The 134,092-nt window shown below is 48.7% G+C and overlaps 11 protein-coding genes and 1 pseudogene across 13 annotated transcripts; 8 read left to right on the top strand and 4 right to left on the bottom strand.

The window, feature by feature from the left end:
- Positions 1-19,116: 19,116 nt before the first annotated feature.
- Positions 19,117-21,522, top strand: Sephs2 (selenophosphate synthetase 2). The gene has a single exon (XM_048332103.1). It carries the CDS (start codon positions 19,311-19,313, stop codon positions 20,655-20,657), a length of 1,347 nt encoding a protein of 448 aa, XP_048188060.1. The 5' UTR covers positions 19,117-19,310; the 3' UTR covers positions 20,658-21,522.
- A 2,491-nt stretch (positions 21,523-24,013) lies between these two features.
- On the top strand, positions 24,014-27,295 carry Dctpp1 (dCTP pyrophosphatase 1). The gene is made up of 3 exons (XM_048332106.1): positions 24,014-24,165; positions 25,296-25,406; positions 26,850-27,295. Exons 1-3 carry the CDS (start codon positions 24,068-24,070, stop codon positions 27,124-27,126), a joined length of 486 nt encoding a protein of 161 aa, XP_048188063.1. The 5' UTR covers positions 24,014-24,067; the 3' UTR covers positions 27,127-27,295.
- A 430-nt stretch (positions 27,296-27,725) lies between these two features.
- Positions 27,726-41,432, bottom strand: Znf771 (zinc finger protein 771). The gene is made up of 3 exons (XM_048332105.1): positions 40,957-41,432; positions 40,441-40,590; positions 27,726-28,743 (listed from the first exon to the last, which is right to left on the bottom strand). Exons 1-3 carry the CDS (start codon positions 41,125-41,127, stop codon positions 27,931-27,933), a joined length of 1,134 nt encoding a protein of 377 aa, XP_048188062.1. The 5' UTR covers positions 41,128-41,432; the 3' UTR covers positions 27,726-27,930.
- Positions 41,433-50,463: 9,031 nt separating this feature from the next.
- Znf48 (zinc finger protein 48) lies at positions 50,464-54,817 on the bottom strand. Its single transcript, XM_048331678.1, has 2 exons — positions 54,665-54,817; positions 50,464-52,328 (listed from the first exon to the last, which is right to left on the bottom strand). The coding sequence occupies exons 1-2, from the start codon at positions 54,741-54,743 to the stop codon at positions 50,539-50,541; spliced, it is 1,869 nt and encodes a 622-aa protein (XP_048187635.1). The 5' UTR covers positions 54,744-54,817; the 3' UTR covers positions 50,464-50,538.
- A 7,173-nt stretch (positions 54,818-61,990) lies between these two features.
- Positions 61,991-65,819, top strand: Septin1 (septin 1). The gene is made up of 11 exons (XM_048331681.1): positions 61,991-62,050; positions 62,264-62,354; positions 62,453-62,539; positions 62,691-62,814; positions 63,115-63,249; positions 63,347-63,464; positions 64,454-64,555; positions 64,657-64,756; positions 64,992-65,157; positions 65,389-65,479; positions 65,584-65,819. The coding sequence occupies exons 1-11, from the start codon at positions 62,048-62,050 to the stop codon at positions 65,668-65,670; spliced, it is 1,104 nt and encodes a 367-aa protein (XP_048187638.1). The 5' UTR covers positions 61,991-62,047; the 3' UTR covers positions 65,671-65,819.
- A 348-nt stretch (positions 65,820-66,167) lies between these two features.
- Myl11 (myosin light chain 11) lies at positions 66,168-69,296 on the bottom strand. Its single transcript, XM_048331682.1, has 7 exons — positions 69,135-69,296; positions 68,228-68,320; positions 67,919-67,994; positions 67,207-67,311; positions 67,041-67,119; positions 66,461-66,509; positions 66,168-66,371 (listed from the first exon to the last, which is right to left on the bottom strand). The coding sequence occupies exons 1-7, from the start codon at positions 69,135-69,137 to the stop codon at positions 66,267-66,269; spliced, it is 510 nt and encodes a 169-aa protein (XP_048187639.1). The 5' UTR covers positions 69,138-69,296; the 3' UTR covers positions 66,168-66,266.
- A 3,554-nt stretch (positions 69,297-72,850) lies between these two features.
- On the top strand, positions 72,851-89,630 carry Tbc1d10b (TBC1 domain family member 10B). The gene is made up of 9 exons (XM_048331676.1): positions 72,851-73,961; positions 78,322-78,421; positions 78,706-78,813; positions 78,912-79,018; positions 86,233-86,347; positions 86,467-86,532; positions 86,726-86,915; positions 87,261-87,415; positions 88,080-89,630. The coding sequence occupies exons 1-9, from the start codon at positions 73,030-73,032 to the stop codon at positions 88,755-88,757; spliced, it is 2,451 nt and encodes an 816-aa protein (XP_048187633.1). The 5' UTR covers positions 72,851-73,029; the 3' UTR covers positions 88,758-89,630.
- LOC125340267 (sesquipedalian-1-like) lies at positions 89,613-91,003 on the bottom strand. 2 transcript variants are annotated; one of them, XM_048331680.1, is made up of 2 exons: positions 90,693-91,003; positions 89,613-90,437 (listed from the first exon to the last, which is right to left on the bottom strand). In XM_048331680.1, exon 2 carries the CDS (start codon positions 90,411-90,413, stop codon positions 89,778-89,780), a length of 636 nt encoding a protein of 211 aa, XP_048187637.1. In that variant the 5' UTR covers positions 90,414-90,437; positions 90,693-91,003; the 3' UTR covers positions 89,613-89,777. The 2 variants fall into 2 exon arrangements, with proteins under 2 accessions (XP_048187637.1, XP_048187636.1); XM_048331679.1 differs by having other exon boundaries at positions 89,614-90,437; positions 90,602-91,003.
- Positions 91,004-91,412: 409 nt separating this feature from the next.
- On the top strand, positions 91,413-96,444 carry Cd2bp2 (CD2 cytoplasmic tail binding protein 2). Of its 2 annotated transcripts, none has more exons than XM_048332650.1 (7): positions 91,413-91,562; positions 91,943-92,046; positions 92,265-92,400; positions 93,007-93,164; positions 93,746-94,181; positions 94,264-94,370; positions 94,450-96,444. In XM_048332650.1, the coding sequence occupies exons 2-7, from the start codon at positions 91,969-91,971 to the stop codon at positions 94,558-94,560; spliced, it is 1,026 nt and encodes a 341-aa protein (XP_048188607.1). In that variant the 5' UTR covers positions 91,413-91,562; positions 91,943-91,968; the 3' UTR covers positions 94,561-96,444. The 2 variants fall into 2 exon arrangements, with proteins under 2 accessions (XP_048188607.1, XP_048188608.1); XM_048332651.1 differs by having other exon boundaries at positions 91,414-91,562; positions 91,943-92,043.
- A 7,980-nt stretch (positions 96,445-104,424) lies between these two features.
- LOC125340537 lies at positions 104,425-105,409 on the top strand (annotated as a pseudogene).
- Positions 105,410-107,360: 1,951 nt separating this feature from the next.
- On the top strand, positions 107,361-109,906 carry Spn (sialophorin). Its single transcript, XM_048332221.1, has 2 exons — positions 107,361-107,814; positions 108,536-109,906. The coding sequence occupies exon 2, from the start codon at positions 108,570-108,572 to the stop codon at positions 109,851-109,853; it is 1,284 nt and encodes a 427-aa protein (XP_048188178.1). The 5' UTR covers positions 107,361-107,814; positions 108,536-108,569; the 3' UTR covers positions 109,854-109,906.
- A 9,772-nt stretch (positions 109,907-119,678) lies between these two features.
- Qprt (quinolinate phosphoribosyltransferase) lies at positions 119,679-130,761 on the top strand. The gene is made up of 4 exons (XM_048332961.1): positions 119,679-119,803; positions 128,680-129,215; positions 130,193-130,324; positions 130,400-130,761. The coding sequence occupies exons 1-4, from the start codon at positions 119,791-119,793 to the stop codon at positions 130,616-130,618; spliced, it is 900 nt and encodes a 299-aa protein (XP_048188918.1). The 5' UTR covers positions 119,679-119,790; the 3' UTR covers positions 130,619-130,761.
- Positions 130,762-134,092: the final 3,331 nt, after the last annotated feature.

The following is a 134,092-nucleotide window of genomic DNA, read 5'->3' as shown; positions in this document are numbered from 1 at the left end:
TCACAGCTCGGGGCTTCCTCCTAACCTCCGCTGTGTCGGTGGGTAGGACGAGGCCCGAGTTGGCAGCTCGTTAAATAAAGCCTTGCCTTGCTTTTGCATTTCGGAGTGTCTGAATCTCGGTGGTGTTCTTGGGGGTGGTCTTGCGACTTGGCACAACATTTGGGGTTTCGTCCGGGATAGCCCCAGAGACCCCGAGATCCCAGACTCCGAAGGTAAGAAAACAGCGCTGTTCATTTGTCTTGTCCTGTAATTTGTCTGTCTGTTTTGCTTTTGCTTGGGTCTACTCCTCCTGTACCCTGGCAGGAGGTTGTGGGCCAACTTGGGTCTACTCCTCCTGTACCCTGGCAGGAGGTTGTGGGCCAACTTGGGAGATCTCCAACTCGTAACTCGGGTCCACTCCTTCTGCACCCTTGCAGGAGGTTGTGGGCCAACTCGGGTCCACTCCTTCTTCCAGGAGGTTGTGGGCCAACTCGGGTCCATTCCTTCTGCACCCTTGTAGGAGGTTGTGGGCCAGCTTGGGAGATCTCCAACTCGTAGCTTTTCTTGTTCTCAGGCCTGTGTGTTTTCCTCCTTTTGTATTAATTGTTTTGTTTTTGTAGCCTTTTGGAAGAAATTTGGAAGTAAATTTGGAAGTAAAATTGTCCTAAATAATTATTGCAAAGTGAGAAAGGGAGAATTATGGCTACCAAAATGTTTAATTGCCATTCCAGCTTCTTTGTAGGTTTTTTGTAACAGTTTCCAGCAGGCCCACAGAAGCACAGGTGATTCCTACAAGTTTGTCAAGATCTAATACTGACCCTTAATAAGTTCCAGGTAAGAGAGCATGCTTAAAAACTACTTCTGTGTGGACCACCTTGTTGCTTATAATTGGAGTAAAGTGGCCCCTTATAAGAATCATTGATCTGAATCTGCGGTTCGAAGCCAGCCCGGACAAAGAAAGGTCCCTGTGAGAGACTTGTCTGTAATCAGCCAGCAGAGTGCTGGGAACGGAGTGGTGTGGAGCTCAAAAGTGGTACGGTGCTAGTCTTGAGCTGGAGAGCTGAGGGACAGCACTCAGGCCCTGAGTCCAAGTCAAAAGTCACTCCTCCTGGGACAAAAGTGATGGAGCATCCAGAGGCAGTAAGCCACTGCTTGGATGGCAGAGATGGTGTCAGATCCTAGAGTCACTACTGTTGGCCTTTCAAAAGTTAAAGCCGGGAAGTCCTAGAAGAATAGTTCATAAGCATGCCTTTCCAATGCCCATGTCTGTCTACTGGGCAGGAATTTGCCAGTCATATGTGATAGTGGTTGGTAAGGGTAAGTTTGTCAAATGAGAGGCTAGATTATAATCTCACCCCCCACATTTACTCAAAGCCCTGACTGGCAGTGAGAATTTTAAGCTCATACATCTGTTTAGTAAAGAAAGCTTGTAGACCTGAGATTGTGTCCTTATTGAGATCTGTTAAAGGCCTGCAAAGGTATATTGTTAAAAATTGCAAGATCTGTCAGCTTGCCAATGCCCCCAATCAACAGATTACTAAAGGAGCTCGCCTCTGTGGGAATAGGCCAGGCGTGTATTGGGAAGTAGATTTCACAGAAATTACAAATATTTGCTAGTTTTTGTAGACACCTTTTCAGGATGGGTTGAAGTCTATCCAACAAAGCATGAGACTGCGAATGTAGTGGCTAAGAAGATCCTGAAAGAAATCCTACCCAGGAGACTGAACTCCTTAGAACCACGGTGGAAGGGACCCTAGACAGCATCGCCACTTGGGTTCATTGCTTCCATGCCAGGCCAGCTGACCCCTTTGCCCTGGATGACAACTACCGTGATGGAACATGGGAGGTCTCCAAGCACCCAACTCAGCTGCTTTGCCTTCGCCTCAAGACTGAGACTAAGGTTATAGGTTCCTGGCTAGGTAAGGTCTACGCCCCTGAGTCAGCCTGAAGAAGTTACAGAAGATGGATGATCTTCGCCCATCAGCCCCCCTTTAAAATCAAGGGACCAGAGTTGTTTTTGGGAAGATGAGGCAGGATAAACTAGAGGCATGCAAAACAGAGGTACAGAGACTATTCTTTCAAGAAATGGTGACAGGCCCTTTGGTTACTACTGGCCCATGCCTTACCTCTATATCATCCCCTAGACATGCAAGCCATTGAAATGGACAGAATGGAGCCATGATTGGCTCCCAAGGTACCAAAAAGAAAAAGGGGGAAATGAGGTGCCAGACTTTGAAGTCAGGCCCCACCACGTGAACCCCATTTTAGAATCGAACCCTGAGCCAATCAGATTTGTACCTGTGTTCTAATCTTGCTTGCACAGCTGATTGTTGTAACCTTGTTCTTTGCCTTTATAAGCCCTGTGTAATCACAGCTCGGGGCTTCCTCCTAACCTCCGCTGTGTCGGTGGGTAGGACGAGGCCCGAGTTGGCAGCTCGTTAAATAAAGCCTTGCCTTGCTTTTGCATTTCGGAGTGTCTGAATCTCGGTGGTCTTCTTGGGGGTGGTCTTGCAACTTGGCACAACACTGGCAGCTCACACCTATAATCCTAGACATTCAGGAGGCTGAGATCTAAGGCTTGAGATTTGAAGCCAGCCTGGGCAGACAAATCCAAGAGACTCTTATATTCAGTTAACTACCAAAAAGCCAGAAGTGGAGGTGTGGCTCAAGTGGTAGAGTATCAGCCTTGAGCAGAAAAGGCTGGCTCAAGTTGTAGAATACCAGCCATGAGCAAGAAAGCTAAGTGAGATTGCAAGGCCCTCAGTTCAAACCTGTGTCCAGCGTATGCGTGCACACACACAGCCACAAATCTCTTCCTGACTCTGAACCTCAGTGACTTCCTCTATACACAACTGAATTAGAATCATATGAACTTTATACTTCCTTGTTATTATCACACTTTGTCAGCCTGCCAAGATAAGGTGTCCGGTTCTGAAACCTCTGAACTTTGAGCCAAAATAAATATTAACTCCTTTTTTTTTTAGTGCTGGGGATGGAAACTGGGGCCTCACACATTCTAGGAAAGTAATATATCACTAACACCCAGACCCCTCTTCTTTTTTAGTTGATTGCCTCGGGTATGTTGCTACAGTGACAAAAAGTTAAGCATTCCATAGCTTGGTCTAACCTCTCTCTGTAGCCTTCTATCCTCTTCTCCTCCCGCAGTGTCTCAAGTCAGCCTGTCCTGTTGGCCTGAAGTATACATTCTTCCATCACCAAAATATTCTCAAACTTCTAAGATATCTCATCTCAGCAAGTCCACTGTGCCATCTTTCTCTATACCTTTGCCTAATAACAGCATTTCAGAGTTGAAATACCTTCAAATAGCCAAAATTCTTTCCCCGCTAAGTCCCACATGGCCCTTCTATGTTCCTACTATGAGATCTGTTTTCTGGCCTCCTGAGACCAGAATTTCCAGCCAGAACCAAAACATCTCCTGCCTTTTTTAATTGGTCCTAAGCCTGGGGGTACTGTTCCTAAGCTCCTTTTGCTCAAGGCTAGCACTCTTAAGAGCTACAGCATTACCTCTGGCTTTTGCTGTGATTAATTGGCGATAAGAGTCTCTTGAGGAAATGGCACAGTGAGTCAAGTAGTAGAGTTCTAGCCTTGAGCTGAAGAGTTCAGAGATGGTGCCCAGGCCCAGAGTTCAAGCCCCATGACTGACCAAAAAAAGAGTCTCTTGGACTTTCCTGTTTGGGCTGGCTTCAAACTGAAGATCTCAGCCTAAGTAGCTAGGGTTTACAGGTCTGAGCCATTGGTTCCCAGCTTGAAAAACATTTTCTTGAGTCACAAACCAAGTAGACAGCTTCGGACTTCCTGGAGCTGATTCTGCTCTGCAGAATGTGGTGGACAACTCTGTTCCATTCCCACCCAAAAGCTCTTGGAGAAATTTGGACAAGCCTCATGTCACTTCTTAGTCTTTGCACCTCCAGGCTAAGCCCCCCTCAGTTAATCAACTGTTTACCATAAAACGAAGCCTCAAGTTCTCTAAAATTCCCTCCTAAGGTCTGCTCAAATGCAGCAGCAAGGGTCTTTTTTTTTTTTTTTTTTTTTTTTACCAGTCCTGGGCCTTGGACTCAGGGCTTGAGTCACAGCACCACTTCTTTTTTTTTTTTTTTTTTTTTGCCAGTCCTGGGCCTTGGACTCAGGGCCTGAGCACTGTCCCTGGCTTCTTCCCGCTCAAGGCTAGCACTCTGCCACTTGAGCCACAGCGCCGCTTCTGGCCGTTTTCTGTATATGTGGGTGCTGGGGAATCGAACCTAGGGCCTCGTGTATCCGAGGCAGGCACTCTTGCCGCTAGGCTATATCCCCAGCCCCACAGCACCACTTCTGTCTGGCCTTTTCTATATATGTGGTGCTAGGGAATTGAACCCCGCGCTTCATTTATATGAGGTGAGCATTTTTACCACTAGGCCATATTCCCAGCCCCGCAGCAAGGGTCTTCTAAGGGAAAAAAAAAAAATTGTATGTGTAATGGTCCTAGGGCTTCAACTCAGGACCTATGGACCGTCCCTTAGCTTTTTTGCTCAAGGCTGGTGGTGCTCTACCATCTGAGCCACAAATCCACTTCTAGATTTTTAATTAGAGATAAAAGATCAGAGTGTCATATGGACTTTACTGCCTGCCCTGGTTTTGAACTAGAATCCTCAAATCAAGCCTCCTGAGTAGCTAAGGTTACAGGCATCAACCATGAGTGTTAGGAAAATGGAGGAGAATGGAAAAGGAATAGGCAAGACTCGATTTTCAACAGGCGAAAACTGTTTATTGAGGAACAGGGAGGGGCACAGACCTTCCTGCCAGCTTGGAGGTTGTGCAGGGGGTGAATTTGGGACCAGGCTTATAAGAGGTCTGAGCCAGGAGGCAGAGGTTAGTGAAAGCACCACTAGGTCTAGCAAGTTTGGCCCACAAGGGGTTGTTTACAACTGGGCCTAGGTGAAATGTCCTTTCTTCATATCAAAGCAGGTTCCCTCCTTGAGGTTCAGCTGGGTCTGTATGGGCCTGAGGCAAGAGGGTGGAGGTCAATCCTTCCATGAGTACCCAGGCTTCCTGGGAATCTTTTTTTTTGTGTGTGCCTGTCCTGGAGCTTGAACTCAGGGCCTGGGCACTGTCCCTGAGCTTTTATGCTCAAAACTAGCTCTCAATTCTAGCCTCGAGCAAAAAGAAGCCAGGCACAGTGCTCAGGCCCTGAGTTCAAGTCCCAGGACTGGCTTGAAAAAAAAAACAACTAGCACTCTACCACTTGAGCCATAGCTCCACTTCTGGATGTTTGTAGTTAGAGATAAAGAGTCTGTCCCACTTTTATGATTACAGATGTGAGCCACCAGCACCTGGCCCAAGAAATCTTTTAATAAATTCTTAAAAACTAGGGCTGGGAATGTGGCTTAGTGGTAGAGTGCTTGCCTAGCATGCATGAAGCCCTGGGTTTGATTCCTCAATACCACATAAACAGAAAAGGCTAGAAATGGTGCTGTGGCTCAAGTGGTAGCATGCTAGCCTTGAACAAAAGAAGCTCAGGGACAGTGCCCAGGCCCTGAGTTCAAGCCCCAGGATGGGTAAAAAAAATTTTTTTAATTAAATAAAAGAAGATGGAAGATGGAGTACAGCTCAGTGGCAGAGTACTTGCCTAATATGTGCAATGCTCTGATTTCCATCCCCAGCACCACACAGTCATAGAAAAAAAAAATGTTGGTTAACCAGTTCATCCATTTAGTGAACATGGTAGCACATACCTGTAATCCTAGCACTTGGGAGGTAGAGGCAGGAGGATCTTACATTCCAGGCCATCCTAGTCTACATAGTGAGAACTGGTCTCAAAAAAAAAAAATTATACACACACAGTCTCTCTCTCTCTCTCTCTCTCTCTCTCTCTCTCTCTCACACACACACACACACACACACACACACACACACTGACTTCATAGAATACTGCTCAAACTTTAACAAAATATGATAGCCCTGCATGTACTAGCATAGGAAGATTATGATAATGATAATGAGAGTTGGAAAATCACAAGTTTCAAAATAGTGGGTGTAACATCTTATTTGTGTACAAGAAAGGAAGTCTGCCTCAGCTTCACTCCCACAGCTTTGCTGGGGTTTTTGTTTTGTTTTGTTATTTGGGTTTTAAAAAAAGTTGGGGGCCTTCTGCATGTTAGGCAAGCACTCCTTCCAGTCCTGTCTATGTCCTTGAGCCTAGTGCCTAGCATTCGGCCACATTGCCTGGCAGGGGGTTCTTGAATGGGGATTGTAGGGCTGGGCAGGTACACCAAGAATTTTTTTGCCAGTCCTGGGGCTTGAACTCAGGGCCTGGGCACTGTCCCTGGCTTCTTTTTTCTCAGGGCTAGCACTCTACCACTTGTGCCACAGATCTACTTGCAGCTTTTTCTGTTTATGTGGTGCTGAGGAATTGAAACCAGGGCTTCATGCATGCTAGGCAAGCGCTCTACCACTAAGCCACATTCCCAGCCCAAGCTTGTTTTTCAGATGAAGCTCAATCTTACTCCATGCTGTAGCTTGGATCATAAATGTCCCCCAAAAGCTCATATGCTAAAGGTTGGGTCCCTAGCCTGTGGTACTATGGGAGGTGATGGAACCTTTAGAAGGCAGGGCCTAGTAAAACAGTTGCGTCATTTAGAGTATGGGTTTGATGGAGATTTTGGGTCTCAGATTCTTTCCTGTCTCTGTTTGCTTCCTGGTGCCCAAAAGTGAATAGATCTCACTGGGTACTAGTGGATCACTCCTGTAAACCCAGTTACTCAGGAAGCTGAGATCTGAGAATCAAGATTTGAAACCAGACTGGGCAGAAAAGTCTGTGAGACCCTTATCTCCAACAAATCAGCAAAAAGCTTGAAGTGGGGCTATGGCTCAAGTGGTAGAGTGCTAGTCTTGAGCAAAACACCAAGTGATAGAGTACCAAGTTTTGTGTTCAGTAACAGCACAAAAAATAAAAACTCCATCATCTGACCTACTCATCTCCAGGGTCCTCATGCTTGGGCAAGCCACCATTGCCCCAGAGTTTCTCCAGGAGCTACCTTGCCTACCCTCACCTAGCAGCCAGGATGATCATGGCGCTTTCTCTAATGATTCCTCTCCTATTCAGTCAGAGTCAAAGACCAAGGCCTTCCCAGGGACCACAAGGCATTGCATAATCGAGTCCCTCATGGCTTGCCTCTGTTCTCCCTCATTCTTCCTTTGCCACCCACCCTGCCCTACTTGCTCTTTCACAAGTTGGGCGGGTTCCCCTGGAGCCTTGGCCATGGTCAGGGATCTGTCCTGAAGGCTCTGCCCCTAGATTATCGCATGATTCCATCCTCCACATCTTCAAAGCCATCCTGCCATCTCTGTGTAACTTCTTTTTTTTTTTTTTTTTTGGCCAGTCCTGGGCCTTGGACTCAGGGCCTGAGCACTGTCCCTGGCTTCTTCCCGCTCAAGGCTAGCACTCTGCCACTTGAGCCACAGCGCCGCTTCTGGCCGTTTTCTGTATATGTGGTGCTGGGGAATCGAACCTAGGGCCTCGTGTATCCAAGGCAGGCACTCTTGCCACTAGGCCATATCCCCAGCCCTCTGTGTAACTTCTACTTCCTGAGATCTATGCAATTTTTCTGAGGATCTCTCTCTCTCTCTCTCTCTCTCTCTCTCTCTCTCTCTCTCTCTCTCTCTCTCTCTCTCTCTCTCTCGTTGTCATGGCAAAAGATGACTCACAAGGGCTTCTCACTTTTGCCCCATATACCAAGCTGAAGCTTTCTGTCACCTGAGATGGTGGAAGGTAAGAGTTGTGGCTTGGAGTGTCTGCTCTCAGTCTCCAGGGTAGAACCTTTTCCAGGAAGGCCATGGGTGGTGTGGTTAGAAACTAAGGCTGTACTAGACCTCTAGTATAAAGCTGTAGAAACCAGGGGCTGGGAATATGGCCTAGTGGTAAAGTGCTCGCCTCATATACATGAAGCCCTCAGCACCACATATATAGAAAAAAGCCAGAAGTGGTACTGTGGCTCAAGAGGTAGAGTGCTAGCCTTGAGCAAAAGGAAGTGCTCAGGCCCTGAGTCCAACCCCAGGACTGGCAACAAAAACAAAACAAATAAAGCTTTAGAAACCAGAGTACAATGGTTCTAGGCACCTAATGGGAGGTTTTTTGCATTAATTGTTAGTGGCTCCAGCAACTGTCAGCTAGTATAATTCTCAGCTTCCAGCAGCAATGGGAGGCAGGAAGCAGCAGATGGTATCTTGTAGTTTTACCACATTTGTAAAAGCCTAGGGTAGAGGTACCTCAGCCTTAAAGCAACAAGGTTTACAACTCTCCTGCCTAGCATAAGTGGACTTAATCTAGGCCTAGAATTCACATTGTTCTGCTTTGACTGCCTTCTAGTTGCTACTGCTGTTTTTACGGTACCCATACTGTCATACAGACAGAAAGGGAATGTGGCAAGAGTACCTGATCTTCATGCAAACGAAGGACTAGTTGTATCTGTCTCTAATGCACATGAAAGACTGCACTTGGACCAAGTAAAGTAGCCCATCATGTGAATGAAGATCTGTGTTTGGGCCAATCATAGGCCTTTGATTGGGCCATCGGGGGAAGTGCTTTTCTAGCCTAGGTAGAAATGGCTACAGAATAATAAAGAGTTCATTGAATCTTCTGATGGAAAAGAAAACCTCTGGAAGAAGCCATTTGAAACAGCCGTGGCTGAACATTCCCTTCAGGAGCCAAAGATGGTCACAGCTGTGGTTGCTTTGTAGCTTCCTCAGGTGTCCATAGAGCAATACAGCTGACTGCTTGGCACCTGGCCCTTCCCTGGAAAAAACTGAGGCATCACAGAAGAGTCTAGCAGCTATCAATTAAGAAGTCAAATTGCTTGGGCACCCACTATCTTAGCTCACTAAAAAATTAAACCTTAGACGAGGTACTGGTGGCTCACCTTGTAATCCTAACTACTCAGGAGGCTGAGATCTGAGGATCGTGGTTCAGAGCCAGTAGGCAAGAAAGTTCGTGAAACTCTAACTCCAATAAACTACTCAGAAAATGACAGAAATGACAATGTGGTTCAAGTGATAGAGTGCTAGCCTCGAGCACAAAGAAGCTCAGAGACAGTGCTCAGTCCTTGAGTTCAAGCTGACAGAAAAACAAAAAAAGCTAAACCTTAGCCAGGAGCTAATGGGTCATGCCTGTAATTCTAGCTACTTAAGAGGCTGAGATCTGGAGGACTGAGGTTTGAGTCCTGCTTGGGTAAAGAAGTTTGCTAGACTCTATCTCTAAAATAACTAGCAAAACAGAACTGGAGGTGTTTTTCAAATGGTAGAACACCAGCCTAGCATGTGCATAGCCCTGAGTTCAAATCCCTGTATCAACAACAAAACAAAGTAGAGAAAAATATTTTTTTTAATTCTATCATTTTTTAAATTTATTTTTTATTTACTTTTTTGCCAGTCCTGGCCCTTGGACTCAGAGCCTGAGCACTGTTCCTGGCTTCTTCTTCTTCTTCTTTTTTTTTTTTTTGGCCAGTCCTGGGCCTTGGACTCAGGGCCTGAGCACTGTCCCTGGCTTCTTCCCGCTCAAGGCTAGCACTCTGCCACTTGAGCCACAGCGCCGCTTCTGGCCGTTTTCTGTATATGTGGTGCTGGGGAATCGAACCTAGGGCCTCGTGTATCCGAGGCAGGCACTCTTGCCACTAGGCTATATCCCCAGCCCCTTTTTTTTTTTTTGTTCAAGGCTAGCACTCTGCCACTTGAGCCACAGCGCCACTTCTGACTTTTTCTGTATATGTGGTGCTGAGGAATTGAACCCAGGGCTTTATGTATGTGAAGCAAGCACTCTACTGTTAGGCCATATTTCCAGCCCGCTATCTCATTATTTATATGCAGATGTTTGAAAATCTGAAAGACTTTTGGTCCCAAGCATTTTTTCGTTATTAGTTTTTTAAATTAATTTTAATTTTTAATAATTAGGTTTTTTAATTTTTACAAAAATTTTTGGTGCAGATCCTGAGGCTTGGACTCAGGGCCTGAGTGCCATCCCTGAACATGTTTGCTGAAAGCTAGTGCTTTACCACTTGAGCTACAGCTTCTTTTTCAGCTTTTAGTGGTTAACTGGAGCTAAGAGTCTCATAGACTTTTCTACCTGGACTAGATTTGAACTGTAATTCTCAGATTTCAGCTTCCTAAGAGCTTGGATTACACATATAAGCCCCACCAGTGCCTGGTTCATTATTAGTTTTTATCTTTAACAGATATACACACACACACACACACACACAGGCGTGCACACACACATGAAGTTGTATATTGGGCTTGGGAATGTGGCTTAGTGGTAGCCTAACATGCCTGAAGCCCCTGGGTTCAATTCCTTAGCACCACATAAACAGAAAAAGCCAGAAGTGGTGTGGCTCAAGTGGTAGAGTGCTAGCCTTGAACAAAATAAGCTCAGGGACAGTGCTCAGGCCCTAAGTTCAAGCCCCAGGATTGGCAAAAAAAAAAAAAGTATATTTTAGTGGAATTCCATTGTCCTAACACTTTTGAATAAAGGACATTCAACCTGTAGAAACAAATGAGATTGTGCTATCTTTGTTGCAGGAAGAAAAAAAAAAGTAAAATTGTGTATAGCCAGCATAAATGAGGCGAAAGGTATTAGGGTGCCCTCTAGTGTTCATTGAGAGGTAATAATGGCTGTCTACCTACAAGAAAGAAAAATACCTAAAATGACTACTTATTTAATATGTAATTGTACTTCTACTTCTCTCTGGGTGGTGAAATCTCGTTATTTTCCTCTTTTTTTAAACTAAGCTGTCTTTTGTTGTTTTTCTACCAGTATAACTGAAAGATTATAATAGAAAAATACTAAAAGCGAGAGTTCAAGCCTCAGTATTAGTGCGCGTGCACACACACACACACACACACACACACATCCTACTCTTGATTAGCTGCAAGAATGCACTTTGACATATGTTACAATAGAAACTTTCAAAGTAAGAATATGAGTTACTGGCCAATGATCAAACCATTGTAAATTTTCTAGAGTTTTATATGAATATGTTCATTTCTGACATTTAGATATACCAAAAGAATTAAAATCACTAAGAAAATTTTTAAAAGAGGCTACCAGTGATGTTCTTACTTGACCTCTTCATTTCTACCACATCCCAATAAAGCCATCAAATTATGAGTTCATCAAATTAATTCATTGATTAAGCTAGAGCCCTCATGACCAAATCACCTCCGTGTGTGTGTGTGTGTGTGTGTGTGTGTGTGTGTGTGTGTGTGTGTGTCTTGGTACTGGGCTTTAGCTCAGGGCCTTATACTCTGGAGTGCCATTTTTACTCAAAGCTGGCACTCAACCACTTGAGCCACACTTCCACTTCTACCTTTTAGCTGGTTAATTAGAGATTTTTCTGCTCAGGCTGGCTTTGAACCTTGATGCTCAGAGTTCATCCTCCTAAGTAGCTAGAATTACAAGCATGAACCACCAAGGCCTATCTAGTTCAATCACCTCTTCATCTACTAGCTAGGCACCAGAACTTCAACACAAGATGAGCCTTTTGTGTGTCTGGAGGGCATTTCATACTTAAACCCATGCTTAATTGACTCACATGCTTTAGTCCAAATGAGAAATAAAGCTCAATGCATCTCAATAAGAAACAAGATAAAGATTATACACATTCTTTCTAATACTCATGAGATGTCCTGTCACTAAGATTACTCCAGAGAGGCCCATATTATTTACCAGCCCAAAGGGACATGATCTTGCAATTCTGAGCCCCAGTGACAAATTCATAACTTCCTTTTTTTTTTTTGCCAGTCCTGGGCTTTGAACTCAGGGCCTGAGCGCTGTCACTGGCTTCTTTTTGCCACTTGAGCCACAGTGCCACTTCTGGCTGTTTTCTATATATGTGGTGCTGAGGAATTGAACCCAGGGCTTCATGTATGCGAGGCAAGCACTCTTGCCACTAGGCCATATTCCCAGCCCCAAATTCATAACTTTCTTTGCATTCATCAAGTGAACATTGTTCTCAAGTAGCACTGACCCATAAAGGAACTTGATGGATGAAACCTTCCTCTCAAAGAGCCATGGAAGGGTGAAGGCCATGATGTGAGGTGGTTAGCATTATTGGGAGGTCCCAGGAGGGAAGTAGAGCAGTCTTTAGGTCTAATAAAATTGAGTTTGCTTTCTCACTGTGATTCTAGTTGTTGGCCCCATCCCCCTCACCCAAACAAGACTTCTCACCTGTCACAGCCCCTACTTTTCTCTTCTGTAAAATGGAACTCCAGCTGCATATGGTGGTGCACACTTATAATTCCAAGTGGTACTGAAAAACTGCAACACTTGCATCCTTTGTCTCTGTGGTGTCAAAGAATGAATCCCCAGACCCAGAAGAAAAAGTAAAAGGGAAAAGATTTATGGAAGAAAAAGATTTTTTTTTAAATAGCTCCTGCTGGATAGGAGGGGTCTCAAGGGAGAACTCAGCCTGAGGTGCATTGTGCATGGGTAAGTAAGGTGTCTTTAGGAGAGAGCTAAGTGACTCTCCATCATTGGACAGCCTGTGGGCCATTCAGTCCCCAAACCCAATCAGAGACCCCATGCCACCTTTACAAGCTCTCCATGCCTCCTTCAGCCTCTCTGATTGGGTGCCCATTCCCAAACACACTTTGGGAATCCAATCAGCCTGTTGTTCATATGCAAGTGGAAAAATGGACCATGAAATCATGCCCAGGGGCCCCAATGTGTGACTTCTCAAAGTCATGGTGCTGTGATGTCTGGGACCTTGCATACAGGACTGCTCAAGACCATGGTGAGGGATGCAGAACCTCTGTTAGTGGGGAGCCTTTTCCCTCATTGCTTACCACAGGCCTTTTTTTGTGCTTTCACAAGTACTCAGGAGGCTGAGCCAGAGGAACTCACATTCAAGGTGAGCCTGAACTACATAGTGACATCATGTCAGGAAGGAAGGAAGGGAAGGAACAAAGGAACGAAGGGAGGGAAGGAAGTGTGACAATCTATCCAGGGGACTCTGAATGCCACTACTGCCTCACCCAGATCCAACCCATCTCTCCTGCCTCTCTCCATCACACCTGACTAACAAAGCTTGCTGATTTGGGATGGAAGACACAGCCACTTCGGATCTGTTGAAGCTGAGACTTTTACATTGTCCTGACCCTTTGCCCTCTTGCTTGTTATTCATTTGTGTTCTCTTCCACCTTCCAGTAAATGATGATTTGATTTGATGGCACATGGATCTCATTCAGTCTGCTGTTCTCTAAGTGTTACAGCAGAACTCTGGCAAGTATTTGTTGGACAATTCTCAACAAGTTATAGGTAATCTCTATTCCTATTGTTCTCCTGTTGCTTTAATTGGAAATAAAAAGGGCTTTTATATCTAAGACTCCTTGGATTACAGTTTGAAGCCAGCCTGGGCAGAAAAAAAAAATATATCCCTCTAAAACTCCATCTCCCAACTAACCAGCAAAGAGCCAGACTGGAAGCATGGCTCAAGAGAACCAGCCAAATGCTGAAAGGGACACTGTGGCTCAAGTGGTAGAGCACTAGCTCCGAGCAGAAGTGCTCAGGGACAGTGCCCACGCCTTGAGTTCAAACCCCGTGAATGCCAACTGGGACACACTATCAGAGCAATAAGCACCTAGACCTTCAGGATGAGGTCAAACCTGACAACAAGGAACTATGGAGCAGAGATCTGGACCCTAAAGACCCCAAGCCCAGGGACTCCTTGATGTGCCCAAGCTGCAGGAGGTAGCCAGAGGAGACCATGACACCCATTGGCCTTGATAACCATTCTCATGGAAATGATGAGGACTTTTACCAACCAAACTGGACGTTACCAGGCCAAATGACAAATCAGGGACCCCTGACTACTTCGCCCCTTTTCAGCAGGAAATAGCTCCAGAAGAGACAACCTCCGCCCATACTTCCGGCCTGGTACCCCTCCTCTGTTATTAATAAACAACAAATGGGGGAATGTTAGCATTTCCCTAGCCTCAGGTCCTCAGCTCCTCCCACTAGCCTCCAGATCCACCCATACCTAATGAGCCACTCCTACTCACTAGTAACTACTTCCCCTTTACCCCCGGAGAGAAGCTGCCACCTGGATAAGGTGCAGGCGCCATGTAGCTCCCTCTCCTATGGGAACTATGGTCCCACTAATAAACCTCCTTATGAACTTTCTTCTCCTGTCTGTGATTATCTCCGCATGGTCCTCTGGGATGGCCGATACCTATGCTTTCACTTTGAGAATTAAATGAGGCCATAAATAAATGCAAAATGCTCACCCTTAGCTCATCAGCTAGTAAACTGTATAAACTATATAAAAGGATGTATTCATTCAACAGCTGTTGAATGCAAAATGCCAGGACAACACAGAGCAGCCCTGCTTGGTGGAACTTGCAAACTAGTGAAGATTACATCAATTAATAATTACCAGTCAAAATCAAGAAGGAAAAGTCCAAAGAACCAGGAGCAAATAACCAACAACACCTGATTTAGTCACTTTTTAACTCAGGTACAGTGATTGCAGATTAAATTACTATCTTTCCCTTAGAGATATGAGGACCCTTCACATGCTTCATATACACAATTTTTACAATTTTTGGGGGGGCCTTTGAAGCCTTCTTACAGTCCTTACATGCCATGACCTCAGCAGACAGGAGGGCTTGCAGTTTATAGAAGTGGCAAGTTTAGCGCACTATAATTTCCTCAAGGACACAGATTGATTGCCTGGGTGGCAAGGCACAGCTCAAATCCCAAAGGTCGGATTGTGGAGGAGGGGAGGAAGGGATCAGTGGTAGAGGGTGTAAACATGTGTAAACATCTGGATTTGGCCCTAGAATGAAAATAATAATAAAAGGATCTTTTTGTCCCTATTTCTGTTATTTTATTGCTATGCTATTTTATTTTATAAGTTCTTTTCTTTTTGTGCCAATCCTAGGACTTGAATTCAGAGCCTGGACACTTCTCTTAGCTTTTTCTTTTTTTTTTTTTTTTTGGCCAGTCCTGGGCCTTGGACTCAGGGCCTGAGCACTGTCCCTGGCTTCCTTTTTTTTTTTTTTTTTTTTTTTGCCAGTCCTGGGGCTTGGACTCAGGGCCTGAGCACTGTCCCTGGCTTCTTCCTGCTCAAGGCTAGCACTCTGCCACTTGAGCCACAGCGCCACTTCTGGCCATTTTCTGTATATGTGGTGCTGGGGAATCGAACCCAGGGCCTATGTGTATACGAGGCAAGCACTCTTGCCACTAGGCCATATCCCCAGCCCCCTGGCTTCCTTTTGCTCAAGGCTAGCACTCTGCCACCTGAGCCACAGCGCCACTTCTGGCCGTTTTCTGTATATGTGGTGCTGGGGAATCGAACCCAGGGCCTCATGTATATGAGGCAAGCTCTCTCGCCACTAGGCCATATCCCCAGCCCTCTTAGCTTTTTCATTCAAGGCTGGCACTATACCACTTAAGACCAAGCTCTACTTCTGGCTTTTTAGCAGTCTCATTTTCTGCCCATGCTAGCTGTGAAAAATGATCCTCAGCTTTCAGCTTCCTGAACAGCTAGGATGATGGGCATAAGCCACCTGCACTTGGCTATTTTTATAATCCTGAAATATATATTACGTTGTTGTTGTTGTTAAGAAAAGCCAGGCATGGGGCTGGGAATATGGCCTAGTGGCAAGAGTGCTTGCCTCCTATACATGAAGCTCTCGGTTCAATTCCCCAGCACCACATATATGGAAAACGGCCAGAAGGGGCGCTGTGGCTCAGGTGGCAGAGTGCTAGCCTTGAGCGGGAAGAAGCCAGGGAAGGTGCTCAGGCCCTGAGTCCAAGGCCCAGGACTGGCCAAAAAAAAGAAAAAAAAAGAAAAGAAAAGAAAAGAAAAGCCAGGCACTGGTGGCTCAAACCTATAATCCTAGTTACTCAGAGGGCTAAGTCTGCGGATCACAGTTCAAAGCCAGCCAGAGCAGGAAGGTTTGTGAGGCTCTTATCTCCAATAAACTACTCAGAAAAAGCAGGAAATGACACAGTGGTTCAAGTGGTAGAGAGCTAGCCTTGAGCACAAAGAAGCTCAAGGACAACACCTCAGGCCTTGAGTTCAAGCCCTAAAACCCCGCTGGGGGGTTGGGGGTGGAAGTTGCTATTTAAAACTTAATTTCAGGGCTGGGAATATGGCCTAGTGGCAAGAGTGCTTGCCTCGTGTACATGAAGCCCTGGGTTCGATTCCCCAGCACCACATATATAGAAAATGGCCAGAGGTGGCGCTGTGGCTCAAGTGGTAGAGTGGCTACCCTTGAACAAAAAGAAGCCAGGGACAGTGCTCAGGCTCTGAGATCAATCCCCAGGACTGGCAAAAAAACAAGAATACTTCTTTACTCATCCAGTTATTTTTGTTTTGCTTTGTTTAATTTTTTAATTCAACAGATTAAGTTAGGAGTATCTTGATCATCTTAGCATCTTGATCAATATCACTCCTGTCATTGTTCTCCCCCATTTTTCCCTTCCCATCCCTACCCTCACATCATATAGTTGTTGTTGGGTTTTTTGTTGTTGTTGTTGTTGTTGTTTTTGTATCAGTCCTAGGACTTGAACTAGAGGCCTGTGTGCTGTCCCTGAGCTTTTGTGTCAAGATGAGCACTCTACCACTTGAGCCAAAGCTCTACTTCTGGCTTTTTTTCTTTTCCAGTCCTGGGCCTTGAACTAAGGGCCTTAACACTGTTCCTGAGTTTCTTTTTGCTCCAGGCTAGCACTCTACCTCTTCAGCCACAGCGCCACTTCCAGCTTTTTCTGTTTATGTGGTGCTGAGGAATCAAACCCAGGGCTTTATGCATGCTAGACAAGCACTCTACTGCTTAGCCATATTGCCAGCCCCTACTTCTGGCCTTTTGATGTTTAATTTGAGATAAGAGTCTCACAGACTTTCCTATCTGGGCTGGCTTAGAATTGGGATCCTCAGATCTCAGCCTCCTTTGTAGCTAGGATTACAACTACCTGGCCATAGTTCAGTTTTTACATAACATACATTGGCTATAATGACCGCATATTCCTTCATTCATGTGCCTCCCATTTGTCTGCCCTAAACATGTTTTCACTACCTGTATTCTTTTTGATAAACAGTACATTAATTTTTCAGAGGAGTTACACTTTTGATTCCTCCCCTAGTATGCCATCCTTAGGTCAGTTTGTGAATATATGCACAGAACCCTGTATATTTGTATTTTAGATGTAGCTTCCACATAAGAGAGAAAAATGCCATTTCTGAGCCTGACTTACATCATGTAAGATAATTTTTCCAGGTCCACCCATTTTTTCTGCAAATAATATTCTTGCTAATGATGCGTAAAATTCCATTGTATGTATGCATCACATTTTCTTTTTTTTTTTTTTTTGCCAGTCCTGGGCCTTGGACTCAGGGCCTGAGCACTGTCCCTGGCTTCTTTTTGCTCAAGGCTAGCACTCTGCCACTTGAGCCACAGTACCACTTCTGGCCATTTTCTATCTATGTGGTGCTGGGGAATCGAACCCAGGGCCTCATGCATATGAGGCAAGCACTCTTGCCACTAGGCCATATTCCCAGCCCGCATCACATTTTCTTGATCCACTCATCAACCTGTTAGTACAATGCCTCTTGATCACTGTCTCCCTTTCCATCTTTCTCTCCAGTGCTCAGATTTTTACCATTTTAAAGAGACATATCTCCTAACCTTATAATTTAACATTAACAAGGAGGTAAATATGATGGGAGTTGAGCTTATTTCCTTTTCTCAGCTCACTTTTGGCTTTCTCAGTCTGGACCTTTTGCTGTTTCTTGAAAATAATATAATTTCCCTGTCTCTTTATCTATCTATCCATCCTACCTCACTTAACCCAATCATTTACTTTCATCAAGATGGATAAGCACTTAACGTGTTACCAATAAATTGATAACTCAAACAATACAGCACTAAATAAAGTATGTCACGCTGATGCATAGATCTGTAGGACAAAATTCGAGAATTGGAATTGTTAAGTCAAATGTACTTTGTGCAGGGTTTGTTTTTGTCAGTGGTAGTTGTGGTGCTTGAACTCAGAGGGACTGGGTGCTGTGGCTGAGCTCTTTGGTTCAAAGCTAGCTTTCTACCACTTTTTACCATAGCTCCTCTTCAGGTTTTCTGGTGGTTAACTGGAGATGGTAGTCCCGTGGATTTTCCTGCCCAGGCTGGCTTTGAATGGGGAATCCTTAGATCTCAGCCTCCTGAGCAGCTACGATTACAGGTGTGGGCCACCAGCACCGGGCCCAGGTGTATTTTTTTTTTTTTTTTTTTTTTTTTTTTTTTTTTTGGCCAGTCCTGGGGCTTGGACTCAGGGCCTGAGCACTGTCCCTGGCTTCTTTTTTGCTCAAGGCTAGCACTCTGCCACTTGAGCCACAGCGCCGCTTCTGGCCGTTTTCTGTATATGTGGTGCTGGGGAATCGAACCTAGGGCCTCGTGTATCCGAGGCAGGCACTCTTGCCACTAGGCTATATCCCCAGCCCCCCCAGGTGTATTTTTAATGCACATTAGTAAAGTGCCTTCGTGGATATAGCTCAGACACTCACATATTATGCTAAACTTATTGTGTTATATATTAAACTTAGAGGCACACAGAAACCAGAATCAAGTACGCCTAGGCAGATGGGGTATTCCATGGTACGGATGAATGAATGGATGCTGGGGGAGGCAAAGTGACACAGTTTGGTAGCAGGACGCCATCAGCACCCATGTGGGTGTCTGTACTTTAAACCCTCCATTTCATCAAGTTGCACGCTGATTTTGTTACCTTGGTGTCGCAATCTGCTTACTCCACAGTAGTTACTTAATTTTTCAGCCCCTGGGGTTTTGTCCCCAAGGATATTTTTCCCACTGGTTGATTTTTGTGTGTTGTCACTCGACCTTGGCGGCGAGATTGCTGGGTCGTCCTAGCTTGCAGGAATTCCGGACTTCGGTCCCCGCCACCCGCAGGAGAAATCATTTGGATTTCCAGCCGAGCGAACCGGGACGCACGTGACGCCCCGCAACCCCGCCCGGATCTATTTTGCAACCCGGCAGTTGCCAGCACCTTCGCGAGTGAAAGAGCACGCCTCTCAGGGGCAGCAGGGTCGTCATTGGACGGCGCGTCTATCAATCACCCGGCCGCTATAAATATCGGAAGCCGGCGGCTCCCGGCTCCGGAAGGCACCGGTGTGGCGTGAGTCGCGTGTTGTGGTCGTGCCGCGCGGGTCGCGTGAGGGAGCCAGCTCTTCGGGTAATATCTGACTGTTACTTCACCTTACCCCGAGTAGGAAATTTTTGAAAAACCCTCTCTCCTTTTCTCCCCGCCTCCTGTCTCAGCCGAGGCTGGCGCGATGACTGAAGCGGCGGCGGGCGCCAGCGGAGAGGCGATGGCGGCGATGGTGGCGGCGGCGGAAGGCTCCTCGGGCCCGGCGATCTTGTCTCTGGGCCGGAGCTTCTCGAGCTACCGGCCCTTTGAGCCCCAAGCCTTGGGCCTCAGCCCTACCTGGCGGCTGACCGGCTTCTCCGGCATGAAGGGCTGAGGCTGCAAGGTCCCCCAGGAGACGCTGCTCAAGCTCCTGGAGGGACTGACGCAGCCGGCCCTGCGGCCCCCACTGGGCCCCGGCTTGGTGGGAAGCCTCGATGAAGTGGCCCAAGAAGCCGGCCTGCAAGCCGGCGCAGCCTTTCCCACCCTGAGCATTGGGATGGACTCGTGTGTCATCCCTCTGAGGCACGGGGGCCTGTCTCTGATACAGACCACTGACTTCTTTTACCCCTTAGTGGAAGATCCTTATATGATGGGGCGAATAGCTTGTGCCAATGTGCTGAGCGACCTCTACGCCATGGGCATTACAGAATGTGACAACATGCTAATGCTACTCAGTGTCAGCCAGAATATGAGTGAGGAAGAACGAGAAAAGGTGACACCGCTCATGGTCAAAGGCTTTCGGGATGCTGCTGAGGAGGGAGGAACCGCAGTGACGGGCGGACAGACAGTGGTCAACCCCTGGATCATCATCGGTGGAGTTGCTACTGTGGTATGTCAGCCCAATGAATTCATCATGCCTGACAGTGCTGTGGTAGGGGATGTGCTGGTGTTAACCAAACCCTTAGGCACCCAGGTTGCTGTCAATGCCCACCAATGGTTGGACAACCCGGATAGATGGAGCAAGATAAAGATGGTAGTCTCCAAAGAAGAAGTAGAGCTGGCCTATCAGGAAGCCATGTTCAATATGGCTACCCTGAACAGAACTGCAGCCGGGTTAATGCACACATTTAATGCCCATGCAGCCACCGATATCACAGGCTTTGGCATTTTAGGACACTCTCAGAATCTGGCGAAACAGCAAAGAAATGAGGTGTCTTTTGTCATTCATAACCTGCCAATCATTGCCAAGATGGCTGCCGTCAGCAAGGCCAGTGGGCGTTTTGGGCTCCTCCAAGGAACCTCATCTGAAACCTCTGGAGGATTGCTCATTTGTCTGCCAAGAGAACAGGCAGCCCGCTTTTGTTCTGAAATCAAATCTTCAAAATATGGAGAGGGTCACCAAGCATGGATTGTCGGCATCGTGGAAAAAGGGAACAGGACGGCTCGGATCATTGACAAGCCTCGAGTTATTGAGGTTCTCCCTCGTGGTGCCACTGCTGCTGCTGTTGCTGCTCCTGATAATTCCAATGCCTCCTCTGAGCCTAACTCGTGAGATGGAATAGCAGAAGTTGTTAGGAACTTCAAGCCTTTGTACACAATGATGGACAAGTCTCAAGAGTTGATTTTAAGAACTTTCCAAAGAAGACTGCCTGCATAGTGGTTCCAGCTGCCCTGTCTAGGTGATTCAAACCAGGTCACCAAAAGCTGCGTGTGTGTACATTCCAAGGCCAGAAGTAACATTTTGAACTTTGTGGGAGGGACATGTGTTCCTCTCTTGGGTAGGAGAGGAACAGAAAAAACAAAAAACAAAACAAAACAAAAAAAAACACCAAAAGTTGTTTCCTCATTTGAAAGCAAGATGAATATGAAGCTGTTCCAGTTTGGTGGATTTGTCTTTGCACTGCGTTGATTGATTTCTGCACAGGGGGTGAGATTATTAAAATTCCCTACACAAAAACTAAATTGCAACATGAAAATTAGAAGCCAATGAGTTTGAATCAATACTATTGATAAGTCTAAATTGTTAAGAGAAATCTTATGATGCAATGTCAAATTCTTTTATTAGATTTTTCTGAGAAACTGTCTCTTTTCCTTCTCCTGGACAAGAGTTGAGCAGCTTGTCCAATGACTGGGAAAGGAGGACCAGCAACCATCTGACTTGGTCTCTATTAATGATGTCTTTCCCTCTAAACCCCGGTAAGGACTGGGAGAGGCAGAGCAAGCCCTAGAGCCCAGGTCTTGGTGGTCATTAAGATGTTAAATATTGTGCTGAAAAATTCCTGGTGATTTAATTAATAATTTCTTTTGGCTTAATAAATAAAAGGGACTTTGTTGGAAAACTTTTCTGAGTAATGTTTGATTCTTGAGAATTCTCACGCTTTGGGCTTATAAAATAAACCTGATACCTTTAGAATCTGGCCAAGTGGAAAGAATATTTTCTCTCATCTTGGGCGGGGGTGGGGGGTGGGGGGGGAGTTGGGGGGAGGGGGGGAGGTTAACACCCAGATTTAGGTTTGTATCTTCTTGACATTGACAGAAATGGACTGAAAATGGATATACTTGAGGGATTAGAGGGCAGGAGGAAAAATAGCAAAGGAAAGATTTGGATGATGGAAGTGGGTAGGAGAGGGATAAGACTTAAAAACTGTCAGGGGAGACCAACCAGAAGTAAGCAGATAGGTTCCAGAGGTGCTTTAGAAAGGTGGAGGTGAGGGCTAAGGATGAAAACATTAATTGAAAGTTTATAAACAATGTAATCAGATCTTTATACTTCTCAAATGCCTCCTCCCATTTCACAGGTGACAAGGGGCAATCTGGAACACCAGGCACAGTAAAGGACAAAGCAAGAAAAATGAGATTGTCCCACCCCCTTCCTCAACTTAGCCACTAAATGGAGCAGGGTGGCTAAGTGCTTACCTAGGATGCACAAGGTCCTAGGTTCAATGTCCAACACAGAAAGAAGGAATAAAAATCCTGCTGAGAACTGATAGCTCATACATATAATCCTAGATACTGAGATATCAGGATTGAGGTTTGAAGCCAGCTTGTCAGAAAAGTCCATGAGGTTCCTTTTCTGTTGTGAGCATACACAGGGAATGGCAGGGAGGGGTTTCCTGGTGTTTGCACTTAGTGTCCCTGACCTTTCTTGCTTGAGCCCCAGCTCTACTTACCCTTTTTGCTGGTTAATTAAAAGTCTCACAGACTTCCCTGCCTAGGCTGGCTTCAAACCAAGATCCTCAGATCGCAGCCTTCTGAATAGCTGGGATTACAGGTGTGAGCTATAGCAACCAATTAACCAGAAAGCTGGAAGTGGACAAAACAGCTAAGGGAGACCACTTGAGCCCTGAGTTCAAGCCCCAGTACCAACACCAAAAAAATGACTCATACTATTTTATTTCAATATGCAGGGATAAAGAGACACTACCAAACAATAGCAAATGGTTCCACGGTGTGTGCTTTGGGCCAGGTGCTGAGTGCTTTAAATGTATTAACTCAAAATTCCAACAACCTCGTTTTGCAAGTGAGGAAGTTAAGGTGCTGGAAGATTAAGAAATGTGTCCAGAACAGAAAAATAATGTGTGCTAAGTCACACAGGAAGTGTTAACTCCAAAGTTCATTGCCCTGATGAAAAGGTTTATGCTTTAGTGTCTGACTTACCATGAGACTAGAAGCTAAAAGACAATGCTTTCACAATTCTAACAGTAAGTGACTTTCTTTTTTTTTTTTTTTGGCCAGTTCTGGGCCTTGGACTCAGGGCCTGAGCACTGTCCCTGGCTTCCTTTTGCTCAAGGCTAGCACTCTGCCACTTGAGCCACAGCGCCACTTCTGGCCGTTTTCTCTATATGTGGTGCTGGGGAATCGAAGCCAGGGCCTCATGTATACGAGGCAAGCTCTCTTGCCACTAGGCCATATCCCCAGCCCAAAGTTTTGGGTTTTTTTGTTTGGCCAGTCCTGGGCCTTGAACTCAGGGCCTGAGCACCATCCCTGGCTTCTTTTTGCTCAAGGCTAGCACTCTGCCACTTGAGCCACAGCACCACTACTGGCTGTTTTCTATATATGTGGTGCTGGGGAATTGAACCCAGGGCCTCATGTATAGGAGGCAAGCACTCTTGCCACTAGGCCATCTCCCCAGACTAAGTGACTTTATAATGTGAAATTCTATTTATTTTTCCAGACCTGGCACAAATACAACAATTCTGTAGAAGTTGTGGTGGTTGGGGTGGTGGGGGTATCTAAAACTTCATATTCCAGGTCCATAAAAGTAGCACCAGGATCCTGAAGTTTAAACCTGAATGCCACCTGAAGCATTTTGTTCTCTTTGCAGGAAGGAGGAAGGCTGAGTGATTCTTTTCCTTGGGACAAGGATGGGGAGGGGAGTGTAACTCTTTTGAACCACAAGACACAGCTGGGGTGGGAAGCTAAGGTGGTCTGGGTTCTAGTACAGCTGACCAGCTGTACTTTTTCCCTTCAATCTCATCCAAACAGAAGGCCAGCTAGACTTAGAAAGTTCTCATGTCCCAAGACACGAGAGACAGTATCTGGCGTAAGGTCCTTCATTTATAGGATTTTTCCATCCAACTCATCCTCTACCCGTCCCCAACCAACTTGCCCCTTCACTTCGGCTTTGACGCCTACCAGGCAAAGTAAAGCGCGGGAGCTCTCCGCGTTCAGCTCGGGTCTCTTTCCCCAGGTCAAATTGCTACCTCTCCTTTAAGAGGTGTGGCTTAGGCTGAAGAATTCCAGGGTTGGAGTTTAAAAGTGCAACCTTTGAAATTTCTTCTGATTGGTCCAGTATGGGTAAGAGGCGGGATGAACCAAAATCCACGTCGATGATTGGTGCTTTCCTCCTGTTCTGCCCTGTGGAGCAATAGAGAACGCCTGTGATTGGTCAGCAGCCCTGGAGGCGGGCTCCGAGCGTGGCGCGGGGTTTTGTGCAGTGGCGTCTGCCGCGGGCTGGGCGTTATGTCCCGCGCCGGGGACGATGCACGTGGGGAGGAGCAGGAGCAGGGCACTGCTGCCGGCGCGTTCAGCTTCAGCCCGGAGCCCACGCTCGAGGATATGTAAGCAGCCTGGGGTGGGGGGGTTGACCCCTTCCCTTAGTGGGGGGGCCCCTCGCCATCGCTCCACGTGGTCGGAAAGAGAGCTCTGTAGTGCTCGGGCCCCGCCTACTCCCCGTTGACCGCCCCCCCCCCCCCCCAAAGCTTTCGCCACCTTCTCGTGTGCAGCTAGGGCGCGGCAGTGCACAACTGGAGCCGGGGAGATAGGGTGATGCCCAGCCTGGGATGGATCACAGAATCTGATACTCTGCCCTTCAGGAAGGGGGCGGAGGGACTGGGACCATGGCCTAGTGGCAAGAGTGCTTGACTCGTATGTTTGAGGCTCTAGGTTCAATTCCCTAGCACCACATACATATAGAAAACGGCCAGAGGTGGCGCTGTGGCTCAAGTGGCAGAGTGCTAGCCTTGAGCAAAAAGAAGCCAGGGATAGTGCTCAGGCCCTGAGTTCAAACCCCATGACTGGCCAAAAAAAAAAAAAAAAAAAGAGTGGGGCGGAGGTAGGAGAGGGACAGATGGATAGATATGGACGACATTATTTCTTGCTGAAGGAAATCAAGGAGGGCTTCCTAGGGGAAGTGGCCATAGCAATGGCTAAAACAAACCAATATGCAGAGATAGGGATATTCTGGGTAGTGGAAACAACAGAATTAGCAGCAGGAGATGGCATAATAAACAGAATACTATTGTTAGGTTTGGCTTAGGATAAAATGCTGCAGTGAAAGAGACAGTGACTTGCTCAAGGCATCTAAGGAACTACATGAACAATCCCTAACCCCATGCCTTATTGCTTACTTGTTTATTGCTGGCACTTGGGCTTGAACTTAGGGCCTGGGTACTGTACATTATTGTTATTATTATTCATTACTATTTGATCAAAGCTGGTGCTCTACCACTTGAGCCACAGCTCCACTTCTGGCTTTTTGCTTGTTAGTTGGAGATATGAGTCTCACAGACTTTCTTGCCCCTGCTGGCTTTGAACCTTGATCCTCAGCGCTCACCTCCTGAGTAGTCAGGATCACAGGCATAAGCCACTGGCTTCCTGGCCCATGTCCCCTTTATATCACTTGAGTACCTGCAGCTCAATCCCATAATCCTGAACTTGGACTTCTGCCTGCCTATTTATTCTTTTCTAGCCGACGCTTACATGCAGAGTTTGCTGCTGAGAGAGACTGGAACCAGTTCCACCAACCCCGGAATCTCCTTCTGGCCCTGGTGGGAGAAGTGGGAGAGCTGGCAGAACTCTTGTGAGTAAATGCAGGCTTCTCAGAAGTGCTATGGTGGAGGGAATCTGCTCTGTAAGTGATGGTGCTGTGGGGCAGGGGTGGCAAAAGATAGACTAGCCAATCCTGGAGTTTGGACCACTATATCCGCAAGATGGATTGAATCACTACCCCTTCATGTTTTTGCTGAAGGCCACAACTCCGCTTATGACTTTGTGCGTGGTGTTTGTATATTAGTCCTTGGGCTTGAACACAAGGCCTGGGCACTGTCTCTGAGCTTTTTTGCTCAAAGCTAATGCTCTACCACTTGAGGCAGTTCCACTTGCAGCCTTTTTTTGAAAGTTCACTGGAGATAAGTCTCATGGACTTTCCTAGGCTAGCTTCAAACCTCAGTCCTCAGATCTCAGCCTCCTAAGTATCTAGGATTACAGATATGAGCCACTATGTTTGGTCTAGGCTATTCAGTCTTTACAGAACAGTTGGCATCAGCAGTGTGTGAATCTTCAAAACACTGTGACAGTTTTATGAAGAAAGTAACACAAGGGGCTGGGAATGTGGCTTAGCGGTAGAGTGCTTGCCTAACATGCATGAAGCCTTGGGTTCAATTCCTCAGCACCACATAAATAGAAAGGGCTGGAAATGGTGCTGTAACTCAAGCGTTAGAGTGCTAGCCTTGAGCAAAGGAAGCCAGGGACAGTGCTCAGGCCCTGAGAGCCAGCCCCAGGACTGGCCAAAAAACAAAACAAAAAAAAAAAAGAAAGTAACACAAGGACATGAGGAAGTAACAGAGGGAAGGCTTTCTGAGGAGGGGACATATGAACTGAGACCCAAATAAGGAGCCAGCCCAGGAAAAAATTTAGAGAAAGGAAATAAACATTCAGAGGGAGGGCTGGGAATATGGCCTAGTGGCAAGAGTGCTTGCTTCGTATACATGAAGCCCTGGGTTCGATTCCCCAGCACACATATATAGAACATGGCCAGAAGTTGCCCTGAGGCTCAAGTGGCAGAGTGCTAGCCTTGAGCAAAAAGAAGCCAGGAACAGTGCTCAGGCCCTGAGTCCAAGGCCCAGGACTGGCCTAAATATATATATATTTAAAAAAAAAAAAAAGAGTGAGTACTAAGTGCAAAGGCCTTGTGACAATTTTGCTTGTTTACAAGGCAGACAAGGTCATCAGTGACTTTTGGTGGGCAATGAGAAAGAGGAGTGGGTTAGGAAGGTAAATTAGGGGGCTTTTGTGGTGGCCCAGGTCTGAGGTTTGCTCTAAAGTGCCAGTGGCTAGGGCTAGAGAGTAGAAAGAGACCCCAAAGCTTTGTCTCAACAATTGCATTATTCTCTTGGCCACCTTTGGCTCACGTAGAAACACAGAGGTGTAGCTTTTATCTATGAGGATCTCCCACACACTAATGCACTACTAAGGGAGATGGCCTATTTAGTAGCTATCTGTAGCTGTCATGTTCTGTCTCCAGTCAGTGGAAGTCTGATGCAGAGCCTGGCCCCCACGCCTGGCCCCCGAAGGAACGAGCAGCACTTCAAGAAGAGCTTAGTGATGTCCTCATCTATCTGGTGGCATTAGCAGCCCGATGCCACGTTGATCTTCCCCAAGCAGTTCTCTCCAAAATGGAAACCAACCGGCGACGTTACCCAGTTCACTTGTCCCGTGGCTCTGCCTGCAAGTATACAGACTTGCCTCACGGAGCCAACTCTGAAGACCAGACCAGGCCTGCAGATGAGCCCTCAACCTAAAAACATGGGACTGGAACCTGCAGCTCAGCATGGCAGAGGGCAGTCCTGATCATGGAACAGTCTCCTTTCCTAACAGTGGGCCTGAGGGAACCATTTCCTGGTATCTGAGGCCCAGAATCCCTGCAGGTGCCTCCTGGTGTTGTCTCTCCCAATAAACGGTTTTGTGCAATTCCAGAATTCTTCCTGTATAGCCAAGGAGGCTCGCTCTCAGCAGGTGCTGCAGAGGCATACCTCTATACCCAGTTCCCATGTACCCTTGTACAAAATATACTCAGTACCCTCTTGTACCCTTGTGCACAAATCTCAGGCAAATCTCCCATTAGGTCTATAAAGGAGATCGGAGACTGGTACAATGTTGGTTACAAGTGATAGAATGCCAGCCTTGGGCGAAAAGGCTAAGGGATAGCATTCAAGCCCTGAGTTCAAGCACTAGTAAACACACACACACACACACACACACACACACACACACACACAGAGGATGGCCACACCCACAACTCAATTCCAGACTGTAAGGCTTAGCCCCGCCCGGCTCCATAATACCTAGGCCTGGAGAACATCCCGATCTTCTCTCCCACGCACCCCACTCACAGGCGCGGTGAGGACAGAATACTTTATTCACTAACACGGGCCAAGGGACTGTAGTGATGGGGGTGGGACACGGTTCCCAGGGACCCCGAGTTCTGGAGCAGCCAGCCCGGCGGGGCCCAGGTGCAGGGGCGCAGGAGGAGCCACCCGTCCGGGTCGGTGCAGCCCGGTCCCTCTGCGCCCCTCCCCGGGCCGAGGCACCAGGGCCGGGGCAGCTCAGCTGCCCTCGCACTCCGGGCAGCGCTCCGTGGCGGTGGCGGCCGTGGCGCCAACTGGAAGCTTAAAGTCCCGGCCACAACCAACGCAGATATAGAGGCGACGCCGCATGTGTGCGCGACGGTGGCGGATGAAGTGCGAGCTGAGGCGGAAGCGGCGGCCGCACTCCGCGCACGGGTAGGGCCGCTCGCCGGTGTGCGTGCGCGCGTGCTCCGCCAGATTAGAGCGGTGGCCGAAGCGCCGGCCGCACACGGCGCAGCGGTGCGGCTTCTCGCCCGTGTGAACGCGCCGGTGCTTGGCCAGCGCCGAGCTCTGCGCGAAGCGCGTGCCGCAGTCGGCGCATGCGTACGGCCGCTCGCCCGTGTGCGTGCGCCGGTGGCGCGCCAGGCAGGAACTTCCGCCGAAGGCTCGTCCGCAGTCCGGGCACGCGTACGGCTTCTCGCCCGTGTGCACGCGCAGGTGCTGCGCGTAGTTGGAGCTCTGCGCGAAGCGCCGGCCGCAGTCGGCGCATGCGTACGGCTTCTCGCCCGTGTGGCGCCGTCGGTGCTGCCGCAGGTTCGAGGCGGCCGAGAAGCGCTTGTCGCACTCCGGGCACTGGTAGGGCCGCTCGCCCGTGTGCGTGCGGCCGTGTTTGGTCAGCGCTGATTTCTGCGAGAAGCACCGGCCGCACTCGGTGCACGCGAACGGCCGCTCGCCCGTGTGCGTGCGCGCGTGCTTGGCCAGCGTGGAGCGGCGCGCGAAGGCGCGGCCGCAGTCCGGGCACGCGTGGGGGCGCGCGGGGTCGACGGACGGCGCTGGCATCTCGCCGGGGACCTGCGGGGAGAGGGGAGGACATGTCAGCCCTGACCCACAGGCCCCCGGAGCCGGAGCCCCGGGTCTCAGCCTCGGCTCCCCTTCTGCGGAACAGGACGGGGCGGTGCCTGCAGAGTCAAGGGGGCAGTGTGTCTCAAATCAGCTGCTTGTAAAACACATCACCAAGCCTGCCGGCGCTCCGGTTGTCCTTACTCAGTACATGGGTACTGGGCAGTTGAAAGGTCCTAGGATCTGTTCTAAGAGGCACTGAGGATTCAGCACTAAGTCAGAAGACAGCGTTTTAAAAATTCTCCCTTTCAGGAAGAAAGGACGGAGGCTGCTGGAGCATCAGGCAAGAGAAAGATGGAGTGATGGAGGAGGAAGAGGAGTTCTTAAGTTAGCCACAGTAATGACTGTTTCTACTATAAATTAGATGGGGAGCCAGGTGCCGGTGGCTCACACCTGTAACCCCAGCTACTCAGGAGGCTGAGATCTGAGGATCACAATTTACAGTTAGCTCAAGCAGAAAAGTCTGCAGAGACTTATCTCCAATTAACCAGCAAAAAGTCGGAAGTGGGGTTAAGTAGTAGCCCACCAGCCTTGAGAAAAAAACAAAACCTGAGCGCACCCTGACCCGGAGTTCAAGCCCATTATGGGAACAGTTAAAGGTGGGTATCCATTCGAAGGGATGTAGGGAGAGTTATGAACATGAAAGTGGCTAACGATCACCCCGAGATCAACAAGCTCCACAAGAAACCAATGGAGAGGAAAAGGCAAGGGACCCCATAAAGATGCTAGTATGTCGCCTGATAAAAGAAGACAGCTTAGATCCAAGAAACCAAAGTGGAAAGTGAAGCTAGTGAGTTTGGCTTGTGGATGTGTTTTGTGGTTTATGACGGAAGATTTAATAACGGATTAGAAATGGTATGTAAAGAGAGGAATGAAAATGACTAAGGTTTGTGGGGAGCGATGTGGAGCTGTCATTTATAGAGATGATGATGGGAAGGGCAAGTTGTGAAGTGAGATCTGTTTGGGGCTTTTTGGACAGTTAATTTTTGACACATCTAGAGCTCAGAACTGAGATGTTAACTGAGAAGCTGTCAACCTACAGGTGGTGTTTAAAGCCTTAAGACTAGGGAAGATCACCCAGAGAATGGGCACACAAAAAATCTGGGACAGCAAGATGAGCAAGCAGCAACCAAATCTGAGCAGAAGCAAGAAGAGTGACATCCCAGCAGCTAGGTCAGGGCATTTGACCGACTTTTAAGAGTAAGCCCCCCCCCCCCTTTTTTTTAAGCTATGAAGAAAAAGGCAATGGTAAAAAGCCAACTGGCATTCTGAGGACTAAAATGAAAATATTTTTTAAAAAGCCAGTTTCATGAAGTTAAGAGTTTCTAGAGATAAAACCAGAAAAAAAGATAGCTTTGTAGGAGGTGAATAAAAAGAAACACTTTGTATTAAGGAACACCTTGTAAAAAGAAATGCCGAGGGCATGCTTCCACAGAAAAGAGAATACTCAGCTGGGTACAGGCTCACATCTGTGATCCTAGCTACTCAGGAGGCTGAGATCTAAGGATTGAAGTTCAAAGCCAGCCTGGGCAGGAAAGTGCTCCAGACTCTTACCTCCAATTAACTAGCAAAAAGCCAGAAGTGGAGCTATGACTCACCCCCTTCCCCCCCAAAAAAAGGAGGAGGAGGGAGAGGAGAGAAGAGGGGGGTAGGAGAAGGGAGGGGAGAGGGAGTGAAGAGGGGGAGGAGGGGAAGGAGGAGGAAGAGGAGGAGGAAGAAGAATAAGAATGCTCAGGGGGGCTGGGGATATGGCCTAGTGGCAAGAGCGCTTGCCTCGTATACTTGAAGCCCTGGGTTCGATTCCCCAGCACCACATATACAGAAAATGGCCAGAAGTGGCGCTGTGGCTCAAGTGGCAGAGTGCTAGCCTTGAGCAAAAAGAAGCCAGGGACAGTGCTCAGGCCCTGAGTCCAAGGCCCAGGACTGGCAAAAAAAAAAAGAGTGCTCAGCCCTGGAAAACTAAGTATCTAGTGTGGGCCAAGCAGTTAAGAGCATTAATTCATAACTGAGGGAAATACCTGGCGCATACTAAGATCAAGTCTGTTAGCATCTCTCATATTCTTTTTATTTTGGTGCCTGTCCTAGGGCTTGAACTTGAAGCTTGGGCACTAGCCTTGAGCAAAAGAAGCTCAAGACTAGTGCTCTACCACTTGAGCAAAAGAAGCTCAAGGCTAGTGCTCTACCACTTGAGCAAAAGAAGCTCAAGGCTAGTGCTCTACCACTTGAGCCACAGCTCCACTTCCAGCCGTTCTGGGGTAGTTTATTGAAATTAAGTGTCTCATCAACTTTCTTGCCCAGGGAGGAACCATAATCCATAATCCTGAACCATAATCCTCAGATCTGTCACCTGGACAGCTAGGATTATAGGCAAGAGCCACCAGTGCCTGACATTCATTCTATTATCCTCAGTTTAAATATGATGAAACAGGGCTGGGGATATGGCCTAGTGGCAAGAGTGCCTGCCTCATATACATGAGGCCCTGGGTTCAATTCCCCAGCACCACATATACAGAAAATGGCCAGAAGTGGCACTGTGGCTCATGTGGCAGAGTGCTAGCCTTGAGCAAAAGGAAGCCAGGGACAGTGCTCAGGCCCTGAGTTCAAGGCCCAGGACTGGCCAAAAAAAAAAAATATATATATATGATGAAACAGAGTAAAAAAGGATAATTAACTGTCTTTCTGAAGCTACAGAAGGACAACTCAAGATCAGAGAATAGGCTCTGGCTTAGTGATAGAGTGCTCACCTAGCACGCATGAAGCCCTGAGTTGGATTCTTCAGTATCACATAAACAGAAAAAAGCCGGAAGTGGTTTCATGGCTCTAGTGGTAGAGCCACTAGCCTTGAGCATAGAGGCTCAGGGACAGAGCCCAAGCCCCAGGACTGTAATATATACACAAATAAAAGAGAATTAGCGGGTACCTCTGGCCCATATTATTGAGAAAGCTGAAATCTGAGGACCTTGGTTTAAAGCTAGCCTAGGCAGAAAAGTCTATGAGACCACCAAAAACCAGAAGTAGAGATGTGGTTCAAGTGGTAATGCCATCCTTGAGCAAAAAATCCAAGTGAGAGTTTGAGGCCCTGAGTTCAAGCCCGTGTTGGCACAAAATTTTTTTGGAAAAAAAAAAAAACAAATTTTGAATTCAAACTGGGAAAGAGAATAAATTGAGAAGTTAGGAACCAGTGAATAGAATTCTGGTATCATCATCATCATCATCATCGTAATAATAATAATTCACTAATCCCCCTCATCCATGGTTTGACTTTCCTGTTTCAGTGCTGTCAGCCATGATCAGAAAATATCAAGTAGAAATTCCAGGAAAAAAAAAAATCAATCCGTAAGTTTCAAGTAACTTTTATTACAGCATACTGTTATAATTGTTCTGTTTTATTACTAGTGGTTGTTAATCTCTTTAATTTAGAAATTGAACTTTGGAAGTGGAGGTGTGGCTTAAATTTACAGTACCAGTCCTTTCTGTTCTTTGTGGGTCATGGGGCTTGAACTCTAGGCCTGGGTGCTGTCCCTGCACTCTTTTGCTCAAGGCTAGCACCCTACCACTTTCAATGACATAGTGCCACTTTCAGTTTTCTGGTGGTTAATTGGAGATAAGAGTCTCACAGACTTTCCTGCCTGGGCTGGCTATGAACCTCGATCCTCACATCTCAGCCTCCTGAGTAGCTAGGATGACAAGCATGAGCCACCAGTGCCCAGCTACAGTGCCAGTTTTGAATACATAAGCCAAATGAGAGAGCAAGTCCAAGATCAAGCCCCAGTTTTGGCACATAAAAATAATAATAAACTTTATTATAGATATGTAATTAGGAAAAAAGCAAAGTATTTGGGAGGTTTCAGAGATTCACTAGGAGGTGTCTTGGAATGTCTCTATAAGGGGCAGACTGTCCTTAACGTCGCAGTGTTAAGTTTTGACATCGCTGCTCTGTGTGCATTATTGCACTCACCGCTTAGTCAGGTGCTACCTCTTTTTTAGTAGAGAGGCCTGAGACTGAAGGAAGCAAGTTTCATAATCTAGTGGCAATCAGGAGACAGTGCTTCCCCGAATTGACACCACCAAGCTGGGATAGGCTGGACTCCAAGTTCCTGACTTTCTCCAAGAGAGATTCAAGGTTAAAATAAAACTTGATACTTTAAATCAAGAAACTCCCCACAGCAGGTCTGGCACAGTCTGAATGCAAGGTCACAATTTCCAGTCTTGGCCTGATTTTGACATTTATTTCAACACTTCAGCCATTGTGATGAGAACTTTTCTCATTACATTGATATTTTTCTGGCCCTTTTTTTTTTCTTGGCAACCTCCTTTAAGGTGACTTTGGTGGGCCCTGGGGACTTCTTTTTTTTTTTGGCCAGTCCTGGGCCTTGGACTCAGGGCCTGAGCACTGTCCCTGGCTTCTTCCCGCTCAAGGCTAGCACTCTGCCACTTGAGCCACAGCGCCGCTTCTGGCCGTTTTCTGTATATGTGGTGCTGGGGAATCGAACCTAGGGCCTCGTGTATCCGAGGCAGGCACTCTTGCCACTAGGCTATATCCCCAGCCCCACCCCCCCCCCCGGGGACTTCTTATTGACTTCACTGACTTAGGGAAGACAAATTCTTCATGCAAGCATGAAGATCAAGACACATTGTACTTATTAACCCATTTGTTAAATAGCAACCCCTTTGTACAATTACTTAAATATCATACAAATTTTAATTTATTTTGATTTTATTATGTTTTGTCGGCTTGAACTCAGGGACTGGGAGCTGTCCCTGAGTTTCTTTGTGCTCAAGGATAGCACTCTACCACTTGAGCGATAGCACCACTTCTAGTTTCTGAGTGGTTAATTGAAGATAAGAGTTGTATGGAGGGCTGGGAATATGGCCTAGTGGTAAAGTGCTTGCCTCGTATACATGAAACCCTGAGTTCAATTCCTCAGTACCACATAAACAGAAAAAGCTGGAAAAAAAAAAAAAAAGAGTTGTATGGAGACTGTTCTGCCTGAGCTAGCTTCAAACCGAGATTCCTCAGCTCTCAACCTCTTGACTAGCTAGGATTACAGTTGTGAGCCACTGGTGCCCAGCTTAATTTTTTTTTAAAAGGAGAATCTTCTTGATTTTTGGTGCTTGAAGAAGAATCTTGGTAAGAGGCTGATTCTAACTTCCTAAGACTCTAGGCTAGTCATTTGTTTTTCCTGTTTCAAGGTTTTGAGGATATAAGTTCAAAGTTTCAAGCACTCTTGCCACTAGGCCATATTCCCAGCCCAATACAGGCTATCTTTAAAGGCACTTGGATGTCTTATATTCTACAAATAGTAGACTAAAAAAAATTATACTAACTAATATCTGCACTGCACTAGAAGGGCACTATAGACGGACAATGAATACAATAATAATCCAGGCAAAGGAAATGAACAACTTTTGTCCTCTTGTTTAACTATGTTTCATCCTTAGTCATTACTTTTTTTTTTTTTTTTGCCAGTCCTGGGGCTTGGACTCAAGGCACTGACCCTGGCTTCTTTTTGCTCAAGGCTAGCACTCTACCATTTGAGCCACAGCGCCACTTCCGGCTTTTTTGTTTATGTGGTGCTGAGGAATCGAATCTGGGGCTTCATGCATGCTAGGCAAGCACTCTACCACTAAGCTACCTTCCCAGCCCCTGTCATTACTTTTCGTGTGTGTGTGCGTGCTAGTACTGGACTGAGAATTTTTTTTGTTCAAGAATGGCACTTCACCACTTGAGCCACAGCTCCATTTCTAGCTTTTTTGGTTAATTAGTGACAAAGTCTCATAGACTTTCCTGCCTAGGATGCCTTCAAACTATCATCCTCAGACCTCAGTCTCCTGAGGACTATAGGCATGAGCTACCAGTGCCCAGTTTACTTTTCTTCTCTCTCTCTCTCTCTTTTTGCCAGTGTTGAAGTTTGAACTCAGGGCCTGGGCACTGTCCCTGCTTCTTCTTGCTCAAGGCTAGCATTTGACCACTTGAGCCACAGCGCCACTTCTGGCTTTTTCTGTTTATATGGTACTAAGGAATTGAATCCTGGGCTTTATGCATGCTGGGCAAACACTCTACCACTAAGCCACATTCCCAGCCCCCCAGCTTACTTTTCTAATTGTTTCCATTTTTTGAGTACTATGTTCCAGGAACTGTGCTAATACCTGTATATTCCTTTGTTTAGAAGCATACCTTTTTCTGGTGGCCCTTTTGAAGATAAAATCTAGGGCATTGTTCATAGTACATAAGCACTCCACCATTGAGCTACATCCATATTCCACAACAATGGTCTCATTTAAAACTCATTCAAAATTTCCACAAGTGCCAGGCACAGTGTTACACACCAGTAACCCCAGCACTTAGGAGTTTAAAGCCAGCCTGAACTACATAGTGAGAAACTGTCTTAGCTGTAATGCATGTAATCCTAGCTACTCAGGAGGCTGAGATCTGAGGACCAAGGTTCACAGCCAGCCCGGACAAGAAAGCCCATGAGACTCTTATCTGCAATTAACCACCCAGAAGCCAGAAGTAGAGCTATGGCTCTAGTGGTAGAGTGCTATCCTTGAGTACAAAATTTCAAGGATAGTGACCAGGCCCTGAGATCAAGCCCCAGAACTGGCAAGTGCACATGTACACACACACAATCACAATACTTTGTGTTAGCTATCCTGTCCCTGTTTTATAAATGAGGAAATAGAGATAGAAAGGTAAAAGTTACCTGGCTACCCCAGGCTTTAGAGCTACTAAATGGCAAAACCAAGGTCTGAACTGAAGTTCTATCATTGTCCAGAACACTTATTCTCTTAATGCACAAAATAATCCCAATCTCCCTGACTGAAGTTTGAGGGCCACCTACCTAGCTTGTCTTCTCCTCTGGATCCTTCAAGGAGTCAAAATCTTCCTTCTTTTTGGTACCAAGTATAAAACCTGTCCGGGTACAGTTATCCACACATGTAATCCCAGCTACTCAGAAAACAGATATATAGAAGATTATGGGTTGCAGGCCAGCTAAGGCAAAGGCATGATGCCCTCTCTGAAAAAATAACCTAAAGGTAAAAAGGGCTGACTGCCTAGTTCAAATGGTGAAGCAGGGAAAACTCTGTGTTTAGATCCAGAGTTCAAACATCAGTATTGTCAAAATTTTTTTAAACATAGCTAGGTGATGGCGGCTCATGCCTGTAATCCTAGCTATTCAGGAGGCTGAGATCTGAGGATCACTGTTCAAAGCTATCCCAGGCAGGAAAGTCTATAAGACTCTTACCTCCAATTAACTACTAAAAAAACAAAAATGGTGCTATGGCTCAAAGTTTTAGAGCACTACTCTTAAGCACAAAAGCTCAGGGACAGCACCCAGGCCCTAAGTTCAAGCCCCCAGAACTGTCACACACAAAAAGAATCAATCAATCAATAAAATTGAAACAAACAAAAATCCACACACACCCCTATAATCCCAATTTCTCAGAGACTGAGATCTAAGGATCATGGTTTGAGACCAATTCACACAAATACAAATGACTCGTTTCCAGTTAACTAGTAAAAAGCTGAATTCCAGCCCCAGCACTGCACACGCATGCACGCACACACGCACGCACACACACACACACACACACACAGAAAGAAATACTAAATCTCAAGCCCTGCCTCAGATTTACTGACAGAATTTCCATTTTCAGCTAAAGGTATGTAATTCCGTAGTAGAGCACTTACCTAGCGTGTGCAAGGTCTTAGGTTTGTTCCCCCACATCACAAAAACCAACAAGCACAATCTTCATTTTAACAAGATCCTCAGGTGGTTTGAATGCACATGTTAAAAATTAAGCAACCTGTTAGTTATGGTGGCTAATATCTTTAATCGAAGCTATTGGGAGGCTGAGACCAGAAGATCATAAGTTCAAGGCCAGACTAGGCAACAGAGTGAGAGCCCCCCTCCCCCAATCTCAAAAAAGAAAAAAAGTTAATCTAAAAGAGGAGTGGCTCTTGTGGAAAGCAGGTGGAAAAGTTGAAGAGGGTTTTACAGGCCAGGGCCACATGGACCTCAGAGATGAGAAAAAGATGTGTTTAAAGGTGGGCATAGGATAGGTGTAGGAGTTAGGGATGAAGCTAGAATGATGACGTCCAATGGTGAAGAGCTTAAGAGCTGAGAATTCATCATAAGGAAATAAAAACACTCCAGAATTCAAGCCAAGAAGAGAGGTATGGATGTGCATACATTTTCCCTTCTAGAAAATCTTTTCTAAGCTGGGCACCAGTCACTCATGCCTGTAATCCTACCTAGTCAGGAGGCTGAAATCAAAGGATCATGGTTCAAAGCCAGCCCAGGAAGAAAAATCTGCATGAGACTCTTATCTCCAATTAGTCTCTCCAAAACCAGAAGTGAAGCTGTAGCTCCAAGTGGTAGAACACTAGCCTTGAGTAAAAGCTCACGGACAGCACCCAGGCTCTGAGTTCAAGCACCACAACTAATAAAAACAAAAACAAAAGCACTTTTCAACTCCTTAAAGATAGACTGGAGTTTGATACACAGAGAATACTCTAGCCCCTGCATGCAGTGTAATTAAAGTTTGGCTAACAATCACAGAATGTCAGCACTGGAAGGCATATTTTGTTTGTTCCTTGATAGGATCTCACTATGTAGCCTAGCCTGGTGTGAAACTCCTAGACTTCCAGCCTCCCAAGTGCTGAGATTACACTTCCCTGCCTGAAAGGTGTAATCTCAAATGTTGAAATTACAGGCATGTTTGAGATCACTTTTTTTTCTTTTGGTGCCAGTCCTGTGGCTTGAATTTAGGGCCTGGGTGCTGTTCCTGATCTTCTTTTGCTGAAGGCTAGCACTCTACCATTTGAACCACTATGCCATTTCCAGCTTTTTGCTGGTTAATTGGAGATAGGAGTCTTATGGACTTTCCTGCTTTGGGTAGCTTTGAACTGTGAGCCTCAGATTTCAGCCTGCTGAATAGTTAGGATTACAGGCATGAGCCACTAGCACCATGGGAACCAAACAGCAAATTATGGAGCCATCTTGTGTGCAGAGTGCTAAATGCTCATAGGATATTTGCAATCCTCCATTCTACCCTTCTCTTCTTTCTCCTAATCCTCTTCCGTAGATGTCATTTCTTAGGCTGGCACTTAATAATCTAATACCATTATCTCATTTTACAGATGAGGAAACTGAGGCAAAGCTGGTAATTGGTAGAGGTAGGATTTGATGGCTTCATGATACATGATAAAGTCTGGCCAGACATATTTTCTTAGCTTTTATACAAAACTCTCATCCCTCCTCAGTGTCAGCCTGTCTGGTTGGGGTTCCCAAATATCCCCTTCTCTCCTTCACTTCAGCTTTTGAGCAGGCCACTGGCCTTGCATTGATATCCCCATAGCAATCAGTGATTCTTCTCAACAGAAATTCCAGCCATGTCCCTCCCCTGAGTAAGACTTCCCACAGAGACAGAGAGACAGTAGAGACCAAGTCTGTGAATACTGTATATGTTCTTGACACATTGTATATTGTATATATGTCTACCTGACCTAGAGAAGGGATAGAAAAACAGGACGTAAGATATCACAAGAAATGTACACACTGCCCTACTATGTAACTGTACCCTTTTTGTACAACACCTTGTAAAAAATTTTGTGTTCGTGGGCTAGGGATATGGCCTAGTGGCAAGAGTGCTTGCCTTGTATACATGAGGCCCTGGGTTCAATTCCCCAGCACCACATATACAGAAAATGGCCAGAAGTGGCGCTGTAGCTCAAGTGGCAGAGTGCTAGCCTTGAGCAAAAAGAAGCCAGGGACAGTGCTCAGGCCCTGAGTTCAAGCCCAGGACTGGCAAAAAAAAAAAAATTGTGTTGAATTAATAAACAAATTTTTAAAAATTAAAAAAAAGACTTCCCACAGGACCACAAGCCCTAACACAGTCTGTCCTTCTTGCTACCCTGGCTAACTTCAAGGCCTTTTGTGCTCTGGTCCCAAGATGAGTCCTTTCTAGTCCAACCTGCTCCAGACCTTTACTATTAGAGAATCCTCCTCCTGGAATGCCCTCCCTCTTCTCCTCCCTCCCCATCATCTATCAGCCCTCCTAAGCCTGTTTTGGGCTTATGTCAGCACAGTATTGCTTCCCCACTGACTGGGGTGGCTTGCTCTTAGTATAGGCATCCAAGTAGGCTTCTTTGTTCATCTCCAGACCTCAGGGTTCAGCCTCTAATAAACATGGGTTTTGCCAGGCCCAGTGTCTCACACCTGTAATCCTAGCTACTCAAGGAGGCTGAGATCTGAGGATCTCATTTCAAAGCCAGTCAAAGCAGGAAAGTCCATGAGACTCTTATCTCCAACTAACCAGCAAAAAGCCAGGTGGAATTGTGACTCAGTAGCAGAGGGCTAGACTTTAGGGAAAAAGCTAACAGATAGTCCAAAGGTCCTGAGCTCAAGTTACAGTACCATCAGGAGGAAAAAAAAAAAAGAGAGAGAGAGAGGGTGGTGGAAAAATCTCTAGAAAGATGGCAGCCCAAGGCACTTAAGTTTAGAAATAAGATTAATTAATAATAATGACTATATAATGCTTCTGTGCCAGACACAGTTCTAACTTTTTTTTCTGTCAGTCATGGGGCTTGATTGAACTCAGGGCGTGGGCGCTGCCCCTGAGCTCTGAGATGGAGCTGATAGTTCACCCTGAGCTCCAGAGCCTGCAAACTTAGACGATCTGTATAGGCCAAAGGAGATCAGGAGGTACACTGGGGCAGAAGAGGCAGTCTGGGTGAGACTGATGAGCCAAGGAGGGGAAGAAGGGGAGATGAGAACAGAACTACATAGCTATTTAGACTGAAGGCCTAAGCAGCCAGCCCTCTTCCCTTAGGACTCATCATGGCCACTAGGGGGCAGCAAAAGTTTTTTTCCTTGGGAACTGGGCCTTGAAACCTCTAGACCAAGAGCCCCTTCCAGCAGATTAAGAGCTACTTAGACACAGCTCTGGGAAGTAAGAGACATACCTGCTGGCAATTAAGATCATAAATGGGGAACTCCAACTCATTATGAAATCCTGAAAACCTTCAGCTGCCCGCAGGACAGAATCCAGATTCCGCCAACCAACCCTTACCATTCAATGGCATGAGATAGCCACTTGCCCTTCCAATTCTACCAGGTCCTCTGCCTGGAGCTGGTCTCACTTCTTCCCTCAGATTCCTAATGACCTCTGATACAAATTTTGAGGCCCTGGGTCAGTGACCAAATTGTCCTGGGCCTCAGTTTCCTCACTTGTAAAATGGAATGAATACTACCTACATCATAGAATGGAGGGTTTAGAATTGTCTGGCACACAGGAAACTATGCAAGAGTTACCTACTGTTACCGTTGCCTAGCCTGACCTCCCCCACTCCAGAGCCTGAACTCCCATGTTCCTGCACCCATCACACAGGCCTGTGATTGTCTGCTTGACACCCAGCTCTATGGAGGGCAAATCCGAAGTCCTTTCTCCCCAGCACCTAGCACAGAGCCTGGCACACAGTAAGCCAGACATTCGTATGATGGGAGCTGGAATGGAGGGCAGGATGTGTAAACCTTTAGATTAGATTTGACGAAGGCCGGATCCCAGGCTTCCATCTGAGGGGGGCTGAGCTCGGACCTCAGGTTTGCAGGTGGTGGGCCCCCAGGGTGTTTATGTGATGCTTACCTCCTTGTTGTCCACAGGGATCTTGAGTTTCACCACCTCATACTTCTCCTCACCTTCCTCCTCCTCACCCTTCACCAGCAGCACCATCTCCTCCTGCATCTCTTCCTCCTCCTCCTCCTCTGCCTGCTGTTCGCCAGGCATCTTGGTGATCTGAGGCATGGAGCTGGATCAGAAGCTCAGGACCCGCCCCCTCCCCCTGCCCCTTCCCCTGGCCCTGACCCAGCCTAGGCGGTGCAGCGGTGGCTTCTCTCGCCCTGCCCTGGCCTCCGAGTGTGGCCCTCTCTCATCCACCCAAGCCCCATGCTCCGGCACAGCCCAGGGACCAGCCTAGGAGATAGCCATTCACCCCCACTCATCCCGGCATTCAAGGCCCTGAACAGTTCGAATCTCCAGCCCCCGGTAGTCACCCTCCCCGCGCTGAGTCACTCCTCGGAGCCTGGGTCAGCGACCTGGAGCAACAAGGGATGGGCTGGAGGCAGGATGGGGCGGCGACCCAAGGGAGGACGGCGCACTCACCAGCCCAAGGTTCGGCGCTCGCGCTGCCCCAGGCCTGGGCGCGGGGCGGTTCGCTACTCTGTGAGGCCGTGGCTCCGGGGACGGGGCGGGGGCGGGGCCGCGGCGGCGGCCGCTCATTGGACCCATTTCCTGGCCACGCCCCTGGGGGAGGAGCCCAGATGACCCAGACATTAGGCCCTATCCGCCTGGGGAGGCCCGGAGCCCAGTGTCTTCGCTTACCGAGAGACCCCTTCTCCCCGACTCCTGGAGACGGGAAAGCTCCCCCTGCCCGGCGTTGGAGGCGCTCGCAGCCGCGTTCGACTCTGCTGCGAGCTCTACTCCGCGGCCCAGAGCCTCGGCTCCGCCCGAAATAGGCCACGTGCGCTCCCGCCCCGGCTAGGGCCTCTCGCTGGCGCCCCGCCTGGAGGGCGGACCCTGTTGCCTCCTCACCTCTTACTTCGTCCTTACCTGTTTTTCCTCCTCTTTCTTGCCTCCTCTCATCCTGTACCCGATCTTCTGGCCTTTGGGGTGTCTTCTTGCTCCTTTGAATTTATACCGCCCCAATCGACAGAAGCCCAAGCTCTTGCTGTTGTTTATTGTGTGGTGTACCCACTCTGTGCTGGTTAGGCTAAGCATTTACACCCTTGGTCTCATCTGAGCTAAATGAAGTTGAGGGAAGTAAACCCATTTATATAAGTTGTACAGTAAGACTTGTACCCTAGCTGGAAAATTAGCCCAAACCCAAACCACCAAAGTTTATTTGGCTCTCAGAATAAGTGTGTGTGTGTGTGTGTGTGTGTGTGTGTGTGTGTGTGTGTGTGTACTGGAGCTACTCTAGAGGCTGAGATTCAAAGCCATCTTAGGCCTGGGAACATCCTAGGCCTGGAAATCTGATACTTTTATCTCCAATTAACCACCATTTTTGGTGGTGGAAGTGGAGCCATAGCACAAGTAGCTCAGTCTTGAGTGAAAAAGTTAAGAGACAGTATCCAGGCTCTGAGACGCAGTCCCAGTACAAAACAGTGAGAAAAAATATTTTTTTTTTTGTCCTGGGGCTTGAACTCAGGGCCTGAGCACTGTCTCATTGTCCCTGGCTTTCCTCCCCCTCCCCCAAGGCTAGCACTCTACCACTTGAGCTACAGTGCCACTTCCAGCTTTTTCTATATGTATGATGATAAGGAATTAAAGCTTAGTGCATGATAGACAAGCACTCTACCACTAGGTCACACTCCCAGCCCCTGAAGAAGTCTTTTAAAACACACACATAGTTTCAAAACAATGGAGAAATCTCTTAAGAACTGTAACATTTAGAAATTGGAGTATGGGGGGGCTGGGAATATGGCCTAGTGGCAAGAGTGCTTGCCTCCTACACATGAAGCTCTCGGTTTGGTTCCCCAGCACCACATATATGGAAAATGGCCAGAAGGGGCACTGTGGCTCAGGAGGCAGAGTGCTAGCCTTGAGCGGGAAGAAGCCAGGGATGGTGGTCAGGCACTGAGTCCAAGGCCCAGGACTGGCAAAAAAAAAAAAAGAAAAAAGAAAAGAAATTGGAGTATGGAGCTGGGTGCTGGCAGCTCACCCTGTCATCCTAGCTACTCAGGAGTCTGAGATTTGAGGATCCTAGTTCAAAGCCAGCGTAGGCAGGAAAGTGTGAGACCTTTATCTTCAGCTAACCTCCAAAAAGTGGGAAGTGGCGCTGTGACTTAGGTGGTAGAACACTAGCCTTGAGCAAAAAAAAAAAAAAAAAACTGGGACAGTGCCCAGGCCCTGAAGTCAAGCCCCAGGACTGAAAAGAAAAAGTAATTGAAATATGGAGCTATGGATATAATATACTCAATGGTAGAATACTTGCTTATCCATTTGATGGGGAAAGGGGAAGAGAAAAGAGAAAAAAATGGATTATTACATATAGAAATCTGTTCTCAATTCTCTTGAACAAGCTGATGCTTAATTTCCCCATTTTATGAATGGAGCAAGTAAGATATTGAGAAAGAACCAAAAAAAATGAGGGGAGGGGAAGCCTGCATTGTTTACAATCTGTATATTGTCTCTTTACAATAGCCCTGTGGGGATCAATATCTCCATTTGACAAATGAGAACATTCAACCTTGGAGACATAATTTGCTCAAAGTCTCACAGCTGGTAAGAGGCAGAGTCTGAGCTCTCTTGGGAACAAAGTTACACAGGAAACTGGTGACAGAGCCAGGACTCAAATCTGAGTCTCTGTTTGCAGAATCCAAGGCACAATTTGTTTGTTTAGATGACATCTACTTAAAGTTTAGCACCTGCTCAGCATTGAGAAAAAGGGCAAATGACTGGACATTCACACACAAGATCCCAAAATATTTTTGATTGTGTTTCTTTAATCCCACTATGTGCCAGAAACCAGTCTAGGCAATGGGGGTGTCATAGTGAACAATAACAACAAGAAAATCTTGGCACCTGTGATACTTTTTTTTTTTTTTTTTGCCAGTCTTGGGTTTGAACTCAGGGCCTGGGCACTGTCCCTTAGCTTCTTTTTCTCAAAGCTAGCACTGTACCATTTGAGCCACAGCACCACTTTTGGCTTTTTCTGTTTATGTGCTACTGATGAATTGAATCCAGGGCTTCATGCATGCGAGGCAAGCACTCCACCACTAAGCCACATTCCCAGACCATATGACATTTCTAAGAGTAGGAAAAATGTAAATAAGTATCTGGGGTATAGCTAGTATGATAAGGCCCTAGTATGTGTTCCATCCCCAGCACTGAAAAGAAAAAGTAAGCAAATAAACACAATAAGTTAAAAAGGCAACCAGAAGCTAGTAGCTCACACCTGTAATGCTAGCTACTCAAAAGGCAGAGATCTAAAAATTGAGGTTCAAAGCCAACCATGGGCAGTAAAGTCTGTAAGACTGATCCCCACTAAACTACAAAAAAAAAAAAAAAGCTGGAGCAGCCTTGAGCCAAAAAAGCTCAATGCCAGCACCCAGGCCTGAATTCAAGCCCCAGGACTGGCATACATCAACACAAAAAATTAATATACTGACCTAGGAGTTTCACACAGTAGTAGAATATGTGCTTAACATAAGCAAGAACCTGGCTTTTATCCTTAGCATCACAAAAGTTTTTTGGTTTTTTTTTTTTTTTTTTTTTGGCCTGTCCTGGGGCTTGGACTCAGGGCCTGAGCACTGTCCCTGGCTTCTTTTTGCTCAAGGTTAGCACTCTACATCTTGAGCCACAGTGCCACTTCTAGCTTTTTCTATATATGTGGTGCTGAGGAATCGAACCCAGGGCTTCATGAGTGGTAGCCAAGCACTCTACCACTACGCCACATTCCCAGCCCCCACCACAAAAATTGTTTTTAAAAGCACTATGAATCACTTATATACATACAAAAAGGACACTCGGCATTCTTGCAGGAGAACATGAAGCCAATGAACAACTCTTTGAAAGGAGCAAGCACTGGGGCAGACCTCCCTATACAAGTGGACCTTGGAAAGCAAGCAAGAGGGCGTTTGTCAGATTGATAAGGAAACTATGGGATTGTAAACATTTGTAAGAAACAGCATGTTTCAAGGACATGCTTCATTAAAGCTTTTCGTGAGGCTTCTGCATGCCAGGCAGAAAGAACTTTTAAGGCCAGACTATAATAATAATAACCATTATAATAATTATTGTCATTCTGCCCTTCACTTTTGTTGTTGTTATGGGGCTTGAACTCAGGGCCTGGGCACTGTCTCTGAGCTTCTTTTGCAAAAGGCTAGCACTCTACCACTTAAGCCACAACGCCACTTCAGTTTCCTTGGTGGTTAATTGGAAATAGTTGAAAGGTGCAGAAATCAGAGAAGCATATTTTGAGAGGTCGAATCTTGGGGTCTTTATTTTTTATTTATTTTATTTTATTTTTTTGGCCAGTCCTGGGCCTTGGACTCAGGGCCTGAGCACTGTCCCTGGCTTCTTCCCGCTCAAGGCTAGCACTCCGCCACTTGAGCCACAGCGCCGCTTCTGGCCGTTTTTCTGTATATGTGGTGCTGGGGAATCGAACCTAGGGCCTCGTGTATCCGAGGCAGGCACTCTTGCCACTAGGCTATCTCCCCAGCCCTCTTGGGGGTCTTTATTAAAGGGCTATCCATCTGTAGACAGCCAATTGTTACCAAGGCCTGCAGCCAGCAGATATGCTTAACACACAGGCCAGAGGGGAAAGAAAGAACAAAAACAATACCAACAAACCAATTCAGCTCCAATGGAGAGCTGAAGTGGAACGTCATGATGACCAGAGAACAGCCAGGGGACAGGACAAGAACATGGAGACCTGTGGCTTGGCATACTAGCCCTGAGCTGGTCCAAGCCTAAATAGGGGCAGGCACTTGGCTGATAGGTTCCTAAATCTGTCAGTCCAGTGCCTGACCCTGTCTCTAGGGCTTCAGGTATGCCTATGACCAGGGGTGGGAGGGGAGTGGCGGGGTCTTTACCTTTCCCCACCATGAAAACAAGGTGCCAGACCTTAAATGGACATACTTGGGTACCAGCAAAACTTTTCCACCTAGGGAAGATAGGTTTCAACCTTCCATTTAGGGTATACTTAAAGGTTCCTCAGAAGCCTGTGATTCAAACCATTTAGGGAGTTAAGGCAGAATCAGAGCATTCTCTACATGCAAAGCTTTCCTAAGGCTATGACATGTGCATTTCTCTGCAGCAGAGTGCTCCAAGCTCACCTTGAGCTAGACATTTGTATTCAATGAACGGCCTCTCTCACATCTAGGCTTTTCAAGGCTGGATGGAGAATTCCCTCTGTCCATGGAGAGGCACCAAGATGGCTGCAAGAAGTTACTTACTTAGATTTAGCTTCCTCACTTCAATCTCAAGGACTTTCCTGCCTGGGCTGGCTTTAAACTGTGATCCTCAGATCTCAACCTCCTGAGTAGCTAGGATGACAGATGTGAGCCACCGGCTCCCGGCTGTGGCTGTGTTGGCTGTTTTCAAGAGTCTTGCTCTATGCCTGAACAATCTGGACCATGATCCTCTTGCTTGTGCGTCTCTGTGTCACTGGCACAGGCCACTCATTGGTTAAAATGGAGATCACAAACTTATCCTGTTGATCTCGGGCTAGTGCATACTTTCTCTTTTTGGCTTGTCATGGGCTTCAACTCAGGGCCTGAGTGCTGTACCTGAGCTTTTGCTCAGCACCATTTCTGGTATTCTGGTGGTTCATTGGAGATAGTTCTGACTTTCCTGCCAGTGCTGGCTGTGAACCACGATCCTCAGATCTCAGCCTCCTGAGTAGCCAGGATTACAGGTGTGAGCCACCTGCACCTGGCTTGCTGCATACTTTTAGTTCTACCTAAAACACTGTATCCCGGTTTGTTTTTTTGTTTTTTGCCAGTCTTGGGGCTTGGACTCAGGATCTGGGCATTGTCTCTGGCTTTTTTATGTTCAAGGCTAATACCCTACCACGTGAGCCACAGTGCCACTTCCAGCTTTTTCTGTTTATGTGGTGCTGAGGAATTGAACCTGGGGCTTCATGCATGCTAGGCAAGCACTCTACTGTTAAGCCACATTCCCAGCCCTGTCTCCCATCTTTTAGCTACTTTTTTTTTGTGTGTGTGTGCACACATTGAGGCTTGAACCCGTAGCCCTGGTTTTCTCACTGAGTTTGTTTGGTCATTGTTGGCACTCTACCACTTAAGCTATGCTTCCAATCTGGCATTGTATTGGTTAAGAGTTTTGTCGACTTTTTTTTTTCCTGCCACGGCTGGCTTCAAAGCAATAGGAGGTCTTGCCTCCTGAGTAGCTTGAATTACAAAGAGTACTGGAAATTCTATTTTTGAGGGGTCAGGAGGGTTGGATTGCTCTCTTGTGTAAGATAGCCTCAAATTCCTGTGTTCAAGGGACCTTACTACCTCAAGCCTCCCAAGGAGCTGGGACTATAGGTATATACCACTAGCCCAACTTCTTGGAAACTACCTCAGAACCTGTGTATCAAGCCCATTGTACATGTTGAGTTCAAGATGGGCCTGAATGTCATAGCCAGACCCTGTCTCAGGAAAATAAAAACAGGCCTGGAGGCATGGCTGAATAGAGGGCCTGTCTAGCAATCCTGAAGTCCTGAGTTCAAACCCTACTATGTCAAAAGAAAGAGAGAAAGAAGGGAAGGAAGGCAGGCACATAGCTAAAATGATACAAGTGGTAAGCCTTGAATTCCAGCTAAGGAGTTAGCCTTTTCAGCAAGGGAGTAGGGAGAGAGAGATAAAAGTAAGAGTTTATATGCCTAAGCAATATTGCCATATATAATTTTACAAAGTTCACCGAGGTCAGTTTGGAAGGAAGCAAGACAGAGGAAAAACAGCCAGAACCATCTTCTTAAAGCCCTCTAAGGGCCCCATTCAGACCAACCTCTGCCTGTGCAGTAACAGGCAAAAAAGCTCAAGACCACCAGTCTTGAGCACAAAGTTCTAGTCTCCAGGGGATACACAACTTGGCAGGGGTGGGAAGCTGGGGAGGAAAGGCACTGTAGCAAGATTGGATTTGTTTCTAGGGAAGCCAGTGGGAGGCTAAGATCTCTGGGGAAATTCTATTCAGGACTACTCCCCCAGGACCATTAGCCTGGGACAAGCAAAACTGCAAGCAATCAAGTACTTCAGCTTTGCTTCAGCTGGCCAGATGTGGCCTGGTGTTTTTGTTCCTGGCCTCTGAGGTCAATTATTCTTGCCCTTCCCCTCCTCCCCCTCCTGAGGGCCCTGGCACAGGGAACTGTGGTTACTTTCTGCAGGGGATAGCAACATCCTTTCTGCCTCCCTTTGGGCTGTGCAATCTGTTTTCTAGTACAGAAGAAAAAGGCCTAAGGGAGGTGTGTTTCTCAGGGTCCTTTTCTTGAGTGCCGGGACCTGGAGGATTGGTAACATTCCAGCCAGCTACGGCAAGTTTCCCTTCCCTTTGCTGAGACACACAATTATCTTTTTTGGCCAGTTGTGGAGCTTGAACTCAAGGCCTGAGCACTGTCCCTGGCTTCTTTTTGCTCAAGGCTAGCACCCTACCACTTGAGCCACAGCGCCACTTGTGGCCTTTTCCACATATGTTGTGCTGAGGAATCAAACCCAGGGCTTCATATATATGAGGCAAGCACTCTACCACTAGGCCATATTCCCAGCCCCACAATTATCCTTTTTAAAGTGGTGCTTGCTACAGGCTGTGGTTTTGGTGACCTTTGGTAGCCACGCCTTAATCTGGGTCATCAGTTAGTAGACTTGGTGACCTGTATTTGTGTGTCAGTATTGGGGCTTGAACTCAGGGCCTGGGCACTAGCCCTTAACTTTTTCATTCAAGGCTGGCACTCTACCACTTGAGCCACAACTTTACTTCTAGCTTTTTGCAAGTTAACTGGAGATAAAAAGCCTCACAAACTTTTTGCCGGAGCTGGCTTCTAAACAAACCTCCAAAGTCAGGGACTGGGGCTCACATCTCTAATCCTAGCTACTCAGGAGGCTGAGATCTGAGGATCTTGTCCTCGGCAGAAAAGCCCCTGTGAGACTCTTATCTCCAGTTAACCACTCAAAAACTGGAAGTGGCGCTGTGGCTCAAATGGTAGAGCCCTAGCCTTGAGTACAAAGAGGCTCAGGGACAGTGGCCAGGCCCTGAGTTCAAGCCCCACAACTGAAGAAAAAAAGAAAACAAACCCATCCTCAGATCAGCCTCCTGAGTAGCTGGGTCTTTGGTGGCCTTTTCAGACCAGATATTGGCATTCTAAAGTGGCTGACTAGGGGCTGGGAATATGGCCTAATGCAAGCGTGCTTGCCTCGTATACATGAAGTCCTGGGTTTGATTCCTCAGCACCACATATATAGAAAAAGACCAGAAGTGGTGCTGTGGCTCAAGTGGCAGAGTGCTAGCCATGAGCAAAAAGACAGGGACAGTGCTCAGGCCCTAAGTCCAAGCCCCAGGACTGGCAAAAAAAAAAAAAAAAAATAAATAAATAAATAAAATAAAGTGGCTGACTGTGTCAAGATAACCTCTAAAAGACTTAGAGAGCAAGAGGCTTCCCCAATGGTGGTTCATCTATACCTTTTCAATCCTTACAGGACATGTTAAGTACACATACACACATCACACATACCTACAACAGAGTCCAGAGCCTCAGGCAAGGAAATTTATTAGGAGACACATGGAAATGTAGCTGTCTGGCCTTGGAGCTTCTCTGGCATTTCCCGACTCCAGTCCCTGTAAAGTCCCCAGCCCAGCAGGCTGATCTCTGGGCATGGCATGGCACCTAAACTGGATGCTCCTAGTGGCCTAGCTGTCTGTCTATTCCTCCAGTGTCCAGGTGTCATGGTGGTCTAGGCCTCAGGGGCACAAAGATCTGAGCTGCATCCAAATCTGCCCCTTTCTGGCTAAGATTGTGTTTGGTAGCCCCAATCAGAAGTGAGGACCACGTATCACACAGTTAACTTTCCCCATGAAGGTGTTCCAAATATTCCACCTCATTCTTTTGTTGTTGTTGTTGTTTTTGGCCTGTCCTGGGGCTTGAACTCAGGGCCTGAGCACTGTCCCTGAGCTTCTTTGGCTCAAGGTTAGCACTCTACCACTTGAGCCACAGACCGCTTCCAGCTTTTTCTGTTTATGAGGAATGGAACCTAGGGCTTCATGCATCCAGGCAAGCACTCTACAGCTAAGCCACATTCCCAGCCCTGGGCGCTATTTTTAAACTTTTTTTTTTTGTTTTGTTTTGCTCAAGGGCTAGTGCTCTACTAAAGACACAACTTCACTTCTGGCTTTTGGTGAATCAGAGGTAAAAGTCTCATAGACTTTCCTTCCTTGGCTGGCTTTGAACCTTGATCTGAGGATCAAGTTTTAAGTCTCCTGAGTAGCTAGGATTACAGGTATAGATGTGAGCCTCTGGTCCCTGGCTTCCACCTCATTCTTAATTCCCAGCCTTCATTCCCAGAAGTCTCATTGCTATACCTCAGAAGGCCCAGGGTAAGATTGGGAAGGGTCCCTTCTGAACAGACAAGAGGCAGCCAAAATTTAGGATTCCTTTTTTTTTCCTTTTTGGAGGTACTAGGGTATAAAAATCAGAACTTCCTGTTCACCAGGCAGGATCACAATGCTTGAACCATATTGCAGCCCTTTGTACTCTGGTCATCTTTGAGATAAGATTTCTCATTTTTCCCCTGGAGTTGACCTGGACCTTCATCTTCCTATTTATGCTGTGATGACAAGCACCTACCATCATACCCTGCTACAGGTTGAGATGGACTCTCCAGAACTTTTTGCCCAGGCTGCCCTTGATCCTTCTGATTCTGCTCCCTCTAGCTGCAATTACTAGTACCTTGCAAATTTAGGGTTAAGAGTCCATTTCTAAATTTCACAAGTATTTAATGAGTGCCTGTGTGCTAGGCAAGATTCTAGAAGCTGGGAATACAGGCCATACTGGCAAAGTCCTAACACCTAGCCAAGACAGTTTCCTGAGTATCAAAATTATGGTCTCCAGTCTCTAGTTCTACTTCTCCTTTCTCCCACTTCTCCCTCCATCTCCCTCCCACCACCTCCCACGCCCTTTTCTTCTCTGCTTCAGCAGCAAATTCCCCTCCCTTTGGTTTCCTGGCTCTCCTCCCTCTCTGGAGCCCATCATTCCAGTCCTGCTGGTGATTCTTCCTTGAGAGGCCTCGCTTGAACATCCACTATGCCAAAGGGTCTCAAGGCCAGGTGCCCCCTCTGGTGCTTGATCCGAGCCGAGCTGTCACCAAAACCCTTGCCACACTCCGCACACTTGTATGGCTTCTCTCCAGTGTGGGTGCGCCTGTGTTTGACCAGATCTGAGCTTCGGGGGAATTCTTTTCCACAGAAGCCACACACATGGGGCTGGCTGGGTCCAGAAGGTTGAGCCCGAACTCGGGGTCGTGCAGTCGTGGGTGCTGGGCGAGGCGGGTTATGGGGCCGAAGGAGAGTAGATGGTGGTGGTGGTGGTGGTCGAGCACGTTCACCACGATGGGTGCGGAGGTGCTTAACTCGGGCCGAGCTATCTGCAAAACCTTTGCCACATTCAGGACAGAGGTAAGGTTTTTCTCCTGTGTGCACACGATGGTGTTTCACCAGGTCAGAGCTTCGGCGGAAGCCCTTGCCACACTCAGGACATTTGTGGGGCTTGTCACCTGCCAGGGGTGGGGGTGGCTCCCCAGCCTGTGGGCCTCCGGGCTCTGGCTCCAACCCAGGCAAGCCAAAAGGCCCATCACCCGAGTGTGAGGGGCTTCTGGGAGTCAGGGAGGAGCTGGTGCCCAGAGGTGGTGGAGGTGGGCTGGGGATCAATGGGGCTACAGGGTAGCCTGGGAAGCCGAAGTCTTGGGGTTCCATGTGAGTCAGACGATGGCGAAGAAGGGTAGAGCTGAGGCTGAAGGTTCGGTCACATTCAGGGCAGGCGTGGGGTCTCTCACCACTATGGGTGCGGAGATGCTTAACCCGGGCTGAACTGTCAGCAAAGCCCTTGCCACACTCAGGGCACAGGTAAGGCTTCTCACCTGTGTGCACCCGCAAGTGCTTTACTAGGTCAGAGCCCCGGGCAAATTCCTTCCCACACACATCACAGCCAAAGGGCTTGGGCCCCAGGTGACTGCGCTGGTGGCTCAGGAGGCTGCAGCTGAGGATAAACCTCTTGCCACAATCAGTGCAGGTATAAGGCTTGTCCTGCGCCTTGGGTCCCTGTGCAGCAGCGGGAGTGGCCCGGGATGGCTGTTGTCGAGGTACCACTGGCCTGGGAGGCTGTTCCCCCCGGTGTGTCCGCTGGTGCTTTATGCGGGCTGAACTATCACCGAAGCCCTTCCCACAGATGCCACACTTGTAAGGCTTCTCCCCCGTGTGTGTCCGCTGGTGTTTCACCAGGTCAGAACTCTGCCGGAAGCTCTTGCCACATTCGCCACAAATAGTGGGGCGCTCACCAGCAGGGATCCGGGCTCGAGGGATCTTCGGGGGACCCTGGGTCTGTGGCCGAGCCCTGTAGGGCTTCTCACCGCTGTGAGTTCGCTGGTGTTTGATGCGAGCTGAGCTATCACCAAAGCCCTTGCCACAGACCCCACATTTGTAGGGCTTCTCCCCAGTGTGAGTCCGCTGGTGTTTCACCAGGTCTGACATCTGCCGAAAGCTCTTGCCACATTCGCCACACACTGCTGTCCGATCACTACTCCCCTGGCCCCAGCGTGGTTCTCCCAAGACCCGGGGGGCTCTGTCCCGAGGCTGAGGCTTCCCTAACCCCTCTTTGTGGACCCATAAGTCATCCCAGTTCTGGATACCTTCAGGTTTTAGAGACACGGTTCCAACTTCATGAGCTGGAGCCAAATCTTCCTCTTCTTTAAATCCCAGATCATCTTCTTCCTGTAGTTCAAACTCACCAGGCTGAGAAACCTCCACATTCTCACTCCCTAGACCTGGGAAAGAAACAAGTTGTACACCTTAGCACTGGATCATTGAGCTATACTCCCAGCCTACCTTATTCTTGATAATAACCTCCATAAAAAGACGTGTGTGTGTGTGTGTGTGTGTGTGTGTGTGTGTGTATTCTGGTTCTGGGGCTTGAACTCAGGGTACTGTCCCTAAGCTTTTGTGCTCAAGGCTAACATTCTACCACCGGAGCCACAGCTCCACCTTTGGCTCTTTTGGTGTTTAAATGGACATAAGAGTCTCATGGTCTTTCTTGCCTGGGCTGGCTTTGAACCTTGGTCTTCAGGTCCCAGCCTCTGGAGTAGCTAGGATTACAAGTGCAAGCCAGTGGTGCCTGACTGTAAGACTTCTCTTGACAATAGCTAGTCTCGAGGATCTCACCTCTAAACTTCTTAGCCCTTCTAAGCACTTATTGCCTATGCATTTCAGTAATAATAATGATACCTATTTATCATATCCTTAATATATGCCCATCTCACAAATGGGCTAGGATGTGGCTCAAGTGGTAGAGCACCTGTTAACCACCTCTTTTTCTTTTTTCTTTCTTTTGCTGGGACTGAAACTCAAGGCCTGGGTGCTGTTTTTGAGCTTTTTCACTCAAGGCTGCTGTTCTGCCTTTGAGCCACCTCTACTTCCTGCTTTTTTTTTTTTTTTGGCCAGTCCTGGGCCTTGGACTCAGGGTCTGAGCACTGTCCCTGGCTTCTTCCAGCTCAAGGCTAGCACTCTGCCACTTGAGCCACAGCGCCCCTTCTGGCCGTTTTCCATATATGTGGTGCTGGGGAATCGAACCGAGAGCTTCATGTGTAGGAGGCAAGCACTCTTGCCGCTTGGCCATATTCCCAGCCCCTACTTCCTGCTTTTTGGTGGTTAATTAGATATGAGTTCAATGGACTTCTCTGTCCCAGCTAGCTTCTCGATCTTCAGATCTCAGCCTACTGAGTAGCTAGGATTACAGGTGTGAGCCACCAGCACCTGGCCTGTCTGTCAATCTTAAGGCCCTGAGTTCAAACTCCAAAAACAAATATGTATCAATCACTAAGTGAAATGGAACCTCAAAAATCCTAGGAGAGGGGCTGGGAATATGGTCTAGTGGCAAGAGTGCTTGCTTTGTATACATGAAGCCCTGGGTTCTATTCCCCACATATACAGAAAATGGCCAAAAGTGGCGCTATGGCTCAAATGGTAGAGTGCTAGCCTTGAGCAAAAAGAAGCCAGGGACAGTGCTCAGGCCCTAAGTTCAAGGCCCAGGACTGGCAAAAAAAAAAAAAAAAAAAAACATAGGAGATATCATTCTATTGTAATTACTATTATAATCATAGAGATTCTGAGAATTAAGGGCTTGGGTAATTTTTTTCTTTATGTTTGTATTTTGTGCTGGTCCTGGAACTTAAACTTAAGTCCTTGAGCTTTTTTGCTCAAGCATTCTACCACTTGAGCCACAGTTCCACATCTGGCTTTTTGGTGGTAAACTAGGAGAAGAGTCTCATGGATTTTACTGCCCTGGATGGCTTCAAACCTCAATCCTCAGATCTCAGCCTCCTGAGTAGCTAGGATTACATGCTTGAGCCACGAGTGTCCCACTCAAAGCCAGGTTTTTAATTTAAGTCTGTCTGACACCCAAGCCTGTGTTACCTCTTACGCTATGTCTCTATTTTGAAATCTGGTATGTGTTCTTTCTATTTGTATCTTGACATATTACCCTGTTTTGCAATTTATTTCTTCACTCATCCTATGTATGACTGTGTGTACCCACAACCATCCTTCAAGATGCTTAGGAGTGGTAGGAGAGGCAAGATAAAGTACCGATAGTTATAACTCCATTCAGAGAGAGGAGAAAGGAGATAGGGACGGACATTTGCGTTGGTACAGAGAAGATCATGGAGAAGTAGGGAAGATTAAAAACTAGAGATGGATGTCAGGACTAGTCTGAGCATGCAAGATTTGAACTAAACATAAGCTAAGAAAGGCTTTTAATTAGTGGAGGAGAGCTAAGGAAAGCTTCTTGAAAAAGAAGAGGCCGGGTTAGATCTGGGCTGTCGATCTGTCTGGCTGCAGGAATGCATCCGTGGAGAGAAAAGGTCGAGGGAGAAGGCTTACAGCAATTGCTGGGCTGAGACAGAACGAGACCTGAAGTAGGGCAGAGACCGAGAGCGTGGTGGAGGCTGGGGGAGGGGTGCGATCCGGGAGCCGAGGCCCCCTGGGGCCCGGCACACAGTAGGTGCTCGGAACCGCCCGCGCCCGCCCTCGGGGTCCGCTCCCCTCCCCCTCCTTCCGGGACTGGAGCCCCCACCCCGGCCCGGCCCTGCCCGTGGGGGCTCCTCACCTGCACCGGCGCCTCCCGGCAGCTCGCTCTCCTCCGGGCCCCGCAGGCTCGGACCCCAGGGCTCCGCGGCGCGCTCCATCCCGGGCGCGCCGCCCCGGGCACAGGGACCGACACCGGCCCCCGCGGTCACGCAGCCATGTGCGGCCCGCGGCGCCCTGCCGCCGCCCTCTGCCGGCCGCGGCGGGCACCGGGCGGCGTCGGGGTCCCGGCGCGGGGCGCGGCTCGCGGGGACCCCGCCGGGCCCCCCTGCACCTGCTGCTCCCCGCCGCACACGCTCGGTCACCCCGTCCTAGCCTCCCGGCGAGAGGCGGGTACCGGGTCTCCCCGGCGCTCCGCGGCGCGGGCTCCGCGCCCAGGCCGGCGGGGGCTCGGCCCCCAGGCGTCCCGGGGCGGCCGCGGGCAGCGGAAGCCAGCGCGGGGCGCGCCGCGCCGCTCTAGGACCCGGGAGGAGCCGCGCGCCCGCGGGCGCCGCCCGGCCGGCGGGGCTCGGCGGCTGGCGGGCGGCTCCGCGCCGGGGACGGCGGCCCGAACTCGGTGGTGTTAACCGTGTGCTTCCTGGGCTGCCGCGGGGCGCTGAGGGCCGAGGCTTCCTCCCGATCGTCCGCGGGACCCCGGCCACCCGCGCCCACCTCCGGGGCGGGCGGGCGACGCCACCAGCCACGCTGGCCCGGGAGAGACAAAGAGGGATCCGGAGCCGGACCCGGGGAAAGGGGTGGGGGAGAGACCGAGGCAGACAAAGGGCGGCGGGGACCCCAGACGGGGCGGGGCGGGGCGCCGAGACTCGGGAAACAAAGCCCGGCTGGCCCGGAGGCCGGCGGCCCGGCCGTGGTGGGGGCTGGGCTGGGGAGGGGGAACCGGACCGAGAGGGGCTGGGGGGGGACCCGAGTAAATGCTGGGGGGGGGGGGTAAGGCGGGACGATGGAATAGGGGGAGAGGCAGAGAGAGAGAGAGAGAGAGAGAGAGAGGCCCCTTCCTCCTTCTGAAGACCCCGGAAAACCCAGCCAGCAACGCCCCTGACGGCCCAGGAGCAGACCCGTGCCCCGGGACGCCCGTCCCTCCCCTGGGGTGAGGGGACAGGGCCCCAACCAGGTGCCAAAACAGCTGAGACTTGCCCAAAAGGATTTAAAGGGAGACCCCCAAGAGTTTTAGACAGGGTTACAGATTTCCAGACTTCCTCCACATTCTCTAGCTGGGAGAAGTCAGTTTCCTCCCCCTCCTGCCCTTCCTCCCCCTCCCCCCTCCCGCCCCCCCAGCAGGTGGACAGGAGTCCTAGATGGGGTTTGTACCACATGCTATTAGGGTAAAGGCTTTTCCTGAACTCCCCTGGCACTTTACTCTGACTGATGAATAAACTTTGCCTCTTCTCTCACCTTTCCTGCCTCATCATTTTTTATTTGTTGGAGAAAGAGAGAAAATAAAATAAAAAAAGGACCCAAGACCCACATACGGTATCAGAATCACATTTGTAGCCTCAACTGATATCCTGAAGCCGAGATTTAACACAAGTAAGAGGCCTGGATTAGAGAGGAGGCAATGCTCAGGCAGAGACAGTGCACAAAGGTGGACAGTGGAGGGGAAATGGCCTCTGGAGACAGAGATGGACAGGCAGATAAAAGAGAGAAAGTTATTGAAGCAGTGTCCAAGGAGAAAGGGAAGAGAGAGAGAGAGAGAGAGAGAGAGAGCGCCTGGAGAGAGACCAGCTAGATGCAGGGGAACAAAATGACAACATTGAGTTAAACAGGCAGAGACAAAGAGACAGAGACACAAAGAAGCTGCCAGATAGGGACAGGTGGACATCTCTACAAATTCCAAGCCCAGGGAGAGGCGTTTCCATCCTGTTGGAGCCTTGGCTGGGCTGCTGGTCTGTGTTTCCCAGGAAGCATGATTCCAGGGTCTTGTACGCCAGGAGGCAGGCTTACCTTCCTTCCTTCCTTCCTTCCTTCCTTCCTTCCTTCCTTCCTTCCTTCCTTCCTTCCTTCCTTCCTTCCTTCCTTCCTTCCTTCTTTCCTTCCTTCCTCCCTCCCTCCCTCCCTTCCTTCCTTCCTTTCTTTTCTTTCTTTCTTCCTCCTCCTCCTCCTTTTTTTTTTGGGGGGGGGGGACAGTCCTGGGCCTTGAACTCAAAGCCTGGGCACTGTCCCTGAGCTTCTTTTTGCTCAAGGCTAACAGTCTACCACTAGAGCCACAGCACCGCTTCTGGCTTTGTCTGTGTATATAGTACTGAGGAATCGAGCCCAGAGCTTCATGCATGCTAGACAAGCATGCACTAAGCCACATTCTCAGCCCTGCAGGCTTACTTTTGAGGACAGGAACACCCAGAGGGGTCTTCAGCCCCTCTTCCAAAGAAAGGAAAGGGGAGCCAGCTGAGAACTAGTAGTTCACACTGTTATCCTAGCTACTCAGGAGGCCAAGATCTGAGGATCAAGGTTCGAAGCCAGCCTGAACAGGAAAGACTCTCTTCTCTAATTACCAAAAAGCTGTAAGTGGAGATGTGACTCAAGTGGTAGAGAGCTAGCATTGAGCAAATAATGCTCAACGACAGTTCAAGCCCCAATACTGGGACAAACAAAACCAAATAAAAATATTTTGAACTTTTCCTTTCCTCACCCTCCACAAGATAACCAACTGGTGTTCAAGTCTAGCCCATCCATCAGAAAAATGAATCCCCTTTTCTCCACCTTCTGCACTGTATTGTCCTGCCTTATTTTTACCTCTAGTCAGCTCATTCTTCTTAATTCAATAACCTTCAAGAAGGTAATATATGCATTCTTTTATTAATTATATCACAACACATGCTGTCATTGAAAAATTAGAGAATGAAAATACATTAGAGGTCTGGGGATGTAGCTTAGTGGTAGAGTTTGCTTAGAATGCATGAAGCCCTGGGTTTGATTGCTCAGTATCACATAAACAGAAAAAGCAGGAAATGGTGCTGTGGCTCAAGAAGTAGAGCGCTAGCCTTGAGCACAGAGAGGCTCAGGGACAGAGCCCAGGCCCTGAGTTCAATCTCCAGGACCTGTAAAAAGAGAAAAAAAAAATAGAAATTTTTTTTTCATTAATTTGGTGGTTTGTTTGGTTTTTGTTTGTTGCCGGTCCTGGGGCTTGGACTCAGGGCCTGAGCACTGTCCCTGGCTTCTTTTTGCTCAAGGCTAGCACTCTGTCACTTGAGCCACAGAGCCACTTCCATTTTCTTTTCTATATATGTGGTGCTGAGGAATTGAACGCAGGGCTTCATGTATACAAGATGAGCACTTTACCACTAGGCCATAGTCCCAGCCCAAATTTGGTGGTTTGAGACAAGGTCTTGCCCTGTAGCCCAGGCTGATGACATACTTACCATCCTCTTAGCCTTCTAAATGTTGTGATTATAGGTGTACACATCATAACCAGCAGGAAAATTTAAATGTAATATTGCTACACTGATGTAATCTCGCTTTAGTATTTAGTTCTTCCAGGTTTGCTCCTGTGCCTATGCATATGTTATACATAAGTATGCATATACAGTCACAGTCGGGTGCCAGTGGCTTACGCTTGTAATCTTAGTTACTCAGGAGGCTGAGATCTAAGAATCTCAGTTCAAAGTTTGGGCAGAAATATCCATGAGGCTCTTATCTCCAGTTAAACACACACACACACACACACACACACAAAAAAAAAAAAAAAAAAAAAAAAGCTGAGCCCTGGCACTGGTGGCTCATGCCTATAATCCTAGCTACCCAGGAGGTTGAGATCTGAAGACTGTAGTTAGAATCCAGCCCAGGCAGGAAAGTCCAAGAGACTCTTATCTCTAATTAATCACCTAAAAATGGGAAGTGGATTTGTGGCTCAAAGAATCTAAGGATTGGGGTGTAGTCAAGTAGCAGAGAGTTTGTCTAGTGAGTTCAAGGCCCAGAATTCCAATCCCTTGTACCATCACAACACAAAACTAATACTAATACTAATACTACAAATATTATTCAAGGGTGGCACTTTACCACTTGAGCTACAGCTCCATTTCTGGATTTTCTGATTAATTGGAGATAAGTCTCAAGGAATTTCATGCCAGGGCTGTTTTCAATCTGTGATCCTCAGATCTCAGCCTTCTGAGAAGCTAGGATTATAGGTGCACACCCAGTTATTATTTTTTTCTTTCTTTCCTTCCTGCTTTCTCTTTTGTGGTGTTGGGGGAGAGCCCATTGCCTCATGAATACTAAGCAAGTGATTACCCCCCCCCCCCGCCCCCGCAGTGTCTTAACTAGGATCATAGGGCTGCTCAGCCTGATGAAAAATTTGAGAGGAAGGGCTGTGGTGGAATAGGAAAGGCTGTAATTATCCTTCCCTTTGCTTCTATTGCTTCTGTTTAAGCATTACTGTCACCCTGCCCCCTCCCCCACCGCAAAGTTAACATGAATGCTGTGAGGCATACTTACTTGTGGCTACCTCTCTGGGCTGACTTCATTCACAGTCTGAAAGCTTCAGCAACTGATCCATAAGAGCAGTGACTGGATTTGAACTGTCAACCCCACCGTACTACTCAGCTCAAGCAGTAACTAGCGTTTACCCTGAGTGAGCTCATCTCATATACAAAGCCCTGTTCTAAAGCTTTCTGTGATATAGCCCATGTGTTATCTTCTTTATCAGGTCCTGTGTGTGTGTGTGTGTGTGTGTGTGTGTGTGTGTGTGAAGGTGTGTGTTGTGTGTATGCGCCTGGTACTGGGGCTTGAACTCAGGGCCTTACACTTTTGCATGGCTCTTGTGCTCAAGGCTGATATTCTACCACTTGAATCGCAGCTTTATTTCTGGCTTTTTGCTGATTAATTGGAGATAAGAATCTCATGGGAGCTGGGCACCAATGGCTGTAATCCTAGCTGTTCAGGAGGCTGAGATCCTAGGATGGGCAGTTTGAAGCCAGCCCAGGCAAGAAAGTCCATGAGACTCTTACCTCCAATTAACCACCAAAAAGCAAAGTGGAACTATGGCTCAAGTAGTAGAGTGCTAGTCTTGAGCAAAAAGAAGCTCAGAGACAGTGCCCAGTCCCAGGACTGGAAGGAGGAGGAGGAGGAGGAAGAGGTACATGTATGGGTCAGACATGGATGGTTCACACCTATAATCCTAACTACTCAAGAGGCTAAGATCTGAGGATCATGTTTCAAAGCCAACTTGGCAGACAAATCTGTGAGACTCTTTTTGTTTTTGTTGTTGGTTGTGGTGGTAGAGCACGAACTCAGGGCCTGGGCACTGTCCCTGAGCTCTTCAGCTCAAGTCTAGTGCTCTAGCACTTTTTTTTTTTTTTTTTTTTTTGCCAGTCCTGGGGCTTGGACTCAGGGCCTGAGCACTGTCTGAGCACTGTCCCTGGCTTTTTTTTTGCTCAAGGCTAGCACTCTGCCACTTGAGTCACAGCGCCACTTCTGGCCGTTTTCTGTATATGTGGTGCTGGGTAATTGAACCCAGGGCTTCAAGTATACGAGGCAAGCGCTCTTGCCACTAGGCCATCTCCCCAGCCCCCTGCTGCTCTAGCACTTTGAGCTATAGCTCCACTTCCAGTTTTCTGGTGGTTAATTGGAGATGTGAATTTCACAGACTTTCCTGCCAGGGATGGCTTTGAACCATGATTCTCAGATCTCAGTTTCCTGAGTAGCTAGGGTTACAGGCATGAGCTATTAGTGCCCGGTCTTGTGAGACTGTTATTTCCAGTTAACTAGTAAAAAGCCAGAAGTAGAAGTGTGACTCCAGTGGTAGAGCACTCGTCTTGAGCAGAAAAGCTAAGAGACAGTGCCCAAGCCCTAAGCTCAAGCTGCAGGACCAGCACAATAATAAATAGATTAAAAAAAACCAGGGCTGGGGATATGGCCTAGTGGCTAGAGTGCTTGCCTTGTATACATGAGGCCCTAGGTTCGATTCCCTAGCACCACATATACAGAAAATGGCCAGAAGTGGCGCTGTGGCTCAAGTGGCAGAGTGCTAGCCTTGAGCAAGAAGCCAGGGACAGTGCTCAGGCCCTGAGTCCAAGCCCCAGGACTGGCCCAAAAAAAAAAAAAAAAAAAAACAAAGATACATATATGGCATGCATAAAGCCTCTAGAATTTTACACACATACACATACCTTTGTATATAAATATACAAAGGTGCTTCTTTGACAAAGGTCAAAGGTGCTTCTATGTATTATATAGTTTTCAAAATGCACAGAAAACAAAAAAGTCCACATTAAGCACAGCAGCATAATTGCCTTAGAGTGGACAGGGAGAGGCATGATTTTAGAGCTATGTTGGTCTGCTGGGGTCCACCTAACAGAGCATCTCAGACTGGGTAGCTAAAACAACAGACATTTATTTTCTCACAGTTTTGAAGACTGGAAATCTGAGATCAAGGTGCCAGTGTGGTTATTGTCTGGAGGCCTCTCTTCTTGGCTTGCAGATGGCTGTCTTTTGGCTGTATCCTCACTTGGCCTTTTCCCTATGTGAATACACACACACACACACACACACACACACACACACACACACACACCAGACAGAGATTGTGTTTCTTCCTCTTATTGGATTTCTTCCTCCTATTGGATTAGGGCCCCACACTGTGTGTGTGTGTGTGTGTGTGTGTGTGTGTGTGTGTGTGTGTGTGTGTGTACTGGCCACTGGGTCTTGAATTCAGGCCCTGGGCACTTGAGCCACAGCTTTTTATTTTTCTGGCTTTTTGTTGGCTAATTGGAGATAAGAGTCTCTCAAACTTTTTTGCCGGAGCGTGCTTTGAACCTCAGTCCTCAGATCTCAGCCTCCAGAGTAGCTGGGATAACAAGCATGAACCACTTACACCAGGCTCCAAGCTTGTTTAAGTTTAATTATCTCCTTTAATCCTGCCTGTACATAGATTTACACTGGGGGCTAAGACTTGAACATGTGAATTTAGTGATGGAAGGGCATGATACAATTCAGTCATTACAGAGGCTAAAAGGAAAATAATAAAACCAAAAGGAAGGGGAAAAGAACATGGAGTGTTAGAGGTGGGTGGGATCCAGATGGAGCAGGGCCTTGTAGAGACTTAGATTTAAGACTCAGAGAAGATAATTGGTTTTCTTTTGCAGTATTGGGGTTTAACTCAGTCTTGCACTTTCAACCCAGGTGCTCTGCACTGAGCCACACCTCCAATGTTTGTGTGTGTGTGTGTGTGTGTATGTGTGTGTTTGCATGCATGTGTTTGTATATATGCTAGTACTGAGTGTTGGGCAAAGAGATACAGGATGTAGGATTCTCAAGTATTCTCAGTTTTGTCTTTCCCCATCTCTCTGGCCTGGGCCAATTGAAGCATCTCCACTTCCTATGCTGCCCGCCCCCTTTCTTTGCAGCATTCAACTTCCTGCCCCGCCAGAGGAAGTGGGGAGAGATACCAGGTGCAGCAACAGCTAGTGGAGCCATGGTGAGTCCTTATGCCCAGGATCCCAGGTTTTGTGGCCCTACCCCACTCCCTCCAGAGGGCCCCCCGCTGCCCCCCCCCCCCCGCCCCCGCTTCCAAGCCTTAGTTGACCTCCCAGTAGGCTTTTTCCTAGCTTTTGGGTTCAGGTGATATGGGGGCCTTGCATGTTACACTGCACAGGGCCTCATATGGGGTCCCCTTCACCCCTCCCAACAGGACAAGGAGTATGTGGGTTTTGCAGCCCTCCCCAACCAGCTGCACCGCAAGTCTGTCAAGAAGGGATTTGACTTCACACTCATGGTGGCAGGTCTGGGGGTTCTGGAAAAGGGCTTTGGGGCATGGGGAGTGTCCTCAGGAAACCCTGGCTGTCCCTGCCATTAACTGATTGGCTTGGTCTGTCCACAGGGGAATCAGGCCTGGGGAAATCCACCCTCATCAACAGCCTGTTCCTTACCAACCTTTATGAGGATCGCCAAGTGCCAGATGCCAACGGTGAGACCCTTGTGCCCTCTCCTTTGGCTGTGTCCCTAGACTCTTTTTCTGTTCTGAGGACTTGGTAGCCACTGCTTCTCCCCTGAAGACCAGTCGCAGCAGCTGTGTTACGGGGAAAGGAAATCATCCCGACTTCTCCCCATCCCCACAGCTCGGCTGACACAAACGCTGACCATTGAGCGCAGGGGTGTGGAGATTGAGGAGGGAGGTATCAAGGTGAAACTGACTTTGGTGGATACACCTGGCTTTGGGGACTCTGTGGACTGCTCAGACTGGTGAGGAAAAGGGCAGGGGACGGGGCATGAGCTTCTCAAAACAGCTATTTGGAGGCTCAGGGGTCAATCACAGGGTTAAGTCTACCCTGGCTCCTCCCTGACCAAAAGGAAGTTGTTTCTGAAAGCCATCTGGGCTTGGTGACAGCTCGCCTATGTCCCCACCGGTTGCCTTTGATGCCTTTGGTTGGCAGCAAAGGAACTATTCCTCGTTCCCATAGCCCTGGCTAACCTTGTCCCCTTCCCTTCCCTGCCTTCTAGCCTCTGACCTCTGACCCCCCACATCCTCTTCCCACATCCCAGCTGGCTGCCTGTGGTTCGCTTCATTGAGGAACAATTTGAACAGTATCTCCGAGATGAGAGTGGGCTGAACAGGAAGAACATCCAGGATTCCCGGGTCCATTGCTGCCTCTACTTCATCTCACCCTTCGGCCGGGGGTCTGGAGGACAACCCAAGGCTTGGGTGAAACCCGGGGTGGGAGTGTTAGGGGAGTCTGCATATTAGAGCTTAGTCCTGACTAATTTCTGGATATAGGCTCCGACCCCTAGATGTGGCCTTCCTCCGGGCTGTGCACGAGAAAGTCAACATCATTCCAGTCATCGGCAAAGCAGATGCCCTGATGCCTAAGGAAACCCAGGCCCTCAAGCAAAAGGTGTGGGCATTGGCCTTAAAGCAAAAAGTCAGGACCAAATCCCATCTTCTTTAAATGGAGGTGGGGTGGGAGAGGTTGGCCTTCTTGGAATACTGTCATGCTAAATGTAAGAGAAAGTTTCTGAAGAAGTGGGAAGGAGGTTGCCATACCTGCAAGGCTCAGAACAGGTTGAATGTTCAGCACAGGCCTGCTTGAGGTGAGGAGGGCATGGCCAAGATGACCCCTGACATCATTCTAGCCCCTACTCATGTGTTCAGAACCTTTGCCTGCTGTTCTATTTGTCTCTCCGGATCTCCAGATATCTGTATCACCTTCCTCAGTTTCTAGCCAACTATGCTTCTGAAATTTTTGTTGTTGGTGGTGGTGGTGATGGGGCTTGAACTCAGTGTGGGTGATGTCCCTGAGTTCTTTGAGCAAGGCTATGGCTCAGCCACTTTGAGCCATAGCATCACTTCCACTTTTCTGGTGGTTAATTGGATATAAGTCTCGTGGACTTGCCTGCCTGGGCTGGCTTTGAACTGAGATCCTCAGATCTCAGCCTCCTGAGTATACAGTATACTAATATAGTATACAGTAGTATACTAATACTACTGTCATAGATAGTATTATAGGCCTGAGCCACCAGTGCCCGGTGAGATTTTATTTTTGGTTAGCTCACATGTGTATTCCTCACCATCCCAGTCTTTCACATCTTTGTTTTGTTTTTGCTAGTCCTGGGGCTTGAACTCAGGGCCTGAGCCCTGGCCCTGGCTTCTTTTTGCTCAAGGCCAGCACTCTACCACTTGAGCCACAGCATCACTTCCGGCTTTTTCTATATATGTGGTGCTTTGGAATTGAACCCAGGGCTTCATGTATACCAGGCGAGCACTTTACCACTAGGCCACATTCCCAGCCCCTTTCACATCTTCTTTTGTCTCTGACCGGACACTGTCTCTGGCCATGCCAATATCCAAGCCTCTGTTTCTCACTCTGTATCTGTCTCCTTTGAGATCCGGGACCAGTTAAAGGAAGAGGAAATCAATATTTACCAGTTCCCGGAATGTGATTCTGATGAAGATGAAGATTTCAAGAGGCAGAATGAGGAGATGAAGGTGGGAGCGGCACCCAGGAAGGGGCAGGCAGATGTGGAGGTGGGAGTCAATCATTTTCTGCCCACTAGGGGCGGACATGACCGCTGATCTCTGTCCTCTAGGAAAGCCTTCCTTTTGCCGTCGTTGGTTCCTGCGAGGTGGTGAAGGATGGTGGGACCCGACCCGTGAGGGGACGCCGCTATTCCTGGGGTACTGTGGAGGGTAAGGCGGAGACACGTTCTGAGGCCACCTGGGGGCCCAGAGTCTGCACCTCATATGTGAAATTGGAGTGGGCACTGGTGCGGGGAGTTCCTGGGAATCCAACTAGGGATGCTGGGGTTGCAAAGTGTGGGTCTCTGCGAAACACAACAGCAGGACTCCCAGTGCACCCAACCTTGACCCTGGGGTTGGACCTGAAGCTCCCGGCCGAGCTCTCTCTGGTTCCCTCCACCCCCAGTGGAGAACCCACATCATTGCGACTTCCTGAATCTGAGACGGATGTTGGTGCAGACACACTTGCACGACTTGAAAGAGGTGACCCACGATCTGCTCTATGAAGGCTACCGGGCTCGCTGCCTACAGAGCCTGGCCCGGCCCGGGGTTCGAGATCGAGCCAGTCGCAGGTGAGAGCCGGGGCCAACTTACGTTAGTGCTTTTATTTTATTGCCCGACCCTTATTGCCTTTCAGATAGGCCCCGCCCCAAGCCCTGCCTCCAACCAGACCTTTCTTTCTCTCCTCCATTTTCCGCGGGCCCTAACCCAGTGTGGGGCCCCACCTCCCGGACCCAGATTCTCCCCCAGCCTCGACCCCGCCCCTGACTCGGGTCCCTCTACTCTTCCTCCCCGACCCCCAGTAAGCTATCTCGCCAGAGTGCTACAGAGATCCCCCTGCCCATGCTGCCTCTGGCCGAGACGGAGAAGTTGATCCGTGAGAAGGACGAGGAGGTGAGCAAACACCTGGCTGCCCATCCAGCTAACGCCCTGGGTCCTTTCCATGGTGCCCCTCGGGTTTTGCCCGGTCCCACCGCCTGCAATCTCGCCCCGCACAGCTACGCCGCATGCAGGAGATGCTGGAGAAGATGCAGGCCCAGATGCAGCAGAGCCAGGCTCAGGGAGAGCAGTCGGACTGTCTCTGAGATCCCCGCCGCCGCCCCTCCTTCCCTCGGCTCCGCCTGGAGTCCAACCCCGGGGCCCTGGACTGCCCAGCCGGAGCCCAGCCACTAGGTCGGCCCTAGCACGCGCTTTGCAAAGGAGCTCTTTCTTGATAAATGGTTCACCCCAGGAGTACCGCGCCTGAATGCGTAGCCCCTCCCTGGCCACGCCCCCATAGACCACGCCCCCCAGCTCACGCCCCATCCAAGCCCCCGCCCCTCCCACTCTCCACCTGATCCTCAAATCCTCCAGCCAGCCCTAGTCCGCCCCTCTCCACTTTGGGGTGACCCCCTTCTTTATTCAATAAAATCAGCTTCTCGAATCCACTCCAGTGTTCTCGCTCTCCCCTCCCCTCCCCCGCCCGCTGGCCTCCAGGCCACCTACTCGTCCATTTGTTCGGACCCTTCACTGTTTGCGCTGTATCTTAGCCCAGCTTGGAGCTTGAGCCCCCCTCACTCACATAAACACACCGAAGGCGCCGTCAATAAGAAAGAGAGACCAGCTGGATTTTATTGGGAGTTTGGGTGAGGAGCGGGCTGGCTGGAAGTATTGGCCACCAGGGGCCCGAAGAGGGTCCTCTCTACTCCTGGTCCTTAGCATCACCATGCGTGATGACATAGCAGATGTTCTTGTAGTCTACGTTGCCGCCCACATCCGGGGGGAAGGCAGCCCACATATTCTTGATCTGGGGGAAGATGCACCCACATCCCAGCATCAGTTCCCTGCCCTTTTCCCTCCCAGGCCCTTCCTCCTTCCCAGTCCCTGCCCACTCACCTCCTCCTGGGAGAAGCGGTCGCACTGCGTGGTGAGCAGCTCCTCCAGGCTGGAGAGGTGACATTCAGGGAATTGAGATTGGGTTCATGAGTCCTGTCCACTTCCATCCCTACTCTTCTCTGGAGCCTACTCTTAGATCTCTCACTGGTTTTCCAAACACTCTGGCCTCCCTCTTAATTTTGAACCCTATGTGCTGCAAAAATGTAATCCTACCAACAAGCTTTTATATCTTTCTTCTTTTTAGTCAGCTGTGGATCTTGAACTCAGGGCCTGGGTGCTGATCCAGAGCTTTTTCCGCTCAAGGTTAGCATTCTACCTCTTTGAGCCATAGCACCACTTCTGGTTTTCTGGTGGTTAATTGGAGATAAGAGTCTCAAGGACTTTCCAGCCCAGTCTGGCTGGGATCCTCAGATCTCAGCCTCCTGAGTAGCTCAGATTACAGGTGTGAGTCACCAGTTTTCTTTCCCTCTTACTTGTATGTAGCCCAGTCTGGCCTGGACTGGACTGGACTGGACTGTATAGCCCAGGCTGGTAAGAATTTAAGGAGGCTTTTAAGAGAATTTAAGGGAGGGGCACTTACAACTGCTTCTTGATGGTGCCCTTCCCCTCTGGGTCCAGGACCTTGAAGGCACCTGTGATCACATCCTCGGGGTCAGCACCTGAGGGATCAGAGGGCATTGAGAGTCAGAAGAGCACCTGACAGTCTGGGAAGAGGCAACCGGAAGCTTAAACGCAGGGCACTTAACCTTTGAGCTTCTCTCCAAACATGGTCAGGAAGACAGTGAAGTTGATGGGGCCACTGGCTTCCTTCATCATGGCATCTAGCTCCTCATTCTTCACATTGAGGCGGCCTGGGAGGGTAGTGGGGAAGCAGGGGCTGGGACTGAGTCCCCCAAACTTAGATTACCTCATTTTTGTTTGTTTGTTTTTGTTTTTGCCAGTCCTGGGGCTTGGACTTAGGACCTGAGCACTGTCCCTGGCTTCCTTTTGCTCAAGGCTAGCACTCTACCACTTGAGCCACAGCGCCACCTCTGGCTGTTTTCTATATATGTGGTACTGAGGAATCCAACCTAGGGCTTCATGTATACGAGGCAAGCACTTTGCCACTAGGCCATATTCCCAGGCAGATTACCTCATTTTATTTTATTTATTTATTTTTTTGGCGAGTCCTGGGGCTTGGACTCAGGGCCTGAGCACTGTCCCTGGCTTCTTTTTGCTCAAGGCTAGCACTCTGCCACTTGAGTCACAGTGCCACTTCTGGCCATTTTCTATATATGTGGTGCTGGGGAATTGAACCCAGGGCCTCATGTATACGGGGTAAGCACTCTTGCCACTAGGCCATATCCCCAGCCCAGATTACCTCACATTTTTAAAGCTGGATAAATGGAGACCTAGAACAATTCCCCTGGACTCTGCAGTTTTTCATCAACAATTAATGGGTGGGAGTGTGAGGCTCACCCATGGCTGCAAAGGTGTCCCGAAGGTCCTCCTTGTCAATAATGCCATCACGGTTCTGATCAATTACAGTGAAGGCCTGTGGAGGGAAGGGGTGAGAAGGAAGAAGGTCCCACATAGTCTGGCTCCAGTACCCGCACTCCAGGCAGATCAGATTCTGGCCCCCAGCCAGCTGTCCCCTTCCACCCTGGGCAAGGGGAAGGGAGGAAGGAATTCTAAACCCTCCTCCTCCCCCCAACAGGTGCACATTCCAGGAGGGGAGTGGCAGTGTGCCTTTGGTCAGCTTTTAGTCTCCCATCTCCCCTCACTCACCTCTTTGAACTCCTGGATCTGAGTCTGGTCAAACATGGAGAAGACATTGGAGCTCCCTTCTGCTCCTGCCCTTCTCTTGGCTTTCTTGGGTGCCTAGGGAGTGAGGATTGGGCAGAGGGGTTCATGGGCCACTCCTTAGACCTCTATGTGAGCAATGGTTAGATTCAAGTTTCTTGTCTTCTTTCTTTCTCTCTTCCTCTTTCTTTCTTTCTTTCTTTCTTTCTTTCTTTCTTCTTTCTTTCTTCTCCCTATGTCATCCAGGCTGGCCTTGAACTCAAGTAATCCTCTGCTTCAGTCAGTCTCCCAAGTCTCCTCCCTCCCTGTCTTTTTTTCTTGGTGGTACTGAGATTTGAACTCAGGGCCTTGTGATTGCTAGGCAGGCATTGTATCACTTGATCCAGACCTCCAACCCTTGAATCCCTTTTTGTAACTTTTCCCCTCCTTGGGATTGCTTTGCTAAGGGGGCTTAGCCCAAACATTGCAACCCCCAAATCTCACCTTTTGTTCTGGGATTCTATTCCTCCCATCCTACCCAATAGGTGGAAGCTTCTTTCCCTTCTCAGTACTCTCTGTTTGCCTCTTTAGAACCCCAGTCAAATTGTGTGGCCCTAATCCACTCATTTACTCTGTTTGAACCTCATTTCTGAAAAGGAAGTGGGAATCAGCATGTCCCAGAAGACTTTAGGAAGATGGAATGTGAGAAGGGATAGAACAGGCTTTGAGGGGGACTGGACCCCTGTGAATGGAGGAAGATTATCTTGACTGAATTCTCTGGGCCCTCATTATGCCTGTTTCCTATTAGTAGTGCTAAGAAAGGGAAGCATAATTTCTTAAAAATATCTTTTTAAAGGGTGAGGCTACTCTGAGTATAAGGGATCTGTTAGGGGCTGGGGATTCTCTCACTTACCATGTCTTAGGTCTTCTGGGGATGAGTCAGTAGCTCCAGCTGGAACAAAGCAGAGAGTCAGCATGGGGCAGTCCCTGTGGAGTTATATAGTCCTGTCCTGGGGAGGGGAGCCCTTAGCATACCAGGGTAACCTTAGCCCTGTTGGTGCCCACCCCAGATACCAAAATAGCCCGGCTCAGGGCCTCTCCTTTCTTGGAGGGCCTGAAGCAGCTGGAGCCTAGGGAGGGAGGAGGGAGTGGGTCTTGGGATGAATGTCTCATTAGGCAGGAAGAGATTTTTTTTTCTTTTTTTCTCCCAAAAGGGGGCTAGAATAGGGCAGTGTTTAGAGGGAGGTGGTACAAGTAAGCCACAGTAACCATTGATTGAGCACCTACAGTGTGCCCAGGTAGTATGCTGGGCTTTGTGAGTACATGTTGGTAAACACAATCCCTGTACCCCCGTATCCTAGGATTCATAGTCAAGTGTGTATCAGTGTACAGGTAATGGCAGAGGTTAACAATGGAAGAGAAATATCTGTGGAGTCTAGATGCTCAGGAAGATTTGCTATCTCCCCTTCAAGGAAAAGGGAGATTTTGTAAGGAATGATATTTTGTAGTGGGGGCTGGGAATATGGCCTAGTGGCAAGAGTGCTTGCCTGGCATACATGGAGCCCTGGGTTCAATTCCTCAGCACCACATATATAGAAAAAAGCAAGAAGTGGCACTGTAGCTCAAGTGGCAGAGTGCTAGCCTTGAGCAAAAAGAAGCCAGGGACAGTGCTCAGGCCCTGAGTTCAAGCACAGGACTGGCAAAAAAAAAAAAAAAAAAGATTCTCTGGGGTTTTAGGCTTTTACCTTTAAACCCCTGGGCCTAGGTTTTCTCTCTATAAAATGGAAACATAGTTCTCATTCCACAGAATTTTGTATTCTAATCAACAATTAAGCTCTGTCCTGGTGGAATTCAACAGTTTAGCCATAGAAGACAGGAACATATGCTAAGAGTGATATATCTGCTGGTCAGGAGTCTAAAAGTAGATAGCACCATAATTTTGTCTGGGAATATAGGAATGGCTTCGCAAAGGTCCCTAAAGGGAAGAAAGAACAGATAAAGGTAGAGGGGTAGACGCTGTAAGCAGAGTGCCCAGTGAAAGATCAGGTGTTAGAGTTATCACAATCATAGGCTTAGAGGATGCAAAACATTAGTGACTAGACATTCAGGCCCTTCAGTGATGTGATGAGGGCAGAGACTGTGGTAAGCGCGGAAAAGATTGAAGCAGGAAAAGAACATGGACTAATCTGAAACTAGATCATTGCTCTAGGTTCTGGTGTGGAAGCTGGGCCTCAGAAGAAGGGAGGTAAAGACACTGACGGGGCTGGGATGTGGCTTAGTGGTAGTGTGCTTGCCTAACATGCATGAAGCCCTGGGTTCCATTCCGGAATACCACATAAACAGAAAAAGCTGGAAGTGACACTGTGGCTCAAGTGGTAGACATTAGCTTTGAGCACAGAGAGGCTGAGGGACAGTGCCCAGGCCCTGAGTTCAAGCCCTAGAACTGGATTAAAAAAAAGTCACCAAGAGGGAAGCTGACTTCTACCTTATCCTAGGTGGTTGGGATGGTTCATGGCTTCTCTTTTTACTATAGGTAAGAGAGCTTGGCTACTATGTGACTTTGATGTATCCTCTCCTAACTCTGTGGGCCTCCATGGAGTGAAGTCTGGGGAAATGGTAAAGGAAGACCCAGTTTGGAAAGGATACCCACCTCCTACAGCTCCCTCTAGGACCTAATGTCCCGAGGAAGATATCTCCTCTCCTCCCCTCCTCCAACCCCATGCCAATGCCTCTAAGACATTTTCTTTTCTGGGCACTGGGGCCCAGCCACCTGTTGTCTCTAAGAAGAGAGAAGGAGCCACCCTAAACTTAGCAGCTGCCCTTGGCCTCCTGCGCCAGCCCCTCCTGACCTCAGATGGCAGCTGCTTGGCCTTATATGGTTACCATGGGGGGTCTATGCCAGGGAGGAGCCCACTTCATTAGTCCTTTCTGGGAGAGGAGGAAGCCTCCAAAAAGGGCAATGGGGGAAGTACTCAGTAAACCCCAGTCAAATGAAAGGTAGGGATGCTGAGGAGGCCAGATACTGAATAGGCAGGAGATTCAAGTATCTGGGTTCAAGTGGGAAGACTCTGAGCAACCTCTGAGAACTCAGAAACCAAAGAACTGGGAAGTTCCTTGAGATCTAGATCTGTCTGGAATTTCAGGGCGATGGAGTACTATATGATTATTGTGGCCTTCTATTTTCCCAGTGTTTAGAAGTTGGAAGGTTGGACCTCATAAAGATTGGTCTTTATGGCCTAAACGCAACCCGGTGTGGGGAGAGGGCTCCTGATATTGGTGTGTAGGTTCTAGGAATAAAATAAAAAGCACAGAGAGATGAGGCAATGAGTGGAGAGGGGCTGACTGATACACCCGCGTTCTTGGATCCTCCCAGGAACAGTAACACATATATGGGAAGTTCATGGTATCAAAGACTCATAGATTTGGCTCCTGTGAGTCCTCATTAGAATGGGGAGAGATGATGCCTGAGGAACTGGAGCTTGAATCTGGGGGGAGAGCTAGGATAGATGGAAACTTGGGGGAGGGAATTGGGCTTGGAATATCTGCCAGAAATAGAATCTAGAGAGATAAGTTCCTTAAAGGATTTTTTTTTGGGGGGGGGGCTCTGACATTAGAGTCAGGCAGATCGAGTACTGGGTCAGAGAACTGGATCTGTAAGGGACACAGCAGCTGAATGGAAAATGGGGGCTCAGAAAACTCAGGAAGGGCAGCAGCAGGCTAGTCATTGGTTAAGCGCTGCGCTAATGTTCCTGGCTCCTCCGCGCTGTCCCCAACTGTCACCCCCTTTTCGCGCCTGTCTCCGGTTGTCACCGGCTATCCCCAAGCTGGCATTCAGCCTGCCAGCAGCATCCTTGCCTCCTCGGTGGTATCATTGGCTGTCGCTGTAAGCTATCTTCCTATGTTGCTAAAGTGGAGAGAGGCAATCATTGGGTGGAGAGGCAAATGAATCACAGTTGTAACCCGCCTCTCCCCAGCTGTCATTCCATTTTGACCATCTTGGGAGAATTCCTCCACTCTTCCTATTGACTCAGGACGCTGTCACTGTTCTAATAGACAACACGGTCTTGTCATTTTGACCGCCTACCCCCCTTTTCATTGGCTCTCGCTTTACGTTTCTATCGTTTCTATTGGTTAGAATGCTACCAAGCCCCGCCTCTTGCTGCACAGCACCGGCCCCATTCCCTGTTCTTCCGTAATCATTTACTCTCTCGCTGTGTTCATTGGCCAGAAGGTTCAGATTCCTGCTTTTCTAGTGGTTGCTTCCTTCGCTCCGCCTCCCTCCGTGGCTCACCCTCTGATTGGTCCCCCCGTCCTTCACCTCCTCCGTTTCCTCTTTCTAGATTACCCACCCACTTCCCGCCTCCAACACCACCCACCCTTCCATCGATTGGCAGGAAACCAGTTTCCTCTCTCCTATTATTCGTCCAAGTGCTCTGACAGAGGCGGGAGAAAAAAGGGGCGCGATGGGCTTGCTGGCGCGCAGGCGTGGAACGCGGAGACGGAGGCTGCTCCGCCGCGTGTGCGCAGGCGCATCGTCGGCCACTCGCCCCAAGCGGGAGGGAGGGGCGGCGAGAGCGCTCTGTGGGGGGGGGTGAGAGGGCGCGAGCGAGACCCCGGCGCGAGGCGCCCCGCGACCCCTGCCCCGCCCCCGCGCGCCCCGCGGCCGCCGCGCGCCGCCCCGCCCCTGGCGCGCGCCGGGCCGCGCCCTTCGCCCTCTCCCCTTCCCTGACGGGAGGCTCCGGGCGGCCTGAGGGGCGGCGCCTTCTGCGGCCTCCCCGGCCGGGGGATGTGAGGGGCAGCCCGCGGCTATGGAGACGGGCCCCGCGCCCCTGGTGGCCCCGCCGCGCCGCCATGGCGCCCCTGCGGCCCCCTCGCCGCCGCCCCGGGGTTCCCGGGCCGGGCCCATGTTGGTGGTGGCCCAGGGACCGCCTGTGACTACGGCCACTTCGGCCCCCGTCACCCTGGTGGCCCCCGGGGAGGCGCGGCCCGCCTGGGTCCAGGGGCCGGCCCCGACGTCGGCCTCGACGGTCCCGGCTAGCACGGTGGTGGTGCTGACTCTGGAGGCTTCGTCCGAAGCCCCAGACATGCAGGTTCCCCCCGGCCCGGAGCCCGCGGTGCCCGCGGCAGTGGCCGGAGCCCAAGCGTCAGCGCCCCCGGCGTCCAGGGTGGACTCTCCGAAGATGGAAGAGATTCGAACCTCACCTGTTCCAGGACCAGGCACTCCCACCGGGACCCCAACCAGGACGCCTTCCAGAACGGCTCCTGGGGCTCTGGCCGGCAAACCTCCGCTTGCCCCCAAGCCGGGAACCCCAGTGGCCTCAGGAGCGACTGCACGGGGTGCAGCAGGACAGGTGACAAGTGGACCTGGACATGGGGCTGCAACAGCAACACCAGCATCAGCACCAGCAGGACAGGCCCCAGCGGACGCCGCGGGCCCTGGCGCCTCAGGGACAAGTGAGGCTCCGGTAGCTGTCGTGACCGTGACCCCAGCTCCAGAGCCGGTTGAAAACTCTCAAGACCTGGGCTCCACATCCAGCTTGGGACCTGGCATCTCGGGGCCTCGGGGGCAGGCCCCGGACACCCTGAGCTACTTGGATTCCGTAAGCCTCATGTCCGGGACCTTGGAGTCCTTGGCGGATGATATGAGCTCCATGGGCTCAGATTCGGAGGCAAACGGGCTGGCCCTGCGCAAGACGGACAAGTATGGCTTCCTAGGGGGTAGCCAGTACTCGGGCAGCTTGTAAGTAGCCGGTACCTGGGGGACTGAGGCCGGGGCCGGGGGCGGGGGGGGGGGTTGAGACCGTCCCGGACAGTGGAGGCCCTGGTGGAAGAGGGGTAGTGAAATGACACACCTTGGCCAACGTCTAGCTGCCCAGCCTCCTCTGAGGATGGAGGAGGAGTTGATGTGGGGTCCAGAGCAACACCTTGATGAATTCATGGCATTGGCTTGTTAGGGATCAAGGATCAGCACATCTGGTCGAAGCCTGGACCTTGCCTTTGGAGGGCTGTGTGCCCTTGAGCTAGTGGCATCCCTATTTCTGAGCCTCAGTGCCCGCCTCTATGAAGGGTTGAATGAAGTGATAACTTAAGGTCACCTCAGCTCTTTGGCAGGTAGTTCCAGCAATAGACCTGATGATCTGGAAGGTTGGTTGAGTAGTGGGAGATTGTGGTAGAGACCTTTGGTCTCTTTAGGACAATCTGGCAGGGATGCAGGCATCTTCCTTCACAGCTGGAGTGATGATGTTGGGAAGTCTGGTTGATGGAGAGAAGACCCTGAAAACAGGGCTCCTCAATGAAACAGAGGTCAGTTTTATGTCTTCACTGAAGGAAAGGGGGTGGGGGAGGCCTCTTCCCCATTTCCTCATCTCCCCAGCTGGGCTTACTCTTTCCTAGTTCCTTCCATGGGCCTGAGTCACTCCTGAGGTGGGGGTGTTATTACTTCTGATTTCTTCCTTCCCTCAGTCTGGATCCTTCTCATTGTTCTGTGCCCCCTTAACCTGCTGGCCAACTCAGCTTGCAGCATCTGCTGAACTGTTGGTGCCAGGTCTTATGCTGCAATTCACCATAAAGTAATTCTTTCCTCCGGATGAGCTCATCTGGAGGTTGTGACTAGTACTTGAACAGCTGGTTTCAATATAGTATGTCAGGTGTAGCCTAAGAGGGTTTTGTGAACACCTGGAGAAGGGATCTTTGCTCCAGTGTGGAAATTCAACTGAAATTGGTCTGAATCATGAAGAATAAGTGCAGTTAAGTCATGATGGTATGTTAACGTGGGGTAGGGTAAAGGATTGCATATGGAGAATAAAAAGGGTTTATAAACTAGTGAAAATCAGAAACATTTTGATTGAGCAACAACATGTGCTGTAGAGAAGGTAACTGAAGTTTGACCCTGGTGCTTTCCCATGGCCCAGGAAGAGTTGTGCTCAGTTTATAGATGGATTAGAATTAGAGCAGTTGAATGAATTGCATGACCAATGCCTCTTTCTTCAATACTAGACTATCTGAAGGAATTTGGGTTAAATTCAAGTTCAGAGAGTCCCTGTTGCATGCTAGGCACTGTGCTTGGGTAATGTTTCTTTACTTTCTAAGTTAAGTTTGTGTCTCTAAAATGTGTGTTCTGTTGTTTCCTCAGAGGTAGGGCTGACTGTGGCACTAGTTACCTTGAAAGCTTTTTTGTCTACAGGGTAAAGTCCAAGCTCTTTAGCTCGAACACAAGCTCCTTATTCTGGTCACACCACCCTTGGTCTGATTTCCACCACTCACTTCCAGGCACTCTGCTGTGGTTCTGCTGAACTTACTGTAATTTCTCTCTATGTATATTTAGGACTGTCCCATCATTTAAAAATGTTCCTCTTTTCCTTTTTTGTCTGGTAATTTCTTTTGAATTCAGGGCCTGGGTGCTACCACTGAGCTTTTTTGCTTAAGGCTAGAACTCATCACTTAAGCCACAGCTCCACTTCTGTTTTGTTTTATGGTATATGCCATACCATACTAGAGCCTCTTAGACTGTGATGATTTTATGTGTAGGAAAGGTATCTAATCCTCCTACCTCTTAGCTTCATTTCCAGCTTTTTGGAGATAAGAGTCTCTCAGACATTTCCTGTCTGGGCTGGCTTTGAACCTCAATCCTCAGATATCAGCCTCCTGAATAGTTTACCATAGATTACAAGAGTGAACCACTGGTTGTATAGCTATGAATTCATTTTGTTTTTGGTGCTGTTGGGGTTTGAACTCAGGGCCTCATGCTTTCTAGGCCTGAGTCACACCTCCAGACCTCTATGAGCCTTTTTTTTTTTTTTTTTGCCAGTCCTGGGCCTTGGACTCAGGACCTGAGCGGTGTCCGTAGCTCCTTTTAGCTCAAGACTAGCACTCTGCCACTTGAGCCACAGTGCCACTTCTGGCTTTTTCTGTATATATGGTGCTGAGGAATTGAACCCAGGGCTTCATGCATGCTAGGCAAGCACTCTACCACTAAACCATATTCCCAGCCCTCTTTGAGACTCTCCTCTACTAAACTGCCAAAAAAGCCAGAAGTAGAGCTGTGGCTCAAGTGGTAGAGTGCTTGCCTTGAGCAAAAAGAGCGCCAGGGACAGAATCTAGCCCCTGGGTTCAAGCTTGATGACTGGGACACACGCACGCACACACACACACACACACACAAAATATCCCAAAACCCATAAAACAAAAAACCTAGGTGCCAGTGGCTCATGCCTGTAATCTTAGCTGCTCAGGAGTTGAGATCTAAGGGTCATGGTACAAAGCCACCCTAGGCAGGAAAGTTAATAAGAATTTCAACTCCAATAAATTACTAAAAAACTAAAAGTGAAGCTGTGGCTCCATTGGTAGAGCATTATTAGCCTTGAGCAAAAGAAGCTCAGGAACAGTAACCAGACCCTGAGTTCAAGCCCAGTACTAGCACATACATGAAAATGATGTCTTTGTTAAGAAGCATAGAATCTATGCTGTGGTCCTAAAACTTCTGTTTAACAGTCCTTTATATAGATGTGTTTTTTTTTTCTTTTTCTCATAGTACTTCTAATTTTGTAGGTTATGGAATCCCTTTTTATAGCCAAAGAAGAGTCTCGGGTTATATTTCCCAAGACTCCCTTACATACCAGCTTTATAAGGGACAAAACTGGGATTTGAGCTTAGGTCTGGTTCTTTCTTTTCTTTTTTTTTTCTTTTTGCTGGTCCTGGGGCTTGAAGTCAGGGCCTGGGCTCTGTCCCTAAGCCTCTCAATGTTCAAGACTAGCACTCTATCATTTGAGCCACAGTGCCACTTCCAGCTTTTTCTGAGTAGTTTATTGGAGATTAGAGTCTCATGGATTTTCCTGCCTGGGCTGGCTCTGAACCATGATCCTCAGATCTCAGCCTCCTGAGTAGCTAGGATTACAAGCATGAACCACCAGTGCCTGGCAGATCTGCTTCTTTCTTTTTCCTAGTCCTGGGGCTTGAACTCAAGACCTAGGCACTGTCCCTGAGCCTCTTTTGCCCAAGGCTAGCATACTCTACCACTTGAGCCACAGCGCCACTTCTGGCTTTTTCTGTGTGTGCGGTGCTGAGGAATGGAACCCATGGCTTCATGCATGCTAGGCAAGCACTCTACCACTAAGCCACATTCCCAGTCCCGGATTTGCTTATTTCTAAAGCCCAAACTTACTTTCATTTCTGTCTTCTGGTATTGGCTCCTACAATAACTTTCAAGTCAGAAGGGGTATATAAGTGTGAAGCTCTGACAGAACAGTGAAACAAGGCAAGAAGAACTTCTTTTGCCTAGAAATCAAGGAAATTTCAGGGAGGAGGAGGTAGACATATCTCAAATGGTAGCAGGGATTTTTTTTTGGAGGGGGTGGTGGCTGTGGGCTTGAACTCAGGGCTTAGGTGTTGTCCCTGAGCTCGTTTGCTCAAGGCTAGTGCTCTACCACTTTGAACCATAGCTCCATTTCCAGTTTTCTGGTGGTTAATTAGAGATAAGAGTCTCATGGGGACTTTTCTGCCTTAGCTGGCCTCAAACCTCCATCCTCAGATCTCAGCCTCCTGAGTAGTTAGGGTTACAAGTGTGAGCCACCTGTGTTTATTTCATATAGCCTCAACAGTTCCCCTTGGTGGATGTTGTTATTTTTCTTTACCTTATGAAAAGGAAATTGAGGCCTAGAAAAAGTAAATGACTGGCCTAAGGTCACAAAATGGTACAGCTAGGCTTTGGATCCAAGTCTAATACAAAAGATGCCTTTTATTTAGTTACTGTTATTTTTGTGGCACTGGGAGTTGAAGCAGGACCTTATGTGTGATAGACAAGGGCTCTACCACTGAGCTACATCCCTAGCCAAAATGTGACTTTTATATATCTTCTGTATCATTCTTCAAATTTGTATGTGTTGAAAGTGTGATCTCTATATAGAGATCCAACAGGGAAGGAAACTCTTAGTGTAGCAAATAGGGCTGTGAATGTCCATCTGGCTAGACGTTGTAATGCTTGGTAGTTCACAGACTGCTCAGTTTCTCATTGGAGTCTGGCAAGGTACTTGGCACTATTTTCTCAGCAACACAGGTTTTATACTGTGGCTACTTAACCACTTCCCTCCTCCTCCATCCTACAGAGAGAGCTCCATTCCTGTGGATGTGGCTCGTCAGCGGGAGCTCAAGTGGCTGGAGATGTTCAACAACTGGGATAAGTGGCTGTCACGGCGTTTCCAGAAGGTTTGAGAGGGTTGTATGATGGGTTGGGCAATGCACCAGGGTGGGGGAGGGACATTGCTCTAGGGAAGCCCAGGAAACTTGACCATATCTGCCTTTAGGACCACAATGGGTGTAGGTGGTACTTGGTCCCTGAGAGGAGGAGGAGCTTTAAATAGAAGGCCAGGCCAGGTCCTGTGGAGTCAAGGCTGGGATATAGGAGGCATGTGAAGCCTGAGGTCCGCTGAGAAGGCTTGGAAACCCCGTCAGATCTTGAAACTGTCCCCTTGGCTGCCACTCTGCCTTAGGTGAAGCTACGCTGCCGGAAGGGGATCCCCTCCTCCCTAAGAGCCAAGGCCTGGCAGTACCTGTCTAATAGCAAGGAACTTCTGGATCAAAACCCTGGCAAGTTTGAGGTGCGTGTAGCTCCAGGGAATGGGGACATGGCCTTATCTGTGCAAAGAAGATGTCAGCTTCCTCAGATCCTGAAATAACCCCTTCTGTCCCACTGCAGGAGTTGGAACGGGCCCCTGGGGACCCCAAGTGGCTGGATGTGATTGAGAAGGACCTACACCGCCAGTTCCCTTTCCACGAGATGTTTGCTGCTCGAGGGGGGCATGGGTAAGGTGGACTGACTGTGACAGTCAGCAATGATTTGTTGAGGATTCTTAGGTGATAAAAAATGGGGCTAAAAAATAGTTCTTGCAAGCTGGGTGCTGGTGGTTCATGCCTGTAATCCTAGCTATTCAGAAGGCTGAGATCTGAGAATCACTCTTCATATCCAGCTGGGACAGGAATGTTGATGAGCCGCTCATCTCCAACTAAACATCAAAAAGCCAGAAGTAGAGCTGTGGTTCAAATGGTAGAGCATTAGAGCACAAAAGTTCAGAGACAGTGCCTAAGTACTGACTTCAAGTCCCAGCACTGGCACAAAAACAAAAGCAAACAAAAATAGTTCTTGCCCCGCACGACTTTAAAAGTGGTCCTTAGTGGACATAATATCAACTGGTGTTAAAGCAGGTATCTCGGGTATCAGTAAACTGGGGTTCTATGTGTGTCTGTGTCTGCGAGATTTCATTGAAGAGGTTTCACTTGCATGGGATGTGGGGTGAGGTACAGTTTTTCTGCCTGGGGAGTTTTGTAAGCATTGTTTAGGTAGCAAGTCTTGGTAGAGCTGAGGCTAAAAAGTTTGGGGCCAGATCACCAATAGGAGAGCCCTTAAAAACTATGCCAAGGCACTTGAGTTTTTGTTGTATAGGCTGTTTCCTAAAGTTGTGATGATAGATGTGTATATCATCCCTTTAAAGTATGCAAGATGGTATCAGATAGTTAGATGCTTTTTTTTTTTTCGCTGTTTAAGGAATTTTACTAAAGCAAGAATTTTATAATCTAAATTACGTTTCCTCGCACAGTTATCAATTCTGTTACTTAGAACTGACATCCTGAGCTATTCCACAGTAAAGAATTACAAAATTAAAGAAAGGAATGCTTTAAATTTTTGTACTTTGCTGAAAATTCTTTTTCCCAGGGTCTGTAAAACATTAATTTGTTTTTATATTTTACTATTTTTTTGTAGGTTTTTTTTTTTTGTTTTTAAATCAAGTAATCTAGGACTAGCACTGTTTGCTAGACCTGGATTTGCTCGGTACATAAGGTTGAAAGTTTCCTTTCCTTTTTTTAATTTATTTTATATTTTGCAATGTTTTTTTCATAATATTTAAGTTTTTCGATGTTTAGATATTTTTCTTCGGTGAAGTACGAGTTTCTTTTCATGGTCCCTGATCAATTTTTTTTTTTTTTTTTTTTTTTTGGCCAGTCCTGGGCCTTGGACTCAGGGCCTGAGCACTGTCCCTGGCTTCTTCCCGCTCAAGGCTAGCACTCTGCCACTTGAGCCACAGCGCCGCTTCTGGCCATTTTCTGTATATGTGGTGCTGGGGAATCAAACCTAGGGCCTCGTGTATCCGAGGCAGGCACTCTTGCCGCTAGGCTATATCCCCAGCCCCCTGATCAATTTTTTAAACAGTTGGAACACCAGTGGCACTGTTGACTGCTTTCTGGGCAGCCTCTTTAGCTTGGTGGGCTTGTAGTACAGCTACAGCTTCATCAACCTTAGAACGCAGAGACTCTGGAGAATCAAGCATATGAAGTAATTCTGAATTATCTATCTCCAACAACATGCCAGTGATTTTACCAGCAAAAGTAGGGTGCATGGCTTGGATAAGAGGAAACAGCCTTTCACCCAACATTTGCTTTTGCTCTTGAGGGGGGGGCAGATGCCAACATGGAAGCAGTCAAAGGTTCCTGACCTTGTACATGAACAGCAGGCTGTTGCATGGTAACTTGTGGCTGTGCATTAAGATGTTGCTGAGGATTGCGGACTCCTGCAGCATATTTATACTGGGGAACGGTGCGGACAGCTGGAGTGGCTGCTGCAGCAGCAGCTGCAGGACGTGGACCCATTGTTTGTGTTGATGTGTTAGCAACACGCTGTGTGGACATGACTCGTGGAACCTGTGAAGAAGCTGGTCTCATAGTACTAAATGGTGGTCTAGGAGCGGCTGGGCGGATAGCACCAGGCATATTTTGGAATGGATGAGGTCTGGAACCCTGAGCAGTCCAGCGAGGACTTGGTCTTAGTTGAGCAATTTGGCTAGGAGGATAGTATGCAAGATGCTTTTTTTTTTTTTGTGGCACTGGAGATCAAACTTAGCTTTGCACATGCTAAGCAAGTACTCTTTATCAATGAGTTATATCTCCAGCTCTGCATGGACTGTTGTTTTTTTTTTAATCAATGAGTTCATCTTTTAACCAATACTTATTGAGTACTTGTTTTCTGTCAGGTACTGTTTTAGTTATATATGAAAGCAGTGAACCAAAAAACAAAACCTCCTGTCCTTTTAAGGTCTGTTGTTTTTGTGGAAATAAGCAATATATCAGATAAATAAAGTATGTTTGAGAAATGATAGTTTATAGAGAGTTGAAAGCAAGAAAGGAGATTAGAGTCAGATGCCAGAGGCTCATGCCTGCAATCCTTGCTACTCAGGATGCTGAGATCTCAGGATAGCTGTTCAAAGCCAGCCTGGTAAGAAAAGTCTGTGAGACTCTTTTGTAGGTTTTTGTTGTGTTTTTCCCTAGACTAGCATTCTATCACTTAAGACACAGCTCCGCTTCCAGTTTTTTAGGTGATTAATTGGAGATAAGTCTCACAGACTTTCCTGCCGGGGCTGTCTTTGAATCAGGATCCTCATATCTCAGCGTCCTGAGTAGTTAGGATTACAGGCATGAGCTGAGCCATGGGCTCCTTTGTCTGTGAGATCCATCTCCAGTTAATCAGTAAAATGCTGGAAAGTAGAGGTGTGGTTCAAGTGATAGAGTACCAGCCTTGGGCAGAAAAAGCTAAGGAACAGTGTCTAGGCCTTGAGTTCAAGCCCAGTACCACCACCACAAAAAAAAGGGCTAGAAAAGTGGCTTAGCAGTAGAATGCTTGCCTAGCATGCCTAAAGCCCTAGGCTTGATTCCTCTGCACCACATAAACAGAAAAGGCTGGAAGTGCCGCTTGTAGCTCAAGTGGTAGAGTGCTAGCCTTGAGCAAAAGGGGCTCAGGGACAGTGCTCAGGCCCTGAGTCCAAGCCTCAGGACTGGCAAAAAAAAAAAAGAAAGAAAGAAAGAAAAAGGAGAGTAGAGATTGAATGGGGATGGTATTACAAAATGACTAGAAATGACTAGATCTGGTTTATCTCTAAAGAGAATGGGTATGGTACCTGGAGAACAGACTATAGGGAAACAAGGGTGCACTGGGCCAGTTAGGAGACTATTTCTGTAATCCAGGAGACATGATGACAGATACATAGGAAAGGAGCTGTGGAAGAATGAGGAAATATAGCTGAGTTCTGGATCTATTTTAAAGGTAGTATAAGAAAGATTGTTAAGAGATTATATGTAAAGTATGTGAGCAAGAAAGAGAAAAAGATGTTGAGATGACTCATAAGGTTTTTGGTTTCAGAAACTAGAAGAAAGGAGCTATTATTTACTGGTATGGATAAGGAAAACTGAGGAGAAGGTAGGCTTTGGGGCCATATCATTAGCTCACTTTTGGAATGTTAAGTTTAAAATTATGGATATGCCAGGTGCCAGTGGCTCATGCCTGTAAACTACTCAGGAGGCTGAGATCTGAGGATTGTGGTTGAAAACCAGTCCATTAGGAAAGTCCAGAAGACTCTTGTCTCCAATTAACTACCAGAAAAAGGGAAGTGGAGCTGTGGCTCAAAGTGGTAGAGTGCTAGCCTTGACCAGAAAAGTGCAAGGACAGTTCCCAGGTCCTGAGTCCAAACCCCACGACTGACTGACTGAATAAATAAATAACAGATGTGCTTATTGGATATCTAATTGAAGATGTCAGTAAGCTGAAGGTATGATATGTTCAAATCTGGATTTTAGGGGAAAATTTTAAACTAAAGGTAAATTGGAATTGAATTGTGGCAACTTAGGGAGGGACTAACTCATTCACAGGACTGGATGAGGTTCTTAAGGTACCAAGTGTAGATACCAAAGGAAGATGTCAGCTGGGTACCAGTGGCTTACACCTGTAATTCTAGCTGCTCAGGAGGCTGAGGTCTGAGGAGCAAGGTTTGAAGCCAGCCTGAGCAGGCAGATCCCCAAGGCTTTTATTTCCAATTAACCAGCAAAAAGCCAGAAGTAGAGGTATGGCTCAAATGATAAGGGACATCAGCCTTGAGCAAAAGGTAAGGGGGAATAGGAGGTACTGAGTCCAGTACCAGGATTGAAAAAACAAAACACGTAGTTTTTTTGTTGGTGTTGGCATTTTTATTTTTTGGTGTTTGTTGTTATTGTTGTTGTCTCTTTCGTGGGGGCAAAAGTGAGGCATAAGAATGGTTGAGGAGGGGCTGGGGATATAGCCTAGTGGCAAGAGTGCCTGCCTCGGATACACGAGGCCCTAGGTTCGATTCCCCAGCACCACATATATAGAAAACGGCCAGAAGCGGCGCTGTGGCTCAAGTGGCAGAGTGCTAGCCTTGAGCGGGAAGAAGCCAGGGACAGTGCTCAGGCCCTGAGTCCAAAGCCCAGGACTGGCCCCCCCCCCCCCCAAAAAAAAAAGAATGGTTGAGGAAGGATGAACAAATGAAGTAAACTATATTCAACATACGGGACTGGGAATATGGCCTAGTGGCAAGAGTGCTTGCCTTGTAAACATGAAGCCCTGGGTTCGATTCCCCAGCACCACATATATAGAAAATGGCCAGAAGTGGTGCTGTGGCTCAAGTGGCAGAGTGCTAGCCTTGAGCAAAAAGAAGCCAGGGACAGTGCTCAGGCCCTGAGTCCAAGGCCCAGGACTGGCAAAAATAAATAAATAAATAAATATATTCAACATACACTATGCATAAAATGAGCTATGCAGCTTACAGGCAGGCATAGGAGGATGAAAATTGGAAAAAGTGGTGATATTGTTCAAGAAGCATTGTACTGACTTAATGGAAGCACTACCTGACTTAATGGATTTGCAACCATTTTGTACAACTCCTTAATAATATATTTTTTTTGTTTATTTTGTTTTTTGGCCAGTCCTGGGCTTGAACTCAGGGCCTGAGCACTGTCCCTGGCTTCTTTTTGCTCAAGGCTAGCACTCTGCCACTTGAGCCACAGCGCCACTTCTGGCCATTTTCTGTATATGTGGTGCTGGGGAATCGAACCCAGGGCCTCATGTATATGAGGCAGGCACTCTTGCCACTAGGCCATATCCCCAGCCCCCCTTTGTTTTGTTTTGTTTTGTTTTTTGCCAGTCCTGGGCCTTGGACTCAGGGCCTGAGCACTGTCCCTGGCTTCTTTTTGCTCAAGGCTAGCACTCTGCCACTTGAGTCACAGCGCCACTTCTGGCCATTTTCTGTATATGTGGTGCTGGGGAATCGAACCCAGGGCTTCAAGTATACGAGGCAAGCGCTCTTGCCACGAGGCCATATCCCCAGCCCCCCCAGACCCCCTTAATAATATTTTTAATTAACTTTAAAACCAAAACAAGCAAAAATAAAAACAAAGGGAAAATGTCCAAGGATTGACTCTTGAAATTCAAATAATTTGGGAAGAAGGAAATAACCAATGGAGAATGGACTGAGAAATTAGTGATCTTGGAAGGAAACCAGGAGAGTAGTATCTGAAAGCAAAGTGAAGGCTTCAAGGATCAGCTGTGAGAAAAGTTGCTGAGAGGGTAAGTCAATCAAGCCTCGATACTGCCTACTGGATTTAACACTGTGGAGGTGTTGTGTGGCTTCTGTAGAGAATTTGTGGGGAAGGACATTAAAGAGCAAGTCTGTATTGTGAAAGAGTTTTGCTGACTAGGTAAGGAAAGAATTGCTCTTTAGAGGGGAGAGGAGGACCACAGGAATTCTGTTTTGTTTTAATACTGGAGCTTGAACTCTTGAGCTCTGGACTGTGGTTAGCTTCTTTGTTCATGACAGGTGCTTGGCTACTTGAGCCATACCACCTTTAAAATTTTTTTTTGCTGGCTAATTGGAGACAAGATTCTTTCAGATGTTTCTGCCTGGATTTGCTTTAGGCCAGGATCCTTCAAATCTCAGCCTTCTGAACAGCTAGGATTATAGGTGAGCCACTGGTGCCTGGCTTAGGGAACATTTTTTAGACAAGAAGGAATTATAGCATTGGTATGACAATAGGGATGATCCAGTCAAAAGAGACAAATTGGCTATGTAGGAGAGATGGCAGTTGCTGGTTTGTCTGTGTGGGTGAGTGGAGATGGGACCCAGAACTGGAAAGGCTGTGCTTGGCAAGGATCACAGACAGTTCACCCATAGCAACAGGGGGAAGGCAGGGACACAGATGAAGGCAGTGGGCGGAAGTAGTGTGGGAGCTTATGGAAGTTACGTATTTAATATGTATTAGGTAAAATAACCAGTATATCAAACCTGTCATTTCATGGGTAATTTGCAAAGTGGAGAGAAAATATTAAGTAAATAATAGTGGGTTGGTATGCAGATAAGACATAAATGATCACACTTGAATGACAGGATTTTGGGCAAAGCTATTATAAGCAGTGTTAACAGTATGTGTGAGACTAGTCGGGCAGAGGATCAGGGCAGTCGTTACCTTTCTTTGGGCAAGAGATAGAGGGCTGAACTGGAAATGACTGGAGGAAAAGAAAGGACAGACATGAACAGAGTTCAAGATGTAGCATTGCTTGGACATGCTGATTAACCAAGGGGAATGAGGAAGGCTCATTTTTCTGATGCAGAGCTGAGGAGATCTAAGTCTCAGGTATGGTGGACACCAGCAGGGGAGAGGAGCAGTCGTAGATCAGACTTGATTCTTTCCCATGCAGAGACAAGACACAGTCTGAGGCATTGCTGGCTATTAAGCCTTCACCAAGAGCCAGGACCCCACTGAACATGCTGAGAGAGCTGATGAAATCCAGTGAGATAGATAAAGCAGCCCTTGCCTGGAAAGCTCCTGCTCTGGAGTGATAAAAACATCCAGACAGGGCTAGAGGTGGGCTAACACTCTGGATAGTGCAAATGACCTTGGGCATTTATGGGATGGTGGCAGAAGGCTGGAGAGAGTGCAAGCCATGCTGAGTGATGAGTAGGAAGGATGTGAAGTGTATGGCCAAGGGTGGAAGGCTGGGGCTTGGTTGCTTTGATTGTGGGCTGAGCCTCTAGTGAGCATGGCTAGGAAGGTGAATGGAGGAGTGTGGTGGGAAGGCCAATCTATCATCAACTGGATACAGGAGAGGTCTGGGCTGAGGTTGGTTTGGTTGGGGACAGAGAGCTCCCAATTCCTGTGACTGCCATGTTCTGCAATCCCCAAAGGCAACAAGACCTGTACCGAATCCTCAAGGCCTACACCATCTACAGACCTGACGAGGGCTACTGCCAAGCCCAAGCCCCAGTGGCTGCGGTCCTGCTCATGCACATGCCAGCCGAGGTCAGCATCCGTGGCCCTGGCTTGGGCGGGGGTTGGTTCTTGGCCTATATCTGGTGATGGGGGAGCTTCCTACCCCTGCTTCTCAGGCTCCATTCCTCCCTTCTCATTGTTATCCTTAGCAAGCCTTTTGGTGCCTGGTACAGATCTGCGACAAGTACCTCCCAGGTTACTACAGTGCAGGGCTGGTGAGTGTTTGGGCACATGGGGCTGTGATTTCTTAAGGCTTCAGGGGAGGTTCTTTCCCTGCCCATCTGGCCTTTCTGTCCCTGTGTCCTCTGGGCCTCTCTCCACTGAGGTGAGGATCGCCTATCAAGGCTGATTCTATCCTGAGGGCCACAGCAGGCCAGGCCCTCTTTTCATGGCTCTTTCCACCTCCAGGAGGCTATTCAGCTGGATGGAGAAATCTTCTTTGCACTCCTGCGCCGGGCCTCCCCACTAGCACATCGGCACCTGCGGCGGCAGCGCATTGACCCTGTGCTGTACATGACAGAATGGTTCATGTGCATCTTTGCCCGCACCCTGCCCTGGGCTTCAGTGCTGCGTGTGTGGGACATGTTTTTCTGTGAAGGTATTTAAGAGGCCATATAGATGGAAGGGGCTGGGTTTTCTGTGGCAGCTGTTAAGAGAGTTCTGCTGTACTTCTGGTGGCCCATGGACAAAAGGTATTTGTTGGGCCAAGGCTTCACTGTAAGGAGTCTATGGAGTAGAGAAACAGGCCTGGTCTTGTTTCAGCCACCAACCTCCTCCTAGGAATCTGAACCCTGTAGCGATACAATCCCTTCTTGGGATTTCCTCATCTGTAAAATTGGTAGTAGACAGGGATAGGAACTATGAGCCCTCTTAATAATTTAAGAGCCTAATGGCTGAGATCCTGGGCTTGATCCACCTTAGTTTCTCTTCTTCCACCCTATAGGAGTTAAGATCATCTTTCGAGTGGCCCTAGTTTTGCTTCGACATACGCTGGGGTCAGTGGAGAAGCTGCGTTCCTGCCAAGGCATGTATGAAACCATGGAGCAACTGCGCAACCTGCCTCAACAGTGCATGCAAGAGGACTTCCTGGTACATGAGGTAGGCCCTCCACTGCTTTAGCCCATTCCTAGCTCTTCATTCTGATTTTTTTTTTTTTTGGCCAGTCCTGGGCCTTGGACTCAGGGCCTGAGCACTGTCCCTGGCTTCTTCCCGCTCAAGGCTAGCACTCTGCCTCTTGAGCCACAGCGCCGCTTCTGGCCGTTTTCTGTATATGTGGTGCTGGGGAATCGAACCTAGGGCCTCGTGTATCCGAGGCAGGCACTCTTGCCACTAGGCTATATCCCCAGCCCCTCATTCTGATTTTTTGAACCAGGGGAAAAATGGGCACTGGTGGCACATGCCTATAATCCTAGCTACTCAAGAGGCTGTGATTTGAGGATTGAGGTTCAAAGCCAGCCCCAGCAGAAAAATCCATGAGACTCTTATCTCCAATTAACCACCTAAAACCCAGAAATGGAACTGTGGCTCAAAATGGTAGAGCACTAAATGGTAGAGCACTTGAGCAAGAAAGCTTAGTGCCCAGGCCCTGAATAAAGCCCCACAACCAATAACAAAAACGAAATAAAAGTGTTTTTTTTTTCCCTTGGGGTTGGTGGAGGTAGGGGATTGAACTCAGCGCCTTGCACTTGTTAGACAGGTGCTTTAACACTTGAGCTATACCTCCAGCCTCATCTTCCTTCTGGTGCCTGTTTCCTATATCTAGGTTACAAACCTCCCAGTGACAGAAGCACTGATAGAGCGAGAGAATACAACTCAGCTGAAGAAGTGGCGGGAAACCCGGGGAGAGTTGCAGTATCGGCCCTCACGGCGACTCCATGGCTCCCGGGCCATCCACGAGGAGCGCAGGCGTCAACAGCCACCCCTGGGTCCCTCTTCCAGCCTCCTCAGCCTCCCTGGCCTCAAGAGCAGAGGCTCTCGGGCAGCTGGAGGAGCCCCCTCCCCGCCCCCTCTCACCCGTAGAGCCAGTGCTGGGCCTGTCCCCGGGCCTGTGGTGACTGCAGAGGGACTGCACCCTTCCCTTCCCTCGCCTACTGGCAACAGCACACCCCTGGGTCCCAGCAAGGAGACACGGCGGCAAGAGAAGGAGCGTCAGAAACAGGAGAAGGAGCGGGAGAAGCAAGAGAAGGAGAGGCAGAAGTGGGAAAAAGAACAAGAGAAAGAACAGCAGAAGCAGGAGAAGGAGCGGCAGAAGCAGGAGAAGGAGAGGGAGAAGGAGCGGCAGAAACAGGAAAAGGAGAAGGAGAAGGAGCGGCAGAAACAGGAAAAGAAGGGCCAAGGCCGGAAGCTTTCCCTGCGTCGGAAGGCGGATGGTCCCCCAGCGCCTCATGATGATGGGGACAGGTCCTCTGCAGCTGAGGCCAGGCAGGACGCTTATTTCTGACCTTTGCCTGGGGTTGGACAGCATGGCCCTCTCCATTTCCCTTAGCCAAGAACAGGCTTGGCCTGGGGTCCTCCCTAAGCCCCTTCAACAGGCTGTCCCTCTTTCTGAGGAAAGTGGCTTGATTCTCCCACTCTTTGCCAGCTGCTGATCCCTACACAGCTAGGACAGCCACAGTGCATGGGGCAGCTACATTGCCTGGATAGCCCTGACCAAGGCTGGGGCCACTTGCCTCTGATTAGGCCTAGCTGGGATGTCTCTCTCTCCTGCCAATCCCCTCTAGGGTCCTCTCCCAGGTGCTGTCCTAACTGGCCTCTTGTCACCACAGGGGTGACTCTTGGCAGCGACAGCAGTTTGCGGATTCTTACACACCAGTGGCTCACATTACCCACAAGGTAGAGCCAGGTTCCTTTTCCCTTCTTCAACCCTGCGTGTTTATCCCACTGCCTTTCTGGGGGCCAACGCTCTCCTCTCCTCCCTCTACTTTTGGACATCTCTGTTGTAATTATGTACAGAGGATCAGGTTGGCCCAGGGTGGGTGCTCACTCTGTCCTTTGGTTCTCCTTCCAGTGTTCCTGAACTTCAGTATATTTAAGGGGACATGCACTCAAATAGGAACTGTCCCCCCACTTCCCCTCCCCTCCTTCTCTGGCTCTCCCTCTTCATCTACCTGCTCTGTATTCTCAGGCCTCTGCTTTATCTCACCAGGACTCCTACTTTTCACCTTGTTCCTTTCCAACCCTCAAGCTCCTTTCTGAGTAAGGGTCCTCCCTTGAGTCCAGGGGATGGAACCCAGTGTTTACATTCTCTTCTGTCTCAGCCCCATCCCATGCGGCGCTTTGAGGAACCGGAAAAAGAACCTGCTGTTGTACCTGGGTTTGTCTCCTGCCTTGTTATTTGATAGAGGCTTGTGGGGAAGAACTAGGGAGGGAAGGAGGGAAAACGCCAGGGCCTTGGTCTCTGGAAGCAGTTTGTGATCTCAGCAGGTAGGTAGGTGGTATCTCTTGGTTCTTGGTCTAGTTCTCAGTCTGTCATCAACAAACACTGGTCGAGCTTCTGCTCCAGCTTTATCTGAGATCTGCTGCTTGTATTGTCACTGGCTTCCTGGAATCCTCTAGGTGCTGCCCGCAGCACCCCGATCTCCTTTCCAATGCGCTCATGCAACTCTTGGAAGCGAGAGGGAGCAGTGAGAGCAGCTAGAAAGCCACTGTCCTCTGGGGGTGAACTGGGCTCTTGGCCAGCTGCCTGGCACAACTCCTGATACTGGGCTTCCAGGGCTGGTAGCAGTGCAGCCAGCCTCCTCCAGCTCACCCTAGCCAATGCACACAGCCAAGCTTCTAGTTCTTCCTGGTTTTCTGCAGCTAGTTTGTAAGCTCGGCCCCTTGTGCCTTCCACTCCAGGGGTCTGGATGGTGAAGGCATAGGGTTCTGTGGCCTTAAGGTGGGGCTCCACTTGGCAGTTCTCCAACAAGATGAGGCCCAGGGGTGTGTGGTCTGCCTGGTGTTCAAGGTAGAACAGGAGGTTTCCTCGGAGGACAAACCAGCGGCGCTGATAGCTGGCGTTTCTAGTCCCCTTCTTTAGCAAGATGCCCTCCTTGTCCGGGGCCTGTGTTCTATGCCCATGGAAGAAACTGAGCACGGACTTGCGGTGCAGTTTCATGGTGATCCAGTATGAGAGGAAGCCCTGGAAAAGAGTGGTCTGTCAGGTTGCTTTGGAGGATCCTCTATGCTGCCGTCTTCCAGCTCGCCTATGCTGCAATCCTGGCCTACAGGGTTTGAAATCTGATGGTCACCGAGTCGTCCCCCCCTTCCCAATCCTACCAGTGCTTGGGCCAGATTCCACTACACCTAGGTGATGCTGGGTCCTCTTGGCTAAAGAGTGAGCTTCATCCTGCAGCTACGGTTCAAGAGAAGCACTGTTGCCCTTTTCCAGGCCTACCTGTGAGCAGGTACAAGGGGCTTCTGGCCTGAGTACCGGGCACTGGTGTCAAAGGCACCGCACCTGTGATGGCTTTCTTACCCCTGAAACCAGGAACTGACCCATGGGATTGGCCCTGGGCAAATGACTTCCTCTGGGTCCTAGAGGGAGCTAGATTCAGAAAGTGCCCAAGTGCCATCAGGCCCCTGGTACAGGACATTCTCTTAGGGAAAAGAACAAGCAAGGTCTCGTCTTTAGGAGAGGGCTGGCAACTGGGGCCACAAGCACTTTTTGTTTGTTTTTCTTTTTTTGTGAAGAGTCTGGCTATGCAACCTGGGCTGGCTTCAAACTTGCCATCCTCAACCTCATGGCTAGTAGGGTTTCCAACGGGCAGCAGCACCAAGCCTGGCTCCCAAGGCAGGATTTCTAGTGAAGTGGTATTGGGCGCCGAGCCTTTCGCTGGCTCGAGGGGAAGCGCGACTCGAACACTGCCTGGAGAAGAAAACGCGCAGGATACCACCGGCCCGGCGCACACCGCCTGTCCGCCCTAACCCTGGACACCCCCCGCAGTGGACGCTCTCCACGTCTTAGCCAGAACCTCGGCTGCCGTCCAGAATCGAAATGACTCCCAGCTACCTGGGTGTGGGTCTAGCTGTGGACTCGCCCTGCCCCTCCCATCCGCCTGAGGCTCCCGTCGCTTCTGGCTCGGCCCCGCCTCACCGCGCACTTCCGCCCGCCCTCGCATTAGTCCTCCCACAGGAATGAAGCTACTTCCGGCCTCCTTTGGCGCCTTCCTCCATCCTCTTCCGGGTTATGGTGGCCTGATGCCCCGGATGTAGCCTTGGCGAAAGCATCCTGCCTTTCTTCCTCCACCTCCCTGAGGGATCCCAGGTGAGTGCGGGCAGTGGGGACTACCCGAGTGCCCGTGGCTCTGCCGCCGCTGTGATTTGTGCACACAGTCGGGGACGGCTGGGGCGGCCACCACGTGGAGCGGGGAGTCGGCGCGGGGGCAGCGGAGCGGCTGGGGCGCCAAGTCCTGGGCCCACCGGGGCCTTGAGGGCCCTGGCAGTGGGGGAGGGGGCGTGTCGGCCGGTGGCGACCTGAAGCCCGCCCCCCTTCACCTGGGAGACTCGGGCCCAGCCATTCCTTTTATTGCTCCCTTCCCAAGCAGGGCTTGTCACTTCAGGAGCAATGCTTGTCCCGGGGGCCCTCTCGCGGTCAGTCCCTTCCTTATCTAGTTTCCTTACTCTGCATCCTTTTTCTGGACTCAGCTTGAAGAATTTCCCCTCTGCCAGTCATGCCAAAGAGGAAAGTGACTTTCCAAGGTGTGGGAGATGAGGATGATGAGAATGAAAACAGTGCTCCCAAGAAGAAGGTGAAGTGATCTACGCTGCTTTCCGGAGAGAAAAGCGGAGGGGGCGGGGCTCCAAGCCTGAGTGAAGAGGAGGAAAGGGGTTTTGTATCATAGAAAGGATAAGTTTCTCACATTCTTTGAGTGATGAGTCTGAATGGTTTCCAGTTTGGGTCTAGATGTTGGAGTGTTTGGGGAGTAACGAGTAGTCTGCCTGTCTCACTGCTGGTTTCTACTCACAGCTGGTGGACCCTGTAGTTGGGGCAGGGGGTCCTGGGAGTCGCTTCAAAGGCAAACACTCATTGGACAGCGATGAGGAAGATGATGATGATGAGGGGTCCAGTAAATATGACATCCTGGCCTCAGAGGATGTAGAAGGTGAGTTATGTACAAGAATTAGGGGCTGGGATGTAGCTCAGTGGCAAAGCGCTTGCCTAGCAAGCACAATGTCCTGGGTTTGATCCCCAGTACAAAAAAGGTTTGTTTTTTTTTGGCCAGTCGTGGGCCTTGGACTCAGGGCCTGAGCACTGTCCCTGGCTTCTTCCCGCTCAAGGCTAGCACTCTGCCACTTGAGCCACAGCGCCGCTTCTGGCCGTTTTCTGTATATGTGGTGCTGGGGAATTGAACCTAGGGCCTCGTGTATCCGAGGCAGGCACTCTTGCCACTAGGCTATATCCCCAGCCCCAACCCAGTACAAAAAAGGTTTTGACTCCCTTAGAAATGTGGAGCAAGGGAGGCTCTTGTCTATTTCTCTATACCTAGCATAGGGTAACTTTTTTTTTGGTCCTGGGGCTCGAGTTCAGGGCCTGGGCTGTGTCCTTGAGCTAGAGCTCTACCACTTGAGCCACAGCACCACTTCCAGACTTTTCTGTTTATGTGGTACTGAGGAATCGAACCCAGGGCTTCATGCATGCTAGGCAAGCACTCTACCACTAAGCCACATTCTCAGCCCCGTAACTTTTTTTTTCTTTCTTTCTTATACAGGTCAGGAAGCAGCCACACTCCCCAGTGAGGGAGGCGTACGGATTACACCCTTCAACTTGCAAGAAGAGATGGAAGAAGGCCATTTTGATGCTGACGGCAACTACTTCCTGAACCGGGATGCTCAGATCCGAGACAGCTGGCTGGACAACATTGACTGGGTGTGGCTCAGGGGCTGGCATAACTGAGGCCTGGGGATGGCAAGTACTGCGCCTGGGCCTCAGTTGAGGTTTATAGGAATTCGTTTGTTTTTGGTCGGTCATGAGTGCTGTCAGTGAGCTTTTTCTGCTCAAGGCTAATGCCCTACCATGTTGAGCCACAGTGCCACTTTTGGTTTTCTGGGTGATTAATTGGAGATAAGAGTCTCACAGACTTTCCTGCCCTGAACCATGATCCTCTAATCTCAGCCTCCTGAGTAGCTAGGATTATAGTTGTGAGCTACCAGTGCCTGGCTTGGAATTTTTTTTTTTTCTTTTGTGCCAGTCCTGGGGCTTGAATTCAGGATCTGGGCACTGACCCTGAGTTGTTGGGTTGGTTTTTTTTGCTCTAGGCTAGTGCTCTGCCACTTGAGCCACAGCTCCATTTCTGACTTTTGTGGTTAACTGAAGATAAGACTCCTACAGACTTTCTTTCTTACCTGGTCTGACTTCAAGCTGAGATCCTCAGATCTCACCCTTATTAGGATTACAGGTACCAACCACCTGTACCCAGCAGGAAATAATTCTTTATCTTTCCTTTCTAGGTGAAGATCAAGGAGCGGCCACCTGATCAGCGAAAGGCCTCAGACTCAGAAGATGAGGACAATCTGGGCCAGACACCGATGAGTGCCCAAGCCCTCCTAGAGGGACTTTTAGAGCTGCTCTTGCCAAGGGAGACAGTAGCTGGGGCACTGAGGCGTCTGGGGGCCCGAGGAGGAAGCAAAGGAGGCAGTAAGGGGACAGGGAGGCCTAGCTCCCCTCAACGCCTTGACCGGCTCTCTGGGTTGGCTGACCAGATGGTGGCCCGAGGCAACCTGGGTGTATACCAGGAAACAAGGGAACGGTTGGCTATGCGGCTAAAAGGATTAGGGTGTCGGACCCAGGGAGCCCCTGACCCCACCCCTCCACCCTCCCTGGACATGTTTGCTGAGGAAGTAGCTGAGGGGGAGCTGGAAACCCCGACCCCTACCCAGAAAGAAGGTGAGCTTGGAGGGCCAAAGAGGGATGCTGTGGGGAGAAAGCTGGGCACTGGAGGCCCAAATGGCTTTGCCTCTCGTTTTAGAAACAGAGTCGTCAGGAGATGGTCTGATGGACGTAATGTGGGAATATAAATGGGAGAACACAGGGGATGCTGAGCTGTATGGGCCCTTTACAAGTGCCCAGATGCAGGTAAGCCCCTTTCTATGTCCTTTTGCTTTCCTTTCCTGACTCCTATCATTCTTCTCACTTCTGCCCTCTCTTCCTGCAGACCTGGGTGAGTGAAGGCTACTTCCCGGATGGTGTTTATTGTCGGAAGCTGGACCCCCCTGGTGGTCAGTTCTACAACTCTAAACGCATTGACTTTGACCTCTACACCTGAGCCTGTTGAGAGCCCAGTTTGGTGGCCCCTTCTTTTCTGGACATGGTGGAAGAGGCCCCGGCAGCCTCAGCAGTTGTTAGGACATTGAAGGCCATTTTCTTTTCCCATAAATCCTTGGCTGCACTGATGGCCACAAGCCAGGGGCATACACCATACCCCCTCTGGCCTTGCCTAGGTCCTTGAGTGTTTCCTCCATGAAGTTCCTCCTTGGCTGTTTCTCTCTGGTATATTGGACCGCGTCATCTTTGGTGTCTTGAGGTCCCCTTTCCCAAACTCCACTCACTGTGTAGAAATCCCTTCACTCACACCCTTCTCCAGTCTTTTCTGGGGTTCTTGTTCTGTTCTTCATGAATCTTTGACTTTTGGGACTCGAGATTGTCTGTCCTTTTGGCTCCCAGGGATAGAGTCTCCGGGTGGAGACTTAAGGCATGGAAGGGCCACAAAGTCCTTTCTGCTTGCAGTCTCCATTCCCAGGCTCCTGCTTGTGGCTGGCACTGAGCTAGTGCCTTAAGGAAACAGGTCTTTGGGCTGGTCTGCTGCCAGGAACTTGAGTCTGGTAGAGGAGGCAGAGAACAGGCGTCATTTTCTTGCCTGGACTAACATGCTCTACCCCAACCTGTATTGCCTTATAACCCACCTCATTTGTACCAAGTTAGATTGACGATTCTAATTTGCCCCTGTGGCTGTCTCGAGTGCCTGTACGTGATTGATGGAACTGGCTGATACTCAGGTGGTGATGGCTTCTAGAAGCTCTCCAGGTGTTGCTAGTATGCCATCAGCTGAAAACTCTGTGACTCGGGCACTCCCGAAGAGAGACAACACCTTCTGGACCTTTCTAGGGTAACAGCTGAGCTTGTGTGGCTTTGATGGAGACCATTCCTTGCAGGGGATCTGTGCACCAGAGTTATAGGATACCCAGGAGTCCCAGGGGAGCAGGGGCCAGCATGGAAATGAAGGTTGGGAAGAGAGGGGTTTGAGGCCGAGTGGGGTCTTGATATTCTTGTGAGGCCTTTATCTTCATAATTAGGCCCTTTCAGTGCCAGCCTATGTCAGAATTTGACTCCAAGAAGTCATCTTTGTCACTCCTGACTGTAAGAAAGAAAATCCTTCCAGATAAAATTGTAAAGTGGCATTGATTAAAAGATGCCTTGGTTCTAGAAGTGAAAAGAAATACATTGGTCACTTTTGTAGTCCCAATGACTGCTATCCCCCCCCCCGCCCCCATCATGGGGATTGAATCTGGGGCTTTGCACTTAAGCCACACAATGCCCCTCCTCCCTAGTCCTTTTATTTGTGTTTTGTTTTGTTTTGTTTTTGAGATTAAAGTCTTGCAAAATTCGCCTGGGCAGGAACTTGGCATCTTCCCACCTCTACCTGCTGAGCAGCTGGGGTTCCTGGCACACACCCCCACACCAGGCTGTCTTGGGAAGTGGGGAGTATCCATGTCCCTGTCCCTGTTCAAGGCTGACTTCCTGTCACGGCCTTAGCAATGGCACGATGGGGCGGCCAGAATCGCAGTTCACAGAGAGCTCCAGCCTGTGAATGTTACTTCCCATGGCCAAGGGAGCTCGAAGACAAACGATAGCAAGTTTTGAGATCACTGGGTGATTGAAGTGGGACCCGGGTATTCCTAGGGATCCTTATGAATGAAAGAGGGCAAGTTGAGAGACACCCAGAAAGGAAGGGGAGGACATTTCTATGCCTGCTGTGAAGATGGAGGGAAGGGCCATTATGCTAAAGTGTCCTAGAGAAGCTGGGGGAGGCCAAAAGCAAGACTTTTGCCCCAAACCTTCCAGAGGATAGCCCTTTGATAAGGTTGTCCCAGTGAAACCATTTTGGACTTCTTGAGAATAGTAAGCTAATAAACTTGTGTTGTTTAAAGCAGCAAAGTTTGTGGTCATTTGATACAGTCCCAGGAGGAAGTGGATCCACATCTGGCCAGCTGAGCGCCTCTCCCCTGGGGGCTGCTGTGGTCATAATCTCCTGGTGCTCAAACCTTGTTTCTGCCTATGACTGGGCTTAGCTCTTGCCAATCTTCTGGATTGACAGGAAATTTAGCATACTCTAAATTCACTTCATTTCCTCTGTTCACATCTTAAAATAGCATGTTTGCCCCAACTGACAACCCAAACGTTGCCACTTTTTTTCAGTCCCGGGAAGGGGTGGAGTCCAACTTGAAGGCTCATAAACCCTCCACTACTGAATTATATCCTCAGCCCAACATTACTATGTTTTGTTTAGGATCTTTTTTTTTCTTTTCTTTTTTGGTGCTCATCCAGGAGTTTGAACTCAGGGCTTGGTCTCTGAGCTTTTGTGCTCAAGGATAGTGCTTTACCACTTTGCACCAAAAAAAAATCTGGAAGTTGAGTTGTGGCTCAAGTGGTAGAGCACTAGGCTTGAGTGAAGAAGGGACAGTGCCCAGCCCCGAAACCAGCAGTAAAATGAAGTACACACTTTAGTGCCTTTTAGCATAGTCATAGCTGTCACCACAATATAATTTTAGAACTTTGTACCATAAAAGAAATCCACCACCACAGGACTAGTACAAAACACTGGGTTCTGTCTCTAGTATGAGGTGAAGAAAACACCTCTCCCATCAGTAGCCCTGCCCCTAATTCCCATCCTCAGTCCCCAGCCCTGAATATCACCAATTCCGGTCTCAATATTTGCCTGTTTGGGGCATTTAAGATAAATGAGTGAGAGCATCACTAGCTCACACCTGTAATCCTAGTTATTTAGAAGGCTGAGAGGTAAGGATTGAGATTCAAAGGCCTCTTGAGCAGAAAAGTGCATCTCAAATTACTGAGCAAATGGCCAGAAGTAGAGCTGTAGCTCAAGTGGTAGAGTGCAAGCTCTGAGTGAAAAAGCTAAGGCACAGTACCCAAACCCTGAGTTTAAGCCTCAGTACCAATACACACACACACACACACACACACACACACACACACACACACACACACAAAACCCCATATGTGATGGTATAATAGGACCTACCACACATGCCAGCCAACATTGGTCCTCTTCATCTTCAAAGTAAGCTCACCACATGACTTTAAGCCCCACCCAAGTGTTTATGTCTCCCCAATTTCATCTTCAGTGTAGACCTTTGGTGAGCTTCAAAACTGGTATCATTGCATTGTTTTAGGGGGCATACCACACATAACATGCCCCCAAATGTACTCTCTTGTCTTCACCCTGCAACCTGCAGGCTCCCCTATCAGATGGACACAGAGTACATAGATGCAGAAACAGGGCAATTAAAATGAATAAATATTAAATGAGCCAGACTTTGACATTAAAACCGGGAAATAAAAACTGAAAAGCAGCCAGGTGCTGGTGGTTCATACCTATAATCTTAGCTATTCAGGAGGCTGAGAACTGAGGACTGTGATTCAAAGCCAGCCTGGGCAGGGGAGGCCAGGCAACTCTTCTCTCCAATTAACCACCAGAAAATCACAAGTGGTGCTGTTGCTCAAGTGGTACAGCAATAGCCCTGTGCTGAAGAGCTCAGGGACAGCATCCACGTCCAGAGTTCAAGCCCTATACTGACCAAAAAAACCAAAAACAAAAAAACCCACCCAAAATCAGCACACAGTCCCACCACACAGTTACAAGAATAGGAAACATGCAGGAACTAGCTGTGTCTGCCTTCTTTGAGATCACAGAGAATTGGGCCTGGCACCAGTGGCTCATTCCTATAATCCTAGCTACTCACAAGGCTGAGATCGGAGGATCCGAGTTCAAAGCCAGCCCAGGCAGGTAAGTACCTGAGGCTCTTGTCTCCAGTTAACCAGCAAAAAGCCTGGAGTGGGAGTGCGGGTCAGATGGTAGAGGATCAGCCAAGTGAGAACTAGAGGCCCTAAGTTCAAACCACAGTACTAGTACCAAACAAAGAATTTGAAGGGAAGTCCCCAAATCACCCATTGTCCTTGTATTTTGAGTAGCTTTCACCCACCTTCCCAATCCTAAACTAATGCCTTAAAAATTAGGAGTTGAGGGGGCTGGGAATATGGCCTAGTGGCAAGAGTGCTTGCCTCCTACAAATGAAGCTCTCAGTTCGATTCCCCAGCACCACATATATGGAAAACGGCCAGAAGGGGCGCTGTGGCTCAGGTGGCAGAGTGCTAGCCTTGAGCGGGAAGAAGCCAGGGAAGGTGCTCAGGGCCTGAGTCCAAGGCCCAGGACTGGCCAAAAAAAAAAAAAAAAAAATTAGGAGTTGAAGGCTGGGAATATGGCTCAGTGGTAGAGTGTTTACCTAGCATACATGAAGCCCTGGGTTCGATTCCTCAGTACCACATAAACAGAAAAAGCTGGAAGTGGTGCTGTGGCTCAAGTGGTCTAGCCTTGAGCAAAAAAAGCTCAGGAACTGAGCTCAGGCCCTGAGTGTAAGGCCTGGGACTGGCAAACAACAACAGAAAACCAATTAGGAGTTGTTAGACAACATAATTAGTGTATTCTCCCAGCTCAAAGTAGAAAGGCTACAAGTAAGGGCCACCATTTTGAGACTTTAACTCCATTTCTTGTGTGAGAAGCAGGAAATACTTATCTTCCCCCCCCCCATTTTTCCCTACTTTATTTTTGTTATTTTGATGGTCCTTGGGCTTGAATTCTGAGCCTTGGCCCTGTCCCTGAGCTCCTTTTTCTCAAGGCTCTACTCTACCACTTGAGTCACAACGCCACTTCTGGCCGTTTTCTATATATGTAGTGCTGGGGAATCGAACCCAGGGCTTCATGTGTACGAGACAAGCCCTGGATTCGATTCCCCAGCACCACATATATATGAGACAAGCACTCTACCATTAGGCCATATTCCCAGCCCAAATAATAATTTTCTTTCTTTCTTTTTTTTTTTTTTTTGCCAATTCTGGGGCTTGGAGGAATGTGGTGCTGAGGAATTGAACCCAGGGCTTCATGAATATGAGGCAAGCACTCTGCCACTAGGCCATATTCCCAGCCCCCAGCAGCACCACATATAGAAAACAGCCAGAAGTGGCGCTATGGCTCAAGTGGTAGAGTGCTAGCCTTGAGCAAAAAGAAGCCAGGGACAGTGCTCAGGCCCTGAGTCCAAGGCCCAGGACTGGCCAAATAAATAAATAAATAAAATAATAAATAAAAATAAATAAACCTCTGATAAAACTTTGAACTGTAAGACTGTTGTGCCACCTCGGAATGCTTTCAGGATGGCGGATTTTACATGAAAACAGAATCTATGTGAGCTCTTTTTCCATCTTCTGGTGATCAGAAATCATCTATTCCCACAATTGGTCCTGCCAAAATCTTGGTGGTGGCTTCTATCCTGTCTCTTGCAGCCCTTGATTGAATCTGCTAAGAAACTCTGTTGATTCTGTGTTCAAAAGATATTCTGCTTCTGCTCCCTTCTCTTCAAAGCTCCTATCAGCCTGATCTAGGTCACCTGTTCCCAGGACCATGGCAGCCGTCTCCCAGGTTTCTCTCTTTCTGCCCTTGTCTCTGTGGTTAGTGCTCCCCACAGCAATGAAGTGGGTCCTTTTCCAAGCCAATGTCCTCCAGGAGCTTCCCATTAACTCAGAGTAATATTCCATGGGATGATCCAATGCCTTTTCGACTCTTCCTCCTCGTATATTTATTTATAGAATGCCTCCCTCAGGAGAAGGCCACACCCTGGAGGACAGATGTTCCTGAACCCAGGTCCAGAGCTTATCCTATGGAAAAAAAAAACAATGTCTGAGACAGAGAGAAAGGAGGACTATTTAGTGGCCAAAGATTAGAGAAGGAGGAGTTTTGCTCACAATCCAACTTTTTTTGTTTTGTTTTGTTTTTGCCAGTCCTAAGCCTTGGACTCAGGGCCTGAGTCCCTGGCTTCTTTTTGCTCAAGGCTAGCACTCTACCACTTGAGCCACAGCGCCACTCCCGGCTTTTTCTGTTTCTGTGGTGCAGAGGAATTGAACCCAGGGCTTCGTGCATGCTAGTCAAAGCACTCTACCACTAAGCCACATTCCCAGCCCACAATCCAACTTTTTGATGTTGTTGAAGAATCACAGATGGAGAATAGGGATAACAAGGGAAAGCTAGGCTAATAAAGTGGAGGCATAGGCATGTTCTTTCTTGAATAATCAATAATCTTCCACGAACCAGGATGCCACCTCTTTCCACTCCTTTCCTGGTCTGGAGTTTTGGGTCATTGTGGCTGATGTCTTAATGATGGGGAAAGAGAGAGATTAGGCAAGTCTAGGTCAAGTTAACACTATTCTATAGCTTCAGACAAAACATTTCGCCAGTGATCACCATGTTAATGTGCAGAGCTGAGTAGCATCTGAGCCAAGGTTAAAGCAGGAAAGGGAAGAAGACACAGTATGAAGGTAGAGATACCAACCCTTCTCCTTCCTCCTGCAGTTACCCTCTGATGTCCTCAAGTCCAATGAGGAGACTGCGTTCCCAAGAAAAGCAGCCTTTGAGTGCTTGAAAACTAATCTAGGCAACTGTTATCATCACCACCAACTTACCAGAAGCATTATCTACAGCAAAACTAGTGGAGGATTTAATAATGTGTCCTCACCTGGCTCTATGACCTCAAAAGGAGTGATATTTTGAAGTCAACTCAGACCTAGTGGAGTTAGAAGATTCCCTTAGGGGGGCTGGGAATATGGTCTAGTGGCAAGAGTGCTTGCCTCGTATACATGAGGCCCTGGGTTCGATTCCTCAGCACCACATATACAGAAAATGGCCAGAAGTGGCGCTGTGGCTCAAGTGGCAGAGTGCTAGCCTTGAGCAAAAAAGAAGCCAGGGACAGTGCTCAGGCCCTGAGTTCACGGCCTATGACTGGCCAAAAAAAAAAAAAAAAAAAAAAAAAAGAAGAAAAAGAAGATTCCCTTAGGGTTTTTCTGGGAACAACAGGACTTCATTTAGTTCTGTTTATTTATTTACTTATTGCCAGTCCTGGGGGCTTGAACTCAGGGCCTGGGCACTGTCCCTGAGCTTCTTCTGCTAAGGCTAGTGCTCTACAACTTAAGCCACAGTGCCACTTCCCATCTTTTCTGAGTAATTTATTGGAGATGAAAGTCTCACAAATGTTCCTACCTGGGCTGGCTTTGAACTGCTATTCTCAGATCTCAGCCTCCTTAGTAGCTAGGATTTCAGGCATGAGCCATCCGTGCCTGGCTCTGTAAGACTTATCTCCAATTCACCATCAAAAAGCCAGTAGTACTGCCTCGGATACACGAGGCCCTAGGTTCGATTCCCCAGCACCACATATACAGAAAACGGCCAGAAGCGGCGCTGTGGCTCAAGTGGCAGAGTGCTAGCCTTGAGCGGGAAGAAGCCAGGGACAGTGCTCAGGCCCTGAGTCCAAGGCCCAGGACTGGCCAAAAAAAAAAAAAAAAAAAAAAAAGACTTAAAAAGCCAGTAGTACAGCTGTGGCTCCAGTAGTGGAAAGCCAAACCTTAAGCAGAAAAAGCAAAGGGACAGTTCTGAGACCCTCAGTTCAAGACCCAGCACTAAGTAAATAAACAACGAAAGGCTATGGATCAGCTTTTGCCATGGCTCAAAGACCCTGTGCTCTTTGTCCTGCTCTGCCACCCACAATGTGGTCATCCCAGGGCCAGTTCCTCCCAAAGTTGTGGGATGTGTCTCTTACTCATGTCTGGGGGGAGGAGAAAGCACTGTTTCTGGCTCTTTTAAACATAAGGAGGAACTTTCTAAGCTTCCTTCCTTGTGTCACAGGGGCTGGGAATGGGGAACATGTCCTTTCCTGACACACCAGGGATGGGAGAATGTGACTGCCTTGAGTCACTTTTTATCATGATGACCAAATACCTAACCAAAACAACTTCAAGGAAGAGGATTTATTTTGGTTCATGGTCTCATGGGCCTGAGGCAATGCTTAACATCATGGTGGAAGGAGGGCATGGGGTGGGGGGTGCTGCTCACCTCATGGTGGCCCGGAAGTATTCAGAAGAACCAAGGACAAAAAATGTCCTTCCACAGCCTGTCCCTAGTCACCTACTTCCTCCAGGCTGGCCCTACATCCTCAATCTCCATCACCAGCCAACCATGTCATCAAGTCACCAATACATCCATGGGTTAATTTATTGATGAAGATGGAGGCCTCATAGTTCATTCGCGTCTCATGTATGTCACAGCTGGGGTCCAAGCGTTCAGCACATGAGCCGTTTAGGGGCTACTTCACATCTAAGGTGTAACAGATACTTTAGATGAATCACCTTCACCTGGAGCTGACCCCTGTGTGGATGGAGATGGTGCATAGCACGTGATAGGGGTTCTTTTAGGAAGGAAAGAGGCAGAAGAGATTATGGTATTGTTTTACTTGGGTGGTTTTTTCTTTTTCCTTGTAGCAGGGTGTCTTTGAATTTCAAGAGTTTTGACTTTTGTTTTTGAAGAGTCTTCTTATATCGTCCAGGCTAGTCTTGAACTCATAATCTTCCTGCGCTGGCCTTCCAAAGTTCCAGGGCAATAGGTGTGAACCATCACAGTTGGGTCTTGTGTTAAGGAGCCTGATAGGGCTGACGTCAGGCCTAGAAACCTGAAATAAGCCGGGACCTTCCTCCCCTCCAGGGACCATTCTGGTGATAAGCAAACCAGCCATTATTACAACCAGTTTGACCAGAATGAGTTTGGCCATTCACTTCTGTAATCATGCTTGCTTCCTGTGCTATTTCTTTTTTTTTTTTTTTTGGCCAGTCCTGGGCCTTGGACTCAGGGCCTGAGCACTGTCCCTGGCTTCTTCCCGCTCAAGGCTAGCACTCTGCCACTTGAGCCACAGCGCCGCTTCTGGCCGTTTTCTGTATATGTGGTGCTGGGGAATCGAACCTAGGGCCTCGTGTATCTGAGGCAGGCACTCTTGCCACTAGGCTATATCCCCAGCCCCCTGTGCTATTTCTTACATCCCTTTCCCCACCTAAACTTGCTTATAAATGCTCTGTACAAACCAATAGTCGGCACTCAGACTTTGGATTGAAAAATAAACCCAAGTTACTCCAATCTCTTGAATGTCTCTCTTAGTGTCAACAGTCTTCATCTTTCTGTGATACTAGTAGCTCTTTAAATCTACTTTTGCTCTAGAATGAGTCAATAAAGGCTAATTGGTGCTTTCTATTCTACAGTAAGTTTTTCAAACCTGAAGGATAAACTTTTGCATTTTTGGATTTGTTGTTTGTGGTGTGGTCATGGGGTTTGAACTCAGGGCCTGGGCACTGTCCCTGAGTTTTTTCACTTAAGGCTAGTGCTCTACCATTTTAAGCCACAGCATCAACTTCCCGTTTTCTGGTGGATAGTGGTTCAAAGCCAGCCCAGGCAAGAAAGCATGTAAGACTCTTATCTCCAGTTACCCACCAGAAAATTGCCAGTGGTGCTGTGGCTCAAGGTGGTAGAGTACTGTCCTTGAGCGAGTGAGCTCAAGAACAGTGCCCAGGCCCTGAGTTCAAGCCCTAAGACCAATCGGAAAACAAACAAAAAACAAGCTGGATGCTGGTGGCTCTCGCCTGTAATCCCAGCTACTCAGGAGGCTGAGATCTGAGGTTTGTGGTTTGATGCTAGCCCAGGCAGGAAAGTTCATGAAACTGTTGTTTTTTTTTCCAGTCCTGAGGCTTGAACTCAAAGCTTGCGGGCTGACTCTGAGCTTGTTTTTTTTTACTCAAGGCTAGTGCCACTTGAGCCATAGCTCCATTTCTAGTTTTTTGATGGTTAATTAGAGATCAGAGTCTCATAGGCTGGGAATGTGGCTTAGTGGTAGAGCGCTTGCCTAGCATGCATGAAACCCTGAGTTTGATTCCTCAGTGCCACATAAACAGAAAAGGCTGGAAGTGGCCAAAGAGTCTCACAGGTGACCCGAGCGGCTGTCGCGCGGACCTTGGCTCCCTCGGCTCGGCTTCCGAGTCCCCGCCGCCATGGCTGGTCAGTCACAGGGGATCCAGCAGCTGCTGCAGGCCGAGAAGCAACCGAAGGCTGAAGCAGGCCAAAGAAGAAGCCTGGGCCGAAATTGAACAGTACCGCCTGCAGAGGGAGAAAGAGTTCAAGGCCAAGGAAGCTGCGGCCCTGGGATCCCATGGCAGCTGCAGCGGTGAGGTGGAGAAGGAGACCAAGGAAAAGATGACCATCCTCCAGAACTACTTCCAGCAGAACAGGGAGGAAGTTCTAGAAAACCTCTTGGCCTTTGTGTGTGACATCCAGCCAGAAATCCACGAGAACTACCGCATAAATGGATAGGACAGGAGAAGCGCCTTTTCTTTCCATGGGTTGGTGTGGTAGACGCCCTCATGGACAATGGAGTGTTAGCAAAGCTCTAGCTCTGTCCTGTGAAAGACATTAAATTATTTCTGTATGCTGTAGTAGGTTCCTTCACTTTTTGCAGAGTAGCCAGTCTAGCTTCTTGGTATAAATTTAGTATTTATCAAAATTCATCTTTATATCTCTTCTTTGTTAGGGATTTAATGAGTATATGTTGTCTGTTTTCCTATGCCTTTCAGCTCAAGCAATGTGCATCACCATTTTCTTTCTTAGATCTTAATAGGATCAAACAAAGAAATTATAATTCTTTGAAGAAAGAAAAGGGATTAAATAATTTTTTCCCTTACACTTTCTTAAAGGTCAGGGGCTTTTTGAAAAAGTAGTAAGTAGTTATTTGTAACCTGTACAGAGCAGCAGCCAGCCTTAAAACAGTCCATTCTGGCTAAGTGTTTAGAGCAATGAATACTAATGTACTTGTTTTGGCTGCTGTTAGTTTACATTAATTAAGATGACTAGATGAGCCAGGCGCCAGTGGCTCACGCCTGTAATCCTAGCTACTCTGGAGGCTGAGATCTGAGGATCGAAGTTAAAAGCCAGCCTGGGCAGGAAAGTCTGTGAGACTCTTATCTCCAATTAACCACCAGAAAATTGAAAGTGGTGCTGTGGCTCAAGTGGTAGAGCACTAGCCTTGAGCTGAAGAGCTCAGGGACAGTGCCCAGGCCCAGAGTTCAAGCTCCACCACCAAAAAAGACTAGATGATAGGATTTAAGAACTTGCTACATGTTACTTGGTTTACTGATAATCATTTAAGAGTAAAACCTTTGTCATGTAACAAGAAAAAAAAAAGAGTCTCACAAACTTTCCTGTCTAGGCTGACTTCAAACCATGATCTTCAAATCTCAGCCTCCTAAGTAGCTAGGGTTATCAACAACACAAAGAAGCAAAATTAATTTTTTTAATTGCATTACTTTTTTAGCTATAGTCACTCTACTGTGATATAGAAAGCTGAAACGTATTCTCTCTCTCTCTCTCTCTTTTTTTTTTTGTCAGTCCTGGGGCTTGAACTCAGGGCCTGGGCACTTTCCCTGAGCTTCTTTTGCTCAAAGCTAGCACTCTACCACTTAAGCCACATTCCCAGCCCTGAAACATATTTTTTTTTTTTTTTTTGCTCAAGGCTAGCACTCTGCCACTTGAGCCACAGTGCCACTTCTGGCGTTTTCTGTATATGTGGTGCTGGGAATTGAACCCAGGCCTTTATGTATATGAGACAAGCACTCTTGCCACTAGGCCATATTCCCTGCCCCTGAACAACATATTCTTTTATCTAACTCATCTAACCTAATTTTTCTTCCCAGCCTCTGATATTACTTTCTACCCTCTGCTTCTCTGAAATCAACTTTTTAGCTCCCACATGTAAGACAGAACATACGCTATTTCTATTTTTGTGCCTTGCTTATTTCTTTTAACCTTGTAGTTTCCAGGCTCATCGATGTTGCTGGAAATGACAGGATTTCACCTTTTTTTTCTGGCTAATATTCTATTTCCTTTATCCATTCATCCACTGATAGATGGATTCCATACCTTGGCTGTTGTGACTAATGCTGCCAGAGTCATGTGAGTGCAGATGTCTCTTGGAAATAATGATTTTCTTCCTTTTAAAAAAATTTTTCTTTTCTTTGAATTTATATCTGAATCAAACAGTGTTTCTGTGTTTAGGAATCTTAAAAAAAATCCAAAACCAGCCAAAAAAAACCCAATAAAACCCAAAACCAGAACAGGAAGCTCAGCTCAAATGGTAGAACTCCAGCCATAGTGAAAAAACTTAGCAAGAACTTGAAGCCTGCTGGGATTCAAAGACTCACAACTATATTCTTAGCTACTCTGGAGGCTAAGATCTGAGGCTTTCACAAAGTGTATGAGACTCTTTTTTTTTTTTTTTTTTGCCAGTCTTGGGCCTTGGACTCAGGGTCTGGGCACTGTCCCTGGCTTCTTTTTGCTCAAGGCTAGCACTCTGCCACTTGAGCCACAGCGCCACTTCTGGCCGTTTTCTGTATCTGTGGTGCTGGGGAATTGAACCCAGTGCTTCATGTATATGAGACAAGCACTCGTGCCACTAGGTCATATTCCCAGACCCTGTATGAGACTCTTATCTCCAGTTAACCAGCAAAAAGCCAGAGGTAGAGGTGTGGCTCAAGTGGCAGAGTCCCAACTTGGAGCAAAAAAAGCAAAGAGATCAGGTCCTGAGTTCAATCCCCAGTATTGGCGCGCGCACACACACACACACACACACACACACACACACACGTAAATGAGCAAATAAAAATAAATAAACACTTCATCTCAAGTCAATTTGATTAATCTGTTAGCCGAGATCTTCTGAGACAATTTTCCATGTAGATTCTAGCACATTTACTAATGTTCTATAAAAACCAAACCATAGATGTGACAGTATTACTGATCTGAGTTGTTTTTTAATCTCCTATGGTGGGGCACTGGGGTCCCACTAGGGGAGACCCCAACTCCTTGCAACACGGTTCAAGAGCTCACAACCTACAAAGCCGCCAGGCCCCCAGCAGGTCAGCCTCCCCACGTCAGCCCCCACTCCCATACTTCCTGGGAGCTCTTGGGCAGGAAATGCGCCACCCCAAGTCCTGCTCTGACAGCTTAGGGGGACCACAGGTGCAAAGGAAACCACCTTCCCCTCCCTCATCCTCCTCTGCACCCCAATGTCTTTCAGGCGCCTTCTCATCATGCCAGCTCTGACCCCTTTTCTACGCATTCTCCCATCTAAGGCCCAGGGATCCCCAACCTGGACCCCTGCCTACTCTCTTGTCTCCACTGGGCCCCCAGATTCTCAGTTTCTCATCACTGGGGTAGGAACAGGGACAGGGTGGGGCAGGATGCAAGGGTGGGTGGGTGGAGCTAAGGCCCACTTCCTTTCCCCTTGGGGCGCAGGCTGCTCCAGTTGAGCAGAAGCCTCTGGAGGTACTGAGCAGGAGTGGCTGGCCCAGCCCTGCCTTACCAATTGAGCTGGTAAGAGGATGTGACCTGGGGGGTGGGGAACAGGAGCCTCGGCGGATAGTTGGGAGTCCACTGAAGGCTGGGACAGGTAGGTCATGGACCGGAGACTCAGAAGCCACTAGGCTGAACAGTGTCAAGGAAGGCTAGGAGGGCACAGCTATTGATGGTCTGAGCCGCCAGAGCAAGAGGGGACTTCTAGGCTAGGGTAGGGAGGGGGTGGTCTGAGTCTGTGCCTTTCATCTTTGTCTTTTTGTTATTCAGTACTGGGTTTGAGTTAAGGGCACTTGCTTGCAGGTGTTCTGCATCTCAAACCACATCTTTGACCTCTCCCCTCTCATGCCCTTCACCACTCTGCTTATTTTTGAGGTAGAATCTCACTTTCGCCCAGGTGGCTAGGACCTTAATCCTCCTATTTACACTCCCTGCCATAACGAAGATGGTCATCATTTATCACCACTTTGGACTTGTTTTGTTGAGACAGAGTCAGCTCAGGCTGACCTTGATCGATGATCCTCCTGATCACCACCCCTCAATTATCTTGGATTACAGGCACAAGCCACTGAGCCTGTCCTCTTATTTCTGATAATAAGAAAGGCAAGGATGGGGAGGGAAAAAAAGCCGTTAAACCACAAGTTGGGCCTGGCAGTTGGCAGGGAAGTGGGCAGGGAGGAGAGCCAGGCCAGGTCCTCCCCCAGCCTTGTGTGTTCTGTTTCTTCAACTTCCCCACCCTCAGGTCCTCACTCCTGCTTCTACCGGCCACCTTGGAAATGGCTCTGCTCTTCCTCCTCTTCTGGGCCTCCGTGCTGAGCCTGCAGACTCCAGTAACTTTGTCCAGACCTGCTCCAGGAGAGCCTCCTTCTTTCGACTCAGATGATTCTAAGAACCAGGGTCTCTCAGTCAACTCCACTGGACCACCGGCAGGAGACCCTAAGGATGCTAACAGCACCGGGAGCCAGATCTCAGCTGCACCCCCCTTGATGCCTTCTGGAACCAGTGAGCTGCTTCTTCCAGTGATTTCCATCGGTGCCGCACCTGAGTCAACAACCACCCAGGAGCCTTTGCCTTCGCTTCTCCCAGAAACCTCTAATGCAACCAGCAGCCATGATGTCCCCATAGCAGAGAATACACTGGAATACACTGCTGTGACAGGTGGAATGATGACGTCTAATTTTCAGGAAACTTCCCATGGTACCAGTGAACCCTCCGTCACCACAGCAACAAACTTTCTGGAGCCTTCTAATGAGACTAGTGGATTCCCTGTTACCGTGGCAACCAGATCTTTGGAACCTTCCAATAAGATGGATGGACCCCCTGTTACCGTGGCAACCAGGTCTCTGAAGCCCTCCAATGAGACCTCTGTTACCATGGTAACCAGATCTCTGGAGCCCTCCAGTGGACCCTCTGTTACCATGGCAACCGGAGCTCTGGAGCCCTCCAGTGAGACCAGTGGACTCTCTGTCACTATAGCAACTAGCTCTCTTAAGGTCCCTACTGTGGCCAGCCACACCCCAGTCTCTAACAGGGGATTATCTGTGGCGACTACTCCAAAGCCGCAGTCAGACACAAGCTTGAGTCCCCCCCTCACTGCAGGCCAGAGGTCCCATGGTAGGTTGCTGGTGCCTGTGCTTGTGGCGCTGCTGGTGGTTCTAGTCCTCCTGGCCCTGCTTCTGCTGTGGCGCCAGAGGCAGAAGAAGAGGACTGGGGTCCTGACGCTAAACAGAGGTGGAAAGCGCAATGGGGTGGTGGATGCTTGGGCTGGGCCAGCCCAGGTCCCTGATGAGGAGGCCATGACAGCTATAGTGGGAGAGTCTAGGGCTGACAAAGGCTCTGGGGTCCCTGAGACAGAAGGGTCTGGCCAGAGGCTTCCCCTCACCACTTTCTTTGGCAGACGCAAGTCTCACCAGGGATCCTTAGCCCTGGAGGAGCTAAAGCCTGGGTCAGGCCCCAGCCTGAAAGGAGAGGAAGAGCCACTGGTGGGCAGCGAGGATGAGTCTGTAGAAGCCCCCACTTCCAGTGGGCCAGAAGTAGGGGATGGAGCTGATTGTAAATAATGGAGGCGTTTGAAGCCTGGTGCTGGTAGCTCATGCCTATAATCCTAGCTACTCAGGAGGCTAAGATCTGAGGATTCCAGTTCAAAGCCAGCCCAGGCAAAAATGTCCATGAAAGGTTTAGCTCCAATTAACTCACCAAAAGCCAGAGAAATAGAGCCTGGCTAAGAAGAAGAGCACTAGCCTTGAGCGAAAAGCTAAGCTTAAGGCAGTGCCTAGGCTCTGAGTTCAAAACCCAGTACTGGCACAAAAAGAAAAAAATAGAGCCACTATTCCTTGCCACTTTCCATTCCCTTCCCTCTTAGCACAAGTGCCCTCGTTCTTCTCCAGCTTCCTCCAGCTTCTGCCCAGATCTTACTGCCATCTTCACTCAGCTTCTCAGCCCTGGATTCCCCAGCCAGGATCCTCAGGCAGCATCTGGACGTGCACCTGGGCCAGGACCTGCACCTACCCATCACCTGTGCACTGCCAAACCCGCATCAACCTTCTTCTCCACCCTTCCCTTCTTCCCTCCGTGGACGCCAAACTTACTGGGCCTGTGATTTCGGTGAGAACTCCTTCAAAGGATGCTTGGGGAAGAAGAAGGAAATGACAAGTCAGAAAACTCCCTAAGAATTTGCTCACAGACTCTTCTACTTAAGACAATCCTGCCAAGCCATCCATCCATGAACTTGCATTTGCTTTGGCTCAGCCTGGAGTGTGGGTAAGGGAAGAGAGTCAGGAGGGATTGATGGCATCCAGCTGTGTTCTCTGGTGGGCTTGTCACCCACCCCAAAACACCACCAGCTTCTCCACTCCCCACGCTCTCCTCTGGGGAGCCCCAGGCCAGGCTTAGTTCCCCAAATTCCTAGCACTTGACTGCATCCAGAGATGTCGTTTGTGAGCCATAAACATGCATTTGGCAATGTCTGTTCTGTTTTTTAAAAAATGTAATTTTATTGCTGGGCATTGGTGATTTACACCTGTCATCCTAGCTACTCAGGAAGCTGAGATCTGAGGATTGAGGTTCAAAGCCATCCCAGGCAGGAAAGTCCACGAGGCTTGTCTCCAATGAATCACCAGAAAACCAGAAATGGAGTTGTGGCTCAAAGTGGTAGAGCTAGTCTTGAGTGAAAAAGCTCAACGACAACACCCAGGCTCTGAGTTCAAGCTCCATGACCGACCAAAAAGTAATCATTAATAAATACATACATACTTTTTTATTATTAAGGTGTTATACAGAGGGGTTCTTATTTCATAACTCGGGTAATGAGTACAGTTCTTTTTGGACATGTCACCCCTTCCTTTGCTTTTCCCCAGTTTTCCTGGCAATGTTTGTAAAAAGTAGGGGTCAGTACAGTGTGTGTACTTGGGGGGGTGAGGGAGACTGAGGGCAATTGTCACCCCGAGGGGCCACAGCTCAGCACACCCTGTCCCTTCCTCAGGGCGTGGCATGCGCACACAGGTACACGGCCAGGCCGGAGTAAGGCGTCTGCCCAGCCGTGGGCGCTGGTCTTGCTGAGGGGTATTCCCTTCTGTATTCAGTTTCTCTGTAGGTGTCTCCCTTGCCATTCTAGAGGCTGAGCGCCTCCCCTTCTGTTCAGATAAAGCAAGAGGAGACAAGCCCAGGGAGGGAGGAATGATGCCCCTAGGACTTTTGCCCTGGGCTGGGGTAGGAATGTGGGCCAAGTCCTGGCTGTAAGGCCTCAGATCAAGCCCAGGCTGCAGCCCCCAGAGGCCATGTGGGCCAAAGGTAGTTGATATTTCCCCAGGTGGTGGAAGAAATTTGTAAAGAGGAAGCTGTTGAGTCAGAGTGAGGGCTGAGAACAGACAGACTGACCTACAAAGAGAGGTGTGGGAGCCAAGTGCCAGGGCCTGGGTGGAGGGGGAAAGTGGGAAGGGAGGGGTGTGTGTGTGTGTGTGTGTGTGTGTGTGTGTGTGTGTGTGTGAAGAGAGAGAGAGAGAGAGAGAGGTCTGAGAAGGGAGAGGGGAGAAGAGGCAGAAAGCAGCCACTGACTCAGTTGCCACCACACTAGGCTGTGTGGCCTCCTGAGCTGCTTGAGGGGAAAGACTGGGCTGGGCTGGAAACCTAGGTTCCCCCAGCTAGGCTGGGCACCCAAGGGCACCTACACTGGGCACTTGGCCTGCGTCTCACCAAGTCCCTTAGAGATGCGGCAAGTGTTGCTTTAGATCTATCAAACATAGCACCCCGATATCAATGTTTAGAAAACACCGTCGGGGGTGTGAGAAGCCCCGTCTCCCTGCCTCTCTCTCAGTTTCAGAGCTGTAACTGATTTTCAAGTCCTGTGCAAATGCCGGAGGAAATCGTGGGAGGGTGGGGAAGGCACCTGGGGGGGGACTTCAGAAAGTGTCAAAATGTCAGCGCTAAAAGAGGCACAAATAAAATGCCACGAATTCACAGAAAGAGGAGAATGACACGTGGCTCTTGAGGGGGGCAATCCCCTGAAGAGCTCATTCTAGGGATTTTGTTTGCTCTATTGCTGTCAATGGCATGGTGACTGGTTGGTGGCAGGTCCTCCATGAAATTCATGTCAGTGACTGAGTGAATAAGTGAACCAAAGAGTGAGTGAATGACTGAATGAATGAGATAGTGATTTGAGTAAGTGAATGAATGAGTCAATAAATGAGATTTTGTAGACTAAGAATTTTGCTAGGCTGAGAAAGGGCTGGGGCGGGTGCAGAAGTATTTGTAGAGAGAATTTATTGTTTTTTTTTAAACATGGAATAAATGTCTCCTGGTTCTTAAAAAGGAAGAAGTAGGAGTAGATACTGTCAGCCCCAAGAGGAAAAATAACCAAGCAGAAAGAGGAGAACAAGCAAAGCAATAAGGAACTATAAGATATGGAGGCAGATCCACATGCATTGATAATAGAAACAATCTGAGGTGATTCCTATTTCTTGTCACACTCATTAGGAATCATGTTTTCAAGAGCTATGTAAGGACTTTGTAAATGCCTTCACTATGATGCTGAGTAGGGAAAAAAGCACGTTACAATCTGTGAGTACATATGGTTCTAGTTTTGTAATGATTCAAAAATATACATACTGGGGCTGGGAATATGGCCTAGTGGTAGAGTGCTTGCCTCAAAGACATGAAGCAAGGCATAAACAGAAAAAAACGCAAGTGGCGCTGTGGCTCAAGTGATAGAGAGCTAGCCTTGAGCAGAAAGAAACCAGGGACAGTGCTCAGGCCCTGAGTTCAAGCCCCAGGACTGGCAAATAAATTTTTAAAAATTAAAAAAATATATATATAGGGCTGGGGATATAGCCTAGTGGCAAGAGTGCCTGCCTCCGATACACGAGTCCCTAGGTTCGATTCCCCAGCACCACATATACAGAAAACGGCCAGAAGCGGCGCTGTGGCTCAAGTGGCAGAGTGCTAGCCTTGAGCGGGAAGAAGCCAGGGACAGTGCTCAGGCCCTGAGTCCAAGGCCCAGGACTGGCCAAAATAAATAAATAAATAAATAAATAAATTAAAAAAAAAATATATATATATACATATTCTCTATACTTACAGAAAGAGGGAATATTCCAAATATTCACAGTAGTTATCTTTAAGATGATGGATGTAAGTGTAATTTTTATTTTGTTTATACTTTTCTGTATTTTCCAAGTTTTGTACAATAAATGTCTATTGCTTTTTTGACTAGAAAAATAACTGATTAAAATTTTTTTTAAAGATGTTCGGGCTGGGGATATGGCCTAGTGGCAAGAGTGCTTGCCTTGTATACATGAAGCCCTGGGTTCAATTCCCCAGCACCACATATATAGAAAACGGCCAGAAGTGGCACTGTGGCTCAAGTGGCAGAGTGCTAGCCTTGAGCAAAAAAGAAGCCAGGGACAGTGCTCAGGCCCTGAGTCCAAGGCCCAGGACTGGCACAAAAAAAGAAAAAAAAAAAGTTCTAGCCAGGTGCAGTGGTTCATGCCTGTAATCTTAGCAACTTGGGAAGCTGAGATCAGTAGGATTACAATTTGAATCCATTCTTGGAAAAATATTCTCAAAACACCATACCAACCAGAGACGGGGAATATGGCTTAGTGGTAGAGCGCTTGCCTTGCATGCATGAAGCCCTGGGTTCAATTCCTCAACACCACAGAAACAGAAAAAGCTGGAAGTGGCGCTGTGGCTCAAGTGGTAGAGTGCTAGCCTTGAGCAAAAAGAAGCTCAGGGACAGTGTCCAGGCCCTGATTTCAAGCCCCACAACTGGAAAAAACAAACAAACAAAAAAACCCAACACCATACCAACCAATAAAAAAGTGAAGTGTGGTGGTTTATGCTTGTCATCCCAGCTGTGCAGGAACCATAACCAGGGGATCGTAGTTCAGGTCACCCCAGGCTTAGTTAAGGTAGAGTGCTTGCCTTGCATGCATGAAGCCTTGGGTTCCATTCCTCAGTAGCAAAACAAAAAAAGCCAGAAGTGGAACCATAGCCCAAGTGGTAGATTGCTAACTTTGTCCAGGTCTGGAGCTCAAGCCTCAGGACTAGCTTTAAAAAAAAAAAAAACGGGGGGGCTGGGGATATAGCCTAGTGGCAAGAGTGCCTGCCTCGGATATACGAGGCCCTAGGTTCGATTCCCCAGCACCACATATACAGAAAATGGCCAGAAGCGGCGCTGTGGCTCAAGTGGCAGAGTGCTAGCCTTGAGCAGGAAGAAGCCAGGGACAGTACTCAGGCCCTGAGTCCAAGGCCCAGGACTGGCAAAAAAAAAAAAAAAAAAAAAAAAAAAAAAAAAAAAAAAAACCCTTCATTCTTTCTCTCCAGTCTCCATCATCCTTTTACTGGGTCCTACTGAGTGACTCCTATTTATTTTTCTTTTATTTTTTTGGCCAGTCCTGGGGCTTGGACTCAGGGCCTGAGCACTGTCCCTGGCTACTTTTTGCTCAAGGCTAGCACTCTGCCACTTGAGCCACAGTGCCACTTCTGGCCGTTTTCTGTATACGTGGTGCTGGGGAATCGAACCCAGGGCTTCATGTAGAAGGAGGCAAGCACTCTTGCCACTAGGCCATATGCCCAGCCCCAAGACTCCTATTTCTTGATTCTCTTCCCTTCTGTCTATGAAGGACCCAGGGACCTTCTTTCAAGTTTCTCTTTTTAATTGACATTCAATAATTATTCAATCTATGAGCTACAATGTGATGTTTCAATACATGTATATAATGTGTAATAATCAAATCAGGGTTAGCATATCCAGCTATTCAAAAACTTATTATCTCTTTGTGGTGAAACATTAGAAATATCTTGTAGCTGTTTTGAAATATAGAACATATTATGAATAACCATAGCCACCCTACTGAGAAATAGAACATGAAAACTTAGCTGGGCTGGGTAATAGTGGCTCCTGCCTCAGTATAGGCCAAAAAAAAAAAAAAAAAAAGATACATGGGGCCTTTGAACAAACTACAATTTTCAAAGCAGAAACAAAAGCATACCAAACCAAAGAAGAGTGAAAATATCCAAATTTTAGTCAGGCACTTGTGGCTCATGTCTATAATCCTAGCTACTCAGGAGGCTGAGATCTAAGGATCCAAGTTCAAAGCCAGCTTAGGCAGGAAAGTCTCTGAGACTCTTATCTCCAATAAACCAACAGAAAACCAGAAGTGTCACTGTGGCTCAAAGTGGTAGAGCGCTAGCCTTGAGCAAATTCGTTTAGGGACAGTGCTCAGGCTCCAAGTTCAAGCCCCACTACCACCAACAACAACAGCAAAACACAAAACAGAAGTGGAGGTGTGACTCAAGTGGTAGAGCATCAGCCTGGAGTAAAAGGTAAGTGAGAGCATGAGGCTCTGAGTTCAAGTCCCAGTACTCTCTCTCTGTCTCTCTCTCTGTCTCTCTCTGTGTCTGTCTGTCTCTGTCTCTCTCTCTCTCTCTCCAAATCTTAATGGGTACATGCCTTGCAAAACTAACAGACACAGTGGCTGCCTAGTTCTGGGGAGGTTTGGGTGGAGTCATGAGGGAGTATTGGGTACCCAGGACATGGTGTCAATAATGAGCTACTGTGGGTGCCTGTGTGTCTCAGTCCCCTACAGCTGGTGGCATTAGGACGGCCAGGCTGCACCTTGGCAAAGCTCCCAGCTCAAACAGAATGGCCTGTGTCGGTCCTGGAGAGAGCCACATGCTCCCCTCGCATTTGTACCCACTCTGCCCAAAGCCAGCCCACCCCCAGCTGTCCCCTGAGACGTTCAACTCCACTTGCCAACCAAACTCCTCCTCAACCATCACTATTGTGGTGCAGTTGCCCTTCTAACTCCCCACAAACAGACTGTTCCTTCTCCCTTCCCACAGTGCCTTGGGGAGGGAGGTGGCATGGACGATTGGGCCAGATGCAACAGACCCCTCCCTCACCATAGGCATGTGGCCCCATCAGGGCCATGTGCCATCTCTGACAGTTCCAGAGTCTACATCTCAGTACACATGGCTACCTGCTATGTGCAAACCTAATGGAGAGATGAATGAATGAAGGAACTATGATTTTTAAATAACATGATCAAGATCATCTGTCTCTTGGAGTTTTCCTCTGTCACCCAGGATGACCTTGGTGACAACATATTTTATTTTATTGCAACTTAGACACCACTTAAGATGGAAGAAGAGCTCAGGCCTGTAATGGATTTATTTAGAACATAAGATTAAAAGATGAGGGCTGAGAATGTGGCTTGGTGGTACAGTGCCTCCCTAAGCAAGCATGAAGCCCTGGGTTTGATTCCTCAGCACTACATAAACAGAAAAAGTCAAGTGACGCTGTGACTCAAGTGGTAGAGAGCTAGCCTTGAGCAAAAGCTCAGAGCCAGTGCCCAGGCCTTGAGTCCAAGCCCTGTTGCAAACCTTGTCCCGCTGCAGCTGGGAGCAAGGCCCGGAGCAAAGCAATGATGGAGACTGGACCGTGGAATTGGTTTCAGGGTACCAGGGGACCTGCTGCCTCACTCCAGCAACAGATACCTCGTATCCCATGGACATGGCTTTTATTCATTATCAAACAAGAGTGCATGCAGAGGGGCTGGGGATATAGCCTAGTGGCAAGAGTGCCTGCCTCGGTATACCCGAGGCCCTAGGTTCGATTCCCCAGCACCACATATACAGAAAACGGCCAGAAGCGGCGCTGTGGCTCAAGTGGCAGAGTGCTAGCCTTGAGCGGGAAGAAGCCAGGGACAGTGCTCAGGCCCTGAGTCCAAGGCCCAGGACTGGCCAAAAAAAAAAAAAAAAAGAGTGCATGCAGAAAGGTCCCTACATCAAAGAAACTACTTCAAAGGGATAAGGGCACTAGTTTTGGGGGAACAATCCTAGGACTGGCGACTTCCCATAAACAGGAGGTAAAGGTAACAAGTAAACAACCTCCAGCTACCAAGGTCCTACCAGCCACCTACCAGCTCCAAGGTCCTTGTTATGCCCATGTCGCGAGAAGACCCCCAAGAAGACCACCGAGAGCCAGATGTTCTGAAATGCAAAAGCAAGGCTTTATTCAGGCGAGCTGCAACTCAGGCCTCGTCCTACCCACCGACACAGCGGAGGTTAGGAGGAAGGCCCTGAGCTGAGATTTCACAAAGCTTATAAAGGCAAAAAACCAAAGTTACAGCAATCAAGTGTTCAAGCAAGATTAGGATACGGGTACAAATCTGATTGGCTCAGGGCTCGAGGTATTCCGGGGCGGTTAGAGTTAAGCAGGGAGTTTCCTGACAAGCTGGGCCCTAATAAGCTTATCCTGCTAGCCAGGATAATTGGTGGCCTGGGTTACTCATAGTTTACACAGACAACAAAATGGGGGCTGCCTGAAAATGGGGTTTACTTTACCTCTTCAGTCCTGTGACCCTTGGGATTATCACTAGGGTGGAAACTGTGGCCATTGTAATGCTACCCACAATAGGTCTTTTTTTTTTTTTTTGCGCCAGTTCTGGGCCTTGGACTCAGGGCCTGAGCACTGTCCCTGGCTTCTTTTTGCTCAAGGCTAGCACTCTACCACTTGAGCCACAGTGCCACTTCTGGCCATTTTCTGTATATGTGGTGCTGGGGAATTGAACCCAGGGCCTCATGTATACGACGCAAGCACTCTTGCCACTAGGCCATATTCCCAGCCCCACAATAGATCTTGTTAGGGCTGCCCTGGGCCGCCCTCAGCCTTCTACTGGGCAGATAATGGAATGGGCAGAGAATGGCCTTCCAATTCTCTAAAGCTGACCTTATGGCTCTGCATTTATGGGTTCCCACAAAGCCCCAGGACTGGCAAAAGAAAAAAAAAGATTTAAGGATGAAATTAATGGGGATGAGGATGTGTGAAGTTACACTCACTCTACTATGAGATTAGAGACATTTATTTGAAAATTCAGTGTTGCTGAGTGGTTTAGGGGAAAAACAGCTGATTGTTTATAGAACTATAAAGAGAAATGCTTGGAAGATAGCTAGAAACAGATGTCTGGAGCTTGGGAGGGAACTCAGGGCTGGAGATACGGATTTAAGTAAGAATCATCTGACACCAGGTGCTGGTAGCTCCTGTTTGTAATTCTAGCTACTCAGGAGACTGAGATCTGAGGATCCTGGCCTGAAGCCTGCCAGAAGACAATTCCAAGAGCCTCTTACTGCCAATTAACCAACAAAAACCCCAAAAGGAGATAGATATGGCTTACGTGGTAGAGTACTAGCCTACAGCAGAAATTGGTAAGGGAGAGCACAAGGCCCTGAGCACAAGCCCGATTACTGGCATAAAGAAAAAAGACAAGAAGAAAGCCAAGCACATATGGCTCACATCTGTAATCCTAGTTACTCAGGAGGCTGAGATCTGTGGATTGTAATTCAAAGCCAGCCTGGGAAGGAAAATTGTGAGACTCTTAGTCCCAATAACCAACAAAAAAGCTAGAAGAGGAGCTGTGGCTCAAGTGGTAGAGGGTTGACCTTGTGTGAAAAGCTAAGGGATGGGACTGGGGATATGGCCTAGCGGCAAGAGTGCTTGCCGCACATACATGAAGCCCTGGGTTTGATGCCCCAGCATCATATATATAGAAAACGGCCAGAAGTGGCGCTGTGGCTCAAGTAGCAAAGTGCTAGCCTTGAGCAAAAAGAAGCCAGGGACAGTGCTCAGGCCCTGAGTCCAAGGCCTAGGACTGGCAAAAAATAAAATAAAATAAAAAAAGCTAAGGGACAGTTCCTAGACCCTGGGTTCAAGCCTCAGGACTGGCTCATGCCTATAAACCTAGCTACTCAAGAGGCTGAGATCTGAGGATTGCAATTCAAAGCCAGCCTAGGCAGGAAAGTCCATGAGACTCTTAAGAAATTACAAAAAATAAAATAAAATCTGGGAGTGGCACTATGGCTCAAGTGGTAGAGCGTTAGTTAGCCTTGAACAAAAGAAGCTCAGGGACAGGGCCCAGGCCCTAGGTCTAAGCCCCAGGACTGGCCAAAAAAAATTTTTTAATGTAAAAATAATAAAAAAAAGAAAATGCAGGGCACCCATGGCTCATGCCTTGTAACCCTAGTTACTCAGGAGCCTGAAATCTGAGGAGCCACAGTTCCAAGACAGCTGGGCAAGACAGTTCCTGAGACTCTTACCTCCAATCAACTGGGAAGTAGAGCTTCAAAGTGGTGGAGCACTATCCTTGAGCAAAAAGAGCTCAGGGATGGTGCCCAAGCCCTGAGTTCAAGCCCCTGATGGACTTCCCCCCCACTCCCCCCCCCCCGAAAAAAAAGGCTTTCTAGTCCTCAGGAGGGAGCACAATTCTGCTTTCAGCCTGAGGAGGGCTGGGCTTAGGGAGGGGAGCTGGGCCTGGCTCAGGTCTGAACCCTCCTCCTGTGGGGCAGGCACTGCAAGGGTCCCAGAGGCCTGGTCACCAGCAAGCCCGCCCCTCCTCCTCCCTCCCTTCTCCCTCCCTTTGGCAGCCCCACCCCCAGCCCGGCCTCTGGGAACGCTGAGGCCTGGTGGACACCCCAGCTGGCCGCTGACCGCTCCTAGTCACCATGGACGCTGAAGGTGAAGGGTGGCTGTTCCCTGTGTCTCTCTCTACCCCACTGCCTGCCGCCCTCCCCGTCCGGGGCAGCTCTGTCCTTCTGGCCTTTTCTAGAAGACCCCTCTATCTCCCTATGGACCCATCTCCCTCCTCTCCCCCTCCAGCCTCCAGGACCTCTGCCCCCCACTCCCTAAAGGCGTCCCCTCACTGTCTCCTTGGGCTGAGGGGTGAAGAGGCTTGGAGTCCAGGAAAGGGAAGCGGGGATCACAGACAGGGAGGGAAGTGGGAGTCGGGGCCTACAGCGGAGGTGGACTCTGTCCCCTCTCTAGCCTCTCGGGAGAAGCCCAGGCAAAGTCCTGTGGAATCCCTGGGCGGTGGGGTGGGGGATGGGGCTGGGGTCTGTGTGGCCGTGGCATGTAGTGCCGGGGGATGGGGACAGATTTTGGGGTCCCAGGACTTCCACAAGGACAGGCTGTGCTAGGCCCCTGAGATCCCAGAGGGGTCTCATTTCTGTGAATGTGTAAGCCTTCCATGCTCCCAAGTCAGGATGGGTCATAGAGGGTCCAGCTGTGGCGAAGGTCTAGGGCGCAGGGGCCCTTGCGTGAGCCCCCTGAATCTCCACACCACCCCCAGTCTCTCCTTTCTGCCTTTTCACTTTCCCCTCCTTGACCCGGGTTCTTGCAGGTCCCACTGCACTTGCCCCTCTGGGGTGAACTGGCTCTTGGGGTCTCCAGGACAGCAGGTCCAGCCCCTTGCAGGCTCCCCTGTGCCTGGATGGGAGTCCTAACGGTGCTCACCAGCTGGGAACCCTGGCCAGTCACTTAGAGGGTGGGAGCCTTGGTTTGCATGTCTGGAGGGTGGTGCTGATGGCAGAGCCTCTGGGCTATAGGGAGAATTAACTACTGTGGCAAACCTCATTTTCCTTCTCCAAGGACAGAAAAGGGCCAGGCACTCATGGCTCACACCTTTAATCCTAACTACTCAGGAGGCTGAGATCTGAAGATTGCTGTACAAAACCAGCCTTGGTAGAAAAGTCCATGAGAGACTCTGATCTCCAATGGAGCAGCAAAAAGATAGGAGTAGAGTTTTGGCTCAAGTGAGAACACCAGCATGGAGAAAAAAAAAAAAAAAGCTAAGGCACAGCCTCTAGGCCCCAAGCCCCAGTACCAACGTACACAACAATATTGATACAACAAACGCTGAACATAGACTTCATTGCCAAATCCAATGGCAGTGTGGGATGGTGAAATGGGTATGTGAATTCTGCCAGGGTTTGTCATCCCAACATCACAATTCCCAGCCATGTGAACTGTGGGCACATTGTTATTATTTTTTTTAATTAATTTATTTTTGTCAGTGTCAGAGTTTCAACTCAGGGCCTGGTGCATGCTTTGCTTGCTTTGCTGGTGCTCTCTACCACTCCAACTATACCTCCAGTCCTGCTTTTGCTGATTATTTGAAAGGAAATAGATACCACTTTTATTCACATTTTTTTTCACTCTGGAGAAAGGGTTAAGAAGGAATTCCCTTGAGATATCAGGGTTTTATATCCCCCCCCCCTTTCCAGGATGAAACTACCAGGCACCTTGAAAACACTTTGCATAGCCAGACCTCTAGAACTAGAATCCAGAGAGGCCCCGTGTCATGTCTCCCGTCTCCCGTCCTCCCCCTGCAGCTGCAGAAACACTGGTGTGTTGAAGTGAGTCCCTTTGGGGAACAGCTGTTAATCAAGAGAGCCCGGATATTCAAAGCTACTCACAGAAATCCCTTTTGTTGGAAATCCAAGAGCCAGCGGGGGGCCTAAAGAAAACCAGATGTGTTTATTTATGTTTTACTAGTGGAGTGTGGCTCTGTACCAGGCAATCAGGACAGCAAATCTCCCTGAAGTGGGTACCAGGAAAACCCTGGGGGAACACACAGCTGGGGTGTGCCACCTACCAGCTGGGGAGAGGAAAGGCAGGGGTCTCTATTTATCTTATTTTCTAGCTGGTCAGTTTCTAGCTCTTTCCTTTTAGATCATTTCCTTTTACATGCCTGGATTTTTTTTTTTAATCTAGAAATACAAGTCCTATGTACCTTGAAGGATTGTGGGTAGAGTTTCTGGCAATGTATGGAAAATGCCTGGTACTAGGAAGCTGTTGCTCTCTTCAGTGAGCAGAAGCTCAGGCTTTGCCAGTCCTGGGGCTTGAACTCAGGGCCTGCATGTCGTCCCTGAGCCTCTTTGTGCTCAAGGCTAGTGCTCTATCAGTGGAGCCACAGAGCCACTTCTGGCTTTTTCTGAATAGTTTATTGGAGATAAGAGTCTCACAGGGGCTGGAAATGTGGCCTAGTGGTAGAGTGCTTGCCTGGCATGCATGAAGCCAAAAAAGAGTTTCACAGATTTTCCTTCTCAGGCTGGCTTCAAACATGGATCATCAGATCTTAGCCTCCTGAGTAGTTAGGATTACAGGCATGAGCCATCATTGCCTGGTTACAAATTACATTTAATGGCCACATTCTAGAAGGATTTTTTTTTTTTTTTTTGGTCTGTATGTGCCAATGTTGAGGCTTGAATGAAGGGCCTGGGCACTGTCTCTGAGCTTTCTTGCTCAAAGCCTAGAGCTCTACCACTTGATTCACTGCTCCAAAAGGCTTCTGGCCTTTTGGTGGTTAATTAGAGATAAGAGTCTTGTGGACTTTCCTGCCTGGGCTGGGTTTGAAACTCAATCCTCAGATCTCAGCCTCCTGAGTAGCTAGGATGACAGGCGTGAGCCCCCAGCACCGGGCTCATGAGTGTTATTTTTTGACCTTTATGTGTCAAAATTACAGAGTACCATGGGGCATGACTCAGAACCCAGAAGCCTGGAAACCCCCCACCCCAAGATTCTAACACAATCTGCAGGGGACCCGGGCAGCTCAGAACCTGACATGTTTCCAGATGACTCTAGGGCTTAGCCCTTTGTGAGGGCCCCACACCCCCAATAGCTTTTTGTCCTTAATCATGACCATGTGGCTTCGCTCCTCACCACACAGCATCAAAATTGTGTGGCCATCATCTCCTGGTTGCTAAGTCCAGTGACCCATTTTTTAGGCTTCCTCCCACTTGTTCTGCCCACACCCTACTTCTCCAACCCTCTTCTCACCCTACCCAAACATCCGGCCCGCTTCTGTATGTGACAGCCGAGCCTCTGCCTGCCCTCGCCTTGCTGACACTTCCCAGAGCCTCTGCTTATGCCCTGCGGCTCGTCCACTGCCACCCACAGTCTCTATCCCCTGTCACCCTCTGATCTCTCTGCTCCCCACCCCTGCATCTGCAGATCCCTCCATCCTCCCCCCTGTCTGGGCACTGTCCCTAAGTGTTTGTACTCAAGACTAGCTCTCTACCACTTGAACCACAGCTCCACTGGGACAGCATCCAGTGTTCAAACCCCAGGACTGGCATACACACACACACACACACACACACACACACACACACACACACACACACACACACACACACCACATTCACCTTATTCCCTAGCTCCCATCTCTATAATGGTTCCAGAATCTGCCCACATTCTTTTTTTGTCAGTTCTGGAACTCAGGGTGTGGATGCTGTCCCTGAGCTTTTGCTTTTTTTTTTTTTTTCCCCCTCAAGGCTAGCACTAGCCCACTTTGAACCATGGTTTTTTAGTGGTTAATTGAAGATAAGAATCTCATGGAGGCTGGGGATATGGCCTAGTGGCAAGAGTGCTTGCCCCGTATACATGAGGCCCTGGGTTCAATTCCCCAGCACCACATATATAGAAAATGGCCAGAAGTGGCGCTGTGACTCAAGTGGCAGAGTGCTAGCCTTGAGCAAAAAGAAGCCAGGGACAGTGCTCAGGCCCTGAGTCCAAGCCCCAGGATTGGCAAAAAAAAAAGAATATCATGGACTTTCCTGCCTGGGTTGGCTTTGAACTGTGATCCTCAGATCTCAGCCTCCTGAGCAACTAGGATGACAGATGTGTCACTAGCGTCCGGCCTGCCCACACTCTTGAGCTCAGTGGTCTAGCTGTTTTGTCCTGTGGCCTCACCTCCCACTTGTCTGATGGAGCATCACCTCAGTCCTCTCCCTGCCTGTTGTTTGCCTTTGAGCCCTGACCACTGCTCAGTCAGTCTCCAATGTGTTCTCTCTCCACACCTCTACCTGGCAAACTCAGCCTTCCTTGGTGACACTTAGTCATTTCCTCCTAGCTGCCCCTTCACACTCAAAAGGCTTTCATCATTAGCAAACATACCTACTGTGTGCCAGGTGACACCCAGAAGGGCTTTGCAAATATTAGCACCTTTATTTTTATAATAACCTGTGAGGTCATGATATGTGTGTGTGTGTGTGTGTGTGTGTGTGTGTGTGTGTGTGTGTGTGTGTTCTAGTAGTAGAACTCAGGGCTAGGGTTCTGTCACTTAGTTTTTTCCACTCAAGGCTGGTCCTCTACTGCTTGAGCCACAGTTCCACTTCTGGCTTTTGGGTGGTTTATTGGAGAAAAGTCTCTCAGACTTCCCTGTTCAGGCTGGCTTGAAAGCACGGGCCTCAGATCTCCAGAGTAGCTGAGATTACAGGTGTGAGCCACTGGTGTTGGACTCAAATTTACTTTTTTTTTGTTGTTGGTGGTGGTTATATGGCTTGAATTCTGGGCTTTGGTGCTGTCCCTGAGCTCTTCAGCTCAAGGCTGGAGCTCTACCACTTGAGCCACAGCACCCCTTCTGGTTTTCTGGTGGTTAATTGGAGATATGAGTCTTACGGACTTTCATGCCTGGGCTGGCTTTGAACCATGATCCTCAGACCTCAACCTCCTGAGTAGCTACAAGTATAGGCATGAGCCACCAGCGTCTAGCCATTTTTAAAATTAATTCCTTTTTTTTTTTTTTGGCCAGTCCTGGGCCTTGAACTCAGGGCCTGAGCACTGTCCCTGGCTTCTTTTTGCTCAAGGCTAGCACTCTGCCACTTGAGCCACAGCGCCACTTCTGGCCGTTTTCTGTATATGTGGTGCTGGGGAATGGAACCCAGGACCTCATGTATACAATGCAAGCACTCTTGCCACTAGGCCATATCCCCAGCCCCAATTCCTTTCTTTCTTTCTTTCTTTCTTTCTTTCTTTCTTTCTTTCTTTCTTTCTTTCTTTCTTTCTTTCTTTCTTTCTTTCTCTCTCTCTCTCTCTTTCTTTCTTTCTTTCTTTTTTGTAGTAGGGTTTGTACCCAGGGCTTTGTGCATGCCAGGCAGGTGTTCTACTACTGAGCCCTGCTTCCATGCTGATCATTTGCATTTTATTTATGTATTTATTTTGTGGTACTGTAGTTTGAAGTTGGTGCTCATGCTTTCTAGGCAGATACTCTACCACTAAGTCATGCTTCCCGCCCTGTTTTTTGCTGGTTAGTTCTTTTTTTGGGGGTACGGGGGGGGGGAGTGATGGGTCTTGAGGCTTGAACTCAAGGCCTAGGCGCTGTCCCAGAGCTTTTGTGCTCAAAACTAGTGCTCTACCATTTTGAGCCATAGCACCACTTCCAGTTTTCTGGTGGTTCATTGGAGATAAAAGTCTCACAGACTTTCCTGCCCAGGCTGGATTGCGGGTTAGTTTTCGAGACTGGGTTTTACTTCCTGCCCAGATATGCGCCTGGACCATAACCTGCCTATTCTAGGTTTCCTGTAGATACTGAATGGCAGGTGCATGTACACTTTTTCTCTCTGTTGAGAATTTTCTTTCCCTGGCTGGCCTGAAACTGATTCTCTAGATCTCTTCTTCTCAAGGAGCTGGAATTACAGGTGACAGCCACTGCTTCTAGCTCATTGCTTTATTTTAAAGGCAAGGTTAATGACGTGTAATTGCAGACGGCAAATTTCATCCCTTTGTAAAATATAGTTTCATGGGTCTTGAAAAGATAGATGAAGGGGGTCAATCTCTCCACTGCTTCATATGCTGCCCCTATCCCCAATGCTTCCCATACCCAGTGGCCACCAAGCTTCTGTTTCAGTGGTTTTGCTTTTCCAGAATGTTGTATGAATGGAATCATATTCAATGACAGCCTTTTGACTCTAGATTCTTGTACTTTGTGAGTGTGTGTGTGTGAGTGTGCGCATGTGTGCGTGCATGGATTAGGGCCCGGATGCTGTCCCTTAGCTTTTCAGTCAAGGCTGCCACTCTACCACTTCAGCCACTACTCCACTTCTGGGGTTTTGGTAGTTAATTAGAGATAAGAGTCTCCCAAATTTGCCTGGGGTGACTTCACAGGCTCCTGAGTAGCTAGGATGACAGACACAAGCTGCCATTGCCAAGCTGAGGTTTTTGTACTTAGAATAATATATTTAGGACAAAAAGTTTCTACTGTGTCCATCGGTAGCTGGGTCCTTTTTTTTTATTGCAGAGCAGACTTTTATTGCATAGGTAGATTCTCATTTTGTTTGTTTTGCTTTCCCTCTTGACTTTAATTTTTTTATTATAAAGGTGATGTACAGAGGAGTTAGTTATATACACCAGGTAAAGAGTACACTTTTTTTTTTGGCCAGTCCTGGGGTTTGAACTCAGGGCCTGGGCACTGTCCCTGAGCTCCTTTGGCTCAATCTTAGCCCTCTACCACTTGAGGCACAGTACTACATCTCGTTTTTCTGGTGGTTTATCGGAGATAAGAGTCTCATGGACTTTCCTTCCTGAATGGCTTCCAACCACAACCCTCAGATCTCAGCCTCCTGAGTAGCTAGGATTATAGGCGTGAGCCACCAGTGCCCGCCTAAGAGTACATTTCTTTTTGGATAGTGTAGCCCCCTCCCTTACTGTCTTTCAGTTTTTCCCTTTCATTCCCCTCCACAAGTTGTAGTGTTCATTTTCAACACAATGTCTAGAGAGAACCACTGCCACATTTGTTCCCCCTGTGTTCCCCCATGTCTATGTTTTGTTCATTTTTGCAAGTCACTGCCTCTACTTTGAACAGAGAAATTTCAGGGACGAATGTACATCTCTGCTATCTGTTCCCAGGCCTTTTCCCTGGGTGTGGTGCAGGGACCATGAGCCTGGCACAGTTGGGGAGTGGGGGGTGGTTAGGGAAAAGCAAATGCTAAGGACTGGTCAGGACACATGGGATGGAGAAGAATAAGACAGTCTGTGTGTGTTCACGCGCGTGTGCACACGCACGTGTGGCTGTGAAAACAAATACCCTCACAGTGGGTGAAAGCCAAGTGCCTTGATGGCCAGACCCAAGAGGCTGCAAATCTTTCTCTGACCGACAGATGGTGGTGCTGGCTCACGTCTGGGTTCCGCCTCTGCAGTCTGCATTCAATAGACCCTGCTCACACCCCTTATTTATGAAGCCATGTTTCACAGAACAGGGAGTCGAAACCAGTTTTCCCATGTCCTTTCCTCCTTAAATGGTTTCCTTTCCGCCTCGAATGGCCTGTCTCTAGAGACAACACAGCTGAAACTTGGAAGAGAGCTCTAAAGTAGAAACAAAGTTGGAGGGACAGAAAACCATGGCTGATAGACAGCCAGGCATCTAGTTCTGATCCTATCACCAATTTGCTGCATGCCCTCAGCCAATTTGCCTTTCCCCTGTGGTCTTCATAAAAATCTTGAGTTTACATCTTTAACATACTAGGATGAAAAAGACCCATGCTTAAATAGTGCTGGAGGGCTTTAGGGAGTACATAACTAATCTTTGTAGGCAAATGGATGGAAAGAGGCAGGGTAACCTACAATCAAGTGCACACATGATGGTTGCATGCATTGTTAGAACATTGAACACAGCCAAGTGCAGAAGTGCACAGCTGTAATGCCAGCACTCAGGAGGCTTAAATCAGGAGGATCTTGAGTTCTTTGTTACATAGTGAGATCCTATCTCAAAATAAAACAACTTCTAGCTGGGTGCTGGTGGCTCACACCTGTAATCCTAGCTACTCAGGAAGCTGAGATCTGAAAGAACCACAGTTCATAGCCAGCCTGGGCAGGAAAGCCTGTGAGACTCTTTATCCCTAATTAACCACTAAAAAGCCAAAGTAGAGTTGTGGCTCAAGTGGTAGGGTGGCAGCCAAGAGCAGTTAAGCCAAACAGAGAGCAGGAGGCCCTGAGTTCAAGACTGAGTACTGCCACAAAAAGAAAGGAAAAAGTAAACTTTAAAAAGACCATGGTCATGACAGGAAGGAACCCATATCTGGCTTTTTACTTTTTTTAATTTTAAGATTATGTGATTTTTTTTTCCAGCCCTGGAGTTTGAAGTCAGGGCCTGAGTGCTGTCCCTGGCTTCTTTTTGCACAAGGCTAGCACTCTACCACTTGGGCCACAGTGCCACGTCCGGCTTTTCCTGTATATGTGGTGCTCAGGAATCAAATCCAGGGCTTCGAGTATATGAGGCAAGCACTCTACCTCTAGGCCATATTCCCAAGACCTGACTATGTGATTCTTATTAGAAGTTAATCTCACTCCGTCCTCCTGTATTTACTTATTTATTTTTTTATTTTTATTTTTTGCCAGTCCTGGGCCTTGGACTCAGGGCCTGAGCACTGTCCCTGGCTTCTTTTTGCTCAAGGCTAGCACTCTACCACTTGAGCCACAGTGCCACTCGTGGCCTTTTCTATATATGTGGTGCTAAGGAATAGAACCCAAGGCTTCATGTATGCAAGGCAAGGCATTCTACCATTAGGCCATATTCCCAGCCCCCGTCCTGTATTTCCATTGGCTCAATTTGTCCAGTGCTCTGAGCCCACTGAGCTTGCTCTGAGCCAAGCTTCACCTTTGGGATCCAGCTCTCCTCTCTGATTGGCTAATCCCCGCTGGGATTCAGTTTTCCTGTCTGATTGGCTAGTCCCATCCCCTGGGTTCCAACTCTCCTCTCTGATTGGCTAGTGCCCAATGCAGCAGGTTGTTAAACGTTCTGTCTCCTACGGGGTCTTGTGTGTGTTGCTCCCTTGCAGGCCTGGCGCTCCTGCTGCCCCCCACCACCCTGGCCGCCCTGGCGGACAGCTGGCTCCAGGAGGACTGCCCGGGCCTCAACTTCGCAGCCCTGGTCACCGGGGCAGCCCCCTCGCAGGCGGCGCTGTGGGCCAAGTCCCCGGGGGTCCTGGCCGGACGGCCTTTCTTCGATGCCGTCTTTGCTCGGCTCAACTGCCAGGTGTCCTGGCTCCTCCCGGAGGGGTCGAAGCTGGTCCCGGTGGTCAAGGTGGCCGAGGTCCGGGGCCCTGTGGACCGCCTGCTGCTGGGGGAACGGGTGGCCCTGAACACCCTGGCCCGCTGCAGCGGCATCGCCAGCGCGGCCGCCTCGGCCGTGGAGGTGGCGCGGGGCGCGGGCTGGGCCGGGCGCGTGGCCGGCACGCGGAAGACCACGCCCGGCTTCCGGCTGGTGGAGAAGTACGGGCTGCTGGCGGGCGGCGCCGCCTCCCACCGCTACGACCTGGGCGCGCTGGTGATGGTGAAGGACAACCACGCGGTGGCAGCCGGCGGGGTGGCCCAGGTGTGTGTCCCGCTGACCCCTGCTCTCACTCGGGTCCGACCCTCCCTCTGACCACAGCCCGTCCCTCCACCGGACCTGCCCGCCCCTGCCTGGTGAGGGCCCGACCTCACCCCACAGCCCCTCCACCCGGACCAGCGAGGGAGTCGAGGCGCTCTACCCTCGTGGTTTTGGGGGTGTTTTTTTTTGTTTGTTTGTTTTTGGTGCCGGTCCCAGGGCTTGAACTCGGGGCCTGGGCGCTGCCCCTTAGTTTTTTCACTCAAGGCTGGTGCCATGCTACTTGAACCACAGCTGCACTTCTGGTTTTTGCTGGTTAGTTGGAGAGTCTCATGGACTTTTCTGCCCCGGGCTGGCTTTGAGCCTCTGTCCTTACATCTCCTCCTCTCGTGTAGCTAGGATTACGGGAGTGAGCGAGCCACCAGCACCCAGCCCAGACATGCTTCTTGGCCTGCCTACTTTTTGTTTTGTTGCTGTTTGTTTTGTATGCTGTTCGAGGGCAAAGAACAAAATGTTGGGAAACAATGTCAAGGCCTCTAAGACTTTGGACAGATTGCTTGAACTTTGAGGATTTGTTTTTTTAGCGGTAGGAATGTGGTCTTTTTTTTTTTTTTTTTTTTTTTAAATTGCCAGTCCTGGAGCCCTGGGGCTTGAACTCGGCCTGAGCCCTGTCCCTGGCTTCTTTTTGCTCAAGGCTAGCACTCTACCTCTTGAGCCACAACGCCACTTCTGGCCTTTCCTGGTTATGTGGTACTGAGGAATCGAACCCAGGGCTTCATGCATGCTAGGCAAGCACTCTGCCACTAAGCCACATTCCCAGCCCCAAATTCTGGCCTATTTTTTTTTTCAACCTGAAAAATGGCTTAACCTAATAGAAAGCACCCCACATTTCCCCATCCACCCCCAGTCCCTTCTGTGTCCCAGCTCCCGGTGCTCCTAGCCACGCACCCTCACCGTCCCCGTCTCGGTTTCTGGCCCTGCAGGCGGTGCGGGCTGCCCGGCAGGTGACCGACTTCACCCTGAAGATAGAAGTGGAATGCAGCTGTCTGCAGGAGGCCTTGCAGGCCGCCGAAGCCGGCGCCGACCTCCTCCTGTTGGACAACTTCAAGCCTGAGGTGAGGCGGGACCGGGCCGGTGGGCGGGGCCACGGGAGAGGGCGGGGCGCTCACGCCCGGGCTTCTGCCTTGCAGGAGCTTCACCCCACGGCCGCTGCGGTGAAGGCCCGGTTCCCCAGCGTGGCTGTGGAGGCCAGTGGGGGAGTCACGCTGAGCAACCTCCCACGGTTCTGTGGGCCCCACGTCGATGTCATCTCTCTGGGGATGCTTACCCAGGCTGCCCCTGCCCTCGATTTCTCCCTCAAGCTGTTTGCCGAAGGCACCACACCAGTGCCCTATGCTTGCCGAACCTGAAGACATGGCTGGCCCGGCGCCTTGGGAGCCACAAGACACACACCCAGCATCAGTCTGGGCTCTGCTCCTGTGTGGCCTGCCAGGCCTGACTTCACCTCTGCTCACCTCGGTATCCTAATCTGTAAAATGGGTGCAATAAACTCAACCTGATGGGCTTATGCCATTATTACCATACACTAAGTGGTCAACGTTAGAAATGACCATAGTTGGGGCTGGGGATATGGCCTAGTGGCAAGAGAGCTTGCCTCGTATGCATGAGGCCCTGGGTTCGATTCCCCAGCACCACATATACAGAAAACGGCCAGAAGTGGCGCTGTGGCTCAAGTGGCAGAGTGCTAGCCTTGAGCAAAAGGAAGCCAGGGACAGTGCTCAGGCCCTGAGTCCAAGGCCCAGACTGGCCAAAAAAAAAAAAAAAAAAAAAAAGAAATGACCATAGTTCACTCGTTCAGGGTTGTTCTCCCCCATACACACACAGGGTTTACTGTGAAGCCTGAGGGCCTCTGTATGGTATTGCACAGGAAGACACGTCAGCTGAGAGCTGGCATTGTGCAGTATGTGATGGACGCATGGCCACAGAGACCGGATCTATGTTAACACACCTACAGCAGCTTTTCTTACTTTTTAAAGATGAGGTCTCATAGCCCAGTACCAGGGGCTCACTCCTGTCATCCTCACTACTTAGGAGGCTGGTATCTAAGAATTGTGGTTCAAAGCCAGCCCCAGGCAGGACAGATCTTCAGGAGTCTTATTCTCCAATTAATCAGCAAAAAAAAAACCCTGGAAGTGGAAAGTGTGAATCAAGTGACAGAGTGTGCCCATGGAAAAAAGCCAAATGAAAGTGCAAGGCCTTGACTAAAAGTTCCAGTTCCAGCAAGCATGCATGTGCACACACACACACACACACACACACACACAGAGACACACATAGTCTCACAGTGTAGTCCTGGTTGGCTTCAAACATTAAATTCAGTAGTTCCTGCCAGCTCAGCCTCCCTAGCTGGGAATCAAAGTGAATCTCACTGCCTCCAGTTTAAAACAACTATTTCATCACATGGAAAATAGAAAACACTGGTAAAAGTCCAAGTTTCATTTATTATTATTATTATTATTATTATTATTATTATTATCATTAACTTGCTAGTTCTGGGAGATGTAAGTAGGAGGATCACAGTCCAGGATGGTGTAGGCAACAAACAAAAAAAACCAACCAGGGGCTGGGAATGTGGCTTAGTGGTAGAGTGCTTGCCTAGCATGCATGAAGCCCTGGGTTCGATTCCTCAGTACCACATACACAGAAAAAGCTGGAAGTGGCGCTGTGGCTCATGTGGTAGAATGCTAGCCTTGAACAAAAAGAAGCTAGTTACAGTGCCCAGGCCCTGAGTCCAAGCCCCAGGACTGAAAAAAGAACCAAAAACTGGGGAGGGGGGGGGGGAAAAGAAAACCCAGAGAGAGGGAGAGACAGAGAGAGAATTGTTAGGAAAATGGAGGAGAAAGGAACGAACTAGGCCAGAACCGATCTCAACAACTAGGACTGTTTATTGCCAACAAAGGGGCACAGACCTGCCCGTGGGTATGAAGGTTGGGAGGGGGGGTTGGAGTCAAGGGTTTTATAGCATCTGAGCAAAGGAGACAGGGGCGGGGGGGGGGGGAATGGCTGCAGGTGTGGGCCGAGAATAGGGTATTTCCTATCCAAGGTCTCAAGCTTTTTACTGTTCAAAGGGCTCTACATCTGTCTTGCCTAGATAGTTTGACCTTCACAGCATACAGTTTTTTTTGTCTTCCAACCTCTTAACTCCTTTCCTGGCCTCAGAGCCTTACAGGCTAGGCCCACCATGGAATGTTTACAGCCAGGCTCAGATCAGATTGCCTGACTGTATCAGGCAGTCTGCACTTACCTTTGGTAGCTTTCCTAGTATCTATCTGCATCTGGGAAAACAGGGTGGGTGGGGGTCAATCCTTCATAGTCCATCTTTGGAAACACAGGAAGAATGGGTCAAGAAGAGAGAGGCAAGTCCTTCCATCATGAGGCAGAAGCCCCAGATAGACCTAAGGCCTCTCCATCCTTCATGTGCTCTGAGCAAACAGTAGATGGAGAGTCATTTGACAGAGATGCTGGACAGACTTGGTTGCTGCCTTTGGTGATATTCTGACTACACCACAGAACATAGCCCAGAGGTAACCCCTGGGGCTGCACTTGTCCTGTCTAATCCCACCATCATCGGGTGTTCTGTCTCTCCAAGAGAGCATGGACACATTCATCTATGTGGTCCAGCTTTGTTTTCGTTTTTTTTGACCAGTCCTGGGGCTTGGACTCAGGCCCTGAGCACTGTCCCTGGCTTCTTTTTGCTCAAGGCTAGCACTCTGCCACTTGAGTCACAGCGCCACTTCTGGCCATTTTCTATATATGTGGTGCTGGGGAATTGAACCCAGGGCCTCATGTATACGGGGCAAGTACTCTTGCCACTAGGCCATATCCCCAGCCCTGTGGTCCAGCTTTGGAAAGCTCAGATCTGCAAGCCCAGCTCTTCTTCCCTGAAGAGGGAGAAGTGAACTTCCAGAAGAACTGGGCACCAGGGCAGGAAATTAGATCAAGGAGGGGTCTGGGAATTGAAAAGCAAAACAGTGGGCTCCAAGGGGAAGTGAGAGCCCAAGACTCATAAACACAATTGCCTCTGGACTCAGAATAAATGGGTAACGATGGAATAAGACAAAGGGAAGTAGATTGTGGCCAAGAGGAGAATGTATGCTATGCCCACAGCATTGCCTTTTATTTCCCCAGTCCCGGGGCTTGGATTCAGGGCCTGAGCACTGTCCCTGGCTTCTTTTTGCTCAAGGCTAGCACTCTACCTCTTGAGCCACAGTGCCACTTCCAGCCTTTTCTGTTTATGTGGTGCTGAAGAATTGAACCCAGGGCTCTGTGCATGCTAGGCAAGCACTCTACCACTAAGCCACAGTCCTAGCCCAACATTGCCTTTTTTAAGAAAGAAATCTGTGCCAGATGCTAGTGGCTCAGGCCTATAATCCTAGTTGCTCGGGAGGCTAAGATAGGAGAATCATGGTTCAAAGCCAGCCTGAGCAGGAAAGTCTGCGAGATTTTTTTTTTTCTGGGCCTGGGTGCTGTCCCTGAGCTTTTCAGTTCACGGCTAGTGCTCTACCACTTTGAGCCACAGTGCCACTTCTGGTTTTCTGGTGGTTAATTGGAGATATGAGTCTCACCGACTTTCCTGCGTGGGCTGGCTTTGAATCTTGATCCTCAGATCTCAGCCTCCTGAGTAGCTAGGATTACAGGCATGAGCCACCAGTGCCCGGCGCAGACTGAATCTTAAGTTCACCTTTAAGCTTACTCTTAAACCCAGAAATGGCTCAGCACTTACAGGAACCTCCAGATGTGAGAGCTGGGGAGGGGATCCCATTATAGAAGGAAGGAAATGGGTGTTGGGTGAGCAAAAGCAACACACTCCCTCCTTGCAAGGA

Source organism: Perognathus longimembris, chromosome 23 (assembly GCF_023159225.1).
Source record: "Perognathus longimembris pacificus isolate PPM17 chromosome 23, ASM2315922v1, whole genome shotgun sequence".
Taxonomy (NCBI): domain Eukaryota; kingdom Metazoa; phylum Chordata; class Mammalia; order Rodentia; family Heteromyidae; genus Perognathus; species Perognathus longimembris.
The sequence above is the reverse complement of the archived record's forward strand: the minus strand, read 5'-3'. Positions and strand labels throughout refer to the sequence as shown.

Coding starts and splice junctions, on each gene's coding strand:
- Dctpp1 (XM_048332106.1), top strand. CDS start 24,068: ATGTCCCGCGCCGGGGACGATGCACGTGGGGAGGAGCAGGAGCAGGGC. Junction 24,166..25,295: donor GAGCCCACGCTCGAGGATAT/GTAAGCAGCCTG, acceptor ATTCTTTTCTAG/CCGACGCTTACATGCAGAGT. Junction 25,407..26,849: donor GGAGAGCTGGCAGAACTCTT/GTGAGTAAATGC, acceptor TTCTGTCTCCAG/TCAGTGGAAGTCTGATGCAG.
- Znf771 (XM_048332105.1), bottom strand. CDS start 41,127: ATGTCTGGGTCATCTGGGCTCCTCCCCCAGGGGCGTGGCCAGGAAATG. Junction 40,591..40,956: donor GAGCGCCGAACCTTGGGCTG/GTGAGTGCGCCG, acceptor TCCATGCCTCAG/ATCACCAAGATGCCTGGCGA. Junction 28,744..40,440: donor TCCCTGTGGACAACAAGGAG/GTAAGCATCACA, acceptor CTCTCCCCGCAG/GTCCCCGGCGAGATGCCAGC.
- Znf48 (XM_048331678.1), bottom strand. CDS start 54,743: ATGGAGCGCGCCGCGGAGCCCTGGGGTCCGAGCCTGCGGGGCCCGGAG. Junction 52,329..54,664: donor GCCGGGAGGCGCCGGTGCAG/GTGAGGAGCCCC, acceptor TTTCTTTCCCAG/GTCTAGGGAGTGAGAATGTG.
- Septin1 (XM_048331681.1), top strand. Junction 62,815..63,114: donor TCTGTGGACTGCTCAGACTG/GTGAGGAAAAGG, acceptor CCCACATCCCAG/CTGGCTGCCTGTGGTTCGCT. Junction 64,556..64,656: donor GGCAGAATGAGGAGATGAAG/GTGGGAGCGGCA, acceptor TCTGTCCTCTAG/GAAAGCCTTCCTTTTGCCGT.
- Myl11 (XM_048331682.1), bottom strand. Junction 67,312..67,918: donor GGACACCTTTGCAGCCATGG/GTGAGCCTCACA, acceptor CTACCCTCCCAG/GCCGCCTCAATGTGAAGAAT. Junction 66,510..67,040: donor GGCACCATCAAGAAGCAGTT/GTAAGTGCCCCT, acceptor TCACCTCTCCAG/CCTGGAGGAGCTGCTCACCA.
- Tbc1d10b (XM_048331676.1), top strand. CDS start 73,030: ATGGAGACGGGCCCCGCGCCCCTGGTGGCCCCGCCGCGCCGCCATGGC. Junction 86,533..86,725: donor GTTACTACAGTGCAGGGCTG/GTGAGTGTTTGG, acceptor TTCCACCTCCAG/GAGGCTATTCAGCTGGATGG. Junction 87,416..88,079: donor AGGACTTCCTGGTACATGAG/GTAGGCCCTCCA, acceptor TCCTATATCTAG/GTTACAAACCTCCCAGTGAC.
- LOC125340267 (XM_048331680.1), bottom strand. CDS start 90,413: ATGAAACTGCACCGCAAGTCCGTGCTCAGTTTCTTCCATGGGCATAGA.
- Cd2bp2 (XM_048332650.1), top strand. CDS start 91,969: ATGCCAAAGAGGAAAGTGACTTTCCAAGGTGTGGGAGATGAGGATGAT. Junction 93,165..93,745: donor GGCTGGACAACATTGACTGG/GTGTGGCTCAGG, acceptor TTTCCTTTCTAG/GTGAAGATCAAGGAGCGGCC. Junction 94,182..94,263: donor GACCCCTACCCAGAAAGAAG/GTGAGCTTGGAG, acceptor CTCTCGTTTTAG/AAACAGAGTCGTCAGGAGAT.
- Spn (XM_048332221.1), top strand. CDS start 108,570: ATGGCTCTGCTCTTCCTCCTCTTCTGGGCCTCCGTGCTGAGCCTGCAG.
- Qprt (XM_048332961.1), top strand. Junction 129,216..130,192: donor CAGCCGGCGGGGTGGCCCAG/GTGTGTGTCCCG, acceptor CTGGCCCTGCAG/GCGGTGCGGGCTGCCCGGCA. Junction 130,325..130,399: donor TGGACAACTTCAAGCCTGAG/GTGAGGCGGGAC, acceptor TCTGCCTTGCAG/GAGCTTCACCCCACGGCCGC.